At 38.1% G+C, this 121896-nt stretch overlaps 17 protein-coding genes and 1 pseudogene across 19 annotated transcripts; 6 read left to right on the top strand and 12 right to left on the bottom strand.

Moving 5' to 3' along the window:
* Positions 1-2937: 2937 nt before the first annotated feature.
* On the bottom strand, positions 2938-8356 carry LOC126798543 (FACT complex subunit SSRP1). The gene is made up of 16 exons (XM_050525547.1): positions 8220-8356; positions 7206-7391; positions 6822-6927; positions 6286-6422; positions 5993-6076; positions 5805-5899; positions 5542-5650; positions 5249-5335; positions 5049-5141; positions 4744-4941; positions 4496-4641; positions 4263-4410; positions 3773-3871; positions 3515-3697; positions 3288-3366; positions 2938-3210 (listed from the first exon to the last, which is right to left on the bottom strand). Exons 1-16 carry the CDS (start codon positions 8271-8273, stop codon positions 3074-3076), a joined length of 1941 nt encoding a protein of 646 aa, XP_050381504.1. The 5' UTR covers positions 8274-8356; the 3' UTR covers positions 2938-3073.
* Positions 8357-10690: 2334 nt separating this feature from the next.
* LOC126798554 (AP2-like ethylene-responsive transcription factor At1g16060) lies at positions 10691-12479 on the top strand. Its single transcript, XM_050525560.1, has 5 exons — positions 10691-11052; positions 11144-11232; positions 11346-11419; positions 11504-11631; positions 11745-12479. Exons 1-5 carry the CDS (start codon positions 10728-10730, stop codon positions 12383-12385), a joined length of 1257 nt encoding a protein of 418 aa, XP_050381517.1. The 5' UTR covers positions 10691-10727; the 3' UTR covers positions 12386-12479.
* A 1666-nt stretch (positions 12480-14145) lies between these two features.
* Positions 14146-16273, bottom strand: LOC126797409 (uncharacterized). Its single transcript, XM_050524043.1, has one exon. It carries the CDS (start codon positions 16271-16273, stop codon positions 14279-14281), a length of 1995 nt encoding a protein of 664 aa, XP_050380000.1. The 3' UTR covers positions 14146-14278.
* Positions 16274-18093: 1820 nt separating this feature from the next.
* LOC126798556 (uncharacterized) lies at positions 18094-20899 on the bottom strand. 2 transcript variants are annotated; one of them, XM_050525561.1, is made up of 5 exons: positions 20657-20899; positions 20512-20568; positions 20390-20431; positions 19624-20022; positions 18094-18869 (listed from the first exon to the last, which is right to left on the bottom strand). In XM_050525561.1, the coding sequence occupies exons 1-5, from the start codon at positions 20775-20777 to the stop codon at positions 18271-18273; spliced, it is 1218 nt and encodes a 405-aa protein (XP_050381518.1). In that variant the 5' UTR covers positions 20778-20899; the 3' UTR covers positions 18094-18270. The 2 variants fall into 2 exon arrangements, with proteins under 2 accessions (XP_050381518.1, XP_050381519.1); XM_050525562.1 differs by having other exon boundaries at positions 20533-20568.
* Positions 20900-28466: 7567 nt separating this feature from the next.
* On the top strand, positions 28467-29868 carry LOC126798569 (uncharacterized). The gene is made up of 4 exons (XM_050525578.1): positions 28467-28587; positions 28698-28790; positions 28879-28935; positions 29126-29868. Exons 1-4 carry the CDS (start codon positions 28479-28481, stop codon positions 29671-29673), a joined length of 807 nt encoding a protein of 268 aa, XP_050381535.1. The 5' UTR covers positions 28467-28478; the 3' UTR covers positions 29674-29868.
* A 4180-nt stretch (positions 29869-34048) lies between these two features.
* Positions 34049-37703, bottom strand: LOC126798563 (V-type proton ATPase subunit d2). The gene is made up of 10 exons (XM_050525571.1): positions 37313-37703; positions 36498-36618; positions 36140-36247; positions 35900-36002; positions 35494-35574; positions 35302-35387; positions 35143-35202; positions 35006-35054; positions 34595-34729; positions 34049-34476 (listed from the first exon to the last, which is right to left on the bottom strand). Exons 1-10 carry the CDS (start codon positions 37491-37493, stop codon positions 34345-34347), a joined length of 1056 nt encoding a protein of 351 aa, XP_050381528.1. The 5' UTR covers positions 37494-37703; the 3' UTR covers positions 34049-34344.
* A 4422-nt stretch (positions 37704-42125) lies between these two features.
* LOC126798567 (plant cysteine oxidase 2) lies at positions 42126-45145 on the top strand. Of its 2 annotated transcripts, XM_050525574.1 has the most exons (5): positions 42215-42652; positions 43305-43423; positions 43509-43695; positions 44365-44592; positions 44680-45145. In XM_050525574.1, exons 1-5 carry the CDS (start codon positions 42430-42432, stop codon positions 44802-44804), a joined length of 882 nt encoding a protein of 293 aa, XP_050381531.1. In that variant the 5' UTR covers positions 42215-42429; the 3' UTR covers positions 44805-45145. The 2 variants fall into 2 exon arrangements, with proteins under 2 accessions (XP_050381532.1, XP_050381531.1); XM_050525575.1 differs by lacking the exons at positions 44365-44592; positions 44680-45145 and adding an exon at positions 43782-44270 and having other exon boundaries at positions 42126-42652.
* A 13603-nt stretch (positions 45146-58748) lies between these two features.
* LOC126798547 (probable WRKY transcription factor 72) lies at positions 58749-61190 on the top strand. The gene is made up of 4 exons (XM_050525550.1): positions 58749-59119; positions 59354-59893; positions 59973-60086; positions 60182-61190. The coding sequence occupies exons 1-4, from the start codon at positions 59042-59044 to the stop codon at positions 60929-60931; spliced, it is 1482 nt and encodes a 493-aa protein (XP_050381507.1). The 5' UTR covers positions 58749-59041; the 3' UTR covers positions 60932-61190.
* Positions 61191-61340: 150 nt separating this feature from the next.
* Positions 61341-65913, bottom strand: LOC126798542 (translation factor GUF1 homolog, mitochondrial). Its single transcript, XM_050525546.1, has 12 exons — positions 65518-65913; positions 64394-65144; positions 64167-64323; positions 63995-64049; positions 63686-63753; positions 63506-63610; positions 63333-63404; positions 62773-62886; positions 62238-62378; positions 62088-62147; positions 61826-62001; positions 61341-61561 (listed from the first exon to the last, which is right to left on the bottom strand). Exons 1-11 carry the CDS (start codon positions 65839-65841, stop codon positions 61833-61835), a joined length of 2016 nt encoding a protein of 671 aa, XP_050381503.1. The 5' UTR covers positions 65842-65913; the 3' UTR covers positions 61341-61561; positions 61826-61832.
* Positions 65914-66874: 961 nt separating this feature from the next.
* On the bottom strand, positions 66875-69501 carry LOC126798544 (uncharacterized). Its single transcript, XM_050525548.1, has 4 exons — positions 69367-69501; positions 68785-69272; positions 67536-68136; positions 66875-67449 (listed from the first exon to the last, which is right to left on the bottom strand). Exons 1-4 carry the CDS (start codon positions 69454-69456, stop codon positions 66994-66996), a joined length of 1635 nt encoding a protein of 544 aa, XP_050381505.1. The 5' UTR covers positions 69457-69501; the 3' UTR covers positions 66875-66993.
* Positions 69502-69769: 268 nt separating this feature from the next.
* LOC126797407 (uncharacterized) lies at positions 69770-72740 on the bottom strand. The gene is given in 5 exon segments (XM_050524042.1): positions 69770-70207; positions 70317-70911; positions 71477-71558; positions 71561-71956; positions 72674-72740. Coding segments are annotated over 5 exon segments (1578 nt in total).
* A 106-nt stretch (positions 72741-72846) lies between these two features.
* LOC126797406 (uncharacterized) lies at positions 72847-77101 on the bottom strand. The gene is made up of 5 exons (XM_050524041.1): positions 77012-77101; positions 76917-76922; positions 76643-76878; positions 73593-73823; positions 72847-73459 (listed from the first exon to the last, which is right to left on the bottom strand). Exons 1-5 carry the CDS (start codon positions 77099-77101, stop codon positions 72847-72849), a joined length of 1176 nt encoding a protein of 391 aa, XP_050379998.1.
* Positions 77102-77953: 852 nt separating this feature from the next.
* LOC126797405 (uncharacterized) lies at positions 77954-79925 on the bottom strand. The gene is made up of 3 exons (XM_050524040.1): positions 79408-79925; positions 78654-79257; positions 77954-78412 (listed from the first exon to the last, which is right to left on the bottom strand). The coding sequence occupies exons 1-3, from the start codon at positions 79923-79925 to the stop codon at positions 77954-77956; spliced, it is 1581 nt and encodes a 526-aa protein (XP_050379997.1).
* A 1647-nt stretch (positions 79926-81572) lies between these two features.
* Positions 81573-85234, bottom strand: LOC126797404 (uncharacterized; annotated as a pseudogene).
* A 2990-nt stretch (positions 85235-88224) lies between these two features.
* LOC126798559 (uncharacterized) lies at positions 88225-90892 on the top strand. Its single transcript, XM_050525566.1, has 5 exons — positions 88225-88553; positions 88645-88694; positions 89713-89836; positions 89950-90057; positions 90137-90892. Exons 1-5 carry the CDS (start codon positions 88367-88369, stop codon positions 90763-90765), a joined length of 1098 nt encoding a protein of 365 aa, XP_050381523.1. The 5' UTR covers positions 88225-88366; the 3' UTR covers positions 90766-90892.
* Positions 90893-91194: 302 nt separating this feature from the next.
* LOC126798557 (uncharacterized) lies at positions 91195-94246 on the top strand. The gene is made up of 10 exons (XM_050525563.1): positions 91195-91319; positions 91423-91641; positions 91795-91961; positions 92079-92177; positions 92261-92329; positions 92408-92548; positions 92654-92743; positions 92871-93038; positions 93632-93710; positions 93822-94246. Exons 1-10 carry the CDS (start codon positions 91277-91279, stop codon positions 93947-93949), a joined length of 1203 nt encoding a protein of 400 aa, XP_050381520.1. The 5' UTR covers positions 91195-91276; the 3' UTR covers positions 93950-94246.
* A 191-nt stretch (positions 94247-94437) lies between these two features.
* Positions 94438-99417, bottom strand: LOC126798546 (serine/threonine-protein kinase PBL34-like). Its single transcript, XM_050525549.1, has 6 exons — positions 98537-99417; positions 96751-97088; positions 96503-96638; positions 95840-95976; positions 95642-95765; positions 94438-95266 (listed from the first exon to the last, which is right to left on the bottom strand). The coding sequence occupies exons 1-6, from the start codon at positions 98706-98708 to the stop codon at positions 94662-94664; spliced, it is 1512 nt and encodes a 503-aa protein (XP_050381506.1). The 5' UTR covers positions 98709-99417; the 3' UTR covers positions 94438-94661.
* Positions 99418-112267: 12850 nt separating this feature from the next.
* Positions 112268-114319, bottom strand: LOC126798565 (homeobox-leucine zipper protein ATHB-20-like). Its single transcript, XM_050525572.1, has 3 exons — positions 113942-114319; positions 113437-113861; positions 112268-112870 (listed from the first exon to the last, which is right to left on the bottom strand). The coding sequence occupies exons 1-3, from the start codon at positions 114060-114062 to the stop codon at positions 112451-112453; spliced, it is 966 nt and encodes a 321-aa protein (XP_050381529.1). The 5' UTR covers positions 114063-114319; the 3' UTR covers positions 112268-112450.
* Positions 114320-121896: the final 7577 nt, after the last annotated feature.

Below are 121896 nucleotides of genomic sequence, written 5' to 3'. Positions count from 1 at the left end.
GAGATAGAATTTTTGTGCCAAAGGTGGATCAGTGGAGACAAAAGATTATTTCTGAGTTTCATGAAGAGTTTAATGGTGGTCATGCTGGCAGACATCAGACCTACAGACAGTTGGCTCGTTGTTCCAGGTGGGTGGAAATGCACAATGATGTGAAAGTGTTTGTTTCTGAGTGCCATGTGTATCAACAGAACCATTATGAAGCTACTCTACCTCCAGGACTTCTACAGCCAAATACTATACATATGGAGGCTTGGAAACACATTTCCATGGATTTCATAGAGGGTTTACCAGTTTCTACATGAAAGAATGTGATCATGGTAGTTGTGGATAGATTTACTAAGTATGCGCATTTCCTCACTCTTGCACATCCTTACACAGCTTCACAAGTGGCTCAGCAGTTTGTCAATGGAGTGTTTAGATTGCATGGAATGCCAAAGGCAATCATTTCAGATCGTGATCCCATATTTCTAAGTGCCTTTTGGAATGCTTTCTTCAAATTACAAGGTACTGCATTGCATAAGAGCTCAGCTTACCATCCTCAGTTTGATGGCCAAACTGAAAATCTTAACAGAACTTTGGAGCATTATTTGAGGTGTGCAGTGGGAGAAAAACCAAGTTCTTGGAATGATGCTTTACCCTGGGCAGAGTATTGGTACAATACTTCTCATCATTCAGCAATTGGGATGACCCCATTTCAGGCTCTATATGGATATGAACCACCTACTATCAAAGCTTATGTACCTCGATCTATAAATGTGGAATTAGTGTCTGAGCAGTTAACTACTAGAGATGCATTATTGCAGTGCTAAAGAGAAATTTGGAAGTTGCTCAAGCTAGGATGAAACAGCAGTATGATAAGAAGCATGTGGAGCGTCATTTTCAAGTTAGTGATTGGGTTTATCTTAAGCTTCAGCCCTACAAACAGCACAGTGTAGTGAAGAGGAAAGTTCACAAGCTATCCTCAAGATTTTATGGTCCTTATCAGGTACTAGAGAAGATTGGCACTGTACATGTCTCCTTGTTGAAGAAGAAAGTGGGAGATGTTGTGGTTGTTGCGGCTCACTTACCTCCATATGTTGATCCACATAACCCAAGGTGGTATCCAGGCAAGGTCTTAGACAGAAAAATGTTTAAGTAAGGTAACAAGGCAGTGGTTAAGTGGCTCATCCAATGGCTAGGCTCGGCTGAAGAAGAAGCAACGTGGGAACCAGCTAATGAGATCGTTGAGCGCTTTCCAGATTTTAAAGCTTGAGGTCAAGCTTCATTGCAGAGGGCAGCATTGTTAGAGAAATCATGTTATTTCCTAACAATACTAAGAGTATTGTGATTAAGGACACACGTGACTTGCGCGTGGTCTTATTATACTCAAGTCTGTTTAATTAGTCGTTAATTATTATTAGGGTTTGTTTATGTTGTTGCTAGTGTCGTTGCAACACGTGTCTCAGGCCTGGCCATCTTTATGTATTCCCATCAGCTCGTATGAACCATTTATCGAAAATTATCAAGCATCTTTTACTTCCTTTTATCTTTCTCTTCTTTCTTTCTCTCAATTCTAGGGTTTTACTCTATTAACGAATTAAAATAAAGCTTACCAACAAGATATCAAAGAGTCCTTGAAGCTTGAGAAATAGTTGGAATTTATTCGAAGAAAACGATCTGCCTCTTCCTCAATTTGACTAGGATTCTCCTTACATTTGATATCAAAGAGCGGAAATCAACAGAGGAAGAGAGATTGGGCTTGGTCTGGTGGTCTCAATTCGACTGGGATTCTCCTTGCATTTAATATCAAAGAGGGGGAATCAACAGAGGAAAAGAGATTGGACTAGGTCTAGTGGTCTGGAATGGATGCGTCGCCGGGGTCTGGAGCGGTGGAAAAACCCCACCCGGCTTTTGGAAAACATGGGAGAGAACAAAGAAGTGAGTGTTTAATACATAGATAATAATGGTTTAGCTTTAAGGTAGATAATAATGATTATATATTATATTAGATTTAAAGTAGATTTAAATGTTAAAGATATTTCCTTCAAAAAAAATGTTAAACATAAATTTGGACCTTGATATATATATATATATATATAGGATTTTTCTCAGCTAAAGAGGTTTGCACCAATGGTTTTGGTAGATAATATTGTGTATATCATATTTGTAAAATTTCGGCCAATTTGGTAATCGTTAAGACTCTCAAAATCAAAAAACAAATGAACGAACTGAATTATGTCAAACATGAATCGTTCATATTTTTAAGAGAAAAATGCAATTTTGAGGGTTTTAACGATTACCAAATTAGCTGAAATTTTTCAGAGATGATATACACAATATTATCTAGATACTAGAGAGTGGAGATGAGAAAATTTGATCGAAAAATGGTGAAAAATAGAAATCTGCACCAAAACATTAGTGCAGACCTCCGCAGCAAGGAAGGGTTGTAACCTTTTTAGATAGCTTTTTGTATTTAATACAATTAATATTCATTATAATCATAATCTTAAGAACTTTTTTTATCATTTGTATAATTTTATCAACTCAAGAGCATTGTTTACTTACAATTTACCAAATACCAAAAATAATTTTTCACACTTCCGAAAACATTTTACCACACTTTAACCATTTTATCTCATAACAAATTCAAAAGTCATTTTACTCACATCACAACTGTCCGAGAGCCTTAGATTCAAGTTGTAATTTATTTCTCCTAGTTATAGGAAAAATAAGTAGGGCAACAAAAATTTAATAAAATTCAAGCCTCTACAGCTGTAAAGCAAGATGAGGATCCCAAATTACATGAAAAGAAACCTAATCTGCATTTTAAATTGATTGGCTGATTGCTGTCAGAGTGGATTTTTTTTCTTCTTATTACGTGTCTAGAAATTCCATTATAAAATTACAGGCATGAACCATTTGAGGCTTGTCGGAGAATTGAATAATGTCTTCAAGCAGTAAAACTAGAATGATAACTTTTATAGAAAACAGAAACTCAGTATGTTCACAATACAAAAGAGGCAAACAAAGGATCTACCAGACTCCAGCACCAGTTGAACAAAATATAACTGGATGATTTGATTCTACTTCAAATCTAATCGGTGTCAGATTCATTCCCTGAATCCACATTCATGGGTTGCGCGCTGCTGCCTTTGTTGTAGCCACTAATTTCATCCTTGTAGCGTAGTTTATCTTGTCGGGCCTTAGCTTCATATGGTTCTTTCTCCTCCGCTGCAAGATGGACAGTAACTGTTATAACCAGAACAACTTATCCACTTAAAACAACAACTCCTCGGAATTATATGTACCTGACATCTTCTTCCACTTCTCTCCGAGTACTCTTCCCACATCTGTAAAACCAATACCGGGGTTTGTCTTCTTCACATTCTGTGGTCAGCACAAGTGAATGTTAGCAAACTATCAATCCGCTTTCATGTTGGTTAAGGCGCATATAAGCTGGGGTGGCAGAAGGTGAAATCAAAGCAACAGAAAACCTGAACCATTTACAAAAGCATCTTTTCCAAACCAAACCCACCTCTCTCTCCATATTTGAGAAGAACATGAAACCAGACATCGCTCGTTTTGGTGCATTTGGATCCTTCTTCTTTTTCTGTTTTTTCTTCTTTGGGCCATCTTCATCAACCTCTTTGGATTTTTTCTTGGAAACTGATACCTTTGAAGTTGAAGGTTCTTTCCTGATCTCCTTTTTAGCAGGCTTCTGAAATTGGCAACTTAATGTGAGACTAGTTTGGACGATAACATTAAGCAAATTCACATGACAAAAATCACTTGCCTCTTTCTCGCTTCCACTTTCACTAGCATCAGAATCTTCTCCCCCAGAGTCATCAGTTGGAGAGCCTTCATCATCCTTCTCTATCTCAAAATCTTCGTCCTGCAAAGTTCACCATGTTTAACAAGCTTGGACTGAGTTATCACATAAGACTCAAAAATAGCATGGATGGAACACCAGTGATTTGTGCACAAAAGGGTGCAAACATGCACACACAAATTAATATTATTTTATATATATATAACAAGATTAACACTAGGACTAAACCCCCACTGTCAGATCACCAGGGCATACAAATTGTGTGCATAACATTCTCTAATAAAATATACAAATAGCTGGTTCTAGTGCATATTTAAGTGTGTACTACAGAATGGGCTTTTACAATTGCAAGTTATCAATTTAAGTGAAGTTGAACCCAAACAGTCAGCATCTAAAAAACCAATCCAAAGGTAACATTATAATAAACTAATCAAGATAAGAAAAAAGGCTTTACCTCTTCATCACTATCTTCGTCTCCAGCTTCCTTCTGTACACGAACAAGATGTGGGTCTACAACAGCATCATCATCTGCTACTTCAAGAAGAGGAACACCATCTGCTACTTGGGCATCTCCTAAGTTCATGATTTTGATACCCTTTCCACTGAAGGCGAGGCAAAATGGTTAAGGATTTGTATACCAACAACACAATGAGGTGCTAAGGAATATAATTCAATAGTTATACCAACCTGATGAAGTCAAAAAGAGCATGATATTCATTCCTCTGAATGTTTCTAAACAGATGTTCTTGCTCACTTTTAAGTCTGATAAGAAGATCAAAGTAATGCATACTTGAGCCTGCAGCACTATGCCTCTGAAACTCCACAAAGTCGATCTAGTAACAAATAATAGATAGAAAAAAAAAAAGGTGAGGTCTAAAATTTCAAATAATTTAACCACGGTTCTTGACTGACAAGCTATTGAATAGGGATTCTACCGCATCATGAGTAATAAGAGTAGGAGGTTTGGGTAGGAAAAAGAAGCTCTTTTCCAGAGGATATAGGACTCCGTCTTCAGCTTTCAGTGAAGACTTAACAGCATAACCATCTTGACAGCTGCGGAACTTTCCTGGTTTAGTAATTTTGGCAGAAGACAATCCATGCAGTATTTTGGTGAACACGTCATGAGTTAGTCCCTGTAATTGGAAGCAAAAACATTCAATGCATTAGCTCTCTCACTATTAAACAACTGAAACAACAGCCTGATGCATTGCAAACATTAGGGACAGGTATGGACTATTACCTTATAAGTTGGTTCTAACTTGTCCTTGTACTTGCCGTTTAAAAGATCGTCGTTTAATGCCAGTTCACTTTCAACTACAGATTCGGTTTCAAACTTCATAAAATATAGGTATACGTCAATAAAAATAAACAATCAATACTTTTGACAGAAGGAAAGCAACTATGGAAGTCATAACATCATGGAAACAGAACAAAAAATACCTGCAAAACAATGTGTGGATACTGTGTTTGTCCCTTACGGATAGGTGGATCAAGAGTAACGACAACAAAGGTAAATGGCTGATTAGACTGCAGAAACAAACAAGGAGTGTTAAAGAAATTTCATTAAAACCATATGTTTTAAGAACGAAATGATTTTCATGTTGACCGTCCTTTAAGCTACTAAAGAAAGAACTAACTGAGGTCCATGAAATACTGTTATTTGTACATAGACATGTCTGGAAGCAAAGAAACATGTGAAGAACTAAATATTAGTAGCCAAGATAAGAATAGACCTTCGGAAGGAGAAAGAGACGAACAACACTGCTATACTGAATTTTGAAATCATTAGCCTGTCCTTGTAACCGCAAGAATGAAAGATGAAGTTCCACATTGTAGCGACCCCTGCAGTAGGCGAGTAATTATTTTAGAGCAACGTCATATATAGAAAGAAATGAAAGCACCAGGACATAGAACTCTAATAGATCAAATGCAGATGACGCATGTCCCTGCAGTTGTGTGAAAGTGCAGTATCCCTGATATTCTCATTCACATCTACCTTGGTGTGAGGACTGCAATACTCTCAAATGTGACAACAGCATCTTCACCTCCGGGACCAACATCTGCCATTGACATGATTTTGTCACGAAATACCTAAAAAACATTGATTCAGAAGTTAATAGTAAATAAATCAATAGATCAATAACGATATGCAAGATTCTATCAAGTGACAAGAAAACTACTAACCTGAGCAGGAGGACGATCCTCATCACCCATAAATTGAGTGTTGGAATTGGGAATGTGAAAAGTTAATTCCATCAGCGAATCTTTCTGTGACCAAAGAATAGAAGTTAAAAGAAAATGGAAAGATATAAGCCAGTGGTGGGATTAACGTGCTAAGCTTGTATTTACTTCTCATTAACTGTAAACACATGAATATAAATGGGGATTGAGTTCAGATATCTATGGAGAGAGAGAGAGAGAGAGGGAGAGGGAGAGGGAGAGGGAGAGGGAGAGGGGGCGAGGGAGAGAGGGAGAACCTCATTTGCTCCAGTAGTATCATCAACATGGAACTCTAAGGTGACGTCATTTTTCCCCTGAAGCTGTGTTTGTGAGACATCAGCCAAAGAAACCTCAAATCCTTGCTTAGAGTCAACCATGAAAGACAGCATATTATCTGCAAATAGCCATAGAATATGGAAGTTACTCAAGATGACATGTTGGGAGTCTTACAGCCTTTTACAAACCAGTTATGAAATCAAGGGGAGTCATGTCACTGTACTTTGATACAAAACTTCCCAAAACCATTCAACAGAATACCAAATGAGTGCAAAGATAAAAAGTCGTAGAGAACATGTAGGATATCCAAGAAATAATTGAATAGAGAATTTAAAGGAACATTGCAGTGATGCTTCTAGAGAGCTGAAAAGAAATTCCCAACTTTAATACCATGACAAAAACTAAGGAAAGAAATTTACAAGAAACGAGTGTCCCAGAGCCAAGGAGTACAATAAAGATAAAATATGTGGGAAAATTAATTGCAAAAGATACTAGAATAGAACATAATATTACTAACCACTTAAATCAACTTCTCCCCAGTTATGCCCACTTACAGAAAGCTTCTTCTCCTCTGCTAATATTCCACAAGTAGCTTGGAAATAATTGGTCAAACTAGCGATATCCTACAGCAGAAACAAGAAAAACAGAGAACATTAGCAGGTTGTTCACATTCCTGCACAGGCCCATCAAAAGGGCCACTGACATGCATCAGATGCATGGTTAAAGACACTCGGTTTGGCAATCACTAAGTGAAGGACAATTTTTCCTATGATTAGTTTGACATCTAACCACTAAACAAAAACATAAAAAGAAACCAGAATAAGTGAGTAAGTTTCTGCGATTGTTCCATTTAGTTAAAACATAAAATGTGCAAGACAGAGAGGGTGGAGCAAACACTAACCTGGTCTCGGAATCCAATGAACTTGTAGTACAATCCATCTCTGATCCGAACACCAAGTTGATTTGTCTTTGGGACTTTCATCCACGATACCCCAACAATGTCTGCCTTATCAACATCAATTGCTTTCCCACTTCCTTGTTTAATCCATAAGATCCCCCGTGAATGTAGCTTTAGCTGGCCCGGATTCTGTTTCATATATCACCAATGAAGAATGTTAGAACAGTCAGACTTATAGACGTCCACTTATTCACCTACTATATGCCCCTACCTCAACAATTTGTTTTATCAATGAAATGAAAAGCTACCGACTCAGAGTAACTTGATTCCTTTTTATAACCATTTCTCAGAAACCAGGGCGTAGATTATAAATAAGAACTCAATCAAAACTTCTGATGCTCTACATAAAAACAACATGGGGTTTTCAATTCTAAACCACATGGGGTTTTCAATTCTACTCATCAAACTTGAATAACAAACAACATAAACAAGAGACTAAAATATGTACATAAAACAACACATTCTAAAACAGTTTCGATTTTATGATCAACAAAGGTAACAGCAGTTACAGCATGAGTCTTATCTTTCACATTCACAATTCCAAAAAAGCTTAAATCTTTACATGAAGTCAGTAATCTATCTACTCCAATAAAAATTAGGGTTTCACAACAAGCCAAGACTCCTATTCCAAACCCTAGGAGTCCACTCGGACCATACAAAATGTCAACCAAAACTTTCTCCGCCGTCAAACACACCAAGCCCAAAGATAAGCTTCAGAAATCAACAGATTAGGGTTTCGGCCAATCGTAATCAAATCGAGGACAATCAGATTCCCCAAATTCCTCGTATCCACACAAATTAAAGCAAAAATCGACCGGAACCGCCGACATTCCCAGCGGCGGAGGAGCTAGGGTTTCGAAGTCGCATCACAAAGTGTTTGGAGGACGAAACAACGCCGAAAAGGAACTAAAGTTCTTGGGAATCAAAATCGATTGAGAGAGAGAGAGAGAGACTCACGGTGCCGCCACGGCCGCCGAGGGAGATGTTATTGAAGAGATGGCCGTCCGTCATGGCTCACCGTTAATCGGAGCCTCCGAGCATAAAAAAGTAGAGAGAGAGAGAGAAACAGCGGAGGGAGAGTTTGTGTGTTTTTGAGAATGTGTTGGGAGAGTGAGAAGGGGGAGGGGGGGGGGTTTATATACGAGAAAATGCGGTGGTTGAAACGCACCGTTTTGCTCAGCGCGCCAATTATCTTTCTCATAATAATTTTTGCTTTAAAGACAAAATTAAAGTTTCTAAATCTCTATTAAGACATTAACATATCTTGGAACGTTATTGGTAAAAAAGATATATTTGCATGGTCATCAACAAATTAGGCTTGATGCTTCTATCGGATGCAACGTTGCACGCGATATGACACGAAATCATATGGTTGACAATTAATTTATTTCTAAAATTTCAAATATCACTCATTTAGCATGCAACGTTATACCATATAGTTTTTACAACAAATTTTGTATACAATCCTCATTGTGCATGCTCATCATTTCAACGTGAAATGGTAAGCCCCTAGCAAGTTAGTCTAATGATTATCATTTTCGTCTCTTATAATATGTTTTGGTTTAATTTTAAATAAGTAACGGCACACGAGTTTGAAGTCGAAGAGTGAATGAGTTAGTAAGGACGTTTTGTCTACCGCTGATATTTCTCATGTTATGTAATAGGGTCTTTTCCGACTTCATTCAATAAAAAATTTCATTCTGAAAAAAAAAAATTCACCCGGCCTCATCATTTTGTATAAGCAAGATAGCTGATAGGCTAAAAAGCCAGGTTAGAACTTTAAAGTCACACATTTAAGTCATCGTTCATACCATGCATTTAAGTTCTCAACTATGTTTGAAACTGGCTATTTTTCTCCATAATAATGGCATAGTGTGGAATAAGTGCGAGTCTGAATTCTCAATCTCAAGAGAAAAATAAAAACTAACTTTGAAAGTGATCGTGAATCCATGGATTCACACCAGATGAACAGATATAGCAGGGTGCGTAGTTCATATCTATAGACACAACAGCAACGTTATAATCCGAAAAACTAGCCATGAATTATTTGATGGCCTCCTTCATATCAAATCCTCAGGATCTCAAGCTCATCAAATTCTCACTGGTTTCTGGGAAGAGGGGACTCCCGCAGCACCACAAACTCAAAAAGAATGATCGACTTCCGAAGAGACGTACTTCAGCTTGTTTAAATAGTCCCAGTCTACTACTTGGATCTGTTATTGGTTGGATACTTGGTATTAAAATATTCAATAACTCAACAAGAAGAATATCATTGTACTTATGGCATCTGATTCCTATTTTCCTAGTGAACACCGTCGTTACAGAAGGGTATAGGGAATGGACTCCACACCAGCCTCAAAAAGCACCAGATGATCTGATTAGTTTATTACCAAACATATGCACAACAAACTCTGCGATGGAACCTATGGAATCAAGTCTCGAAATAACAACCGTTTATGCTAGAAAATCATTCCGTTTTCCGTTTCTTTATTCATGGAGAAACAAAGCTTCAAGGGCATTGTGGATTCTTCTTGTACCCGATAGACAATCAATGGGTTGTTTTATCCAGTCAGTATCAGAGACCAAGAGTCAGAACAATCACTGGTGATTTTATCTTCTTGTGTTTGTTGGATCTTGATCATCACCTTCAAGCCAGCTGCCTAGAAAGTTGTAGTTGCAACTGGAATTTGTTACCTATCTGGATTTGAGGGTAGTTTCTTGTATAAGTAGATTCTGTTTTCTGGTTTTTACTTAAAATCAGTCCATGAAATGTTGCATCTGGAACTTACATGATGCAGAGAACAATCGGCAGCAATACTTATTTAAAGTTAGGGGGCACGAATGGTGATCTCTATAAAACAGACCAAGTGTAGATCCTTAAATATATAGTTGTTGTTCTTCTGAAATTCTCTTAGGTCTATCACCAAATCAAGACATTACTACGTTATTTAGATGCATGAGGTTAGTTTACTTCTGTAAAGATACCCTATATTATTGGGAGTTAATGCAGTGATGCATCAATTCATTTTTGACTTCCAATTCAACCAGTAATATTTCTTATATGTTGTAAAGGTTGGTAAATAACCTGATGAGTTAATATTTGGATTATTTTGACAAAGCTCCTATTGGTCTAGACTCCAGAAAACCCTTCTAGGATTGAGATGGTAGAAAACTTACCGATGGTATACAGTGGTAGAACTTACCTGTGGTTTTGGATCTTGGAGGGCATAGAAAACATAGTGTGGACATTGAAATTCTTTGGTTTAATCGTCCTCTTTGTTTTCTGTTATAATACCAGTTGGAGCAACACAAAATAAAACAGCATGAAGGCAATACTAGCACACGAGTTATATATATGAAATCAAACATCCTTCCAGTTCAAGCAACCACAATATAGAAGAACAAGCATAGAGTTCTAAGAGAAAGAAGAGGAAGCTAGTTCAGAATATCCATCTGCTTAAAGAGATGGATCAGCAGCTGCTGATGGTGAAGAATGAGGAGAGACCAGCTGGAAGGCGCAGGTTGAGCACCGCTGATCAAGGAGCAAATCAGGCAGCGCGGTGTGTCAAAAGACGCCGAAGAGATTCAGCTGCTGTTGCTATTGACATTAGCAAGACAGAGCTGCCAGAAAAGCCCGCTGATCCAGCTTCGACAGCTACCACTATGAAGAGGAGCTCAAGGTTTCGCGGTGTCAGCAGACATAGGTGGACTGGCCGATTTGAAGCTCACTTGTGGGACAAGCTTTCTTGGAATGTAACACAGAAGAAGAAAGGGAAACAAGTCTACCTTGGTGAGTAACATATATTTTGCTACCTATTGCTAATTCAAACTCAATCATAGTCAAAAGAAATTTATTAATCAAGTTTTTCTCGACTGTTTAGGGGCTTATGATGAAGAAGAGTCTGCTGCTAGAGCATATGACTTAGCAGCACTCAAGTACTGGGGAACCTCAACTTTTACAAACTTTCCGGTATGAACATCAGCTATGTAGTACATAGCTTTATTCATCAAAATAAAGAAAATGTGGTTTTAAATGAACATAGAATACACATATCTGATCTAACACCTTGATCCTGTTCACAGATATCAGACTATGAGAAAGAAATTGAGATCATGCAATCTGTAACAAAAGAAGAGTATCTGGCCTCCCTGAGAAGGTAAGACTTCGTACATATTTCTTTTGTTGAAAAAGATTTTCCAATGGAATTTCCCTGATAATTTTTTTTGCTTCTTTGTTTCAGAAAGAGCAGTGGCTTTTCAAGAGGTGTGTCTAAGTACAGAGGAGTAGCAAGGCACCATCACAATGGCAGATGGGAAGCACGAATCGGAAGAGTTTTTGGAAACAAGTACCTCTATCTTGGCACTTACAGTAAGTTATCTTAACTCCGTATTTGATTATGACATTATGCAACAACCAAAACATTATTGATAAACACAAGGAACATTATACTCATTGAGCAATGCATCTTTATCTCGTTGCAGGCACCCAAGAGGAAGCGGCTCGCGCCTATGACATTGCGGCAATTGAATACAGAGGGATTAATGCTGTGACCAACTTCGATTTGAGCTCTTACATAAGATGGTTAAAGCCGAGGGTGGACAGCACAATAGCAGCTCAAGAACTAGAGATAGTTGCAGGGCCTGAAATGATACCACTCATTGCCAGCAACTACATCCCAGCAGAGGAATCCCCCTTGTCACAGACAAACCCTTTTGCCTCCGATTACTTGAACTCACCTCGAAAGCAAGAAGTCTGCCAGAGCAATGTCCCTCTCAACACAAGCAGTAAGTCATCCTCTCCAACCGCACTCGGCCTTCTCCTACAGTCTTCTATATTCAGAGAACTGGTCCAGAAGAACTCGAATTACTCGGAGGATGAAAGCACCGATGGAGAAGAACAAAAGAACCACGCACAAGGTGGGAGTGACGATGAATATGGTGGACTTTTTTCATATGACCGAATTGGTGCCGAGAGCTCGTTAGTTTCCTCGTCCAACATGGAAAGAATAGAAGTGCAAGAAAGAGAGCTCCTTCACTCACCATGGAACAGCTTCGCAAGCACGATGCTGCTTAATCAAACAACGAAAGCAGATGCCTCAGAGTCTCTATTCTTCTTTTCTTAAGAGGCATTCATTCAGAAGTTAGTTTCATATGGAATAGTTTTGTTTGAGCAAATAACAAAGTGGCCCATCGAAGGTACATATCATGAGATCGATGGTGCATACATTGGCATCATGTCAACCTTTTTGATCATGCCTTGCTTGCATGTAATGTTTTGCAAACTGAAATGAATACCAGTTCATGATCTGATGAAGTTCCTTACAGAAGTGCAAGCGTAGTATTGCATTCAAAAGATTCAAAACCTCATTCATATTGATGGATTTAGTAAATAACAATAGCAATACACTTATTTTTCTGCTATATATAGAGACAATTTATTCTAAGTAAACAAACAATCTGCCTCTCCAAACTACATACCATTAGTCCAAGTGCTAAAATCACATGCAGTTCACAAGTGCCAGATGTTATGAACTTAATAAATAGAACAATTCAGTTGGTATATTTACTGAAATGTTCTGGATCCTCATACAACGTACGAAGTTCTGGATCTTTGGTGAGCATTGATTTGAGAGTCCATTTTCCTTAAATCAGTTACGATTTCACCAGGGTGACCCGGAGGGAAAATATACATCTTAGCATAAGGATCGATCGCTGCTCGGCCTTCCCAGTCGTCACGATTGGGGTGCGCATTTTCCCTACCGCAACACTTGCAAACGATCTTGTGTTTTTAGGGTCAGGTATATCATCAAAGAATGGGCACTCATCTGTCCAGTGTTCCATATCCTTCAAACAAACCTTACAAACACCTGGCTCCTTTTCAACATCATCCACTTCTTCATCCTCAGAAACCAAATCATCATCCGAATATTCATCATCCATTAGATCTTCAGTTGGTTCATCTTCATCCATATCTGCCTTGGGTTCACTGACTTTACCTTCACTTCTAAATCCTCGGTAGCTCGATCGATTCCCTTGTGTGTTTTGTCCGCAGTTGCAGAGATGCCTGTTGGTGGTTCCATTATCGTTAGACAAATAAATCTGTGTCGGATGCCTACAATCTAGCGGGGCCGGGTGCCTTATATATAGGCTCTAATTAAGCCACCATGACCAAATCCTATTTGGTTTAGAACTAGGAAAATTAAGCTTACTGCAACTAGAAATCCTTGTTGAAATAGTCAACTATATCTAATGACGATAGGATACGCATAACTGCTCCTCAAATGCTTCCACAGGTCGTTCTGTATCAGTATATCCCCCACTCAAAGAACTTGTTCCCAAATTTAGATCAGCATAAGAAGCATGAAATTTTCATGGAAAGTCTTTGAAAGGACAACAAGAGAAGATAAGACAGCAAGAGGAGACTACGACTCTGCAATTGCAGTTCATCATCCGTATAGCTATATACTAGTGAAATAAACCTCTCTACATGACTACCTTAAAGAAGCTATTCAACTCTTTCAAAGAAAGCTGTTCAATTCAACAAAGATATTACTGTGATAGTTGTGTGCACAAATTAATCAAAAAGCTCAAGTCCTGGAACAAATTAATCAAACACATTCAAATCAACAAATGAAAAAACTCAAGATGATAACTTTTGATTTAATAAAATACAATCATTCCATTGCCAACAAAGAAAAACATGCACAATCATTTCTTGTGATAATATTCATGGTTCCCATAGAAGACAATCTACCATAGAAGTTTTCCAAACTACATACTATTAGAGTATTAGTGGTCATCTTTTTGCAAGTGTTGAAATCACAATTTGCAACAGGCAGATTTTATGAGCTTGAGAAATAAAGGGACCAAGAAAACTTCAAAATACAGTGAAATTACCGGCAACTGAATACTAGTTCATGATCTGATGAAGTTCCTTACAGAAGTACAAGTTCCTTACAGTGAAATTGCATTCAAAAGATACAAAACTTCTTTTCCTCTTTCTGTACTAAAGAGCTTCAAAATTGCTTACTCTTACTTCTGAATAGTTTGTGTTTTCTCGAGTTAATATAAAAGCCAAGAAGGACAAGCGCCACAACCAAAAACACAAAAGACCAGGGAAATGGTGGATCCTTAAAGCATACAAGGGAGGCCTCCAATTCCTGGGAGACATGATAGACAATAGAGTGGATGGCATATAGATCATGATCTGAGGACTTTATATAGTATAAAGCCATCTCAAAATCCAAATGTGACATTGCAGAAACAGCCTTGTCCAGCTTGTACTTGAAGAAATTCCACCTTTGTACAAACTCAACATGCTGATTATGTTTCAGGAGCTTTCTCTCCCCACCATGAGCAGCTATGGATTCAAGAACATCTACAGCACTCGATATGCTGTAATTTAGTGATGTCAAAAGAACATTTCTCCGAGCAGCATCCTTCTGTACGAATGATAGTGATGACATCTCAGAAAAAGGCCCAAATGGAGTCTGCCCGACACTCCATGTGTAATCCACCAAGGTAGTATTGTGCCTAGGGCTCCACAACATATGAGTGGGCGAGACTCCCCACATACTCTGCAAAATCGAACCAACAAGTGGTCTCTCAAGCTCCCTTGTCTGCGTAAACACATGGCGCCCATTGCAGCTATAATCACTCACAGTCTGCGTGTTCCTCGTCCTCACTGCAATCACCATGTCCTTAAACGCAACCGTCTGGTGATACCTATCGAGCAGCAACAGCACGTTGACATCCAAATCAAACACATACACAGGAAGCACCCTGCCGAAATCCTCCTCCTCAGGAAACCCCGCCACCCTCCTGAACTCCTCGGCAGACTCGGACAGTATCTGATGCAGCCTCTTAGAATCCAGATACTCACTCGCAATCAGCGTGTAGTTCTCAAACAAGAACCTCGACGTGTACGAGTTAATCGACCTGGCAATGGCAAATGAACATATCGAGCACTCGGAATAGCTCACCTTATAAGTCTTGAAACTCAAGGACTGATCCCCTAACAGCAATCCATTCTCCCTAGCCTCATTCATAAATGTCATCTCAATTGATTTCCAATCCAAACCTTTTGATACCTCACCGCCTCCGTAAACATGTATAAATTGAACAAGCAATGAATTCTCAAACTGAACAGGAATTCTCAGAGAAGGAACGAGTAGAACCTGGTAAGCACTCCACACCAGTGAAGCCAAGTCGGCCAGCAACGCCTTCTGAGCTTTCGGCGAGCCGTGAAGCGCCGCCAGAGGATGAAACTCGCCCTTGGGGAGGACGCCGTCGCCGGAGAGCGCAGGGCCGTAGTCGACCGGTCCGGCTCTCAAGTCGATCCAAATGTAGCGGTCTGACCCGGTCCAGAGGCTCCCCAAGCAGTTGGTGAAGCCGGGGGAGGAGTCGCCGGAGCCATAGCTGTAGGCGTAGGGCTTGGATTGGGGTCCCAGATCAAGGAAATAGAGGTAGACGCCGTGGACGGGCTTCTGCTTCTCGAAGTCGGCGGCGATGATCCGGTCGATGGAGGCGTGGGCGACGGAGACGAGCGGCGATCGGAGGCTGGAGGGGGAGGAGGCGATCTCGGAGGCTAGGGTTTTGGAGAGGTGAGAGGCGAGGGAGGGGGAGTGAGTGACGTCGAGGTGGAGGGAGTGCTTGACGGCGAGGCGGTGGGAGTCGGAGTCGGAGGGGGTGATGACGTGGAAGTGGTCGGAGGTGTGGGAGGCGGAGAGGAAGGAGGAGAGGAGGGTGGCGGAGGAGGGAGGGAAGGCGGGGCCGAGGAGGCGGACGTGGATAGAGAGAGGGAGGGTGAGGGTGGAGAGAGAAGCAGCGGAGGAGGAGAGAGAGAGGGAGCGGCGGAGAGTGGAGGAGAGAGAGAGGAATGAGTCGTTGGAGGCTTGACGGTCAAAGCGGGATTGGTGGGAGAGGAAGGTGTCGAGGCCGAGAATTGGAGATGAGGTGGCGGTGGCGATTAGGGTTAGGAAGAGGAGGAGGAGGAGGAGGGCGGAGGACATGGTGGTGGACATGGAGAGGTGTCACAGTGGACTCTCTCTCTGTTGGGACTGAAATGAGGAGAGAGAGGGAGCTTTGTTGGGGTCAATTGATCAGTTTTACTACTAACTACTGTAGTCTTCTAGAGTAAAAAAGTTGAAATTAATTTTCACCGTGGGTGGGGTTGCAAGTTGAAGATTACCTCATTCCAATGGCAAAGAATCCCTACCACTATATAAATAGGTTTCGTCTGTGGTACATCGTTGTATACTATGCAGCAGGAGATGAACAGTTGACAGGGGCTGTCAGAATTTACACGCAGTGGTGGTAGTGATGTCATGCGATCTGATGTGCTCTTGTATGTTATATAGTAGCGTAGGATAGATTTTTCCATATAAATACGTATATACGAAAAGAATCTCATATTCGAACATTCCATATAAATACGTATATACGAAAAGAATCTCATATTCGAACAAGCATTATATCCGTACCCTCTCAAATATAATGTGGTATAAGCAACAATATGAAAGCCAGGGTAAAAACGTAGAGACTAGTGGGCTCTAATTTGTATCAGTATCACACTCGAAGAAAAACAACTTTAATTTGGATGTGGTAGAAATCGATCATACTATTGTAAAACATTCATAATCCTTAGTTATGTTGCTCATAATCCCGAACTGAATATGCTGGTCTATAATCCTGTTCTTCTTTAAAGGATCTGTACTCGTTTCCTTCTTCTCATATTGATAAGTAATGGTTCAGAATGCACAAGGGCATGATATATAAATAAATAAATATATACATTAACACAAAACAATCCATGAATCTTGTTGATACAATGCTTTAGAATCTATTCAAACAAACCGATAACAATCCAGAGATTTTAAGAAGTCTGACAAATCTCGCACAGTTTGCAAGTGGCAGATGTTATTAACTTATGAAATAAAAGGGCAAACAACAATTCAATCTTTCACCATGTTGGACCTTCCATAAAATTTGCGAAGTTCTGGATTTTTGATGAGCAATGATTTGAGTGTATCAACTTTGCTAAAATCAGTTATCTGAGCATGAGGATCATTCGTATCATCGTCGCAGAAATATAACATAGCAATGATAGCATGAGGATCAGCCACTGCTTTCCCTTCCCATTCATCATCATCATCAGTGGTAATTCGGCTGATTGCAACACTTGCAGACGATCATATAATTAGATCCAACCTTTGCGTTTTGAGGGGATGGGATACAATCATAGAACGGGCATTGATACGTCCCGTGTTCATACTCCAGCAAACAAACTTCACAAACATCTCCATCGTCATATAAAGATTCATCAAATTCGGGTGCAATATTAAGCTTCATCCATTAGATCTGGATCCATTGGATCTTCATCTATATCTTCCTTGATTTCACTGACTTCAACCGCCTTAAGTGAATCTGATGCGTACGGTTGTCCAATCTTATCGAAGATTGACTTCTTTCTTGTAGGGAGGCCAGTCCAGGAGTCCACCTTGACGAAGATCTTTCCAACATTATTATTGTATCAACAAACAAGAAGGGAACACAAAATTCTTCATGTCGTTATCAGTATTCTACTTGCATTCTTCAAAAGTGTACAAACCATGGTTCAAGTAGCCGATGTGATTCAGCACACGGTGTAAGATGCCAAAACATATCATCATTACTTGATTAGTCTTCTTTTTACTCTCTTGTGAAAAAAAATACTTGGATTGTTATTTGTTAATCTTGCTTTGCAAGGGGTAGTTGCGTTTTCGAGGTGCTGTTCCTATCTTCATGCGACCTGGTGTGTATTACAATGTCAGTTCATTGTAAGATAGTAGCGCAATGCAACTGAAGTTCCCATTATAATGGCATATACTGCATGTTCACTAATTCTCATTTTCAAATACTCATATCAACAAGTGATCAAACACAAAGATTCAATCAGGAACCACAACCAATAGAAAAACCAAAATATCTTCAATATATCAAGGACATCATTCGTAACATAAAGCACAATTCAAACTGCCGCCTTGCTGGACCTAAAAAAATATCGGCGACCGAATTCTGGATCTTTGATCCGCCGTGATTTGAGAGTTTCAACTTTCGAAACATCAGTTATCTTAGTATCATCCCCATCCTTGCATAAAAATATAAAAGCATCCTGATCAAGCACTGCTTTCCCTTCCCAGTCGCCATCATCGGAGTGGTACTCAGGCTCATCGCAACACTTGCAGACAATCATATAAGTAAATCCAACCTTTGTGTTTCTAGGGTCTGGGATAGACTGAAGGAATGGGCATTTATGCGTCAGGTGTTCATTTTTCCTCTCACAAACATCACAAACATTTTCACCATCAAAGTCCAGTTCTTTTGCAATTGAAAGCAAATAAGAGTCGTCGTATACAACTTTATCCGTGTCTTCCTTGACTACATCCATGACTTCAGCAGCCTTAAGTGAATCTGACGGGATTGAATTTGAATTGTTTTTTGTGGGTAGGCCAGTCGAGGAGTCCGCCTGGTCGAGGAGATGTCGGGGTCGGATCTGCGCCGGCTCTTGGGGCGGCATGTCGTGCATCTGTAAGTCCGTCATGGAGTCAGGTAAGAGAGATTCGGAGTCTGTCATGGAGACGGGTAACGAGAGAGATTAGGGATGGCAGATTCTGGAGAACAGAACGCTGGTATTTATACTACACGGTTTTGAGGTTTGGGTACAAATCCGAATTGGATAGGGACATAGGGTCAACTACATACCTAATCAGTTTTTGACTAATTGGATAGGAACAACTATATTCCTACTTGGTTTTGGTCTAATTGGATAACCTAAACCTGTGAAACCAAGAACCTAACTAACTATTATTTGTGCCACGTCCCGTCCCAACATTATGAAACGGGACGAGAGAGATGTTTTTAGACCTCCATCCCGTCCCTATGAATTTCAGGACGGGATCGGGACGAAATTGAAATTTTCATTTTTTATGCCCACTCCTAATCTTATGATATGCTATTTCGTTTTAGTAGTTCTTAAGTTGGTATTGCTTTCAATAAGAAGTGGGTTATGTCCTGATTGTTGCACCATGTGTGCCATATTTTCTCTATTGAGATAACCAGTTCTTATTTTGTCAAATGGTCATAGTCTCTTAATATCAGGATGAAACTTAATGTTATTGGTATTTTCTAGTGGCACCGTAGTAGGAAAACTGACAGCCATATTAATTTATGGTTCTGCATGAGCACTGTCTTTCTGTTATGTATATTTAAGTAGTAAGGGGGCGTAGACCATAGAACGGACCATATTCTGGATGCTTGAGGAGGAATGATTTGACTGTTTCCACTTCTGAAAAATCAGTTATTTCAGTAATAGGCTCCTCACCTGCAGGCTGGATAGCCATCATAGCATAAGGGTCGTTCACTGCTACCGCTTCCCAGTCATCATCATCGTCGTCGTGGGCATCCCGCGTATAGTGACACTTGCAGACGATCATATAGTCAAATCCAACCTTTGTGTGTCTAGGGTCTGGGATAGAGTCTAAGAATGGGCAATCAGGTGTCCAGTGTTCATTCTCCTTCAAACAAATATGACAAACAGGTGGGCCTTCGTCGTCGTCGTCGTCATCATCGTCATACATTTCTTCCTCCTTAAAAAACAATTCACCGTCCGAGTTGACAGTTTGATCCATTAAATTTTCATCTGAATCTTCCTTTCTAGGAGACAGTTTGAGCTCAGTAAACTTTGAAACCACCGGGGGATCAATGGTCTCCAAGGTCTCATCTGTGTGTGTGTGGGAATCCATCGTAAACAAAACAATAAAAAATAATTAGAACAAGAACAGACGATGGCTAGGTTCCCATATTGGCAGAGAAAAAAAACCATTCAAAATAAGTTGAATATAAATTCTTAGTATCATTAACTAACAAGCTGAGCAACAGTAGTTGAAATAACGAAGTAGGAGACATGAAAAGATAAAAACAAGGAATTCTACACATTATAGCTTGGTAAGATCAAAACCAACAGGAAACATCACACCCTCACAAAATCAAATTCCTGTCATAAGAAGGGAACACCCTAGCTATGTTCAGATCTATGGTACTCCAATTCAAAATAAGAATGTAAAATTAAAAAGCATTTGAAGGATTACCTTGAATTATCTTTGCTGTGATTTGATCTGTTTTTGTTTTGCCTGCAGATTCATAGATGGAAGTTAGTGGTATCCAATAATTATTATGTTCAGATCTGTATTTCAATTCATAAAGAAATCACCTTCAATTATCTTTGTTGTACCTGGATCTGAAGAAGAGACTATAATTTTTGGGTTGTCTGCAATCCATGAAATATTAATCAAACGCAAACGGGGAACATAAATTAAATGAATTCGGGGATAATTAGAGAGATGAATTAGATATACCAGTCGAGGCGACAGCCTGGGCGATGAAATTCTCAAGTCCGATGGGCTTGTAAGTGCTACCTGTTTTCGGCGGTTGCGCCACGGCCTTTCCTAAGGACGCAGAGGGTCGTCGCAACGACATGGAGTCAGGTAAGGAGATTCGACTGGATTTTTGCCTTTTGTTTTTAGAAGAACTCGACGGGATGATGTCGAGGAGCCTCGAAACGGCGAATTTATCTAATGCTAGAGCGGTCGCAGAGAGGGTTCTAACTTGGGCCAGGCCTTGGTTTTATGTAGACCTTCACTTCATTATTGTGGGAACAAGTCTGTAGGAAGGATATTTTATTTTTGGGTGAATTCAATAAACAATGCTCTAGTTATTAATTATTATAATTTTTAGTACATAATACTCTAGGAATTTTTGGGTGAATTTTTTTATTTTCAATTTTATATTTTTGCATGTCATTTTGTTAATTACTTTTATAGCCTAAAAATTGTTTTAGACTACCATATGGTATAAGGTTATTTATGTAATTTTACACACATTTTAGTTGAAAAAGTGAGTTCTTGTTATAAGAGTATAAATTCGTAGATACTAAAAAATACATTTCACGCAGTTCATGTATCATTATGGATTTTTACTCTTGATAATAAGACTCAAGTCGGTTGACAAAGCTTCTAACTTATCTATTTGCAAAACCAGGAATGAAGAAGTAACCTATCTGTTGCTCATCTTGATGTCTAAGAAAGAGGTAATTCTGATCTCAATTCTCAAGTAATTCAAAGACTTCAAGATAACCAGATGCTTCTATATTTGCATATTCAAACCTTATATGGTAATTCATTCTCATCTCCTAAGTACTGTTTGTTTTGCAGGCACAGCCAATGTGACAATTCATGCAAGTTTGAAAGCTTATCACACCACACCAAGCCAAAACTAGAGCAGCTCATATAAAAGTCCAAGGTGAGCTTCTGCGCACAACTTTCCATCTTAACCATAATTAAACCAACTTAAACCAATTCAAAGTTTCAAACAAAAGAGAACTTTATTTCAAGTTGAGCATGCTCTTCAGATGGCTAAGCATATATATAGCCAAAGTCATTATTCCCTCTCTTTCACACATATTCTAATTCAATATGAATACATGTTCTAAATTTATGTTACAATTCTAGGATTGCTGACTTGCTGTAGTATTTCTATTCTAAGATTTACAGTATAACATTCTATGAGTACCTGAGGAAATCGAGGTCACTTATCTCGATCTTCTCCTTATTACACCTTGAGAATTCTCAATTTAGTAGATGTGACTTTTTCTGTGGAGAATAGGAATGTATAAGCAGGGACCAAAATCTATCTTTATAACCAGTTTCTTACAAGGCATGCAGTTACTTCCATCAAATAACTACTATGTCTTATAACTGATCTATAAAAACTCTCAGATTTATCTTTGTAACTGTATTTAGTTTTTCAAATAATGTTAAGAGGTTAATGAGGCGAACTTTTATGATTCTGTAAAGTTCACAAACTCAAATTGATATTTGAAATCAATACCAGTTATATATATATATATATATATATATATATATATATTATATAAGGCAATATCTTGTTCTTAGGATATCTAACACAACTAAAATATGAAGACCACGCTGTCATCATGAACCTTGGACTTCTGGTCCTGAACCGCACACTCTGATATCCGCATCAGATTTCTGATCTCCTGCTCCCTCAACCTCATGTACGTGAAGAAAACGCCATATATCAGAACTGCAGTCAGAGAGAAACTGAGTATATGTGAACAGTGTGTAGATAAAAGTAAAGTTTGCTAAACTTCGATGAGCGACTGAAAAGGATGTGACTGTAAGATGAGTGAAATACAAACTTGTTGCTCAAATGATAAACAAAGCCTTTTCACCTCCTCTTCATAAAATGCCTTGTCAAGCATCTGGTTCTCTCCAAAGGAAAGATGGAACCCTTATAAGCCATTGCCATTTCTTGCTTATTCAGACTTTTGATTTTGTAAGGGAATAGATATATGAAACAACAAACTTTCCTCGACCCTTAGCCCTCATATCCCTTAATTGATAAGTGATTACATATGTGAAATAATAGTTTGATAAGGAATTTGAGGAAAGCTGGGTACTGAATGTTTAGTATGCACTATATTTTAATATGTTTTGATTAACTAATCAATTAAATTTGTACTGAGTGTTTCTTTTATGCTTGTTGCATGCAGATATTGTGAGTTAAGGATCATATTGTTCGTTTGATATAGCTTAAAATCCAGGACTTTGAAGTGCAAGAGGTAATCCAAGCCTTTTGTGTTTGATTCTGCAGTTTAATTCCTTCTTCTTTTTTTTGAATAATTGTTTGATTCTTTTTACTGGTTTGGCCGTGTTGGTATTTTTTTTATTTAGATGGACTATGATAGGGCAGGTATCTTGCGAGGCTGATATGCCTGCAATAAGCTGGACCGCATGCAGGACTTGGTGAGGCTAATATGCCTGCAGGCTGGAGCGTGTGTTGCATATGTACAAGAACTTGTGAGGCTAATAATACTGTATTAAGCTGGAATAACTAATTAGTTAGCTTTGAGTAAATAGGAAATTGTTCCACATTCTCAACGCAGTAGATGCTCCATCACCAACAAGCCTAATGTAGGTAATGGAAGTCTGCTGCAATAATTTTATACAATTTCTCACCAAGTAATCCCTTCTTGAACCACTACTAGTATTTGTTAAGTTGTTCATATTCAATTAGATCAAAACCAATCTTGTTAACAGAAAAAATGTGGGTATATAGTTGTCCCTATCCAATTAGGAGTAGTACCTGTCCGAAAATCCAGGATAACCTAAACCAAGAAGGTTTTTAATTGTCCCTATCCAATTAGGAGTAGGTTTAAAGTACTATAAATACCCGAGTTCTATTGTCCAGAAATCCAGAATAACCCAACGAATCTCTCTCATAGTCTCGGTTTTCCGTCTCTCTTACCCTTTCCCATGGCAGACTCCGAATTTCTCTTACCTGACTCCACCTTGGCGGATTCACGTATGTACGACATGCCGCCGCCCGAACCCGTCCACATCCGACCCCGACATCTCCTCGACCACGCTGATGTCGGACCCGGAAATATCCTCGACAAGGGCGACTCCTCCACTGGCCTCCCTACAAAAAAGAAGTCTATATTCGATAGGATAGGGAGTTCCCACCAACCGTCAGGTTCACTACTTAAGGCAGTTGAAGTCAGTGAAGTCAAGGAAGATACAGATGAAGATCTAATGGATCCAAATCTAATGGATGAAGATTATTTGCGTTCGATTGCACCCGAAATTGATAAAAGTTTATATACTGATATAACATTTTGTCGGGTTTGTGAGTTGGAAAATGAACACCTGTCGCATCGATGCCCGTTCTTTGAGTGTATCCCAAACCCTCGAAACACGCATGTTGGATTTACATATACGATCGTCTGCAAGTGTTGCGATCGCCCTCGGCAGGATTACCACTCTGATGATGACAAATGGGAAGGGAAAGCAGTGAATGATCCTGCTGCTACAATATTTTTACGCGGCCACGATGAAGATCCTCATGCTCCGATAATGGATTGTACGAAAACCGAAACGCTCAAGTCATTCCTCATCAAAAATCCAGAATTTCGCAAATTATATCAAAGCCCCAACAACTTTACAGATGGAAGTATGTGGGTTTGCCGTTAAGTTAATTACATCTGTCAAGTGCAAACTGTGATTTCAATACTTGGAGAATGATCACGTGCTAATGGTATGTAGTTTGGATTCCTTCTATGGGATTTATAAATATTATCACTAGAAGTTATGTAAAATGTTTATGCGTCTTCTTTGATGTCTGGATTAATTTTAATTTATCAGTTTTGTCCCTTTTTCTTTTTTTTCTGATATTGTTTGAATCCCAACTCTGCACGATTTGTTGATTTTTTTTAAATTTTTTTACATCTTTTCTCATTACAACCGTTCACTTACTAACTCAGTGATCTATGATTTCTTGTTGCATTGTTTACTTGGTCTCAATAGTGATTTTGATTTATGAGTTTGAATTACTTATTATCATAGTTCAAAAAATCCCCGCCTAGACCTAATTAATCTCCACCTAGGCGTTAGGCATTATCTCACGTTTCCAATTATGGCTAGATTGAGGTAGATGACGTCAAGATTTATCTAATTAATTTTGTGTTGTTTTGGGAGAATTATTATTCTATCCTTGTATGTGTCTTAGCCTAATAGGTTTCCTGTTAGGAGATAGATTAACATCTCCGTAATAGATTAGGACTTCGAATCCTACGAGATTGTGGTTTTGTAATGCATATATATAGGCCCCCATATCATTCAATAATACACAATTTTTCATCCTGAAACACGTTATCACGCACTTTGCCCTAAAACCCTGAACTTTTAGAGCCCTATAATTTTTTTCCCTTCTCCACCGCTGGCCGTCGTCAACTCCGGCCTCCGACATCTTCTCGTCGGCGTTCCTCGTCAGCGCAGCCCCTGCACGCACGCTGCCCCTGCAACACCCCTGCACGCAGCCCCGCACGGGACCCCTGCAACCCCGCATTCTACCCCTGCATGTAGCCTTGCACGAGACCCCTGCAGCCCCCGCATCCTGCCCTGCAGCCCCAGCGACCCCCCTGCTGCCCCTGCACGCAGCTCCGCAAGGTCTCCTCCGCATTCGCTCCGCAAAAATATATTTTTGCCCCGTAAGACCCCGCATCAAAGGATCCAAAATTGCTCCTCCCGCATATTCACGCAAGAAACGTGAACTTCACAAGGAGTCTTCGCTCAAGAGAAGCTACTCCCGTCTTCTCTACTCTTTTGGGCATATGGCCTGCCAAGCCCAATAGCCCTTTGGGCTTCATATTATATTTTTTTTTCTTTTTCGGTTTTTCCTATTGACTTATTACATCGTTTGTTTGCACGTTTAGTTTCTAACTAATGATCACGTGCTCGTATAGGAAAAATGATCAATTGTCGTACCACTGTGATGACATCCATGCCTGAGACGGACGTTACTCATGCGCAATTTATGACATCAGTACGAAGATCGAAAATGAATTCTTCAAGCAACTTCTTGCATGACGATCGATTTGTAGAGTAATTTAATTATATGCGGTCTATTTGGCAGATCAACAGTATGTTTTTCTTAAAGTTGCTGCTTTTGAACATATATATATAAATTATCGGGCGCTATTAGCCTTTTTCATGTCTTCTTTTCCGGCATTTCTTATAACGCCGATGAGACCAAAGAGGTATATGATTCCCCTCTTGGTCGACGTTTTTCGTGTGACGGTCCTGGGGGAGTCACATTATTATTTAAAGGGAAGAAATCGATTTCGTGTGGTTGTCTGAATACACCGTTGTTTTGGGTGCAATCATGAGAATCGCCGATATGCATCGATTATTTTGTGACCATATACATCACAACCCTTCTAATTCCGGTTACATACTTGAATATTTCGATTATTCGAAACCTATACAACTCTCGCGACTGTTATTTAAATGTTTGAGTTTTCTTAAACTCATGTCTATAAACGATAATCCCAAGGTCTACGTACTCATTTATTTGAGTTGATTCATTTCTCTAAAGCAACACTATTTGCTGACAAAAGATCCCAAAAATAACGAATTATATGAGACACACTTCAAGTGATTTAATGAACGTCTATGACGCTGTATTATCATAGTTGACATTGATGCATACTCCACATCCAAGAAACGCATGCCATTTTTGACACATGTATCTATTTCTTGAGGGAATTTTTGAGATGGAAAAGTAACATTTTTCCATTCTCAAGTAAGCAAACATTCTCCATGAAAACTGATTTGTAGCATATGATAGTGGTAATAGAATATCTGTAAAGAGATCTTGACGCAGATATGAGAGTGCCCGAGGGACTTTAAATGCCTCCAGACCATGGAGAGCTTATGTAATCAGATTGTGACGTTCGAGAGAACGTAGTACAATCGGTTGCAAGAACTCATACCCATATGTGTTCATATGAAAGCTAATTCTTGATTCTCTATTCCGTCTAAGTATAGATGATGAAGAGATTCAATGAGCAATAGATTCATATATGTAAGTGTTGTTGAGACACTATTGCTTTTATTATGATGTGATTAACTATGCGCCTATGCATCGTCATTGGACTTGCATTGCTCCATTGACATGGGTTTAGTTCTACACTTGGTGAACCAACACAAATCCTATCCACACCAACGCCGCCAGCAGCTCCAGCAACATCAACGTACGCCTTGGTGTAGTAGTCGAAACTGGTAGCGTAGAGAATGCGTACGGTTCTGTCTCGGACCAAAATCAGTCATTCATTGGTCCATTCCCTCATTCTTTTTACAAAAGACACATTGAATGTGGCAAATCAGAATCTGTCCAGTTTCGTAGGTTAACTTCAACGAGACCTACAAGACAGCTCGCTCGATGAAATATGGTGAAATTGGTACCGTTGGAAAGGCCTATGTGTCTACTTTTCAGGAACACCAACCATTTGTTCATAGCTATCATATTGAGTGAGTTGTGGCCGTTTTAGCAAAGTAGGACAGTTCTGTCCGGAAATTTGCAAGTGAGTCAACTTCGACAGAGCATTTTGAACTGCTCCGATCGGATGAGGTTGTGAACCTTATGTCACTGGAAAGCCACGGGTGTCTATTTTTCATAACATTTTACGGTTCGCTGATACCTATTTTGACGAAGAAGTTATGGCTATTTAAGTGAGTGAAGGTCATTCTATCCGAGAATTTGATTTTCATTGCAAACTCTTGTTTTGAGTTGTTATGCAATCTTGTTTCCTAATATTTAAATTTGGCTAAGTATAGCATGTATGATCTAAGGATATGTGGCTAGATTAATGGTTAATCATTAGCCCAAGACTACGTTTGAGAAGCATGTAATGAACGTTGTACACGTTGTTCTTTGTACTCCATGACTATAGCACTAATCAGGGGGAGTTGTTTTGTAGACTTCAGGGGGAGTCTACCTCACAAGATGCTATCAAATGTAGATGGTGTGTTGTGCTTTTTTTCCCTTCGATCAAGCTTTTGTTTTTACCCAAGAGGTTTTTATTTTGCTTGACAAAGTTTTTACCGAGGCAACGATGTGTGTACCATGCAACCTAGACATGCGACACAAGGGGGAGTGTTCCGGGAGAATTATTATTTTACCCTTGTATGTGTCTTAACCTAATAGGTTCATGTTAGGAGATAGATTAACATCTCCGTAATAGATTAGGACTCCGAATCCTACGAGATTGTGGTTTTGTAATGCCTATATCATTCAATAATACACAATTTTTCATCCTGAAACATGTGTGTAATATTTGAATTTTGATTGGAAGGTGTTTGTTAAGTTGGTTTTGTGATATGGGCACCTTCCATTTATTAGTTATGAGGCACTGCTGTTCGTAACAATGGCTTGGGTTAATTCCTTCCACAAATCTTGTGGGTTTTGCTGGGTTCTGCGAGGCAAATCAAGACCAAGTTTGTTTATGAAACCCAGATTTTATTTTTTTATTTTTCTTTCTAGATGATGAAAAAACCCTGAAACTCATCTTCATCTTTGAAGATGAGATACTGATGATGGAGGCATGGAGGCCATGTTTTTTTTTTTTTTAAAGTGATGTGGGAGGCCGTCAAGGCCCATCCCAAATTAGCTAACTCGGAGCCATAGAGGCCCGGCAACGAAGGTGGATGCGGGGTGTGCAAGGCCCGGTTCAAGTTAAAACCCTAGGTCTCTAATTTCTTATATAAATTCGCTGTTATCGATCTGAGACCTCGATTCTCTCGCTTACCCGTCGGCTCCATGGCAGATCGCGATCGACTCGACCACCCGTGTATACAGCAACTCGGTCTCAGCCCAGCGCCACCGGTTGTTTCCGGATACAGGCGTCAGAAAACCATCATCCCAAGTGGTATGGTTTATATCTAATGTTGTCTTCATTCTTTATATCCTCCAATTCGATTCAATTCAATTCAATTCAATTCATGTGTTCGATAAATTATTCATGGATGCCTCTAACAGGCCGATCCGACATGCCGCCTTCCAAACCGGACCCGATCTCCCGCCCTGCAACGACGGAGATCCGATCCCTGAACCAGGCGGACTCCTCGACTGGTATCTGATATTCTAAATTTCCGTGATTCTTTTGAATGAGAATAAAAATCTGAGCATAGCTTCATTCTTGTTATCTCGTGATTGCCAGGCCGCCCTGTGTCAGTCTTCGATAGGATAAAACGTCTACCGTCAGATTCACTCTATGGTATGATTTTACGCTTTTTGTGTTTTATTCTGTAAAGAGACGTGTTTTTTTTATAGAATAAAGAGACATGTTGTGTAGACTAGAGCAGCTGGTATTTGATAAAAGAAAACCTCAACATGCATGGGTAGTGATTATTCTGATTATATCTATATATTGATTTATTTGTAAATGGATCTCGACAAACACGCAGAAGAGACCTTTTGGCCCTCTCATCCGAATGAAAAGTCAGTTTCAAAGGCAGTTGAAGTCGATGAAGTCAAGGAAGATCTAATGGATCCAGATGAAGTCAAGGAAGATCTAATGGATCCAGATCTAATGGATGAAGCTTATTTGCGTTCGATTGCACCCGAAATTGATAAAAGTTTATATACTGATATAACATTTTGTCGGGTTTGTGAGTTGGAAAATGAACACCTGTCGCGTCGATGCCCGTTCTTTGAGCGTATCCCAAACCCTCGAAACACGCATGTTGGATTTACATATACGATCGTCTGCAAGTGTTGCGATCGCCCTCGGCAGGATTACCACTCTGATGATGACAAATGGGAAGGGAAAGCAGTGAATGATCCTGCTGCTACAATATTTTTACGCGGCCACGATGAAGATCCTCATGCTCCGATAATGGATTGTACGAAAACCGAAACGCTCAAGTCATTCCTCATCAAAAATCCAGAATTTCGCAAATTATATCAAAGCCCCAACAACTTTACAGATGGAAGTATGTGGGTTTGCCGTTAAGTTAATTACATCTGTCAAGTGCAAACTGTGATTTCAATACTTGGAGAATGATCACGTGCTAATGGTATGTAGTTTGGATTCCTTCTATGGGATTTATAAATATTATCACTAGAAGTTATGTAAAATGTTTATGCGTCTTCTTTGATGTCTGGATTAATTTTAATTTATCAGTTTTGTCCCTTTTTCTTTTTTTTCTGATATTGTTTGAATCCCAACTCTGCACGATATGGAAGTCTGCTGCAATGAATTTATACAATTTGTCAACCAAGTAATTCCTTCTTGAACCATGCACTAATAGTATTTTGTTAAGTTGTTCATATTCAATTAGATAAAAACCAATCTTATCAACAGAAAAAATGTGGGTATATAGTTGTCCCTATCCAATTAGGAGTAGTACCTGTCCAGAAATCCAGAATAACCTAAACCAAGTAGGTTTATAGTTGTCCCTATCCAATTAGGAGTAGGTTTAAAGTACTATAAATACCCGAGTTCTACTGTCCAGAAATCCAGAATAACCCAACGAATCTCTCTCATAGTCTCGGTTTTCCGTCTCTCTTACCCTTTCCCATGGCGGACTTCTCTTACCTGACTCCACCATGGCGGATTCACGTATGCATGACATGCTGCCACCCGAACCCGTCCAGATCCCACCCCGACATCTCCTCGACGATGCTGAGTCGGACCCGGAAATATCCTCGACAAGGGGGACTCCTCGACTGGCCTCCCTACAATATTCGATATGATAAGGAGTTCCCATCATCCGTCAGTTTCAAAGGCTGTTGAAGTCAGTGAAGTCAAGGAAGATACAGATGAAGATATAATGGATCCAGCTTATTAGCTTTCGATTGCACCATAATTTGATAAAAGTTTATATAACGACAAGCTTATTAGTTGTCGACTATAAAAACTAACTGCTACTGTCGACTTAAAAGACACGTGCTACTATCTACTGATAAAGCGTTTTGTTAAAACGTCTATAATAAACCCTGTAAAACATCATCGTTAGTATAGAATAAGCATGGATCGTTCTTTTCCGGGAAATTGAAGGGAACTCTAAACTTTTAGTGTTAACAAATAATGGGGGGTTTGAGATTGATTATTAACTACTAAAATAAAACCTAAATTATTATTTACATGATCGATTTCTCTTTAACAAACTTAAACCAAATTTACCATTACACCACATAATTACAAGTTTGAACATATCATGCATTCTAATTCGACAAATTACATACTTTTTAGACACCAATACAATTAGAGCCTTAGGGGATCATCTAATCGTGCAAGATTTCAATTAACATTTAGATTGACTTAGGGCCTAATCTAAATTTGCATGCAATCCAATTCAGTAACACTTAGAGCAGAAATCAAACAAGCTTACATTTAAGCACCAAATCTTTATTGGAGACATGTTTCATGTATGGCGTCACCCACCATGATTTCACATGCAAATTTCCATAATTTTTACCACTTTAATCAACACAAATCGAACCTACTTAGGGCATGATTCGATTTGTGTCAATATGGTTGATGAATCTAGCACTCAGACACAATCTTAGGGAATGCATCCAAGCACTAAATTCATATGCACATATCTGAAAATTATCTAAAAGTATGAGAAAGATGATTAGAACACAACAATAGAAATACAAACTCATTAATTATAGAAAACCATCAATTCGGCAAAGATCCAAAAATCCAATAAAACAATCTGAAAATTTCGATTCTTAATACAAAATAATAATCCCACACAAACATCATACTACAATATTTATAGACAAAGTATTGTAAAAAAAATCAAAAACGAACAAACCCGTGGAGATGAGTTGCGAGAATCACACGTTGTAGGAACCTTGGAGGTGTGTCTTCAATGGTGATTTCGGTGGAGATGAAATTTTTATATAGGGGAGAATGGCTTGTTGTTTTGGTGAAGGATGTTTGAAGTAGTATTTTGGTAGAGTTTTGGCTCTTGAATGCAAAGGATAAGTGATGATATTTGAGAGGTGAAGCCATGTATATATAGAGCAAAGATGAAGGGTTTAAAATTGCTTCTTTCTTCTTATAATAATGTCATGTTTTAATCCCTTAAATCATGGAAAGTTTTATTCCCTAAGACATGCCATGATTTAATCCCTAAAACATGGAAAAGTTTTATTCCCTAAAATGATAATCTTCTATTTAATTGTTGCATGACTTGGCTCCATCTTTTTTTCTTTAATTATCTCTTCAATCCAATCTGAAAATAAGAAAATAAAATCATAAGTAAGAGATAATTAGTTTCAAAACCTAACAATGATTCCTAGTCAAACTAGGACTCTAAACCAATTATGCGTTTTAACTTATGTAAGCAGAAAAATGCATCCAATACCGCTCAAGACTCTTACTACGACTCAATGACTCAATAGTACAACAATAAGGGCTAAGCAAAGTACAAATTGAGGTAAAAACATGTTAAGAACGTCGCACAAAGTGCTCCTATCATCTACTTAGAAGGTACATGCTACTGTCGACTAGGAATCTAACTAATATTGTCGAATTGGAAGACACCTCTATTGTCGACTATAAATCTAGCTGCTACTATTGACTGAGAAACTGACTGCTGCTACTGTGATTTTTAGTGAGCAAAATTCAAAAATTCAAAATTTCTCAAAACATATGCAATATGGTATGAAAATGAAAGCCCATGACATAAGGAACAACTTTATATATTGACTCACTTCCAAATTGTCGGTAGTTTGGCCAGAAAACTTAAATTTGCCAGAAAAAAAAAACAAAAAAATGAGGAGAGAGAAATTTGTTAGATGTATGAGTCATATTTGGTAATTTTCACGAAAATATGGATTTTTTTGGAATGTTTTGAATTAATTAATTAATCAGTTTTGTTTTACTTATTCTTTAGGCTTGAGCTTATGTTCTAATTTGTATAAGAAATATGAAAAATGAGTTTTTAGTTAATTTAAATGTGATCTAGTACCACTAAGTAATTTTCTATTAATTTTAAGATAAAAAATTTATATATAGTACATGAAATTTGGGTGACTACTAACATATATTTGGGTACATCAAATAATAGACCCAACCTAAAATAAGTACAAGACGTTACTGTGACCCTTAAGCCGCATGCCATTATGAACTTAATGAAGGGCATCATAAGATTTTACAGATATACCTTACCCTTGGACTTAATTGGCACCTTGTAAACGATAGATATACATATACTACAGCCATATACTAGTGACTTTTTTCGATTGAGATATATAATAGGGACTTTTGGTCTGCATTTTTTTTTTTGGTTAAAGCATTTTCTTTCTTTCAGAACTTCTCTTTTCTCAACTAGTCTAGTTTTATGATTGACTTCTAATCTCGTCCTTCCATTTAAAATCCAACAGTCATTAGTCATCCAACACAGCACTTCAACCTCAATCAATTAGATATTCACTAACGACGGTTACCCTTTCTTCTTCTCCTCCCCGGTTCTCCCCCCTGTTCTTTTCTCTTCTCAAATGTCAACTCTCAACTCTCAACTCCTCGTCTTAAACTACAGTAAAGCTAGTAAATTTCGGATTCATGCACCTTGAAAACCCATCTCAGATTCATGATTGACCTTTGCCCTCATTTGTGCGAAACTCATGCATTGATTGGGTTTTTTCTTTAATCCCAGATCCAAATCCGCAAAGCTTCTGCAATTGAAGCCAATACATATGGAGTATTCAAGTAGCAGTTTCCCAACATATAAATCAAAAAACATAACCAACGAAGCAATCGATATTGGGTAACCATAGGGACAGATCTATAAGTTCAATAATTCTTGGACATGAGGATTTAAGTTTCAGAAAAATTCATACGGGTCATGAGAAAACACAAAGCCATAAGGAACTTCAACCATAACAAACCAGCAGCGCTTGAGAATCTGGAAAATCGACAAGGATCGCTGGCTTGAAACAAAGATGGTTGGAAAGTTAAATCCAGAAAAGATAAGGGAAAGTTGCAGAACACGAAAAACTGAGAAGAAGAGACGAAGGGAACCGAGGAAATAACGGCAGACAGAATAATATAGACGGTCGTCAGCCTCGAATGGACTTTTATTGGGTGATTAATAATTAAGTGACGACTACTGAGGTGTATGATTAATGACTGTTGGATTTTAATGGAAGGACGAGATTAAAAGTCAAGGATTTCTGATCTCAAGTCCATCTGAATTGTTCTTCTCTTCTAAAGAAGAAGAGATAACAAGTGAGAATAGAAATCTTTTTTACCTCTCCCAGTAATTTCAAGAAAGACTAGGAGTGTATGAAGGCCCCGTTCAAAAATCAGAATACTAAAAAGTCGATCGAATCCTCGTTTAGATGTGAAAATACAGTGAAAAAAGAGCGTGTATAACAATTTGTCCAAGGTTACGTAGATTTCAACATACAATACTGTATATATAACTTCAGTTCAACTCAAAGTATTCAATACCGGCAATGTTTCCACTAGAAAAATAATTGGAATACATTCAAAAGTGACTTATTTGGAAGAAGATATGCAAACAATGGAACTGCACCCATCTCTACAGTTCATTATGAGGATATGAGGGGGTGGGGGTAGATAGGGAAGAGATTTACAGAAGATTATGCTGAACGAAAAAATATTAATCACTAATGAACTGTTCTGGGTTAAGTTTAGGTGCGACTAAAATATGAAGACCACGCTGTCATGAACCCTGGACTTCTGGTTCTGAGCCACACACTCTGATATCCACATCAGATTTCTGATCTCCTGCTCCCTCAACCTCATGTACGCGAAGAAAACACCATAATGGAACTGCCGTCAGAGAGAAACTGGGTATAAGTGAAGAGTGTACAGATAAAAGTAGAGCTTGCTGAAATCTGATGAGCTACTGAAAAGTATATGTGGCTGTAAGATGAGTGGAAAAACAAACCTGTTGCTCAAATGATAAACAAAGCCTTTTCACCTCCTCTTCATAAAATGCCTTGTCAAGCATCTGGCTCTCTCCGTAGGATAGCTTTGAAAATATAGACTGATAAGGAGGATATTTTTCCAGGACACCACGAACCTACAAGTAAATCAGTTGATAGCTCAGACAAAAGCTTCCCTGTAACTTGAGATGCAAGGTATTCATTCGACACTAACAAGTAACAACTACATACAGACATCATCCAAGGAAGCTATGCAAAGCTGTAACATTTTAAATTTCATTATAATTTCCCTTCAAGTACATAAGAACAAAAGGTATAGCTGAAAATAGGACTTCCAGACAAAATGGACCAAGAGCTGCAGCACTTTTTATGCAAGTACTAAATTCTAAAACCAATTTAAGCTCACACCATACCTGATCAATGTCCTCACAGATAGCAAGTTCCTCATGGCCATAGGGATAGCTGAACAAAACCAGGACATAGAAGTCAGATAGCAATCCTGTATAGAAACATAGTACACAATCAACAACACATCAGAATGTGAACTTACAGTAAACCAAAGCTAGAATACAATTTCTTGCGATCATCTCGAGTAAGCTCTGTTCCAATGCTGCATAGAGTGAGCAATAATCAAATGAGAGCATGAAAAGAATCTTGCAACCAGAACAACGTATCAAGAAAATCAGTCATCAACTCAGCAAAACTATACCTGTTTATGGAAATATTGACAGCTCTTCTGTCAGCCTCAAAAGCAAGTAAGTCAGACATGATCTCTGCTGTGGCACCACCTAGTTTCTGTCCCACACATGAAAAGCAAACTAATGAGAAACACAAACTATATAAAATCAAAGACTTCAGACCAATGGTAAATAAAAATCTTGACTTTGCAGTGAACAATTACCTGACAGAACCTGTAAAAGTCTTCAAGGTAGGCCTTGTAAAGAGTATTCCTCATGATTTCAATATTCATGTCATCCAGATCCTGAATTGAAAATGACAATAGAACAAAACAAAAGGACAATCTAAATCAGAAACCTGCGTCCTGAGACCTTACAAAACTCTCAACTTTTTGTAATTGTAATTAAAGTGTTTGGAAAATAAATGGTACAACTAGCTGGACACTTAGCTTATGTCATGACATCAAATCCTTGATTCTTTTATACCTCTATACAACAGGCCAATGGACCCTAAAAATATCAACTCCTAATTCTACTATCTAGTAGTTTTTGGATCCAATAGAGAGGGGAAACGGAACAGAAAACGAAAAGGTAGGAATATATAGGTAAAACAAGCATCCTAATTTGTACCTCTGATGTAATGCACTCAGAAAAGTAAGGAGCAAGAGGTGTGTCAACAAGCACCAATCTGTAAAGCTCCCGCATATTCTGTGCAACTGCCAGGGTAGCAATGCTGAGGAGACAAAAACAGAAGTCAGATGAAGATTCCATAGAATGTAAAATTAAGTTACATGTACTTCTAGTGAGTGTAGAAGAGGGGCAGATACCCCTAAGGAAAAATGAATTTGTATAACAATGCAATGATGATACCTGTCAAACATGCCCAAAGGGTGGCATTTTTCCAAAAGTTCCTGAACATCTCTCTCATGCAAAGTTCCAGTAACGATCAGGACAACATTGTCTATCATATGACCATATCTGGACAAAAAAAAAAGTTAAAATCCACATTTACAAAACAAACTTTAGATAGTTATGATGATAGAGATCACAAAAGGTTGGCATTTCACAGTTCACAATGCTAGTCCCCCCACACATCATATTTATATGTTCAACATCATTGCTTATGTTCTAATAAAATGAAAAAAAAAAAATTCAAAACAGATTACAAACTCTTGCCAATTCTGATGGTATAAATAAGAACATTCCATGAAAAGACAAAGCTACATACGTGATATACTCCAAAAATGTGGATAAGGGCTCTGTGGCTTGGCATAGCATGTGCTTGTACTCATCAACCAACTTAAGTGTGCACTTTTCCACGATGGTAGTCGTATGCAATGGTGATGGTTCTGCAAGCAAGCACATTTAAGGACATCAAACAGTGAGAGGACAGATAGAGAACAAGCATATAAGAGATACAGTGTGCAGAGATTCTGGTTGACAAATAAGGCAAGACGGCTGACTCCATACATGATCAATCACATACAATACATGAAACATACTCTGGTTAACTCAGTTCACTCATCTTCTTTTTCTAACACTCAAAATCCCACAAGCTACCCTCTTTAAAATTGTTCAACAAGTTCCCTCAACTGCAACATTAAAATAAAATGCAACACTATAAATCTGATTCTATGCCTAAACCAGGAGTGGAGAACTATCTGCTTTCCAAATATCGAATTCACACTTCGAACCATACTAAGAATATCAAACTCTCTCCAGGTCTTTTAGCACAAATTGCATATAATAACTAACACTCCGCAGCGAAATCCAAATCCCTCATTCTACTATAGACATACAAATGCAATCTGTTAACATAATATCCGGCGCATTCATAGATTAATCACTACTTGATCAACTAAAAACATCATATATAATACTAACTCGGAAATCAACACCACCAGAACCGAAGCCAAATCATTACATTACTGAAACGAAAACTACAAATCAAATCGGCAGCATTTTTAGTACAAAATTACACCTAATCAAAACCTAATCTGCAATACAGTCTCCAATTCACCTACGAAACAAATCAAAACGCACCGTTTTGGAGGTAGGGCCCGTACTCGGTGGCGGAGAGGTGCATCTTAATGTCGTCGAGGGTCTCGCACTGGCAGAGGTTGTTGTAATCCGCGGCGGTGAGAAGACCGGCGCGGTGTCCCCGGACGATGGCCTCCAAGTAGCCGCCGTGGATGTTGAAGGTCATCGCTTCGAAGCCGTACATTTTCGCTTTCCCGATCGGAAAATTCCACCCGCCGATCTGAAATGGAATCGCCGAGGAAAGAGGGGACAATCAGAGTAGCCGGAAACCTTCCCCTTGAAGAAATCGATGAGAGAGAAAATTTGAAAACCCTAACGATCCAGACGGAGCTGAATTGCAGGTTTAAGAAGAGAGAGGAGAGAGAGAGAGAGGAGATCAAAAGCCTGGGTGGTGATGAGAGCTCGAAATATTGGTACCAAATCCTGAATCTGGTTTTAGACCCCTCCTAAATTACTTTTGTGCCCTTGGTTTTCTGACCCGAGAGATGGCTTTGTTGGATTGGCGGGTGGCCCGTGGCGGGTGATGTACTTGGGTTCCTCTATGGACCAAAGTCACCAAACTGTTGAGCCCAATTATTTAGAGTGAAAATAATACGGGTATACAAATTATTTATATATCGCACACGCAGTTTCACTAAATTTAATGGAGTTGATATAAGACCTAGTCTATGTTCTTCTTTTTACAAGATAATCGACGATTAAGAACCGAGTTTTCCAAGGAAACTACTATACTTTTCATTTGAGATTGAGTTATAAATTACTTTTTGAATTAATTTAATAGCTTAATACGTGATTATGTTATCTATTAGAAATTTAGCAAAGGAAAAGAATCAAGTACCCCAAAACCCATCTTTATCATCTCAAGATTCTGAAAACTCATAAGGCACATGTTGAGCATCATCTTTAATTTATTCCTCCATTTTCATAACGAAGTCAAATTGTGGATGGTCGACACAACTCTTGAGTTTATACTTTAGAAGAGGACTTCTTCCTATGCCATTCTTATTGCTTAAGATGGAATCAAAGCCATCAATTACCGATCTCCAACAATGATCTAATAGCATTATAATAACATGCAACCCATCGTGGTACTAATCGAATGGGATCGAATCCGTGGAAACAAATCACATACTTTATGTAACAAGCACAACTATCAAAAGGGATTCGACTATATAATCTCAACCAATTACGATGCATATAGCATATGACTAATATTTTGCTTAGTTATTTCCCGTAGTCTTTTGGCATGTGGTATTTGGCCACGTCAAAGTTACATAAATTCTTGGCCACGTGAGGTACGAGGTTTTCACGTGGACTTTGTGTGCCAGACCTCTTCCGCCATGTGCAGGCGATATGATAGCACCTCGGACGAAATTATTGAGAATTGAAAATATACATAACCGATCAGAGAATAATTATTTTGTGTACTCGTCACACAACGTGATACTGTCATTTGATGTATATAATTAATTATATTACGTTATGGTATATTAACATGCACGCGGTAAAAATGACAAAAAATTATTTACATATAAGAACTAATAAAAAATAATTACAGTAAAAAATACACTAATAATATTAATGGTGTACACTACGTGTCATATGTGGCTAGTATATATAAAAATTTCTCTCGATATAAATACTTTAACATATGATCATGAATATATGTCTAAGTATTGACTAACTCAATATAAGCCAGCTGCGTGAGTGGTATACAAATCATGAGTCTAACAAGAAAACATATCCCCGTGTGTCTATATATATATATATATATATATATATAACGACACAATAATCTTTATATTCGTTTTCTCTCATATTTTATTTTCTCTTGATACAAAAAAGATACTGTATATAGGTGTCGCCCTAGTTTATTTGAGGGGTGACAAATTGATTTTGAAGGGAATGAATACTCCGGAACGGTTTCGAAATAAGTCAAAAACTAAGTATGTGCATCGATATAATTCTTCAACCTATATGATAAGTCGAGGCAGTCACCATGGATTTTACGTAATCATTGTGTCACATTTGCTAGTTATCGTACATGCTAAACAATATTGGCTCATGAGTAATTATTTTGTGTACCCACCACACCACGTGACACTGTCATGTGGTGTACTCAGTTAATCATATTACGCTATAATATAATTAATATGCACACGGTGAAAATGACAAAAATTTATTTACATATAAAAACCAATCAGAAATAATTACAGTAAAAAATAGACCAATAAAATTAAGGGTGTACATCACGTGGGATATGTGGCGGATATATATAATAATGTCTATATAGTATAATTAACATGCACGCGGTAAAAATGACAAAAATTTATTTACATATAAGAACCAATCATAAATAATTACAATAAAAATGGACTAATAACATTAAGAGTGTACGCCACGTGGGATATGTGGCAGATATATATAATAATTTCTCTTGGCTCATCTAGTTCTAAAGAAATTATACTATATCGTAATATGATTGGTTGAGTACACTATATGACATGTGTCACGTGGTGTGACCGGTACACATGATAATTACTTTATACTATAGCATAATATGATTAGCTGAGTACACCACATGATAGTGTCACATGGTGTGGCTGGTACATATAATAATCACTTTTTATATTAAATGAAAAAGTTGATAGAACATATACATTTCTTTAGTCATCCCTCATCATTTTGTAAATGTGCCCAACCTTCTGCTACTAACTCTTGTCTATTTGCCCGTCGAGCTTCCGATATATAGCCTGCAATGGTCAATGTCTACTATTATCAGGTGGGGAGAAAAACGGTTGCATTTAGAATGTAAACGAGTAACTTCAAGATACCTTCAATTCTATGTCAAATTTAAGGAACAACCGAACAAATGGAGTTAATGGACTAGCTTGTTTTTCAAAACCAAAAAAAATGTGACAATAGTTGAATACCAGCAATCAAAACCCAAAACCACCAATTATATCCAAAGAAACAGTGTAGACGAAATCGTTTTTATGAATAAAGTCGATGGCTAATTCTACGAGGGAAATGTATATTTCTAACATGTAATTTATATATATATATATATATATGCTAATTAATGGTAATATAATTAAGCTAGTTCTATATATAACGATGAATCTCTTAATCAGTGTCCAGCTCACTTTATTAAGCGTTTTGTTAAGTGAAATGCATGATATGCATGCAGTATTGGAAGATAGCTTAAATCAGCAGGGGAGTTACAATTAAGAAAACACTAATAAAATGCCAAATCAGATGGTTAACTACACGAGGCTACTATCGCTAAAATCCGAAGAACCTCACGAGGTTGGTACTGCTTGTTACTAATTAGCTTCTGTTTTTGTTTGTTTTCTTTGTTTCTTCCTTTAATTATATCTTCAGATTGCTATAAGTATGAAACATTGAAACTCACTTTTGATTAGGACTAGAGCTAGTGTGATTTGTATTGAACACCCACATATGCATTTGGATTTTCTAGGCTTCTCTAGATAATGAACAACTTTATTTTTCTTTAGAAAACGCATGTTCTAATGGGTTTAACTTTTTTCTTTTTGAGATGGAGTTACATTTGTAAAATAGTTGGATGAAATTAAGTTGTTAATTAAGAAAATGAGTGTGCTTCACTCGTCAAATTACTACAATGACCTACTTGTTAATTAAGTTTGTTTGATATAGAATATAGGTGATTGATTTAATAACAAACGAAATGAGATTACAATTTTGTAAAATATTTCGCTTTGTGTCATTCAACTATAGGGTAATATGCTCGATCTTTCACTCACTTAGATTGCATTGGATATAACACGTGCGACTCATCAGAAATGTAATAGTAACATTGTAATTGGACTCTGATATTATATGAGAAGATCAAGAATATTACAGTAAGAAAAAACAATATGTGATTCATAATCACATGTAGTTGTAAGTGTTTTCCGCATACTGTTTTTTCCACTGAAAACTTACTGAGGTAATCTCAGATGACATGTACATGATTCCAATATAGTTAACATGAAGTATATGATTATTTGACTTTATTGGACACTGTAATAGTAACATTGTAATTGGACACGTTAAACACTGTTTTAAACTATTGATCATCATAAATGAAAAAACACGCTAGAATTTATTTGTCATAAAACGTAACGATTGTTAAGTGTTTCGACACACCGTTTTCTTAGAGAATCTATAATACTGATAATCTTAGATAACCGTTACTGATTGTAACACAGTTAATATATGATTACACGGTTTTATATTCATAAAATTTGTAGTTGCGCATATTACAACAGAAAAACTAAATTGAACGAATTTACTACGCATAGTTGACCTCTAAACACACGTTACACAATTATGATAAAGACAATTAAACGAATTGATGAAAAAACAAATAATCTTCTAAAACTCAGTGACCTAACGTAAATAACCAATGCACCGAATATGGTTTAGGTCTTCTTCACACTTCTTAAGCAGATAAATTATGCACTTCCATATCAAATTGTCTTCTCATTCTTCACATCAAATGGTAATTAGACCTAGCAAATTCCAAGTTGATTACTATGGTAGGAGCTAATTTTCTATTTTGGATTTTCAGAAAAAAAAAAACTAAGTGTGACATTTGTGAAAATAGCTGAAAGGAGGGGCAAACATAGAAGAGAGAGAGAGAGAGCAGGGGGGAGTGGATAACTGGATAGTTTTGGAACCAGCCCACTGGAAAGGCGAGCATGGCCCCTGGTTTTCACTCTCTCACGCCAAAACCAACTGTCTTTCTCTTTCAGCCAACCCTAGCTCCTCCATTTCCCTTGACCCTTTTTATACCCATCAAATCCTCCCCACCCCCCTCCATCAAACCACACCTGCCCAATTCTCTCTACATCCTTTTCACCTCTCTCAACCTGTACAAACTACCCTTCTCCCCCCAAAACCGTACCCTTCTCCCCTGTTCCACCTACTACTCCTCTCTTTCATTCCTCGTTTTCTGGCCCATTACCCGGATTGGAATTTCGCATTTTGCTGCGGTTTCTATAACACCCAGATCGCTCGTATGTTTTTTTTGATCGAGCTGTTTTGAAGGGCGGGTTGGAGCTTGGACTGAATTTTTTAGCGGTTTTGGAGTGTGAATGGGGGTTGAGAGGACGTTGCCTAATCGCAAAGAGAATAAGGCGCTTCATCCGTCGCCGGAGGAGACGAATTCGATCAGCAAGCCCAGGAAGTGCCGGCGACGTCATCGGAAGATGTCGCCGGTGCAGAAACTTTACGAGACGTGCAAGGTTGTGTTTTCCTTGTGCGGGGCCGGGGTTGTTCCCTCCTCCGAAGATATCCAAAAGTTATGCTCTGTTTTGGGTACGTATTCAAATATATCGCACCAATTCACTGATCTGAGAGACTTTTGTGTTGGAATATGGTAGTCAGAAATGAATTGAAGCCGTTTTCTGATCACAACTTACTTACTCCGTCAAAATGGGAATTATTCTTCGTTTTTGGACAATGCACTATGTTTAGATTATCTCAATACTCCGTCAGTCATTTAAATGTGGTTTGCTATCCTCGGTTTGAGATCTTTCGATTGCTTTTTATACAATTATTTGTATGAATTTGGCATTGCATTGTAGTTTTTTTAATTTTTGATCAGTTATTTGATTTTTTTTTTACAAAAAAAAGGTACCCCTGTCCTGGGATAATGATACATATCTTCTTGGAGTTGGGGCTAGCATTTCGGCATTAATAAGAATAAATAAAATGTGTGTGAGAGGACGTATGTATTGCATGGTTTCATTTCTATAGAGCTGGATTCTGGGCTGTAAAATGGTGGAATTTGAATTTGGTGTGATCAACTGTTGTTTGCTTTCAATCTAAGAAGACACTTGGCATTCATAGCACCATGAGATTGCTGGGCCATTGTATTATGTTTTCAATTTGTTGCCTAAATTGAAATGTGGCACACTCGTTATTATATGCGCAATGTCGTTAATAGTCATCGTTTGTTTCAATGCAGATGCTATGAGACCTGTCAATGTTGGTCTAACTCCTGAAATGCCATACTTTCGACTTACAACAGCTAGGCGGTCACCGCCAATAACATATTTGCATCTGTTTGAGTGTGATAAATTTTCAGTAAGTGAGACTGAGATTCTTCGTGGTAACGTGCAAATTTAATCAACCATCGCGTATGTTCTCATCTTAAACCAACTATATGCAGATGGGGATATTTTGTTTGCCGCCTTCGGGTGTAATTCCATTGCACAATCACCCAGGAATGACGGTTTTCAGTAAGCTTCTTTTCGGGACAATGCACATCAAGTCATATGACTGGGTGGATGCCCCTGAGAAAACATCAACAATTGAGAATCAGCAACCGGCAACTGAGAATCCGATTCCTTCTGAAGGTATGCTCTTCCTTCAGAAGCATTATGCTGAATTGCTCAGGTTGATTTAGTTTGTGTTGTTGATAATTATTTGCTGCACGAACCAGAATCAGGACAGCGTGCTATATATATGCAAGGAGTCTTGAGTATACTAGAAAATCTCAAAAACAACCACCTCAGTTTGGGCACGTCAGATGGTCAAATACCTGGCATGATGACCAACATACCATCTCCAAATAGGAAATCTGGAAAGCTATGGGAAGATAAAAAATTTAAAAGCTGCATTTTTTTTATTGAACCAAGACTTTATGGATGGAGTCATGCACAAGACATTTTCATGGTTTGAGAAATTAAGAAAATAGTGTTAAGTAATTGATTATACAAAAACCTGGCATTTCAGAAAACTATTTTGCTTCTGGTGAGCTTTTTGGCTTGATCAAGTGACTTCCTGTGACTTATTATGTGACTTATTATATATATGAATCCTTATAAAAAGCCCGCCTTAATTTTTTAAACCTTTATCTGTTGGGTAAAGACTAAAGAGTGCTTGCTTGTTGACTCTTGAGCGCTAAAATCTTTTTAATTGTACAGTCAAGTAATGAGGGCCGCTAAATTGTGCGGTTAACATCTTTATAGTTATAGAAGAAATCTAAAATGACCAACATTTGTTGTGTGGTTTCATTTTTGCAATTAATGCAGTTCTACCTCCTGCCACCCGCTTGGCAAAAGTGAAGGTTGATGCTGACTATACTGCTCCTTGCAACACTTCAATTCTCTATCCTACTGATGGAGGCAACCTGCATTGCTTCACTGCATTGACGGCATGTGCGGTGCTTGATGTGCTTGGCCCTCCATATTCTGATCCCGATGGTCGCCACTGCCAATACTACCTCGATTTCCCATTTTCTCAGTTCACAGGTACCAAATTTCATTGCAATGATCAATCTCCTCTTTGGCTCAAGTGAAAACCTTGGTAACATATGCTTGTGTTTTGTTAATTTTCAGTTGATGGCGTATCGATCCCTGAAGAGGAGAAGGAAGGTTACGCATGGCTTCAAGAGATTGAGAAACCAGACGAGCTAGCTGTAGTTGGGGAGCTGTACAGAGGACCAAAAATACAGGAGAAATGATGATATTTTCTCCTTCCATAGCTATCAACTTCATACCGTAAGAGTACACTAGTGTCTCACCATTCAATCTCCTGCTCGTATCCATCCATCTATATCACAGACATTCCAATTCCCCCTAAACCATGTTGCATAAATTCTGTGCATCAGCAGTAGCCACAGTCGTAGAATTTATGCTTGTTTTTTCTGTTTCTTTTCTGGTGTTGGTTGGACATGAAGCACACTCAAAAGTCTGCTTTTTAAATTCATGTACATACTCAGAAAGGGAAAAACAACTAAATGAAGGGAAGTACTGTGATTCCTAAGCAGGTCCCTGGAAATGAAAGTTGCACTTATTATCATTACCTGCCTCTTTCCCTTTATTTCTTTTTTGAACAAATAAGAAGGAAAAAAAAAACAGGGTAAATTTAACAAATAGTCCCTGGAAATGAAAGTTGCACTTATTATCATTACCTGCCTCTTTCCCTTTATATCTTTTTTGAACAAATAAGAAGGAAAAAAGAACAGGGTAAATTTAACAAATAGTAACTTAACTATAGGTTAACTTTTAGTACGATATCTCAAGTTTCTATTTCAGATTAATTTTAATTATTTCCGTCAATTAGCAGTGTTAATGGCTTTATTTGCTACTAATTTTTAAAGATATTTTCGTCATTTTATTTTCCACTGGTTTTACTTAGTTTATAGACAACATTTTATACTATTCAAATCAACCAATTATTATATAATCATTTTCTTTTGCTGTTGAAACATTTAAATGTCTATGATCAATGATCTAAATAGTGGTCAACGATATCGTATCCGTTTTGTAAAATAAAGATATAATGAGGATATATCGAGATATATCAGATTGTATCAGATTTATCATTTTTGTTATTTTTAATTAAATTTAATATATATTTTAACATATATTTCAAAATATACTAAATAAATTTGAGAAATTAAAACTTATAGATCAAAATGTACCCAATAAATTTCATAAAAGAAATATATTTGATTATTTTGATAATTAAATTACATAAATAATTTTAATTAATAAAAATAAGTGCCTAAATGATAAATTGAGGTGAACTCTCTCGTAATCGAATGTTATCGACGACTATGTTGGTTTTAAATTGAGTGATTGCCCTTCTCCGTCCCTTCTCCAATCAAAATATTTTATATCCAGATTTTTCTCCATATTTATAATATCATCGTGTACTCTATCATTATTGATAGAGCTATAGGTCACCATCGGTCAAACTTTTTTTTAATGTATTTTTTCAAAACGACATAGTTTTAAAAAAATTAAAAAAAACACCGATATATCGTTATTTGACTTGATTTATCGGGTTGACCGATATAATTGATTTATCGTATCGTTTTGTAAAAATCAAAGATATATCCCGATATCTAGAACATTTTTTGAGCATATTATTATAACAATATGGTTGTTGGTTGATGAACATATACAAAATGAAATATATACTGGTTTATTTTATAATTGTGAACTTTAGCTTGTTTGTAATAATTGTGGTAAATGAAGAATGCTTATTAATTTTATAATGAAATGATGTAAAATAATTAACTTAGTTTTTTTAAATAGAAGTTGAAATTGGAGAAAAATGAAAAATAAAATCGAAAAATAATGAAGTCACGATGCCCTTAAAAATTGGCGGGAACAAAATCACAAACGGTGTTAATTGATGGAATGAATTAAAATTATGCTAAAATAGAAATTTGAGGTATTAATGTGATAATTTTCAAATGTGAGATACTATAAGTTAGAATGACCAATAACTTGGTACAATTTGTTGAATTTTCCCAAAAAAAATATGGTGCGGGCTTGGAGAGGTGGGTTTGGTTTCTGGGTACAAAACGACGACGTGCCAGATCGTTTGTTTTCTCCTAGGTACGAGTGGTTGGATTGGTCAAGGAATAGACTAAAGGAAAGGAGAAATGTCCTTGTCTTTCTAGGTTGGTTGTGGGGTCGTCGCAGTCGTCATATTCAAAACAAGAATACGGCCGAGGAGGTAAGGGTGGTGGTGATCTGACGGGAATGGTTTGTCGTAATGGCCATAGGAGAAGATAAGAGATTTGAGTATCTAGGATGTCTATGTCTTCAGAGACGAGCCGGAGCCTGATGTGATGGCTGTGGCAGGTTCGTGGTTATTGTCACCCCACAGTCTATTTTACTCACTCACATTCTCTTTATACTCCAATATTATTATTTTTCTTTCAGATTTACTTTTTGTACCCCATTTCAATACTTAAATTACTTTTTTTTTCAATAAAACTTTGTTCACACTACATAATTTTTTTTTACTTTAAACTTATTTTGTTCACTCATTTGTCACTTTTTTTAATTCCATACTTATTTTAATAATCGCTACTAAGGGGGTGTATTATATATGGATTTAGTGAGAGATTTAAATAAATTTATGGAATTCAAAACTCTAAGTGTATTCAATACAAATTTTTAATTATCCATACAAGTCTAGGTGTATTCAATTAGAATTTTAAAAAGTCATTATAGAATCCATGAAAGTCTGAGAGTATTCAATCAGGACTTTTAAAATTAATAGAAGTCTTTGGGTATTCAAAATATCATTGATACTTATGGAATTATAATCTCATGGACTTTGTAGTGTTAATTATACACATCACAATCCAAAAATTGTCTAGCCTCTAGACCAAAGATTTTCATGGACTTTCTCATTGTATTTTTTTCTTCACCATTTTTCTTTATTTTCTTTTTGTCTTTTCTGTACTAATTCTTTTTCCTACAACCCAACATGTTTATTCAACCTATGATCTCATAATTGTTTAATTCTTCTTTATGTTATGTTCTTATCTTGTATCTTTATCCTTATTAAAATCGCATTTTCATATCTGGACACATACCCAATGCTAATAATAAAAACAATGACAATGAAAGAAATACATAAGAAAAAAGGAAAATAATAATCATATCAATGTTTCATGAACATATACTTTTTTAGCTTAAAACTTATCGAACAATTTATTTACTTCAATTTCTTTGGTACTTATTGGTCGATATATTAAATTTAAAGGGTTTATTTTATGTTCTTATAAATAATCGAGATTTTCTAATGTCTTTTAATAGATACAAGTTATACAACCAAAAATTTGCTTAGAACACAAAATTTTTCTTATCATGCATTAAATCCTCGTCCAATAACATCAACGAGGCATCAGAGAACCTATAAGGCCAACCTAGATGCTTAAGGCGCAGATGTGAGTGAAACAAATTATTACGGAACTATGAGCTTATAGTTGAGAGACATGATATTCACATACATTATGAATATTGAGAAATCTATAGAAGTCGATCAATATGAATTATGTGAATTTTATGAAACAATAGAAGTATGTAGAAATCAGTCAAAAGTCTGTGGTTGAAATTAGTGATTTTAACAATTCTATGAAAGTCGGTGTACTTTTTAAAGAGTCTTTGGATTTTCAAAAAGTCTGTCAATTAAAATAAGTAAACACAAATCTATATACAATACAACTCCTAAGAAAAAATCATGAGCTATTGACTTCAATCTTCGTGTTTTATACCAGACGAATGAATCTAACTAAATTGTGTTAAATTAAAGTACCCATTCATTGTCGGTTAATTATTCAATTAAACCATAGAACAACAAAATGATTTAAGGCTCCAAAACAGATCTCAAAACAAAAAAGAGACGTGTGATACATCACACATGTATAAGTTGAACCTAACGTTAGACATGCTAATTAGACGTATTAGTGATACTGGTAGAAGATTTATTATTATTATTATTATTATTATTATAAAGAATGAGAATGGTAGAAGATTAATGAATCGTGAATAGGGAAGTTATAACGGCTAAAAGGAAATCTAATATAATTTAATCTTTATGTTTAAGTGTATCTTATACAAAATAAAAGATAGTGTAAGGAAATTAATTGTAATTTTTAACAACTTATTGTCCTATAGGGTAATTTTACATCATGTTATTTTGATATTTTAATAATTCAATATTTTATGGGATAAACAAAGTAGAATGTGGAGTGACAATAACCGCACCCATTCTGGAAGACTTGGAGGGATGATTAGGGTAGTTCAATGCGGAGGGGCCAACCAGGTATAGCTTTACCCGAAAACGTATAGAAATAAACCCGGATTTTCTTCCCTCAACTTTTTTATTGTTAACCGATCGTGTACCACGTGCACTAACATAACCCTTTCACTACAAATTTCAACCAACTAACTGAACACCCAAAATGATTGCATGCCACCACCAAAATAGAGTCATCGATCTTCATTCATTCCATGAAGGTGGTCTCTCAAAAACATAGATACCGATGCGTCGGTATAGCCATAGCCATCTTCGGTCTTCTCCTCCTCCGTTCATTGATTGTCTCACCATGATAGTACGATTTTGGATTTTTGATAATTAGATTACAGGGTTTTAGGAGACCCATAAGAGAAAGAAGTATAATTGAATAGAACTGGATTTAGAATTTGTTCTTCTTTCTTTGATTCCGGTTCTAATTGTATTCAACTCTAGCTTTCTCTTTAACTCCGATCAAGGAATCCCCATCTACAGTATTCTCCTCTTTGTAATCAGAGAAAACAATTACCTATCCTCTCCTTCAATTCTCTCCTCTTTGTTCTTGGATAGAAAATCTCAGTTTTCTTTGTCTACAATCACTATTATGACGTCAACGGAGAAATGTTTGTGAAACTCAAATTGACTAATATATAGTAGTGGTTATGCCAGGTAGGTTCAGGTGAACCCTCCACGGGATAGACCTGTGTTTGCCAGATATGGAAACCTAGTATGACACCAAGGAAAGCTAGTAATAACTTGGCTAGCCAAATATGGAAACCTAGTTCGAAGCTACAGATTCACAGCAAAGTACGTAATGCAATGACTAGAAAGTATCCGGTATCCACCTTCAATTATATATATATATATATCTGCTGATTATATTTTGACAAGTAGAAAGAAATGAGCTAGCTAGGTTACCGAGCTAAGGTTTCCACTACGAGTAAGGAGATAAAGTAACAATGATGATGATGACCTCTAGCTTAAATAAATCGATTGCCAGGCTACCGGCTGAGTATAATAGCTTTTGCCTTGGCAATCTGGACCCAAGAAGGAAACATATCATGAAGATTCAAATCATTCAACATGTATATTAAGCTTTTGCTTAATCATGTTTAATTTATATATATATATATATATATATATATTCCTCTAGAGGGATCAAGAAATACACTCGATATATGTTTCTCTAAGTTGGATGGTCACTAATTTTCTCAGTTTGCAGTTTAACCTAGCAGTTTAGAGAGTTTTGTATTTTTGGGAGCGGAAACCAAACTAGATTTTGTGGCTGGGCGGCGGTGATCTTTGATCTCATTTTTCGACAAGGTGTTTCCGCACAGAAATGAGAAGGGGGTGGGATTTTGCTTCTCCCTCCTATGGTGGATTGGAGAAGACGAACTTGAAGCTTTTGTCAATGAGGTTTTGAGGTCGTCTTGCGACATTTGGTGGTGTGTCCTTCGTCAGATCTTTGGAATTCCACCGGCGGAAGAGAGTTATTTATGAGGATTTCTAGATCGGATCTAAAAGGTTGTGGTAGGCTTTGCTTACCTAGGGTTTGATCACCTTGTCAGATGATGGAGATGTTGTGGTGGGATCAAGTCCGGCCTTTGGAGATGGTGAAGATGTCCATGATTAGGATTCAGGTTTGGGCTTTTGGGCTTGGGCCTGAGTCTAGACTTGGGTTATGTTTGAGCTTGGGCTTTCAGGCTTGAGTAGTTTAGTCCAATTTTTCCTTTATAATAAATTGAGGTAGAGTTTTGATGTAGCTTTGGGGTCTACCTTGATAACGTTATTTGGTTCTCTTGGATTGTATTTTCCTAAGGTTGTATTACTTTAGGTGAAGTTAGGTTTTACTTCGATTTACCTTTCATGGCTCCTTATTGACGCAATCAGGATCTTCCGGTGGGTTATGTTGGTAGTGTAACATTCATTTCTTATATTAGTAAATGTGATGTCTCGATGATTAAACAAAAAAGTTGGATGGTCACTCTTTGGCCCCTTGATTCCCTTTATTAATTGAAGTTTCAAGAGAGATCTTGATTATGAGTTTGAGACTTGCAAATTGGAGGAGGGATGAAGGTGATAGACTGATAGAAGTCATAGAACAAGTACAAATTGCAGCAACATTTGAAACGATAATAAATGACTCGATCGGTTCTTTCCTTCTGCACTGTCGCGAAGTTTCAAGCACTACAGACTTTGAGCATATTATTCTTCGACCTCCAAATTGCACCTTAACTAAGCTCACCTCCACCAATCCAGGATAGTATTAGGGAGGTATAAAAACTCTTGGGCATCTATATCTGCCTAATTGGCTTATAAGTTTATAATAATGCATGATCAAATTGGGCCTTGACGTTAATTGCAATTAGTCCTAAGTTCCTAACTCCTAGCGCGCTAATCCTCAACCTTCGAGCCATGCTTATCAGGCTCAAAGAATAGTTTTCGAGTGGACTTGCATAACCCATGAGGCCATTTGCATCCGTTGAAATTTTGAATGAAAGAAGAAAAGTATTGTAAACCCTTTTCGGGTAATGTACGCTCATTTGCATTCTATGGTTTGCCACTCTCCAATTTATTAAGGCTATGTAGATAAAGATGTGTAAATCATGATGGGAATGAATAAACGACAATCAAATGCCCAAATTGTTTGCTACTCATTTGCTTTCTTTTGTCGTTCCAGTAGAAACGTTACAAAAAGATTAATAAAGAATAATGATCACGCACAAAGGTAGCAACACTTTTCTTCTACGAATGTTTATAGAGTTGCTTAGTATCCGTAGACTTGTTAGTACTGTCAACAATTCATCGTGATCATAGATCTCAGAATACACAACACAGAGATAGTACGCAAAGCCTGGACTAGCCTCCAGTCATAGATTATAGATGCCACACAATAATGATGAATTGAAAATCACATAAGACAAGTAAGGTCTCCAATTGCTGAGGTAATCGATGTTATCAAATTGAGATACTATTAAATCTGAAAATTTGCAGATTTGTTAATTCACTAAATGAAATTGAGAGCATTGACCTAGTTCAGTATAATACGCACCACATGGCTCTTAAGTCTCTTCCTATGATAGCAACTAATTAATATCTCCATCTTTAGAGTCGACTCTCCAGTCTTCGATCCCTACATAAATACAAACATGTAACCATCCCTTTGTTTATTATGAGAGTCAATTCAATTATGAAAACGCCAGTAAACTTCATGTTACCTACGCTCAAGACTAGGACTATATGTATGACCCCTATAAATAGAATTATCTAATTATATATCTATTACCTACTAATCAACATTTTTCATATACAGCCGACGATTAAAGGTTCTTTTTGGTAATGGAAGTATGGAACTAATATTTACTTTAATGACTCTAATCGCACGGTACAGTAAAATCTCTATAAATAAATAATGTCGGAACTAGAAAAATTTATTACATTAACGAGATTATTATATCATCGATAAATGAATAATTTATTTATTTATCAATAAATTAATAAATTATTATTTTAAAGAGAGTTTTGTTGTTATTTTATAGAGAGTTTAGTCTCACTACTATGTCTAACTTTAGCTAGGATTCTATATTTATTCACTTTGTAAATTTGATATAATTTAATTTCTTTTATATATTTGATCAATTATTAATTATTTTAAATAATTGTTAAAATTTTATTAAATTAATTATTACTTTATATATTCGATGAGAGATTTTAAAAAACTATTATTTTATGCATTTAGCGAGATTTCTAATAATATACACTGGTTCTGAATTGAGACCGGAGAAAATTATTACTTAAATAAAATTATTAATTTATCAGATATTCATTTATTGAGATTAGACTGTAAGTAAATTTCGCTAGCTGTTATATGTAGTCCCATTCAAGTAATTAACAATGTACATCACCTAATTAAACACCTTGAAGGAGCCACTTGAATTAGATTTCCAAGTCTAATTGATTGATTGATTGATTATAGGTGAGTTGTTTAATACTTTAATAGGATATGACACACATATATCACGCCAAAGATGTCATGGTGACTTCTAGTTCTTATATCAATAGCCATCTTACTACTTTTTTGTTGAACAAAACCATCTTACTACTCGGTAATAACACGATGGAAGATTGTTTCTTAGTCAAGTAATTGTCCATTGAAGAACACAAAGAGACATCCATATGATAAGAGGACGCCGTTGTAGTTCGATGTCTCTTCGCGAAACTTCTCCAACAAGAAAGTTGTTACAGATAACTAATTAACTTCAAAAAAGTTGACACTACGTCGTGCTAGTTCTAGGGTTTGCATCAATTACAATTATGATTAATTTCATGCTTAAACGTGCATAATTAAATAGTCAACTAGTTATATATATATATAGTCTCTATCTAGAGTAAAGTTTCACTCTGAAATTACATAATGAAGTTCTAATTTTGGCACACTTTTCGGTTAAATGTTTTCACCAAAAACGATTCAATATTTAAGTATGCTATTCAAAATCATCTCTACAAAATTTCATTCAATTCAGACATCGCTAAGGTATTGACATTAGATTAAATCAATGAATGAATTAAAACTGTTCAACGTGAACCGTTCGTGTAATTCTCAATTTTGAAAGCTCAAATCATTGTCAAATTGGATGAAATTTTGTAGAGATGATCTTGAATAGCATACCTAAATATTGAATTGCTTATGGTGAAAACATTTGACCGAAAAATGTGTCAAAACTGGAACTTCACTATGTAATTTCAGAGTGAAGCTTCACTCTGGATAATGACCGTATATATATATAAGCCGGTTATGAAGCAGACGGCTACAACTCTACAAAAGTGCGAACGTCGGCGATTCTGGTGATCGGCGATGTGCAACGACGACACAGAAGGTACCGGCCATGCTCCCCTCCTCCCGACGCTCATGTCTATGCCGATCTGAGCTCCATTGTGGGCCCAAGGCGGCTAAAATTACAAATTTCCAGAAATTTCAAGTTTATGGGAAATTTGCAGATTCCGGTCGTCATAGATCAATGATGGATCTTCGGCCGACACATACATGAGAGCTAGAAGGGGGGGGGGGGGGAGCACGGCCGACACCATCCACGATGTCATTGTGCGCACCGAAAGTGGCGACGTCTGCAGTGTACCAAAAGTGCAAATGCGCCGGTTTCCGGAAATGGCGATATTGGCACCTACGGACGTCTGTTCTCGATCCTCCACATATATATGCGGGTTAGAGAGTGGATGTCCACAGTGCACCAAATATGCGGACGTCGCCGCTTCCGGCAATTGGCGACACGCAATGATAGCGCAGAAAGTGTCGACTGTGCTCCCCCCACTCAACGCTATTTTCTATGCTGGCCGAAACTTCATCGCGGGCCTATAGCGGCTGTAATATGTAAATTTCCTATAAACTTGAAATTTCTGGAAATTTACATATTTGACCGTTGTGGGCCTAAGATGGAGCTCCGGCCGGTATAGACACAAGCTCCGGGAAGAGGGGGTCCGACCGACATAATTAGTCGCATGACCGCTTTGACAGGTTTCATTAAAGAGTTGAAGGGTTCGATCGATCAAGTAGGTACATCTTTTTTCAGTCTGCCAGATGTATGTTTCCATATGGACATGGTCTTCCTGATTGTTTACCCTAGATGACAATAAGAGGTCAGTGTATATTAGTCAAGATCGCAACACATATATATAACTATATCGACTTACTGTAATTGCATGCAGTAGTAGATATCAAAATTAAATCAATTACGTACTCAAAATAACATTAAGCGTTACTAGTTAAGAATCCAATCCAATTGCTTATATCACAGAGATATATAGTTATAATATTAATGATCAGAAGAACAACAGCAGTTGTATCTTTAATTATAATTTAAGTTGTTGTAACTTGCTTTCGTCCTCGCTCACCCAGTAGGGGCCAGCCCACCAATGTGGTTTAAGAGTTGTGATCAGTTAAGTTTTATAAAAAATTAAAACATTTAGATATGATCATGCTCTTTAAATCATTTAATGAGAAACATACTAAGTTTATTAATCACGGGAAAACAATGCAAAACATGCATGATGACCATCAATAATAGCAAGTCAGTGGTGACCGATCCTAACGACTAGGAGGCGAATGAGTCTTCTCTTAAATCAAGGTCGACTGCCTTTGTTGAAACAACAAAGGAGTAAGAGTGTCTATCTACTGGAATGCCCTCAATAATACTGTAAGATGTGGATCCTATAATAAACAGGGCATTGCCCATCCGGAGGTTCATGGTCATCGATACCATAGAATTACTTAGAATGCTAGGGTCTCGTTCACTCTCAGGTCTACACACTAATTTCACAATCCGCCTATCCTCGGGTTTTAGCCTTTCTAAACCTTATATGTAATTTTCAGTAAGAAAAATTCATCGAGGTATAGACAATGAATTTAATGGGCACGAAATATACAAAGGGGGTTAGCTCACCATACTTGGAAATAATGTGTAGCCAATGCTCAATCCACGATCCTACTTCCGCTAAGCGAAAGCCTTTGCCAAGCATCCAAGTCTCGAAATAATCGATCAATGAGCGACTGTAAATATAAAATAATTAAATGTTGCTACACGAACGAAATAAGAGGTTTGACTCCTTATTCCTGGTTTGACCAAAGTAATGGTCAAATATCGATTATAGCTAAGTATGCTACCCACTTATTGACATATTTCTTTGAGTACTGTCGAGTATTCGTATCTATTACCTTAGTCACACTCATACAAATACGTAACAAATTAATATGTCGACAATATAAGGTAGTGTAACTTACGACTTAGGTTTTTAAGTCGTATTAGCTATAAATCGATACTCTAAATTTTACTAAGGACACCCAATATAGATTTTCCAATTTAAAACTTGCCGAATACGCAAATGAAAATGAGCGGGAAATCTACCTCAATGAGTCTTAGCTAGAAAGACGTCTTCTTGTCGGGAGGTTGACATTGTTGTCGCAAATCTCCTATTTCCTTGTTTGCTCATAACCAAAAGTTGTAAAAATTCACGTACAAACTTCAAAGATACCAACTTGGATATTTGATTCATATCTTCAGTTCCAACTAGAAATCAAATGAGGTAAAGTCCCAAAGACTTGTGGAATTTACCTCTAGAATTTCTAGAAAATATAGTCGACGTTGTTAGCTTTACAATCCCCTCTATGCTTTAATCTCATTGCCCAATGATGCTCTGCTGCTCTCCTTCAGTTCTTTCCTAATCCGGAATCGATGCAATAGGTTAGAATTTGGATACAAATATGCAGAGAAAGGAGTAGAGGACCAAGAAGATCACTGAATTTGGCTCTTATACGAACTCAGGAACTGATTAGGACACCCATACTATGTAATCACTAATCACCAAATGACCAAATTCCAACTTCTTGTCTTCAATTCTGAGAATTCAGTGACATGGTGCTACCTCCTTAACTCTTAAATCAAGACGGAAATGATCAACACAAGGTCCTAACCCTAGAAATAATGAATTTCCAAAACAGTGGCAGTGAAGCTCACCTTTCGACTTCATGATTTGATAAAATCAAAATGGCTTCAGTCCTTCAATCGATTCCTCTTCAATTTCCCTTCTTCTCAATTAATCTTCGACTGGTTTCAGTAACTAAACAAGTGGATTTCGATGATGATTGCACCAATGAACACATGCAGAAGAATAACAAGTCTGGGTTGAGTTCTAAACTTCTAATCGATTGAATGGAAAGCTAGAGAATAAAAAGTAATCGAATATGAAAGGAAGTAAAGATTTCGATAAAAGGTAAGTGATTTCTTACCTAGAAACCGTAGAGAATCATAATCCAATCGAATTGGAAGATGATGAACAATGGATGTGGAGAACTCGGATTTCCAACTCTTTGGTCTCTACTCCAATCATCTGCATGTCGGTATAGGGAGGATGGCGTCGTCGAGATAGGCCGATATGGCGCTGCTGGCACTGTGCCGTAGTCGGAGTTGACCAGAAAATCCGGGTCGACCCGTTTCCTCCTTGGCGGGTTGTCAAGTCTGAAAGAGAGAGAATGCAGAGAGAAAGAGACGATGTCTGTTGGGTTTAGGTCTTTGACCAAGGTCTGACCTTCTCCTGCTTTTAAATAAGGAAATGGAGGGTGAAGAGTAGAAGGTGGAGAATTGATTCAATGGCTAGAATTAAAAGCCTCGGTCAGAATTTTAAATGAAAAGAAAAGTAATTATAATGGAGGGCTAGGATCACATTTGGGAAAAGGTGGAAGAGACAAATGGCCAAGATCTCTTCACCAATTTTCTGAATAAAAAGAAATGATTTTTCAAGATTGCAAAACTTTGAAAAATCATAAAAAGTAGCTCAAAGATAAAAAAAATAATCCGGAAGTACCGGTGAACTCGTAACGACTTAAACTTAATTGTCATAGGTTGAGATTGAAAAGTTAACGAATTTAAAAAATGGTCGTAAGAAGAAATGACGTGTTATTTTAGAATTTTACCAATGATTACTAATTTTGTCGTCATCTCCAAAATCAATACGGTAAAATTCTCGAAACTCACATATATTGTCTAGAACTCCAAAAGATAGCTATGAGAATTGGATCAAGAATTCCAGATTGTTTTTTTTTTTTGGAAAAGCTAGCGTTTGTCTTAATTGGTTAGATGGTCACTGTACAAATATAATATTTACAAACCCTAAAAGTCATATATCTCCAAGACAATTTGGTTTGGAACTTCAGATCAGTTTCTCAGATATGTTATAAAATTTGATTTATAAGAACCATATTAATATCATGATGATCAAACAATTTAATAACACAAACAGTCGATCACGTACATTTTGATATTCAATATATACATGGGTGTCGATCTCAAACAGTAATGGATGAGATTTGCATGAGCAGATCCAAACAAGTTATTACAAATCCTGCTATGCTCAGATCCCGAAATGATTAATTAAATCTAAAACATGAAGAGGTGCCCGGGTTTAAATCTAAATTCGGTCGTTAACTGATTTGACATATCAGAGCCTTTAAGAATAACCTTCAGAGTAGTTGTACTATATACGTAGTTACGTGCTATATACATGTTGTTCAATGCTTACATTTTTAAGAGAACATATTAAATAGGTAGATATATATTGTGGAGAAAGCTGACTAATTAATCAAGATTATAATGTTTGCATATGTATACAACAAGTTATAAATGCATTCACGATAATATGAAGTTTCTTTTGTCTTGAATTATTTTATTTAAATGGATAATATCATACACGCGGTTTTGTGTTACATCTAATTATAAGTTTGACTTATCAAAACACTCTCGCTTGTATTATAGTCTTTAATTACAGATATATATGCTTCTAACCTTCTATAGTTTCACATTTTATAAGTGTTATCTAACTCGATCCAGGGGTTACATATTAGTTTACATTACATTTTCTCCTTCATAACCTTCATTAGTTTGTGCTACCAGATATTGGACAATTATGAAACATAATAGGTGAGTTGTTGAAGTCTGGCCCGGTGTATGACAAGCGTATCGACTGCTGACAGTGATGAATACGTTAATATTCTTGGGCTGCTGCTGCCTTCTATCGATCACCAATATTATTGTAACTAATTCACACGATCCCAACTGGCTTGACTTAATTAGCCATGTGGATCCAAACTTGTACGAAGCTTCAAAGATGTAGTGCTATTGCTACAAGTCTTCTACTACATCATATGAAAATATATGTATATTATACATATTCTACATGAATAAATGAATACAATACAAGTCGGCTGTGCCCGCATCCTAAGCTCTCTGGAAGCTCATAAATATGTCCCTCAAATATGGAAATTGAAACGTAAAAATCCTTGTTAAATTTTAAGTCTTAGCTAATCTGGAGGAATTGGTAATATAAAAGAGACTGGCTCGCTGCAGAGAGTTGACATTATTTCTGCGCCTGCGTAATGAGCGATCAGATGATTACCTGGTTCGTCAACTTCGATAATTTATATTAGGAGCCTGAAAGTAATGGGTGGTTAACCCCATGTCCTCATCTCTACCTCCTATGGATATTTATAATCAAGTTATTTGTGTTGTAAGCGAGAATAAATTGTGTTAGAGCAAAAGTACAAATCTGCTGGCTGCTGTATATATAAGCAAGAGAGATATATCATCGAGAATGCCAAACTCTAATTCAACAGCTGCAGCTGTGGAAACTAAGGTCGAATCTTTTGGCTACCAAGGACACTGTAAGGAGGTATGTCTGTTCATGTCATAGTTACCTTCATCGATCTCCTCATTTACTATTTTACTTGATGTTTTGATCTCTTCCTATAGTCAGGATCGATTCGATCATCATCGATCATATATATAGTCAGATTGATTGAATTACACAGTGACATCATCTTGATTATAATTCATCAAGGAGATGCATGCAGACAGTTCTAATGTTAATTAATTTTGATTGCTTCATGTTAATTTTGATATATAGGAGAATCATGAACTTGTTAATGCCAAAGCTGAAATGAGTGAGGTCAGAGAAGAAAATGAGAGACTGAAAAAGACGTTAGAGCATACGATGAAGGATTACCAGTCTCTACAGTTGCGCCTTTTCGACATCCTCAAACAAGAACCTCATTCCAAGAAGGCTACTGTGAGTGCCACCACCTCTAGCTCCCATGTCGAAACTGAAGAACCTCATGATCAGCTTTTATCTCTTTGCCTTGGAAGAAGTCCAAGAGACCCTAAAGATGTAAGTGATGAGAGCAAACTTGTACAGGTTGATCATCACCAAGACCTGAAGGCCAACCTTACTCTTGGATTAGGGTCTAAATTGCAGTTGCCTACCGAGCTTGTTTTGAGCGGTCCAATTCCAGAGAATAGTTCCGAAGAGCCCAAGGAATCAGAAGCGTCCCCATCAAGTACTAAAATACCAAAAACAATAAGAAATGAAGATGATGAAGCTTCGCAGCAAGCCAATGCTGCCAAAAGAGCCAGGGTTTCTGTGAGAGCCAGATGTGACACCCCCACGGTACAACTACACCACATGAATTTGTTCTCTCACAAAAGAATTTCTGTTGTTACAATTCTTCTGCTCAATTTATCTACAGATGATTGATGGATGCCAATGGAGGAAATATGGACAGAAGATTGCGAAAGGAAATCCATGCCCGCGAGCATACTATCGATGCACGGTTGCACCAGGATGCCCTGTTAGAAAGCAGGTCAGATCCTTGTTACATGAGAGATATTCACTTTTCTATTACCACAATTTAAACAGTTTTTGAAGCTAATATGTGTGTTTGATATGAATTTTCAGGTGCAAAGATGTATTGACGACATGTCTATCTTAATCACAACCTACGAAGGAAATCACAACCACCCACTTCCAATGACCGCCACTTCCATGGCTTCCACCACCTCTGCTGCAGCTTCCATGTTATTATCCGGCTCTTCAACATCTCAGCTTCCAGGTCTTGGTTCCAGTAATGGCCTAGGTTTTGGTCTCTTTGATAATTCGAGACAACAACAGCACTACATGCCTAAACTTTCCTCATCCCCTTTGTTTCCCACAGTCACTCTAGATCTCACATCTTCTCCTTCCCCTTCAAACCAATACTGCACATTTCCTCCAAATCTAAGCTTTTATTCCTCAGAATCCAACATCAATTTACCAAGCAGTTGGCCCAATGGATACACTAGATTTGGGACACCATTTGACAGAAAGAACCAAGAGTATTTCCATTCCAATCACCAAACTTCTTCTCAGGTGTCCTTAACAGAGTCACTGACAAAGGCAATCACATCAGACCCTAATTTCAAGTCAGTAATTGCTGTAGCGCTCTCATCTATGGTTGGAGGTGGTGCTACAAGTTATGGAAGCCAAGGAATAGGGGAAAGATTAGGGCAGCACTTGACACAGAACGGGAAAGGCTGCGCATCAAGCATTTTCAACATGTCATCTTCTGATTCTCAGAAGGCAAACTTAACGCTTCTCCAGCCTCCACTGCCATTTCCCGAGTCCAAGAGCACCACATCGTCCCCTGCCATCAGGGATAAAAGTCTATAAATTATGTGATTGGAAGCTGAATTTCCACTAGGCGGACAATCTCAGATGTTATTTTGTCAGACTGTCAATATGGACTATCAAATGTGCAACTGTTACTCAAATGTGTGGTATAGATCAACAGTTTGACAAGATCACATGTCAGATATGTCGAATTTTTCAGCAGTTACTGTAATCAAGAGATATAGGCGTTTATTTACAAGCTCACCCTGTTCTGAAACTATGATTATCAAGTAATAATATTGCAGCACATTACCAACTGTTTAATTCTTTGATACAAAGTTTGGGTGCTCAGAAATCAGCTCTAATCGGCATTCTTCCGTGTGCATCAAAAGATATTAGAGAAAAAGACAGTTTACGCTACCAACTAACCAAAATTATTTGTTGACCAGGTCTATAGAAGCAATATACTAGAATCAAAGTGTGATCTGTAAGAAGAAAAAAAACTATCAGTTCGTTCAAAAATTGGTCTTTCTCCACTCCAAACCTTCGATAACTATAAGACAGCCTCTTTGAAGACAATGCCCTGCCATTACTTTTATTTTGATATTCCAACAGTTTCCTCTACCCCATTATGTTCCTCACTGTGAAAGCTAGCCAAAATAATCTTTACGTGAACACCAAGGATTGCTCCTACAACAAGCCAGAGAAACAATGGGCCTTCAAAATCGTCACATGGAAGTGGGAAAAACCAAAATTTGTTGTCACTAAGTTCACTAACCCAAGAAATGAGTAAATATATAAAAACTTCCTCTCCTACTACGACAAAACTCAGAGTGAAAAATGTAATTTGGTCATGAGACAAAACTTATTGTAATACTTATGGTGCAATAGATAAATCACAGCATACAAATGCAAAGGGAACATATATTTACTTAGTAAGAAATCCGGCCTTACCAGCAGGCTATTTAGAACTCTTTAGTAGTTCATGAAATGCCTCCTGAGGTATATCTACAGAACCAACACGCTTCATTCGCTTCTTCCCTTCCTTTTGCTTGTCTAATAGCTTCCTCTTTCGAGAAACATCACCACCATAACACTTGGCAAGAACATTTTTCCTCATAGCAGAAATCCTAAGATAAACATAGAGAAGCTTAGCTGCATAGTACATGTTCGAATAATCAGAGTATGAGAAGCAGAAACATTAGATAATACTTACGTCTCCCTTGCAACAACCTTTGTTCCAATTGCAGCTTGTATAGTTATCTCAAACATTTGCCTGCTCAAAATCAAAGATCTCGACATACTAAAATAACGGGGGAAAATGGAGTAAATTATAATTTAGTAAAGGCTGTAAAGCTAAGCATACCTGTCTAGATATCTCTTCAGCTTATCCACGAGTTCACGACCAATACGTTGCGCCTTCAAATTATGAACAATAGTTGCCATTGCATCGACTGGTTGTCCATTTAGAAGGATATCAAGTTTGACCATATCAGATTCCTGATATCTGTTGCATTGAAAAAAAGCAGAGGGAAAGAAAGGAATTCGCTGTTACCATACATAAGAAAATTACACCTGTACCTTGTCTATTATATTTAACGACTCATAAAACCATCAAAGGCAGTCAAGTATGAGCCATGAAATAAATTACTGTACTATAATGATGGAAATGCAATACGTTTCTAGCTCTTCCTTTGAGTTTAACGATCAACAACAAGAGGAATTCCTCTACCTAGGCATTAAATAGTAGTATGCTACTCATTCCGATTATGCTCACTAGAAAATTTACAGCACCAATTTACTAGAGATGCCCAATTGACACTAGCATATAATCCTTTTATATCCAGCTGGTGGATTTCTCTAGTACATCTATGTGTGTATGAATGAGAGTTGAAACTTACTCTGAATCCTCATAATCAAATGTTGCATATCCTGACGTGATACTCTTCAGTTCATTGTAAAAGTCAACGACAATTTCCCTCAAAGGAATGCGATACTTCATGAAAGCTCGTTGACTGCATAGATCAGATAAGATTGTCTCATTCTCAGACGAGCTTAATAAGCAAATACACTACATGCGTAAGTAAAAGCAACATCCCAGGGATTACTTACTTATCCATCATTTCTAGTAATGCACACAATTTAGATCTTATGAGCATGAAACCCATGCTCAAAATATTTTACACCAAAATGAAACAGCTGATAGCCAAATTCTGATTAAATTATATTCTTTTCATAATTAAATGTTACCAGCAATGGTTGGTGAGGCAGGAAATAATTAAGCAAGATGCTTGAAACAAAACCTTATAGTTTTTTTTTGTCAATAAAACCTTATAGTATTGTATATATGTTTAACTATAAGGTTTACTTTATGTATATTGCTATCAGGAAAAACATATCGGGCCTGCAACATATATTTTCATCTTTCCTATCAGTCTATGACATATCATCGAAGAATTACCTGTCCATGAATGTATACTCCAATTGCTGACCTCTCCGCTCAGAGCAAAGAGTGATTACGGCCCCCACATACCTTCAATTGGAAAACAAATTAACTTTGGTTCTGCAGTATGAAAATCTGCCTCCCAGTGCAAAGTGCACATAAGAACATGCTAAGGATGTGCGAGAGCTTACTCACTAGGAATAATGATGGTAGCTAGAACTGTAGGTTCCCAACAAGCCGTTATTTGTTTCTTGGAGTTTGCGACCAATGCAGCAGGATTCTGAACTTCTACTTTGCTAGAATAGAATGAACATTATGTTAGGTAACCCTTATGACATGAAAATTATACAAAGATAGCAATAAACACATACCTCCCATCAGAATACTCATAGATATAAGGAACAGTTGGAATGGTAGAAATTACATGAGCTCCATGTTCCTGTAATCCACATCTTCTATAAGTGAATGTAAATTTGCAATCAATAAATTACTAAATGAATTTTTTTCTTTAAAAAAAGAAAAAAACCACAACGTTTTTATTCTGGCGTTGAAGAAAAGGTCTAACTTTTATTTTTAACAGGAGGGAGAAACATGAGATCTCTTAATCAGTTAACTGTGTCTAACTTTTCATACAGAATGATACCTTCATTAAAAAAAATCCCTAGTCACTATTTGGTTACCTGTTCAAGCCGCTGGTGAAAAACATCCATGTGAAGTAACCCTAGGAAACCACACCTACAGTTCAACAAGATAGTCATAACATAAAAAATTATATCAAAATAATAGAAAATCATGGTAGAAGCAAACCCCTTGTTTGCCAATGCAAAATCGTTTTACTAATGATTTCTGTACCTAAAACCCAGACCTAGGGCTGTGCTACTCTCCCTGGTTACAGACACACTAGCATCATTGCAGGTCAGTCTCTCAATTGCATGGTTTAGTGCCTCAAAGTCAGATCCATCAGCAGGGTAAAGCCCAGAAAAAACCATGTGTTTTGCAGGCTTGAATCCTACAATAATGGTGTTCATTAGTGACAATAGGATACCTTAGATACAAGTAATGAATAGGTATATAAATACCTGACAGGGGCTGGACTATGGTTTTATTATGATGAAGTGTGTCCCCAATACGTGCCTCTTTGGTCGAACGCATGCCACTCACAACATACCCAACTTGTCCAGTATGAAGGACTCCTGTGGAAGTAAGCTCGGGATGCATGATCCCAACATCCAAAATGTCATAAGCTTGGCCAGTTGCAGCAGAAGCAATTTTGTCCCCCTTACGCAGCATCCCATCAACAACGGCAACATGGCATATAACTCCTTTATATTCATCATAGTATGAATCCAACAAAAGCATTCGCAAAGGCAAATTGCTCTTCCCAGGTGGAGGTGGTATGCGTTCTATAACTGCAGGAAGCACATGCTCAAGACCCTGTCCCGTTTTTGCAGATGTTAAAAGAGCATCACTTGCGTCAAGATCAAACATCGACTTAAGTTGAGCTTTGACACGTTCGGGATCAGCAGTCGGCTGGTCAATCTTGTTAATGACGGGTATCACTGCCAAGTTAGATTCAAACGCAAGATAAAAGTTTGCCACAGTTTGCGCTTGAACACCCTGAGCAGCATCAACAACCAAAAGGGCACCCTGGCAAGCAGCTAGTGATCTCGATACCTCATAGCTAAAGTCCACATGTCCGGGTGTGTCAATCAGATTCAGAAGAAAACTTGGTTCTTCACTGCCTCCATCTTTCCCCACACCATGAAAACTATGCCTGTGGAACATGGTAGCTGTCTGCGCTTTTACAGTAATTCCCCTTTCTCTCTCCACCTACCATAACCCAAATCAGAATGTCATCTCAAGCACTACATTTTTCTTTTTCCTACAAAGGTTCCTTCCTAAACTAAGCTAACAAAATCAAGAGCTTCAAATCCAACCAAAAGTAAAAAAGAAACTTGAACTGTATGCCTTACATCACAAGTAAACCACACTATCAAAATGGGCATAAGAACAGCATACACTTCTCCATTTTCTCAATATCAAAAAAGTCCTGAACTTTATGCATACAATATAAAAAACACAACACAATTCAGCTAAGAAAACCAAACCCACTAACCAAACAACTATAACAACCCCAAATCCAAAACAAAGCAACAACCTTTCCTCCTCAAAACTACAAAAACAATGAACAAAGATCACATACCTGCAATTTGTCAAGGTACTGAGGCTGACCATGGCCTCTCTTAATGGTCCCAGTGAGCTCCAGGAGCCTATCAGCCAGAGTAGACTTGCCATGATCGACATGGGCGATAATGGAGAAGTTCCTGATCCTCTCAGTTGGGTACTGGCTCAAATCCACGGCATTCTCTTTGCTGTTCTGCCGAGAATGGGAGCAAAAAGCTCGAACTGGGTAGTTGAGTCGGGAATGAGAAGAAGATAAAGGGTTTAAGGTGGAGTAGTGGGTTTGGAGTAAAGAAAGGTTCTTTGGTGGTTTCAGGGTTTTAGAGGCTCTGCTGAGAAAACCCATTTCGGGGTTTAACGAGAGCTTTTTGGGGAGCTGAGACGACTACGGCGGAGCTTATATTTCATTTCTGTTTTGGGATGAGTCATGGAGATCAGTACAACGTCGTCGTTTTAGTTTGGGCTGGACATGTTTGGTCCTTTTCTTCATGATGGGCCCCAGAAGCCGGTACCATATTGTGTTCTGAAAGCCAAGTGGTTTCAAACTTTCAATAAACAACAAAGATGGGTAAAGCTCTCTCCTTTCGTGAAGAATGAAGATAAAGGTCTTCCCTTTTGTTGTGTTGATCTTGATTTGTAGTGTGTTTATTGGATTGCCCGTCAAAACCGGTTCAGGTAAAGTTAAGCTGTGATGATAAACTAGTATATGATGTTGGATATATGTTTCCTGATTTGGCTGTTTGTTTATCTGTTGAAGAATCTGTTATGGTTACTTAGCTTTAATAATATGCATGGGTTTCCTTTTGGCAAGATTTGATTCAATATAGCACCTAAATTTTGGTTATTTTCTTATGGACTTTCTGCAGTAATGTTATGTATGCTCGCTGCCTCGCTTCGACTTAATGATCGCAATTCGCTAAAAGCATCAGAACCCCGAGGCTACTTGCACTCTAACACTTCTTGATGGGCATTATTAAGTCGATACTTGTATGCTATGCTGGTCTCAAATATAAGAATTGCTGGATCCTTTGTTTGTGCATAATATAGGGGATTGACCTGATTGTAACTTTTGTAAGTCACAGTCATTGCAACTTTGACTCATCTCAGCATTTCTCATTATGCTTTGTTTAGACATTCTCTGTTGGTGAACCTTTGGCTTGCTTGACTACCAGTGAGTTTGCTTTTATCAATCTGCGTGCTTAGTTCTTTTCATAGCATTACATTCTCCCCTGCATTTTGAATCCAGTAGCTTTTCCACCTTGGATTGTTCTAATCCTGTTTCATTTACCAGGATATCATTTCTATTGAAGCTTATAGAGATATCAAACCACTATAAATGATAGCTACATATAGAATGGATAATGCTCTTATTTCTGTAATATCAAACACTATGCACCTTGTGGTATTGAGATCTTTTGCAGATTCATTATTCTCATTATTAATAGATCATAACTTTAGAGAAAAGATACATTTTGCACCGAGGGGATATTTGTAGTTGTTAAACACAAAAGGCATAGAACGAGGTTCCTGCAGTGTAATTTGGGTTAACAAATCCATTAAAGACCTTGTAACCATTACCGACATAAATGCAGCCATTGCTCACTGAAATTCCCCCATACACAGTTGCTCCTGTATCATACGACCATAAAATTTTCCCTGTCTTGGCATTCATTGCAAATATTGGTCCTTGTCGGTGAGTGGATCCACCAAAAACAACACCATTAGCCACAGTAACTGCAGCTGGGGAGGTAGCATCATTAGTATTGGCCGTAGACCATAAGATTTTCCCACTGCGAGCCTCCATCGCTACCCATCCACCAGCTATTGTAGTATTCTGGGAGGGTTTTAGGGTGAAATTCTTATGTTGGCTGTTGGCAATGTTAGTATAGACCCTTTTTTCATCAGTGGCTGCACCCCACATGGCTCCTCCTCCTAGACCTCCTGGTCCAGCTTCCTGTATACAAGTATGTTTCTTAGTAACTAAATTGAAATAAGACCAATAACTTATAACAGTTAATCTAGTTCAACTAGGAAACTAACCGTAGACCAGAGTAAGCTGCCAGTGTCTCGATCCAGAGCCCATGCATACCCGCTTTTCTGAACAGCAACTACAATATCTCTCTTAGTTCCATTAATTTTTGTGGTAAGCATCATTGGTGCTTCCCCAAAATCTGCGTCTGGACTAGGACCGGGCGGGCACCTTGGATCCAAATGCCTATGGCATGCACCAAACCATAAATCATAGCCTCCTAGCTGCTTGTACCATTTGATTTTGCCAGTATCTAGATCAAGAGCTACAAAAGAATCAGAGTGGTTATCAGGCTCAATGCAGGCATCTGGTTGTGATGGTATGGTTTGATTGTTTTCCTTCTCCTGGCATTCAATTATACGCTGAGGAGCTGAGTACAGGTTCGAAGTGGCAATGTAGACAAGGTTACGCTTCACATCAATAGAAGGACTACTTCCCCAGATTGCTGCACCTGCATACTCTCCAAACTTGCCAAAGTTGTCTGGTAGCATGAAGGTCTGCCACAATATTGCTCCTGTTCTGACGTCTAATTTAAGGAAGCTCCCACGAAATGTACAGCACAGATCGATTGTGAGGCCTTCTTCTAGAGAGGATGTTCCAACATAGAATCCCCTTTCAAAAGGTACATACAGCAATCAATTGGATTATATAAATTGATTTGGTGCTTCTATGCAAGCTGTATCCTGATCCACTAGATATGCTAATCACATTTTTACTACCATTATAATGCAGCACTAGCATAAGATTGACATGTCCTATGCACAGTAACATTAATTTTAAGGTTAAGTTGATTAGAGACAAGTGACTTCTTCAGATTTCACACAAAACAGATAGGGTATCTTAAATATATAATGGATCTAAATATTGTCATAAAATTAAACAAGGACTTGTATATGTTAAGTTTCCCAAAAATCTAACACCTCTGCTGACATATACAGAAACTACAAATAAAATTAAACAAAGACGTGTTACAGGCTTACAGCAAGCTATTTGGCATATTAGTGATTACTTAATAGTCAATATATCAAGTTGGCATAAAAGATTCTCATGATTCTACAGAGGCAGGCACATATAGGCATGAACCACATGGTGTCCCTTATCTTGATCCTAACTTCAACTTGTTTTGAAGTAACACCATTGACTTACTGATTAGTTTACTAGGTAGCACTGTATAATTCAAAGTAAAAGACCATACTTTCAGAAAAGTTCTTATCCTAAAATTAAAACTGAGAATCAAAATATATGGAAAACTGGACTAACCCGTTGTAATAGGTTCCAGACATGGTGACAAAGGCTCTGGTGTGATTATCAACCCTGGTAGACCAGACGAGCTTCCCATTGGACCTTTTAACAGCAATAACGTAAGCAGGACCATAAATTCCAACAATAAGCAGGTCACCGGCGATTGTTGGGGTTGATCTTGTCACTGTGGAGTTGACATTGAGAATGAAGCCAGTGTTGTTGAAGCCTGTCAACTTTTGCACATTCTTCTTCCAGACTAGGGATCCATCAGATATTTTAACGGCGTAGAGATATCCATTCCAGCTTGGAAAGTAGAGAATGTCATCAGCAATGGCTGGTGTTACAGTTATGTCTCCTCCCACAGAGAATTTCCACTTCACTCTGAGATTGGCAACTGTTGCAGGGCTTATCTTCTTTTCCGTGTTAGCATATCTTCTGTTGTACAAGTCTCCTCCATGGTTTGGCCAATCTTGTGTATTAGGCTTGTATTTCTCTGCAGAAGGCCACTGGAAACAACTCATATATATATATGAACCAACAATCTGTGAACAACCATGCCAGCAGGTAATTAACAAATTAATGAGTGTGAGGGAGGCTTACAATATTGAAACCTGAGCTTGGGAACATAACTATACATAACGTACATAGAGAAAGGAGAAAAGGAGTATTGCAGTATCCTAGGGTCGCCATTCCAGTGAAAGCTTGAAGTGGTTACACTGGATGCTTGGACTTAGCCTGCGTTTATTTATACAAGTCTAATTTTGATTCATACACTCATGCATTACATTATTTTAATCACGAGATTATATTTTATTACTGCTCATACTTCTTATAGATATAAGATACGTCATACATGCATGTAGAGCTACATTACATCAATAAGTAGCCATTTGAGTCAACACACGCTGAAGTATTTTATACTCTATTTTACTTGTATAGTAATCAAAGTTTATTCATTTGGTTTTACATCTGCTTTTTTATCTGCAGATGCCGTATAGAGTTCTTATGCAACACAGAAGGCGAACAGCGAGGTTCCAGCAGTATATGGGAATCTATATCCATTGCCAATGTAAATGCAACCCTTGCTTATGGACATGCCACCGTACACGGTTGCTCCGGTGACATAAGACCACAAGATTTTTCCCGTTTTTGAGTCCATTGCATATATCGTCCCTTGCGGGTTTGTGGATCCTCCAAACAGAACATCATTAGCCACACTAACTGGTCCAGACGAAGTTGCATTGCTGGGATTAGCCGTCGACCATAGGATTTTGCCACTAGAAGTGTCCATTGCCACCCATCCACCGGAAGTTGTTATCTTGCTAGATGGTTTGAGAGTGAAATTATTGGCACCGGAATTAGCAATGTTAGTGTACACCCTTCCCTCATCAGTAGCTGCTCCCCATATTCCTCCTCCACCGGTGCCACCAGGCCCAGCTTCCTACATCAATCGTTCTACTGTTAATTCATAATTTGATTGCATAACATCACCAATCATGCACCGATAACTAATTTTGTTTTAATTAGCAATTCAGTGAATAGTTAAGTACCGTAGACCAAACAAGACGATTATTCCGATCTAGAGGCCATGCAAACCCACTTTTCTGAACTGCAACAACCATATCCGGCAAGCTCCCATTGACTTGAGCACTAAGCATCATAGGCGCTTCCCCAAAATCAGCATCCACATTAGGTCCAGGAGGGCAAGTCGAAGCATTAAACTGGCACTGCACGAACCATACATCGGAGCCACCCAATTGCCGGTACCATTTGATATTACCAGACTTCATATCAAGTGCCAGGATTGAATTGCCATGGTTTTGAGGCTCGACACAGGCATCCGGATGAGCAGGCACAGTTGCATTGTTCTGATTTTCTTGACATTCACTTACATTTTCTGGGACAGAATATGTATTTCCGGTAGCAATATACACATGTTTCCTGAGGACATCAATTGAGGGACTACTTCCCCATATTGCTGCCCCGGAATACTGCCCCAAGTTTCCATGATTGTCCGGCAACATGAAGGTTTGCCATTTTATGGCGCCAGTTTTAACGTCTAATCTGGCAAGGCTACCACGGAAGGTACAACATTTCTCAGCACTGACGGTTTCTTCTAGGGATGACGTTCCAATATAAATACTCCTGCGTAGCATAGATGACTATATATGTAAGTAAATGTAACAAATTAGTTCTCATGATTGTTCACATAAAAAGTCGCTTTCCAACAATGATTTTGTGATAGAATGGAATGATATATTTCGTAAAAAAATATAACCTATATGACATTCTATATCTTAGTCGTCAGCAACATTCCAATATATATAATATTTGAATTGGATTGAAATCAACTATCATCATTGATCCCTACCGAATTGTGTAAGAATTTTGACTTCGCAACGTCATGTCATGATCGTAATATTAAATCACTGTAGCAATTTTTGATAAAAGTCATTGAAATATAGCTCCGTGGTTGTAGTTCTGCTGCATCAAAGATATACATGATCTTGGTAATAGTTTGATTAGTGTTTCATGAAAAACCATGACCTATTTCCTTATATTAATTGGAAAAAAAAAACTGTAAGAGTCAATTTTTCTTATAATATGATCTCCAAAATGTGTGTTTGAAGATTAATTCAGCACATTAATTACAATGCAAACTTTGAACATGCAATTTGTTTTGACAAAGTAATCTGAATTTCGGACTAACCCTTTGTAGTAAGTTCCGGACATTGTTATAAGACTTGCGGGATGTCTATCAAGAAATGTTGACCAAACGAGCCTCCCAGTTGAACGGCAACAACGACCGCAGGTGCATAGAGTCCAAAGATTAGGAGGTCACCACGAACACCAGCAATCGTCGGAGTTGATCTTGATACTGTGGTGTTGACGGCGTAAACAAAACCAGTTGTGTTAAGGCCGGTCAACGTTAGCAAGTTCTTCTTCCAAATGAGAGACCCGTCGGAAGCTCTAACGACGTAGATGTAGCCATTCCAGCTCGGAAAGTAGAGGCTGTTGTCATAAATTGCAGGCGTTGCAGTTACATGATCCCCTGCATAAAACTTCCACTTTAGGCGGAGTTTTGAAACTGTTTGGGGGCTGATCTTGGTCTCCTTAGAAGCGTATCTTCTGTTGAGATAATCTCCACCGTGGTTTGCCCAGTCCTGTGAGTTGATATAACCATTTGTATCTGCGGCATGAGGATTAAATTAGATGAAATTTTGTAGAGATGATCTTAAATAACATACAGAAATATTGAATTGCTTATGGTGAAAAAATTTGAACGAAAAGTGTGTCAGAGTGAAGCTTCACTCTGGATAGAAACTGTATATATATATATATATATATATATATATATACACGAAACTTATTGTCTGCACGGGCCGTGTATATGTGAGGCTTATCTTGACCGTTCAATTTGATACGTGGAGAAAATTTTCAGGCGATTGAGATCAAACGCTAACTTTTGTATGCAGTCGCGTAAGTCTTCTAGGTTCCCTGGTTTGCCAGAGCTGCATCTGGGTTTGTTGCGTATGAGTTTGTTGAATCAAGGAGGTACAGTAAAAAGAGAAAGAAGTTTTGTACGTGGTCTTTGCTGTCGCCGAACTTCCAAACCGAATATGCCAATGATAGTTTACAAAGACCCAATCAAAATCAAATATGCCTAGCTCGAGCTCCATTACCCAGAAGTAAATAAATGCATAAGCAAATAAAAATGGGTCTCCATTTATACAGATGAAAACTCAGATGACTCCATCTTCGAATCAAAGTCGTGCACCATATTTTCCTCTACAAACCCAATCTCAATGAGACTTCGAGCTTATCTAGCGATCACGTAATTCTTATTGTAGCTCAAACGAGCTTCGAATTGTGATTGTTTCCGGAGGCCGGGCGTGGCAGGGATGACGGCGAGGGCGTGGGGGTGGGGGCATGATAGAGCCGAGGCCGTAGTCTATGCCAATTATGCCCGTCATGTTTGTAGCACCACTCTTACATACAGTGCGTGCAATTATATTTGACCCGTGTATATACACTGTCTGTGTACTGAATAAGCTCTCATATATATAAGAAAATTTTAATTTAACTTACGGTTGACCAAACAAGGCTGCCATTATTCCGATCAAGAGCCCAAGCAAACCCGCTTTTCTGAACAGAAACGACTACATCTCGGTTGGTTCCATTGATATATGGTCTAAGCATCATCGGTGCTTCCCCAAAATCAGCATCGACGTTCGGTCCAATAGGGCACACTGAAGTATTAAGCATACACGCTACAAACCAGACATCGTAACCACCCAGCTGACGGTACCATTGGATTTCGCCTGTGTCCATATCAAGAGCTAGGATTGAGTTGCCATGATTACCAGGCTCAATACACGCATCTGGATGAGTAGGTACAGTTGAATTATTATTCAACTGGTTCTCTTGGCATTGGCTTATATTTTCAGGAACCGAGTACGTGTTCCCGGTAGCGATGTATACATGCCTTCTATGGACGTGGATGGACGGACTACTTCCCCATATTGCTGCGCCGGAATACTCTCCCCTCTTTCCGTGATTATCCTGTAGCATGTAAGTTTTCCATAAAACGGCACCGGTTTTGACGTCTAATCTGGCAAAGCTTCCACGGAAAGTACAACATTCATCAGGGCTAAAGCCTTCTTCGGCTGACGTCGTTCCAATGTATATGCTCCTGTAAAGCAACACCGTTCACCATATTGCATGCTATTAAAAACAACATATATATTGATTAAAAGGGTTCAAGCATGCTAATTAACAATAATTAGGAAAGCTCAGCTATAATGTGTTATTGAGAGTCAACTTACCCTTCGTTATAAGTTGGGGACATGGTTATAGCACCTGCTACGTGGCTATCTAGCCGGACTGACCATACGAGCTTCCCCGTTGATCGTTCCAGGGCAATAAGAACGGCAGGGCCATAGATTCCAACAATCAAGAGCTCATCATTATCGCCGGAAATTGTTGGGGTTGATCGTGATAGTGTCCAATTAATCCCAATAAGCAATCCAGTTCCATTAAGCCCGGTTAATGTTCCTGTAATAACCCTATTTTTAAAACAATCTTTGGACTAATTTGAATACCATAAAGTTGTGAAATTCAATTAAATGAATTTGATAGCTAGCGAATTTACGAAACGGAAACGGAAACGTTCTCGGAACGTTTAATTTGAAAAAACGTAATGTTACCGCAACGTATAGATCGACTTTTATTTCGTTGCTCGGTTGCGAAAACTTCCTTCACGAAAGTTGTAGAGCTCGTCGGTACGAGTGCGTGGACATGTGACATGTTCGAATCGGACGTCGGAGGTGAAAGTTATTAACGACGGAAGTTAGTTTCCGATTTGGAAAATAGTATAAAAGGAAAAATTGAGGGATTATGGTTTCCATTTCTCTCTCTCTCTCTCTCTCTCTCTCTCTCTCTCTCTCTCTCTCTCTCTCTCTCTCTCTCTCTCTCCCCGAAACTTCTCCCTCTCCCTTCAGAAAACTTCTCCAATTCGATCCAGTGATCTCCGACCTCCGTGACTCTCACCGCCAGTCCAGGGAGTGTCGCGTGACCCTTTGCAGTCGACCCCGAGGTCGACGCACCTCCTCGCTTCGCCGTGCGCTCTCGCGCTCAAACCCGAGGCCCGCACTTCGTCGCCACAGTCGAGCTCCATCTCCAGCGACCTCCGTTGGTTCTCAAGCTTGTCGAGGTAAGGGTTTTTCATGGTTGATGGTTCTGTGTGATTATTTTGTGGATTGGTGAAGGGTTGATGTGGATCAGAGGGGGGGGGGGAGAAGTGGAGAGAGGGGGGGAAAGACTCTGTCACGTTGGTGGCGCGTGTGTTAGCCTAGGAGTGTTGTTAGACCGTAGGAAGGAGGAGGAAGAGGAGAGAAAGGTTTTGGGGGCGGCGGTGGCGTGATACGCGCCGTGGTTAGCGTCGGCGCGTGTGCCCCACGCGCGGTCTGCCGGCGGGTGGCGCGTGTACCCCACGCGCCGCCACGTGCGGCGGCGTGAACAGTGTTTCCGGAAGGGTAATTTAGTAATTTATTTACGTATGGTAAATGTAAATGTAAATTTTATTTACGTATCGTAAATATAAATTTTATTTACGTACGGTAATTATAAATATAAATTACTTTTAGTAAAGGTAAAAAGTAATTTTAGAAGGGTAATTCGGTAATTATTATTTACTGAGACAATACGTACATTTGAATAGTATTTTATATGTACAGAAATACGCAAACAGTATGTACTCGTACAGAGATACGTATTGATGTGTATTTGTACATTAATACATAAATAGTAAATACGTGAATAGTGACAGTGAATAGTAATAGTGAATAGTGATAGTGAACAGTAATTTCGTAAAACCGAAAATTGCTGAACAGTAACCGATTATTACTGTTTCGGCATTTAAAGGTTTACGAAACGTTTCTAAATTCTTTTCTTATATTTTCAAGGTGATCGATAAATCAAGGAAATGAATTATCTTCGGAAATTGTGGAAATCACGCTCGAGTCGATAAGGTGAGTAAAATCTCACATATTTACTAATCTACCCTTGCGGTGATTCCAAGATTTTTGCAAGAGTTTTAAATATTGAAATACGACATGTATACAATATAGTGGATTATATATATATATATTGTATAAATGGTAATAAGTACATATATATATGGTTTGCTATAATATATACTGTTATGAATTCATTTGAAATAGGTCATTTCAATGACGAGCATGTGATTTTAATATGGGGTTTGTTAAACGTTTTGTCTTCGGACGTGTTTATAAATTATGACATGTATATGATATAGTGGATTATATATATATGCATTGTATAAATGGTAAATAAATACATATATATATAGTTTGCTATATAATATACTGTTATGATTTATTTTGATGATGTCATTTTGATGACAAGATATATCGAGCATGTGATTTTGATTTGTACAATATGATGTGAGATTATTGTACGTGATTTTAACATTGAGATTGTTAAAATGTGATTTGTCTTCGGACCTGATTTTGGTACAATATAATGTGAGATTATTGTACGTGTTTGGCAAGTCGAAACCTAGCCTTTGGTCGGGCGAAAGTTACGATACAGTTAGAGCTCTAGTCTGTCTGCCGTAGTACTGCTTGTGAGGTAACAGGTGGTTATCTGCTCATGGGTACTCAGATTGTTTTGGATGTTGGGTAGCGGGTGGCTATCCAATATCGGAGGTGTATTACGAGAGGGGTAACAGATGTGTACCAGCGTTCTTGGTACCCGTAATATAAATGCATTTGGGTAACCAAAAGGATTACTAATTTCTCATGAGCGTTTTATTTCATATTTTTTTGGGACGACCAGATGGGCCGTCCATTGACTCATGAGTGCATTTATATTTGTTTGATTTCTGGATTTTCGTATACATTGATATGCGAGTTATATATTTTCATTTTACTCATACGAGCTGTAAAGCTTACCGGGTTTGTGTTTACAATCCCGGTGCACCAATTCAATGGTGTAGGGGATACTTCCGCAGGTGCAGATTAGTGGTGGTTGAGGGACGACTCCAGAGACCTCGAAGTCGTTCGTATCCTGCTTGTGGTGAGGTTTCTAGCGTGGTTTGTATGTGTGAGAATTTGAGTGGAGTTATTTGTGAGTTTTGTGAGAGTTTGTGAGGATTATTACCATTCCATCTTATGTAATGTTGAATTATAAATTTGGGTTGTAATAATTGGTTTTTTTCTGAGTTGTATTGAGAACTCAGTAATGATCCGCTGTGCATTTTAAATGATTTCGATTTCATTGAAATTGTTTAGTGTTTAACGACTTTAAAATTTTGAGTTTTTAGGCTCGAAATTTTAGGGTCGTTACAGTTCCCAGATTCTTTTCCCAAACTAGAGACCCATCCGAAGCTTTAACGGCGTAGAGATGTCCATTCCAGCTCGGGAAATAAAGAGTACCATTGTAAACCGATGGAGTTACAGTTATGTCTAGGCCTGCATTGAACTCCCACTTGAAGCGTAGTTTGGAAGCTGTTTCAGGGCTGATCTTAGTTTCGTATTTGGCGTACCTTCTGTTATGCAAATCCCCACCGTGGTTCAACCAGTTTTGTGTTACATTGTGAATTTGTGATTGTGCACCGTATCAATTCTGTGCCACTGAAACAGAATATAAAACACGTCAATCACCCCATACAAACCCTAATCAATTTATAATTAAGTAATATGAAAAGAAATGAGATACTTGCATCATGAACTGCATTGGCTATGGAAGCAAATAGACAAACGGCGAATAATTGAGAAAGGGCCAAGAGATTGTTGTAAACCCTAGCTGCCATTAACTAATTAAAAGGTATACACGCGGTATAAATGCATGCGCGCGCTACGCTCTCGTACTATTAGAAGAAGCAAATGAATTCGTACTCACTCATCTGAAATAGTCCGGAATATATAGAGGGATCAGGTTGAATGGGAACTCTAAGTTGAGTATTTTTGCTAATTTATTAACAGAATTGTTAACGTTGTTTATAGTGGATCATTGTAGATCAATAAATCCAATGGTTCTCTATGCTTGTCAACTCAAGAAAACTAATTAAGTGACATTGGCGTTCGAGTGTGATCCATTCGCTAGCCTAGGTGTTCTATAGACAGCAGGTTGAGACCGGCCACTGACCGGCTTTGGATGATGACAATGTAGAAGAATTAATCTATATATGATTATGTGCACGCATTTGTCGTCATGCATGATGGAAAAATTAAATTAGGTTTATTTAATTGATAAGTCTGCGCTAAAAAGCATGACCGGATGAACATCGATAAATCATTTTCAAGCTGAATATTATATATGGCTAATACAATAAACCAGCAAGAACTGAAGAGTTGATGACGGAACAAATTGAGTAACCTAGAAAACGAAAATAATTTTTTTTAAGTAACACGTGCTAATCAGAACCAGAAAATGGAAGACTAAATCAAATGTCAGGTCTAATTTAACAATGAATTGTCGTTATTAGGTTGAATTAGTCATGCACAATGATCCATCCTTTATTGGAAATATAGCGGACCCGAGTTACTTGCAGGTTTTATGCAGATACGGCATTTCCCTTATTAAGCAAACATGATTTATCATCCCAGTTACGGATCGAGATGGATTACAAATTAACTATGCGTCTGTCCAATGAACACCTTGATTAATATATAACACAGAAAGCCAACATCAATTTGCCTCCTGTAAATGGATTTACAGCTCCAACGTTAACCGCATATCCATTGCCAACGTAAATGCACCCATTGCTTATGGACATGCCACCGTACACGGTTGCTCCTGTATTGTAAGACCACAAAATTTCACCGGTTTTGGCGTTCATCGCATAGATTGGCCCTAGTGGATTTGTTGATCCGGCGAATAAGACATCATTAGCCACGCTAACTGGGCCGTTAGCTGTTGCATTGCCAGGATCCGCCGTTGACCAAAGGATCTTGCCATTTCGAGGATCCATCGCCACCCATCCACCAGAAGTTGTTATGTTGTTTGATGGCCTTAGGGTGAAGTTCTTCCTTTCAGAATTGGCAATGTTGGTGTACACTCTTTTCTTGTCAGTGGCTGCTCCCCAAGTTCCTCCTCCAGCAATTCCGCCAGGCCCTGCTTCCTACATTTCATATTTAGCTCAAAAATTCAAATAAAAATGACCGGCACAGTTATATTAGTTAATTAATAAATATAAGAATGTTAGGGTTAATCACTGGGTTTAATGAGTAGATAAATATGCAAATGTAATTGAAATCTACCAATTTTTTTTACTACTACGAATCTACGATTCATCTATGTCGACTTTAGCATGTATCACTAATATCATTGAAGTCGGTGTTTATTTATCAACACCAACTCACCGTAGACCAAACAAGGCTGCCGTTATTCCGATCCAGAGCCCAAGCAACGCCACTTTTCTGAACAGCAACAACTACATCTCGCTTGGTTCCGTTCACATATGGACTTAGCATCATTGGAGCTTCGCCAAAATCAGCATCCAAATTTGGTCCGGTGGGGCATGTTGAAGGATTATATAAACACTCCAGAAACCATACGTCGTATCCACCTAGGTGACGGTACCATTGGATTTTTCCGGTGTCCAAATCAAGGGCTAGCATCGAGTTTCCATGATTTTCCGGCTCGATACACGCATCTGGCTGAGAGGGAACTGTTGTGTTATTATTTTGATTTTCTTGACATTGGCTTACATTTTCCGGGACCGAGTATAAGTTCCCTGTACCAATATATACATGTTTGCGGTGGACGTCAATGGATGGACTACTACCCCAAACAGATGCTCCGGAATATTGTCCCAACTGCCCGTGATTATCCGGCAGCATGAACGTTTGCCATAAAACGGCGCCGGTTTCTGCATTTAGTTTGGCGAAGCTGCCGCGGAAGGTGCAACATTCTTCAGCCGGGCTCCTAGCATAATCTAGTGACGACGTTCCAATGTAAATATACCTTTTGCAAACACAACTTCACATAATTAATAAAACGAGCAACCACGAAATATTTGAAAGTAGTTAACTTAAAAAACGAAATATTTGAAAGTAATCAAGTACTGGTGTGTGAATATATGAATGTCCATGAATAATTGAATATCATACGTACCCTTTGTAGTAAGTTCCGGACATGGTTGTTAAACCTGCCCAATGCTGATCAAGTGAGGTTGACCATACTAGCTCTCCCGTTGATCGTTTCACGGCAATTACTAGTGCTGGACCGTATATTCCAATTATTAAGAGATCATCCCCAGCGATTGTTGGGGTTGATCTTGCGACTGTCCAGTTGATATTGTTAATCAAACCGGTTCCGTTAAGCCCAGTTAGGGTTCCCAAGTTTTGCATCCAAACTAGTGACCCATCAAATGCTTTAACGGCGTAGATGTTTCCATTCCAGCTTGGGAAATAAAGAGTATCATCATAGATAGCCGGTGTTGCAGTTATGTCTTTTCCTGCATAGAACTTCCACTTCAGACGGAGTTTGGAAGCTGTTTTAGGGCCTATCTTGGTCTCATTCTTTGCATATCTTCTGTTAAACAAATCTCCACCGTGATTTAACCAATTCTGTGTCGGGTTGTGCTTGTGCCTGCTGCCAAGCCACTGCAACAAATAATTCCTAATTCCCATGTTATACTAAGTACTAACTATCAGAGAGAGAGAGAGAGAGAGAGAGAGAGAGAGAGAGAGAGAGAGAGTTACAGCTACATAATTTATCTCTAGGGCTTACATGATTTGAAGATACAATACCTTCTGTGGTAGGAGGTACCAACAAGGTGAACACAAAAAGAGCTAAGCTTAAAACTTCCATGGATCTCTTACAGGATCAGGATGCATGCAAGGACTACAAGAGAGTTGTTAAGTCACACACGTACGTACGTTTATATAGAGGTCACAACAGGATGGCATGGCTCTATATATCGATCATGACATCCATTATATTAATTGATGCTTCAGTCTACGTGTTATAATATTAGCTAAGTACGTAACTGATGTTTTCAATTGTTGGTCACTGATGAGCTCATGCATTTCTGTGTCTATACGTATACGCAACGACATAATCTATTTTAGCCTTAATCCATTTTTTGTTGTTGGTAAAACTCATAATAGCTACCTGTATGACTCACCAGTCTCACCTATAATATGAGTGGTCCTTTTAACTTAACGAGACGAGTTTCACTGATTAAGCTAGTTAAACATAGATGAACTCACTTAGGTGATCATCCCATCCAGCTTAGTGCCGTATTCACATTCAACCATTCAAGGTCCATCTTTGTGAACAAAGAAGGATGAACGATTCATTGTTGGACTTGAACAAGGCCTACAAGGCCGAGTACTTTGTGAAAGCAAAGAAATAATTAGGGCGATGGGTTTAGGACTAATCACTCTTTAGTAAGGTCACATGGCCCAAAAACTCGAACGGGATCCAGAGGCAGGTTATTCAGCAAAAACATGGGTTTTTACTTATAATTTGATGCGGCTAGGATAACACTTTAATCAGTTTAAGGAGGACATGGAGGCTGGCTGAAAGTTCTTCCAAGATGCAGTGGATTTTTTTTAATTTTAAAAAAAATCAATATTCAATAGAATCAAGATTAGAGGTTGGAGTACAACGTACTAAATCATTTGAAAGTCTTGTCTTGAGCCTTTGTTTTTCTTTATTCCGGCTTATTTCATGTCTAATTGACGATGCATTGTGGTCATCAGGTTTTAGTTAGTCGAATTCGTGATGAGATTCCATTATGTTAACCAGAATTTTTTTTAGAAAAAAAAACGTTTTTTTTAATAAGACAAGCAACCGAACAAGAATGCTTAAAACATTGAGACAGGGATGGACCTAGGTGTATGGTAAGGTGGACTCAAGTCCACCCACATTTTGGAAAATAAAATAAAATCTTCTATTATATATTCTATATATAGAGCGTGTAATATGTTATAGTAGAAGATTGAAGATTTATCGAACTATAGAGTTAACTTTTGTCTTTTATTACATTTGAGGGATCAACTCTTGTATCCCACCATGATTAATAAAGTCCTGCAGCACCGCTGCAAATTTTTTCGTTACAAAGTTCAAGTCCACCCAATGTTGGATTTCTAGGAACGCCACTGCATTGAGAGGGATGTATTGGAAATATAGCGGGCCCGAGTTATTTTTAGGTTTTATATATGTACGTAGAGATGGCATTACCCTTATTTGCATACATGATTTGGCATCCTCCTTATAGATCGAGATGCATATTACTAACTTTATAAAATTATAAGTATATATGACGCATATTAATATGCAACACAGAAAGCATACATAAATTTACCGCCTGTAAACGGACTAATAACACCAGTGTTAACCGCATAACCATTGCCAACGTAAATGCACTCATTGCTTATGGACATGCCACCGTACACGGTTGCTCCTGTCTCGTATGACCACAAAATTAACCGGTTTTGGCATTCATCGCATAGATTGGTCCTCGTGGATTTGTCGATCAGGCGAATAAGACTACATTAGTCACGCTAACTGGGCCACTAGCAAATGCATTGCCAGGATCCGCCGTTGACCAAAGGATCTTGCCATTTCGAGGATCCATCGCCACCCATCCACCAGAAGTTGTTATGTTGTTTGATGGCCTTAGGGTGAAGTTCCTCCTTTCAAAATTGGCAATGTTGGTGTACACCTTTTTTCTCGTCAGTGGCTGCTCCCCAAATTCCTCCTCTCCCAATGCCGATGGCCCTGCTTCCTACACTTCATAGATCTAAGGCCCCGTTTGATTGGTAGGAAATCCTACTATGAAAAAAGAATGTATTTCAATTTTCATGCTTAAGTATTGTTTGGTTGTAATTGAATATTAGAATGGAAATAAAAAATGTGATTTGATTATAAATTAACTCTCTCTTAAAATCGGAAATGAATTACTTACCCAGGGGTAGTATTCTATTTCCATTCTCATCAGCAAAAACAAATTTTTTTTAAATTGTATTTTTTTCCTTATAAATGAGTTTTAATGAAAATTTTAATTAAATATTTCATTCTAATTAAGTACCAAAATAATTCTAATTTTAAATTATGATATCTACCAAACACTCATATGGAATTAACAAAATCTTTTCCATTTCCATATTAGCCTGGAAAGGAAATCAAATCATTTTCATTTTCTCACATTCCATTTAAACAAACGGGACCTAAGTATTCAGATACAAATAACCGGCAAACAATAAATGTAAGAATATTAGGGTTACTCGATCATTATGCTTAGTTGAGTACGTAGAAAGAAATACAAATCTAATTAGAATGTACTAAATTTCTTTACTAGCTATTACGGGTCTATTTTTCTTAATGCGACTGTACATGTGATACTTTTCATAATCAAGACTCATCCCTTTTTTTTACGTACTTGAGCATATATAGTTATATATTGTACTTGGTAGATAAAATTTGGTTAAATGATAGGCAAAATTGCTAAAATACACCCTAAATTTAGCTGAAATTATTAATTTACACTCTGAACTTACATTTGAGTCAATTTACCTCATAAACTTGGTAAAAATTGCCAATTTGCACTCTATCCGTTAAATTTAACTGTTTCTATCCAATTTTGTGTCACATGTCATGCACATGAGGGGTAATGTTGTCATTTTCTATTTTTTTTCTTAAAACAAATAAAAATATTCTTAAAAATGAGGATTATTTTTGTAATCAAATTATTTATTTATATCTTTTTTCTACATACTTAACTCTGCTTCGAATTATATATTCAACATACACTCATTCAAATATAGTGTGTTGTGTATATATATATTTTTATATATACACATTTATTTTTAAATTTCTATGTATTTATTTATAGTTTTCTAATATCTTTTAATATATCATATCACGTAAAATAATATATATATATATATATATCTATAATAACATGTTTTGAAAACAAATATAAAAAAATAGTAGCAAGTGGTCCTCTTAAGTCATTTTATTAATTTATTTCATTATTAAATATGAATACATATATAATGACACTACTGCCCCTCAAATGCATGATATGTGACTTAAAATTAGATGAAAAACATTAAATTTAACAGATGAGATGCAAATCGGTAATTTTTACCAAGTTTATAATATAAATTAACTTAAATGCAAGTTCGAAGTACAAACTGACAATTATGGCAAAATTTAGGGTGCAAATTGACATTTTTGCCTAAATGATAAGAGGGTACCCATAAGTCCATAACCAACTCACCGTAGACCAAACAAGGCTGTTGTTATTCCGATCTAGAGCCCAAGCAAAGCCACTTTTCTGAACAGCAACAACTACATCTCGCTTGGTTCCGTTCACATATGGACTCAGCATCATCGGAGCTTCCCCAAAATCAGCATCCAAATTTGGTCCAGTGGGGCATGTTGAAGGATTGAAAAAACACTCCAGAAACCAAACGTCGTAGCCACCTAGGTGACGGTACCTTTGGATTTTTCCGGTGTCCAAATCAAGGGCCAGCATCGAGTTTCCATGATTTTCTGGCTCGATACACGCATCCGGCTGAGTAGGAACTGTTGTGTTATTGTTTTAATTTTCTTGACACTGGCTTACATTTTCCGGGACCGAGTATAAGTTCCCTGTAGCTGTATATATATATATATATATACAGCTACATGGAACTTATATATATATATATATATATATACAGTCCCTATCCAGAGTGAAGCTTCACTCTGAAATTTCAGAGTGAAGTTCCAATTTTGGCACACTTTTCGGTCAATTTTTTTCAACATAAGCGATTTAATATTTAGATATGTTATTCAAGATCATCTTTATAAAGTTTCATCCAATTTGACAATGATTTGAGCTTTCAAAATTGAGATTTACACGAACGGTTCACGTTGAATAGTTTTAATTCATTCATTGATTTAATCTAATTTCAATACCTTAACGATGTCCGAATTAGATAAAATTTTGTAGAGATGATCTTGAATAGCATACCTAAATATTGAATCGCTTATGCTGGAAAAAATTGACCGAAAAGTGTGCCAAAATTGGAACTTCACTCTGAAATTTCAGAGTGAAGCTTCATTCTGGATAGGGACTATATATATATATATATATAACTGCCCATCATTATCCGGCAGCATGAACGTTTGCCATAAAATGGCCCCGGTTTCGGCATCTAGTTTGGCAAAGCTACCCCAGAAGATGCAACATTCGTCAGCGCTGACACCCTCTTCAAGTGATCGACGACGTTCCAATGTAAACATTCCTTTTGAAACACAATACTCACATTAGTAAAGTTAACGTGCAACTCATGAGATATTTGAAAGTGATGAAGCAATATTGTGTGAATATATGAATGCATGTCCAAAGATATATCATATTACCCTTTGTAGTAAGTTTCCTGACATGGTTATCAAGCGAGGTTGACCATACTAGCTTTCCCGTTGACCGTTTTACGGCGATAACAATAGCCGGGCCATACATCCCAACTATTAGGAGATCACCACCGGCGATTGTTGGGGTTGCTCTTGCGACTGCCCAGGTCACGTTGTTAACAAAACCTGTTCCGTTAAGCCCAGTTAGTATTCCCAAATTCTGCATCCAAACTAGTGACCCATCGCATGCTTTAACGGCATAGAGGTTGCCATTCCAGCTTGGGAAATAAAGGATACCATCATAAATAGCTGGTGTTGCAGTTATGTCTTTTCCTGCATAGAACTTCCACTTCAGACGTAGTCTAGAAACTGTTTTAGGGCTTATCTTGGTCTCATGATTCTTTGCATATCTCCTGTTAAGCAAATCTCCACCGTTTAATCCCATGTTACTCGCTATATGTGTGTGTGTGTGTGTGAGAGAGAGAGAGAGAGAGAGAGGGCTTACATGAACTGAAGCTATACTTGCTGTACTAGCAAGTACCAACGAGCTGAACACATATAGGGCTAAGCTTAAAACTCCATGCATGGATATCCAGCTAACAGGATGCAAGGACTCCTTGAGAGTTAGTACGTGGTAGCTAGTGTAGTAATAGTCTTGTTAAGTCACATACGTTTATATAGAGGTCACAGAGTTAGTACGTGGTAGCTAGTGTAGTAATAGACTCATTACAGTATTGATGCTTCACTTCGAAACTTTGAATGTTAGAATGTTAATTAGCCCTCTCGTAATCCATGAATGAGCTCACTCATTTATGTCTATATACGTTTACGCAAGGACATTATAAATTTTAGGCAAAATTACCAAAATATACCATAAATTTTACTGAAATTGTCAATTTGCAACTTGTATTTGAGTCAATTTACCTCCTAAACTTGGTAAAAATTGCCTATTTGCATCTCATCCGTTAAATTTAACTGTTTTTATCCAATTTTGCGTCACATGTCATGCACATGAGGGGTAATATTTTCATTTTCTCCTTATATTTTTCTTAAAAACAAATAAAAATATTCTTTAAAAGGAGGATTATTTTTTTAATCAAATTAGTTATTTACTGTTCCAGGAAGAATGACTATTTTACCCTTGTATGTGTCTTAGCCTAATAGGTTTCATGTTAGGAGATAGATTAAAATCTCTGTAATAAATTATGACTCCGAATCCTATGGGATTGTGGTTTTGTAATACCTATATATAGACCCCCATATCATTCAATAAATATACAGTTATTTCATCATGCATCATTTATATCTTTTTCTACATACTTAACCATACTTCGAATTATATATTCAACATACCTACCCACTCAAATATAGTGTGTTGTGTATATATATATATATATTTTTATATGTACACATTGTTTGAGGAGGAACGAAACGAGAATAATAACGACGTAATGGAACAGAACGTAACCGTTTATTGATTGATAATGTGGCATATATATATGCATTACATAACTACAATCTCGTAGGATTCGGAATCCTAATCTATTACAGAGATGTGAATCTAACTCTAACAGAAAACCTAATATGGCTAAGACACACACAATGATATAATAGTAATTCTCCCGAAACAAATATTTATTTTTAATTTTCAATGTATTTATTTATATTTTTCTAATATCTTTTAACATACTATATCACGTAAAATAATAAATATATAAATCAATAACATATTTGGAAAAACATATTGTAGCAAGTGTTCCACTTAAGTAATTTTATTAATCTATTTCATTATTAATATGAATAAATATATAATAACAATATTGTCCCTTAAATGCTTGACATGTGACTTAAAATTGGATGAAAAATATTAAATTTAACGGATAGGGTGCAAATCGGCATTTTTGCCTAAATTTTATCTTGTATCTCTTTTTGGTAATTCCAGCTACCTAATATGAGTGATCCCTTGATATATGATTCTTTTTAACTCAGAAAGAAGACAATCTATGAGGGAGCTAGTTAAAGTGTTAAACATATATGCTCTAACACATTTTAATTACTTATGGTGTTTAGCTCATCCTGCTTAGTGCACGTGTCCAAATTTAATACGATGGGCCGGGATGGAGTTATGATTTGGTACAATATTAAAGAGAATAATCCGAGCACTTTATTGGGAAGAACCTGTGGTTTATTTGGACTTGGTCACCTGGCCCAAAAGCCCAAAAATAATGTGGTGCACCATGTTAAGTCCTCCTATATATTCCAGTAATTCCACGCTCTTTCTCTTGTTTTCACTGTTCTAAAAAGCGGCCAACCTCGGCCGTGACTTTTGTTTTGCGGCTATTTTCAGTGTTTTACGAATTAGATAGCTGTTTATGCAGTCTTAGGTGGTAAAAAATCAGTTGACAAAAAAAAAACTAAAAGAAATTGAGATTTAGTATTATATTTGTTTTTATAATTTATCTTTTATTCTAATATTTTTATACGGCCTTTATATTTAATATATTATGAATTTAACCTATTTTTAAAATTAATATTGAACATCATTATATATTTTTAATTATAAAAATAAATAAATATTTAATAATTTGAAACCGGATAGGTGCCGCCTAGCCGTCTAGACGCTAAGAAATGGCTGTTCTCCTACACACCGCCTAATGCTTTTTCGAACTTTGCTTGTTTCCAATATATATTCTGAAGAGCTTCACATTGATGTAATGATGCATGTTCTGAACTTCTGATCACTTCTCCTCATCTTGCCAATCATACTCTGATCCGGGAAAACCCAGCACCAGTGCCCATCAAGCTAGCCAGCTAGGATCGTATGTTATCATAGAAACGAAAGACACTTCCAATTCTTTGAATCTTGAGTACCAATCAGAACACGTGAGGAAGATGGTCATCTAATGGATCTTTGGAAGAGAATGACAAACGAATTCGAAGTTGTTGTTCACAAGGTTGGAACTTTCTTTTCTTTTCTTTATGTGTAATATCAAACATTGCTGTTCGACTGGCATCTGCATATATTGCTCTTTCATTGATGTGTAATTATTGGTGTAACCCAGTGGGATGTTTCCTCCTCTATCAGATTGCAAAGTTTTACTTCTCTTGTTAATTCACGATATTGATGAGGCATGGGGAAACCTAGCCTAACATTGGGATACCTAGTCTAAGATCACAATTCAGCTTTGTCAATACGGCGTGCTAAATACTTTTCTCAGTTATACTAGTTGTGATTTCAATCTATAAACCTTGAAGAAGAATCATACATTTCGGTTTCATAGCTGACATAGTTCACACATTTAGTCGCAGTTTTATCTGTATGAGCTATAGCACACTGCACACGGGATTTATCAGCTGTTACCTCACTCATAAGATGCCAAATATTATGGAAAGATAGTCAAAAGACAATATTCATTATATTCAACCTTATATTTATATCATTGCTTGAAAAATGAGTTGTATTTGAAAAAAGAAAATAAAAAATGAGCCTTCTACTGTGAAAAATCATCTCTTTGTTTGGGCCACACCTTGAACTATGAAATAAGAAGAATCTTAGCCCATTGTATGCCTTTTACTAAGTCAAACACTACACAAGCGGCAAGCACCATCAGAGCTCAGCCACAATGAACAAACACAGTTTGTTCTGACTTGTCTTTTTCTTTGGAGCCCTCTGCCTCTCTCATTTATAAGTACCCCATTAGTCTCGTGTATTGAGAAAATGGCCAACATTTCTGTACTGCTTTGTTTGGTCATCACCATTTTCGTAGCTTCTGGGTTTGCTAATGGTTCTGGTCATGAACCAAAGGAGAAGGTTGGTGTTTATGAGCTCAAGAAGGGTGATTTTTCTGTCAAATTCACCAATTGGGGTGCAACTATCATCTCCCTAATCCTGCCTGACAAAAATGGTTTGTTCTTAGCTATTCATTTTAGATTTGTGGGTTTGGCTACCTATAAGTTTCTCTTGAACTAATTATGCATTCTATTTGGTAATTTCAGGAAAGCTGGCTGATGTTGTTCTTGGATATGATTCAGTGAATGAGTACAAGGTGAGTTTTTTTTTCTTTCTCTTGGTACTTTTCTCCGTTCTTCTGTTTCAGCATTTGTGTATTTCACAGCATATTCACACTGCGTTCAAAATCTTCAATAATAAAGCTTTATACTTTTAGTTTTGACGGATACATCCACAATTCCACATGCATTGGCCATTGTATTTGATTAAGCTATTTTGCTGAAGAAAGTTTGATTAATTAGTTGGGGTACTGGGAACTAGGCTCGCTTCTATAATCTCTAGTTACTTTTCTTTTCTTAACATGATTAAACTGTAGCAAAGTTCTGGATATTTGTGATGACAGAAATGTGAGTTCTTTCTCTTTCTCTTCCAACAGTTATCTTTTATGTTTGTTTCTGCATTTCCTGTTATTCATATACATATGGTCCAACGCCTCCAGCTTCTTCTTTTTTGGTTACAAAATTATGCAAAAAGCCATTAACTTTAATTTCTAACCAAAGAAAACGAAGAATAATGTTCAATTTAGTAATGAGCAATGTTATTCATCCACTTTTTTTCTCTGTCTTTGTTTAGTGTACAACTTCTAAATTGGGGTTGTAGCAAGAATGTGTAGTATACAGTTGGTTTTCTTCCACATGGCTTATATATTTCATTAATTAGTGGAGTCTGCGAGCTGTTTCTGTTTTCTTTGTATGATTAACTTTGCTAATCTGGAAGATGTGATTAACACTACTGAAATATAATATGTAATTATGTACTGTCAAGAATACAATAAACTAGTACTAGTAGGCAATTTGGAGAAAGTGTTGGGAAATATGCAGAACAAGTTGAGGGCCAGCATCAATGGAAATCTACCTCTCACTTGATCTAAAGTAAAAGACTTCTTAATATTTAATTCAAATTGCATGATTAAGATTTAAAAGCAACACGTGAACCAATTAATGGACTAAACATTGCACAAGTTGACTAAACAGAAGACTTTGTGTCTTACATATTCATTTCAAATACTATTAGTCTATAACAGATTACTTAACCTTGTAACGGCAATTCTGCAGAATGATACTTCATACATTGGTGCCATTGTTGGTCGCTTTGCTAACAGAATCGGTGGCGCTCAGTTTACTTTGAATGGAACACACTACAAGCTAGTTGCTAATGAAGGGAAAAACATACTCCATGGTATGCATTAGACTTGTCTTATAGGGAAACATGTCGTTGCAATCTTTAACCCCAAAAATTGAGAAGTATCAGACCTGCGGTTAAGTTGCTGAATTGGTTTACTGAAATTTCAGGTGGGCTTAGAGGATTTAGTGATTGTATTTGGAAAGTGAAGAAGCATAAAAATGGAGGTCCTACTCCTTCCATTGTCTTCACTTACCATAGTACTGATGGGGAACAAGGTAATTGCCCGCTTAATTTACATATAAAATTTATATATATGAACACAAGAAATCCAAATCTGTCACATGTTATTTACAGGGTTTCCTGGAGATGTTATTGTCACTGTCAGCTACACTCTCCTTGGAGACAAACAATTGAGCATCAAAATGAAAGCTAAGGCGCTAAACAAGCCAACTCCGGTGAATTTAGCTACGCATGTTTACTGGAACCTTGGCGGCCACAATAGTGGTGACATTCTCTCCCAAAAAGTTCAGATCTTTGGATCCAAAATCACTCTGGTAGACAGTGGCCTCATCCCCACCGGAAAATATGCATCGGTGAAAGGAACACCTTATGATTTCCTCAAGCCTCAGGCTGTTGGAAGCAGGATCGACAAGCTCAAGCTAACCAAAGGTTATGACATCAACTATGTACTTGATGGCCCAGCTGGCAACAAGTTGAAGCGCGCCGCTGTGGTGCATGACAGCAAGTCAGGAAGGATGTTGGAGCTCTCAACAAATGCTCCCGGTATGCAGTTCTACACAAGCAACTATCTCAAAGATGTGAAGGGGAAAGGCGGGTTTGTATACCAACCACGTGCGGCATTGTGCTTGGAAACTCAGGGATTTCCGGATGCTGTGAACCACCCAAATTTCCCTTCAACAATTGTGACTCCAACAAAGTCCTACAAGCATTATATGCTGTTCAAGTTTTCTACTACAGCTTAATCATATGACCAGGAGCGTGCATTAACTGTTTCATTTGTAGTGGATGCTTTAGATTTGCTATTTAGTGCTCCACTGCTTGTAAAACCAGCTCCGACAATTGAATAAAGGAATGCGAGGTTTTCAAAGTTGATACTTAATAGACTGAATCTGATCGAGTACTTTCCATTTTCAATCGGTACTCATGGAAACACAGGTGCCTTGATTTGAATATTTGGCATTACTGAGTGAGTTTATTACTAGTAGTCTAGTATCAAATCCAAATAACAGAAAACTTCAGAACTATGTGCATGAAGTAACAAACGAGCCAACTGGCTCAAATTCAACAGGACTCATGTTTTTCATAACTAAATCGAATAATCCAAATAAGGTCCTAGACCCAGTAGGAAGGGGTGTTTTAGTCTTGAACTCTAACCAACCCATAATGAACCGACACGTCGTTTGTTGTGGCTTCTTGTAAGAAACACAGCTGAGACACCACTGGATAATATCCCCATCGGAGTTGAACAGAGAGATGGTGTCTTTGGTCGGAATCTGCTGCTTCACTCCCCCTACAGGTTATTTACCGCGCCATCAATTTTCCCCTCCAAAACCAAAACGTAAATATATTGTTTTAACCTTTCCTCTTTGTAAATTTAAAAGACTAGTGTTTTTTGGCAGATAAATGGGGTAACTTTTGCAGATTGGTTGCTTCACAAAATAAACACTCAATGGCAACTAAGGTTTTATCAGTCGCTGCTTCTTCTACGACGTCGTTTGGGAGCTCGAAGAAGACTGTGTGGGTTTGGACGGAGAACAGGCAAGTTATGACGGCCGCCGTGGAAAGAGGCTGGAACACCTTCGTGTTTCAGAGTCAGAAACTCGCCGATGACTGGTCTTGTAAGTCAATTCAAACTTTATATTGATCTGGGTTTTGGCTTTTAAGTGTGATATTTTGATAAAGGTGGAAGCTTTATGTGGAATTGCATTTGGGTTTTTTGATGTGAATGGAATTTTGTTTCATTTGTGGATTTGCATGTTGGGTTTGAGCAGCTATTGCGTTGATAGATCCTCTTTTGATCAAGGAGGGAGGGATTTTCGATAGTGAGAACACAAGAGTTGCCACAGTTGTTGAAGTTACTAGTCCTAATGAGTTGGAACAGCTTCAACCCGAAATTGGGGCAGTTGAGAATGTTGTTGTTGATTTGCTTGATTGGCAGGTGAGGTTTTTCGATGAATGATTAGATAATGCTGCTAGTTTCTGGTGCATTAGGCTTGAGTTCTTTCTGTTTTCGGAGTGAAGTTTAAGTCTGTGACTTGTGAGGTGTTGTTGTTAGGTGATACCTGCGGAGAATATAGTTGCAGCATTTCAAGGGAGTCAGAAGACAGTGTTTGCTGTATCAAAAACCCCAGTGGAAGCACAAGTCTTCTTTGAGGTAGGAATGAGATGTGCTAAGATTGAACAAGTGGACAGGTGTTTGAGTGTTGAACTACTGAATTGAGATCAATGTGCTTGTAGGCGCTCGAGCATGGTCTTGGTGGAGTTGTTTTGAAAGTTGAGGATGTTCAAGCAGTTCTTGACTTAAAGGTGATTAGTTTTTGACTCGGGACTTCTTGGTTGGTATAAAGGGGTTATTGTTTCTCTTACATTGGTTAATATTATCAGGACTATTTTGACAGAAGAGATGAAGTGGGCAACATATTGAGTTTAACCAAAGCCATTGTAACTGGAGTCCAAGTAGCTGGAATGGGGGATCGGGTTTGTGTTGATCTCTGTAGTCTCATGAGACCTGGTGAAGGATTGCTTGTATGTATCTCTCTCTTTTCTGATATAACATTGCTGTTTTTATTGATATTGAGCAAGTAATTTAATTTGCATGCCACAATTCTTATAGCCTCACTATCTTGCAAGGTCGGATCATTTGCCAGAGGACTATTCCTGGTTCATTCAGAATGCTTGGAATCAAATTACATTGCCAGCAGACCTTTCAGAGTCAATGCGGTGAGTTTGGTCCAAGTGTTGCGTAGAATTGCTTAGAGGCAGTGAACAATATGCCTCTCTGTTGATATAATATTTCTCCAATGAGTGCTTATTTATTTATTTATTTATTTATTGGTAATATGAGCAGGGACCTGTACATGCCTATGTTGCTGTTCCAGGAGGGAAAACAAGCTACCTTTCAGAGTTGAAAGCAGGAAAAGAGGTGATTCTGGTTGATCAGAAAGGTCATCAACGAACAGCAATTGTCGGACGTGTAAAGATAGAGACGAGACCACTAATCATTGTTGAGGCAAAGGTAATCCTTGTTGTGGCAGAGGTTAAGACAATGATAGGATGCGATCAAAGATTATGTTATAATTGAGCTTTCAACGGTTTAAGCTTTCTATACAGTAGGAAGCAGTTGTGTGAATCTGTACCAAGTACCAACAGCATTAACAAGTTAGCTAGGTTGGGAAATCAAAATTTGTCTTAAATTGGAGGACTTTGATAACTTTGGTGATATAATGTGCTAGCTAGATGGTAGAAAATATCTGAACTTTCAGGAATCTCACATTATAAAGAAGATACATTGTCAGATACAGATTAATCCTTGTAAAGCTTATTCAATGTTCAGACTGATAAAGCCCAGCTATGCTATGAATTTTGCTAGTGTTTCATTTGAACTACAATGATGACTTCTAGGTAGTTGGTTGCTGAAATATTGGTTTGAGGGTTTTGCTGCTTAATTTGAAGTTGTGAACTAAAGTGAAGAATGGCTAACCTACAATTTCCTTATCTTCTTTTGTTCTTAGCTTGTTTTTTTAGAATGTGTCATATTTGTTAGAACTGCTTACTTTTGCCCTTTAATGAACTTTTTCTATTAATGTTGACATCTTTTTTGTGCTTCAGATAGGTTCGGATGATCAAACAATCTACAGTATACTTGTACAAAATGCAGAAACAGTTGCCTTAGTTTGTCCCCAGAAAGGTCTATTCTCGCCTCTGAAACTAATTTTCGATTTTTTTTAGTTACTTTTCATTTTTGCCCTCCCACTTTATCTTACAGTCATTAAGCTTCAACGATTTATATCTTCTGCAGAAAGTGGAGGGCAAAAAACTGCAATACCAGTGACTTCACTTAAAATTGGAGATGAAATTATGCTCAGATTACAGGGAGGAGCCCGACATACGGGAATTGAAATTCAAGAATTCATTGTGGAGAAATAAGAAAGGAAGACCGTACAATCGAGTGGAGAATTGGTAAGAGGTGACATGCAGATGTTTGTGGCCATATCAAACCATTAAACATCTTGAACTTGTAAAACTACTCCATTCCGAACCTTGTTGGCTGTCTCGTTTTTTGTTAGATAAATCTGTAAGAGGTAGCTCAAGAGGAAAGTGTATAATTTGTACCAAAAAATAAGAGGGAAGTGTATAAATTTCTCTCTCGATTGTCTGATGTATGAATCTTTGAGTAGGAACCTTATTATAACTATTTTGATCAATGAAAGACAGCAGCTACCCAAACTACTCACCCATAGCTAGTGTTTTACTCTTTATTACCCGATGATGCAGGGATGCAACTTACCACATGAAACAGTTAAGATTTTCTGAAAGGAATGTGAGTTTTCCCTCGGCATTCCGGAGATTTTGGTGACTATCTATAACGATAGGAGATAGCAAGAGAAAACATACAAAGAGCATCACCTTTACATTGCAACATGCAGCTACAAAGTTCTGTTCCATTTTGATTAAAAGGACAACGACCTAAAAAAGAAAGCTATAGATATTTCTTTGTTATATTCTATGCTATGCTGTGTATGGATTTCTAAAGTCCAGCTGTAACTGCACGGCAAAGGCGAAACCTAGCTTATATCATCATTCATCCGAAGAACACACATACTCCAACATCGCTTCTACATCCGGCTCAATCTTACAATCAAGCAGTAGCAGGTTTGGGTGATTTTGGTGTAGCTGACTTGGCTGTAGATGGTTTGGGTGATTGGTGAGGATGGCCTGGGTGATATGGTGAGACATTGGGACCATTTGATAGAGAGCGGTGGGGATGGTTATATGGTGAGACATTTGGACCATTTGGTAGAGACCGGCTTCTAGATGGTTGTCCATTCCTTCTTGAAAACCCACCCTGAACTCCAAGGCCATTTATAGAAATGGGATTGGAACCCTGACGTTCTGCATGCATGGCTTGGGGGTGAGATGAGGAACAGGCTTGATCCTTGAGGTTCAGCAGAGGCTTCATTACTTCAACAACTTCACTCATTAGAGGTCTAGCCTTTGGGTCGCGAGTAAGACAGTGGGCAGCCAACTGAAATGCCTTTTCAGCACCTTTAATTGAGAAGCGACCTTCAAGTCGAGGATCTACTAGTCGGTAGTATCTTCGCCTATCTCCAAAATGTGGGCGTGCCCACTCCACCAAGTTCTGCTCCCCTTGGGGTCGGTTTTTGTCCATAGATCTTCGTCCACTCAGCAATTCAAGCAGAACCACTCCAAAACTATATACATCACTTTTTGAAGTAAGGTGACCTATAGAAGATGAAGACATAAAATTTGGATCAATTCGAAATTACCCTTGAACCCTAAATTAGTTCATGCTTAACATTTGCAAGTATATGGATATACTGTCATCCATATGGAGTTGAGAACTATGCATATCTTGGTGTTGAGTAGTGTTTCTTTATGCAACAATGGGGGATAAAAGATCAAGTTATCTGTCAGAGTCACTTTTTGAAGGAGCAAATGCAATTTGCTATCTATGTGGTATATACCTAAGGGTGTCACTCTCAGGTTAATTTGATTTCAGGTGCAAGAAGCAAAAAGAATACAAAAGCAATCACATAATCCAACAAAATGCAACCAATTGCTCAGACCAAGACGATACATGCAGTTTATAATACTAACCTGTCATAACATACTCGGGGGCTGCATAACCGTAAGTGCCCATCACTCGGGTGGAGACATGAGTTTTATCTCCCTCTGGACCATCTTTAGCGAGTCCGAAATCAGAAAGCTTAACATTGTAGTCCTGGAATAGTAATAACCATAAGAAACAGGTTGTGGACAAAGCAAAGCATTTGAAAGCTCAGCTTAGTTACGTACCACATCCAGTAAAATATTAGATGTTTTAAAATCTCGAAAAATAACTGGTCTTTCAGATTCCTCATGAAGATATGCAAGACCTTTTGCAGCACCAAGAGCTATTTTCATTCTGATGTTCCAAGGAAGAGTCATGGACCCTGCAATGGATAACAACATTATTACTAAGCGTATTAAAGCAACTACTAGAAACTGTCAGGTAATCATCATCTCACCCATAACTTATCACCCTAACAATATTAATTAACAGTATGAGACAAACTGTAGGCTGAAACTATCATGTACCTATTTTGATCATTAATTTAAAAAGTAACTATAGTTGACATATAATATGGGCCAAAATTGTCCAAACAACAGCAAATCTAAAGGAAAACCTAGTTCTTCAAGAACAAGAAAATATTAGGCTTATTGAATAGGTGGAACAAACATAATGTTCAAAGTATACTGCAGCGACACATTAGCAAAGTAACAATATAAAACAGGAATCAAATATCTCAGATGAATGAAGTGATAAAAGGACCTCTTTTGTACATTCTACTATCACAGAGTAAATTCAGATTTCATGGTACCTCCCATATTCCCAAATAAACTACTAAAAGAAACTGCCACAGGGAAGAGTATATTACAGATAAACAATTTATAGGAGATACAGTTTCGGTTTCATACTTCTAAAGAGGTGATTCTCCAAGCTCCCTCGAGGCATAAACTCATACACGAGTAATCTTTGATCATCCTCAATGCCGTAACCAACTAATTTGACTAGATTAGGATGAAGTAGTTCACCAAGGTAAATAACTTCAGCCTGAAATGTGGACAAGACAAAAAATAATTCTTCAATCATGGAGTAAATTCAAACTACTTTCATTTCCTGATGAACAGTAATGTAGATAAAGTAACAAAATGAAGCATCATACCATCCATTCTTTGTGGCCCTGAAGTCCATCATGGTTCAGAGTCTTTACAGCAACTGGAAGCCCAATACCAGGTTTTGCTGGAGTGCTTCCAGTCTCACCAATCCAACCTTTGTATACACAGCCAAACCCACCTTCCCCCAAAATATTCTCAGGTCTAAAGTTCTTTGTTGCTGACTTAAGCTCGTTGAAGGTGAATTTTCGAAGCTGAGAAGCAACTTTCAATTCCTCAGGTGCTTTGGGAGTGGACAAAGCACTTTCTGTGTTACTAGTGGTTGAAGACAAAGCAATTGGAGCCACTGCTTGGTCGTGTATTGTGTCATTTGTAGACTTGCTATCTTCTGGTTCAAAAATATATATACATTATATCATCCAATGAATTTTGAGAAAACCAGCTAAACAAAAACATTTTAGAGTATCTCATCAAAGAAGACAGGAATCACCATCCCGGTCCTCTTTTGAACCTTTCAATGTTTGCATTTCAATGCTCGAGGTCAAGGGTGCAAATTATGCAGGTAGTGATAATGAAACTAACGATGATCCACAAATTTCATGAGATATAAGGAGCAGTTACATATCCTAAGTATGACATGCCTATATATGCATAAGGTATTGATAAGGTAAGTAATACACTACAATTTGCAATAGGAGAATGTTTCCTAGTTTTGTATCTGCTCATATTTTTCTTTTTCAAATACAATTTCTTTCAACCACAGGATAATTTGTGTCTATCAGATCAAGTTTTAGAGTTTATGGAGATATGGACTACAGGTATAAGTAGGCGACCTACAAGCATTTCAAACACTTTACAGGGAATATAGAGACCGTTACTTTTAAGGAAACATTTTGCTGTTTCCATTGCCACACTCGCAGGTGGGCGGTTAACACTAGTCTTTTTACATACAACACGTGCATAACGTTAGCAAATTTCCCCCACGAGTCTCGACATATGTATATATAGAATGAAATGATTGTCAAGACAACTATTAATCAATGCTCTGTACAACTTGGAGTCAAAATTATTTCATAGCACATAGCCAAACGTATATGCGAGTAACGCTAGATTTGCCTTCACACATGCACAGAGTGCATCACACGTATATGCGAGTAACGCTAGATTTGTCTTTACACGTGCACAGAATACATCTCATTGCAGAAGATCCATTAATGCCAACACAACGCTCAATCAATTTTCCCCAAGAAATGGGAATCAGACTTATTTCATGCAGTAAACACTTGAACAAAGAGATGCATGGCATTTATTTAAAATAATCAAAGAACGAACTGGCTCTGCATCCATACTTCATGGAGCGTCCAGCAAACACAGATCTAAGTTGAAGCTAAATAACAGAACACTGTTTAGAACCAACAAAACATGCTGGAGATTTATATATAACTAAGGAAACACGAATCAGTAAGTTCCTGATTGAAAAATATATGACAACACTTTTGGTTAAATTCTGATAATTCCTCACCTTGCTTGATTAGGAAATACCACGAGCTATCAATTATTCAATTGAAATCGATTCCAAGCAACTGGTTGTGACCACATATGACCATACAACCACATACACAGCTAAATAGTTAAACAAAGTGATGATTTTTAAGCTACACATGAACACAGATATCTGTAGGGGGCAACAGACATGCTGTAGAACACAGTGACACCTTGACATTGTAAAGAATTAATATTGAACACCTCATTCCAAATACAACCATAAAAACAAGCAGAGGCATTTATAAACATTGTAAAACAATACGAAAATTTAAGGAAAAGATTGAATTTTACCACATTGTGTGCTAGTTCCACTGGTAGAATTATCCACTTTGGTTTTTGGAGACATGCATCTCCCCATGAACCTAAACTTCATCCAACAACCTTTGAATTCATCACCATCCTCAATTTTTTGCTTCTCCTTAGATTTTCCCTTGACCTGCAAATCCTCTAGCTCAAGTCCCATGTTCTCAAAACCCTAAAATCAAACCCCCCACAACTCTAAAACACCCTCATTCACCAAAAGAACCAATCTTGAAAGGGAAACACAAACTCACCAATTCAAACAAAACCAAAATGCATAAAAATCTCCTAAACCAGGAAACCCACTCAGAACATCAAAATTCAAAAACAACACATTAGACCCTTTTCAGAAACAATCTAACCCAAAACCAACACAGCCCATTTGAGCAAATTAGACCATGATTCTCAACGAAACAAGACCCTTAAGATGGAACCAAAGACATGCAAAGGCAAAAAAGAACCAGACACCAACCCAGAAACAGAATCCGAACCAGTGATCATATGACATGATAAGCTCATATACAGCTTATAAACACAAACTGACTCACATTTCACTCGCGGAGAGAGATAGAAAGAGACAAAACAACATTAAAGAAAGGGCGCCGAGTCCATGCTAGACCAGAAAACCAAGAAGCACAACCAATGCGGTTTGGTTCTTTTTTGAGGAAGAAGGGCACCACAAACGTGCGTTAGACATGAAAAGGAGCGAGGATGAGGAACAACAACAAGGGTGTTTGCAGTGATGCTGATGATGCAATGCCTCTTTCCATATTTGCTTCCTCCCACTTGGCACTCCACTACGTTACAGCTTCTTCTTCTGGCATATCTAAACCTCCTCACTCTCTTCTGCAAAATTGGCATTTCAAACTCTTTATTTTATGGCTGCCCAAAAATGTGTGTATGGAAACTTAGAATTGGTAAAACTTGTATTGAAAGGTGGTTTTTTCTTTTTCTGGGTTTAATTATTATGTTTGAGAGGACCTTTTGTGTTTTCATGTCGGGTGATTTGCTTGGAACTTGTCAAAGGAGTAGTGTTCTTCTTCTCGGCTTTGCCGATTTCAATTTGGGCTAATCTCCAAAAAGGTCCAAGACCAGATCTTTTCTTGGATAAATGGAACTATAGCCCAGATGGTAAGCGGTGCCTTTTGATTCCTTAGATGGAGTGGGTTGGGAACATCCATTGGATTCACAATCCCATGAGGATGAGCCCATCAATTTTATAATTCCATCTTCTTTTCTTTAATTCAATCTATTCTTTCGTTCAAGCAAAACAGGTTTGTTAGTCGATCCCAAGGTAGCCCGAATTACTATGTCTTGGTCTGGAGAAGCGAAGTTATTAGTCACTTTGTCGTTGTTTGGTGTTTGTTTTTGTGTTCTTTACTACATTATTATTTGTTTGCGTATGTTTATTATCTGAAAGCAAATTTGCCGACCACGCAACATTTTCTCATTTTGTGCCCATATATGTCATGTGTCTTTTCTCAACTCATATTTAGATAATAATTGAGCAATTGAACACATGACATGAGTTTACAAGGGTGGGCAAATGAAAAGTAGTCGGCAAATTTATTTCATTTGCTATCCATGTTTATTTGCGTATGTGTTTAAATATGTTATTCTTTCCCTTCCACATATGAGTTCCTCATTTGGAATCTTATTTGATCTGTTCCGAACAAAAACTCATGTATACTGTTATGTATCATGTCCAGTGAAATGTTTGTTTGATCAAAAACAAAATTATTCTTTTAAATGAGTTACCTAATAAACTGCCCTACAACAAATTAATGCTCACAAAACATGTGACATTTCATCTTTCTGCTTCTCATATTCAATCTCTCGTCTAATTTTGATTTTCACATCAAGGTATATAGGATCCCATACGTATATTGGTTTCCTTTGGTCTTGGCTGATGATTATAGCGGGAATATATAGTTTAAGCAATTTCAACAAATTGTTTTTTTTAAGACAGAACGGAATGACCTAAATTGAATCATGGGGATTGAGTAGGTTTTTGAGGGTATGCACCGTATGATTGTATGACTTCGGTGCACTTGATGTTTAGTAGCCAATCATTGATGATTACCTTTACAATCTAAGGCAGCAAGAACAAATTTTCAATCCTAGCTCCTCCTTATCGGTGCAACTCGACAACTCGACATCATTATTAAGTCCAAGCTAGGAAAATCAAGTCCTTCATGCAAAAGATATATAAGCCTTGGCCAGCCTCGCCAAAATGTGATCAATCAATAATGCGATCAAAATAGTAACCCTACGTACTCTCGACCGCTTGTTCTGTAGAGATGATGAAAAGCTTAAAAACTTGCTGGTTTTGGAGAGAGAGTGTAACGACCCTAAAATTTCGAGCTTCAAAACTTAAAATCTTAAAATCGTTAAACACAAAAATAATCTCAATGAAATCGAAATCATTTTAATGTCGCAGCGGATCACATCTGAGTTTAAAATATAACTCAGTCAAGCCGATTATTACAAACCCAAATGATAATTCAACATATAACAAATGGAATTGTATAATCCTCACAATAACCTCACAAATAAAATCACACCAAATCTCACACAAAATCCACGCTGGAACCTCACCACGACTGGATGCGATCGACTTCGAGTCTTCGGAGTCGTCACTCAATCACTACTACTCAGCACCTGCGGAAGTATCCCCTACACCATTGAATTGGTGCACCGGGATTGTAGACACAAACCCGGTAAGCTTTACAGCTCGTATGAGTAAAATATTAAAATAACTCTCGTCTCATAAAAGACACAACTCCACATCAACACAGTATAATGAAAATCATGAGAAAACGAGCAACCCATCTGGTTACTCAAATACTTTCACAAAATGGTAACTAATGAGCGCTGGTACACATCCGTTACCCCTCACTTAGTATACCGCTGATGTTGGGTAACCACCCGCCACCCAACATCCAAAACAAGCTGAGTACCCATGATCAGATAACCACCCGTTACCTCATGCAGTACTATGGCAGACAGACTAGAGCTCTAACTGTATCGTAACTTTCGCCCGGCCAAAGGCTAGGTTCCGACTTGCCTCACATGTACAATAATCTCACATCATATTGTACCACACATCACGTCCGAAGACAAATCACAATATTTCACATTTTCCGAGATAAAATCATGTACAATAATCACTCATCATATTGTACGTTTTAAAACTTTCACAATATATCATAATAAAAATCATAACAGTATATTATATAGCAAACTATATATATTTGTATTTATTTACCATTTATACAATATATACATAGTCCACTATATCATATACATGTCATATTTCATAAACACCTGAAAAATTACGTACGATAATCTCACATCATATCGTACCATTAAAATCACACATGCACAATTTTTCTGTCACCGAAATGACTATTTTTAATGAATTAATAACAGTATGTAATTTTAATGAACTATATATATATATATATGTATTTATTACCATTATACTATATATATACGTAGTCCACTAAGTTATATACATGTTGTAATTCATTAAATAAACACACTTGCAAAAATGTTGAATCACCGCGAGGGTAGATTCGTAATTCAGTGAGATTTTACTCACCTTATTGACTTGAGCGTAAATCCTCAATTTCCGATGATACTCCCTTTCCTCGATTTAGCGATCACCTTAAAAAGATAAAAACCAGCATTTAGAATCGTTTCGTAAACCTTTAAATGCCGAAACAGTAATAATCGGTTACTGTTCAGCAATTTTGGTTTATACGAAGTTACTGTTCACTGTTCACTATTCACGGTTACTGTACAATACTCAATTAATACGTATTTCTGTCCGTATAAATATTAAATACGTATTTCTGTACGTATAAATATTAAATATGTATTTCTGTACGTATAAATATTAATACGTATTTCTGTACGTATAAATATTAATACGTATTTCTGTACGTATAAATATTAATACGTATTTCTGTACGTATAAATATTAAATACGTATTACTGTACGTATAAATATTAAATACGTATTTCTGTACGTATAAATATTAATACGTATTTCTGTACGTATAAATATTAATACGTATTTCTGTACGTATAAATATTAAATACGTATTTCTGTACGTATAAATATTAAATACGTATTTCTGTACGTATACGTACGATTTAATGTAAATACAAATTCAGTAAATAAAAATTTACTAAATTACCCTTTTTACAATTTACTTTTTACATTTACTGAAAGTAAATTATAATTACATTTACCGTAGGTAAAACTTAATTACATTTACCATACGTAAATAAAATTTACATTTACATTTACCGTTACACAGTAAATTACCAAAATACCCTTTCAGTCGAAACCATTTACACCGCCTCACACGGCGGCGCGTGTGGCACACGCGCCACCTCCGGCCGGCCGCGCGTGGGGCCCACGCGCCGAGGCTAACCACGGAGCGTGTGACGCCACCGCCGCCTCCAAATTCTCCCCCTCCTTCCCCTCTTCCTTCCTACGGCCGCAGACCCTCTCCTACACCCTCTACGCTCCCCCACGCGCCACCACTAGGCGGCGGTATCCCTCCCCCTCTATCTCCATCCGATCTCACTCCAATACATCAAAATTTCATTACAACAATCACACAATCGTCCATAGCATGTATCTCACCTTGATTTGATGGTGGAAAGCTCGCCTTGAGCTCGGTGGTGTCGAAGGAGATCGGTGCCGATCTTGCAGGAGGTGCGGGAGCTCGGCGTGGCTTCTTGGCGACGGTGGAGGTCGCGTCCGGGCCAGGAGGGAGGGAAGTCGAGCTTGCGGTGGCCTAGGGTGTGGCTGTGTGAGCCACGGCGGGCTGAGGTCGGAGGGCAGGGGAGAGAGAGAGAGTCGTGAGGAGAGAGAGAGAGAAGTCGAGAGAGTGAGAGAGAAGGGAGAGCGGCGGGTTGAGAGAGAGAGAAGGGTTTCTGATTATGGAAACCCTAATTCCATAATCATCTATTTATACTAGTTTCCAAATCGGAAACTAACTTCCGACGTTAATAACTTTTACCTCCGACGTCCGATTCGAACGCGTCACATATCCACGAACTCGTATCGACGAGCTCTACAACTTCCGTGAAGAAAGTTTTCACAACCGAGCGACGAAATAAAAGTCGATAAATTCGTTCGGAAACGTAACGTTTTCTTATTAAACGTTCTCGGAACGCTTCCGTTTCCGTTTCGTAACGATTGCAAACAACTCAAATTCGATTTAAAACAAAATTCACAACTCAATAGAATTTAATTAAATTCAAATATTGTTTGAAAACGAGGGTTATTACAATCTACCCCCCTTAAAGGAATTTCGTCCCGAAATTCAAACTCACTCATCAAACAACTGTGGATATCTGGTCATCATGTCTGACTCTAGCTCCCAAGATGCATCACCCTCATCATGGTGACTCCACAACACCTTGACTAGCCCAACTTCTCTCCTCCGTAGCTTCTTAGTGGATCTATCCAGGATACGAACCGGCTCGACAACAAAAGTGGCATTTTCCTTCACTTCAATGGTGCTATGATCGATCACATGTGACTCATCTGGTATATACTTCCTCAGCATGGAAATGTGGAAGACATTGTGAACACACGACATACTAGTAGGCAAGGCTAGTCGATAAGCTAGTTCGCCCACCTTCTCAAGTATCTCAAAGGGCCCAACGTACCTCGGTGCCAACTTTCCTTTCTTGCCGAATCTCACTACACCTCTCATAGGTGAAACTTTCAAGAACACATGATCACCGACCTCAAATTCCACATGTCTCCTTTTCAAGTCTGCATAGCTCTTCTGTCTACTCTGAGCGGTCCGGATTCTATCTCGAATGATCGAGATCTTCTCCGTGGTTTCCTGAACCACCTCTGGACCCATCAGTGCCTCATCACCAACTTCGGCCCAACAGATCGGAGATCGACATGGTCTACCATAAAGTGCCTCATAAGGTGCCATGCCGATGCTAGAATGGTAGCTGTTGTTGTAGGCAAACTCAATCAATCTCAAATGATCTTCCCAGCTACCCTTGAAATCCAACACACATGCTCTCAACATGTCCTCCATCACCTGATTCACCCTCTCCGTCTGTCCATCCGTCTGAGGGTGAAAAGCTGTACTCATATCCAAGGTAGTGCCCATCGCCTTCTGCAAACCACCCCAGAACTTCGAAGTGAAACGTGCATCTCTATCGGAAACAATAGAAACTGGAGCACCATGAAGTCTCACTACCTCATCCACATATAGCTTCCCAAGCACGTCTATTGAGTACTTCATCGACACTGGGAGAAAATGAGCCGACTTCGTCAATCGATCGACAATCACCCATATGGCATCGTGACCCTTCTTCGATCTAGGCAACCCGGTCACAAAATCCATAGATATCTGCTCCCACTTCCAAAGAGGAATAGTCAGTGGTTTCAACATGCCAGCTGGTCGTTGATGCTCTGCTTTCACTTGCTGACATGTAAGGCACTTCGATACAAACTCTGCTACATCTTTCTTCATACCGTTCCACCAGAATTGTCTGCATAGGTCCTTGTACATCTTGGTGTTCCCTGGATGGACGGTATAGCGTGAACGATGTGCCGTACGAAGAACCTCCTCCCGAAGATCATCACAATCTAGAACACACAATCTTGCCCCAAACCTCAACCCTCCATCGGGTCCAACTCTCCACTCAGAAGGACACCCATCAAGCGTATCAACTACAAGATCCGCCAACTTAGCTCGCAAGAGTCTATCCTGCGCCTGACCCTGTATGATCCTCGTGATCAATGTGGGTTGCACTGTGACACTACCAAGAAAGACCCTTGGTTCTCCTCCCGATGGTACCAAATCAAACTCTGATGCAGCTTCTAGCATGAACCATTCCTGGACCATAAGTGAAGCTACTACTCCTCTCGGTTTTCTGCTCAAGGCATCAGCCACCACATTTGCCTTCCCCGGGTGGTACTCTAATGTGAAGTCATAGTCCTTGAGGAGTTCCATCCACCTCCTCTGCCTCATATTCAGCTCCTTCTGTGAGAACAAGTACTTCAAACTCTTATGATCTGAAAAGAGTTGAAATTTCTCACCATACAAGTAATGTCTCCAAATCTTCAGGGCAAATACAACTGCCGCAAGCTCTAGGTCGTGTGTCGGATAATTCTTCTCATGAATCTTCAACTGTCTCGAGCCATATGCAACGACTCCTCCATGCTGCATCAACACACAACCCAAACCCTGGAGTGAAGCATCACTGTAAATGACATAGCCACCACCACTAGAGGGAATTGTCAACACTGGAGCTGTGGTCAGTCTAGTCTTTAGTTTGTTGAATGCTTCCTCACATGCATCCGTCCACACAAACGGAGTATCTTTCTTGGTCAACTTGGTCAATGAAGATGCTATACTAGAAAACCCCTCGATAAACCTCCTGTAGTAACCTGCCAACCCGAGGAAACTACGTATCTCTGTAGGGTTCTTTGGACGACTCCAATTCTTCACTGCCTCTACCTTTGCTGGGTCCACTAGTACTCCATCTTTTGAGACAACATGACCAAGGAATTTGACCTCTTCTTTCCAGAACTCACACTTCTCTAGCTTGGCATACAGTCTCGCCTCTTTCAAGGTCTGCAACACTGTTCTCAGATGCACCACATGTTCTTCTTGTGTCTTGGAGTATATCAGAATGTCATCCACAAACACCACAACAAACTCATCCAAGTACGGGCTAAATACTTGGTTCATCAAACTCATGAAGACAGCTGGTGCATTCGTTAGACCAAATGGCATGACGACAAACTCATAATGTCCATACCGGGTCCTGAAGGCTGTCTTCGATATATCTTCTTCCTTCACTCTGAGTTGATGATAACCGGATCTCAAATCAATCTTAGAGAACACTGTGGCACCCTTGAGCTGATCGAACAAGTCATCAATCCTAGGTAAGGGATACCTATTCTTGATGGTCACCTTGTTCAGTTCTCTGTAGTCCACACATAACCGCAGAGAACCATCTTTCTTCTTCACGAACAAAACAGGTGCTCCCCAAGGTGAAACACTAGGTCTAATGAACCCTTGGTCTAATAACTCATCGATCTGCACCTTCAGCTCCTTAAGTTCATTCTGCCCCATTCTATATGGCGCCTTTGACACAGGTGCTGTACCGGGTACTACATCAATGCAGAAATCTACCACTCTTCGAGGAGGTAGCCCCGGTATCTCTTGGAACACTTCACCAAACTCCGATACTACCACAATGTCTGTGATAGTCACTTCCTGATCCACTGACTCCACATGTGCCAAAACTCCTGATCTCATGGCGTTGTCGGACTTGAGGCAACGATAACGAAACACTGGCTCTCCAGGTCTATGAAAGGACACTACCATGTCGAAACAATCAATCACAGCATGCTGTGGTCTCAACCAATCAATCCCCAAGATCACATCATAAGTGTGGTCCGGAATCACAATCAACGAAGCAGAGAACTCTCTACTCCCAATCAATATAGGACAAGCTTTGCAGATTGTCTCTAACTCAAGTGACACTCCAAGGGGTGAAGTGACACATAAGGCGTCCCCGAGAGGTGTAGGAATCAATCCTAGCATCTCCACTACCGAACTAGCAATGAATGAATGCGATGCTCCCGTATCAAACAACACTCTAGCAAGGTAGTCAAAAAGTGATAATGTACCTTCCACTCCTGTGTCTCGCTGACCCACTGCGAACACTCTAGCTTGGCCTGCTGGTAGCTGTCTCTGTGGCCGTTCCTGTCTACCCGGAAGTGGTCGGGTACAATCTCGAGCTATGTGCCCCAGCTGCCCGCACCGGTGGCACCCTCCTCTCTTCGGTTTCGGACATGCTGAGGCGTAATGTCCCATCTCATTGCAGCCATAACACCTCACTGCTGCTAATGGTCTGACTGGTGCTGCCCTGATAGCTAAGGGTGGTGCCCTTGTCGGGGCCTGATAGTGGGGTCTTGGCCTCTTCCATGACCTATCCTTCGGTCCTGAGTGCTCGCTGCCTGTATAGACTGCCTTGCCTTTCCCCTTCGCATCTCTATTCCCCACATCACCTGCTCGAGTCTTCTCTGCTTGCTCCAAACTCATAGCACTCTCAAATATCTGCTCCCGTGAAGTCAGGCAAAGGACTGATATCATGGTCTTGTACTCCTGTTTCAGCCCACGTAGATACTTCTGAGCTAAAGCAGTCGCACCCATAGGCCTGACATACCGATACAGTTGCGAGAATCGAGCATCATACTCTCTAATGGTCATGTCTCCCTGCACCAATGCCAGAAACTCCAACTCTAAGTCCTCCTGTACTGAGGCTGGGAAATACTTCTCTTGGAATATGGTGGTGAAATCTCCCCATGTGAATGTAGACACATCCACAGTCTGTCTCATGCTCTTCCACCAATCTAGAGCATCACCCTTGAGAAAGAATGTAGCTATCTTTCTCTTCTCAATCTCTGTGCACTCCATCAACTCAAAATAAGCCTCCATACCCTCGATCCAATGGTCAGCTACCATGTGGTCTAGTCCCCCATGAAATGTCGGAGCTGACAGTGCACTAATATCCTTGATCAGCTTCAACACTCGACCGTCATCTCTAACCGCAGGAGCTGGCTCATCCTGCTCCTCCTGCGGAGCAGCCTCCTCATAGAGGTTCTCCACGTTGCGGACTCGACCTGTGGCCCTACCTCGACCTCGGCCTACCTGCTCTACCTGTGGAGCAGCCTCCTCATAAAGGTTCTCCACGTTGCGGACTCGGCCTGTGGTCCTACCTCGACCTCGGCCTCTCGCCCGTCCTCGGCCCTGTCCTCGGCCCTTGTCACCGTTCATCACCTTCAAAAACAATATACTTAGTCAATACTTGTGAAATCTCGAATTCAACTAAACAGATTCAATAGGTATCAACATGACATTCCAAAATCTGATAAATCATCGAAGTATCATCACGATACTCCTTAGAGGACCAAACCGTGAGGTATGGCTCCTAAAACACTCTCGCGTACCCGACGACATATCAATACCGAGGAGCATGTGATGGGAGCCCGCCTGCAGTCGGATCATCGCTCCTGGATGGTATTGATAATCGCCAAATACGCACTTAGGCTCTGATACCAACTGTAACGACCCTAAAATTTCGAGCTTCAAAACTTAAAATCTTAAAATCGTTAAACACAAAAATAATCTCAATGAAATCGAAATCATTTTAATGTCGCAGCGGATCACATCTGAGTTTAAAATATAACTCAGTCAAGCCGATTATTACAAACCCAAATGATAATTCAACATATAACAAATGGAATTGTATAATCCTCACAATAACCTCACAAATAAAATCACACCAAATCTCACACAAAATCCACGCTGGAACCTCACCACGACTGGATGCGATCGACTTCGAGTCTTCGGAGTCGTCACTCAATCACTACTACTCAGCACCTGCGGAAGTATCCCCTACACCATTGAATTGGTGCACCGGGATTGTAGACACAAACCCGGTAAGCTTTACAGCTCGTATGAGTAAAATATTAAAATAACTCTCGTCTCATAAAAGACACAACTCCACATCAACACAGTATAATGAAAATCATGAGAAAACGAGCAACCCATCTGGTTACTCAAATACTTTCACAAAATGGTAACTAATGAGCGCTGGTACACATCCGTTACCCCTCACTTAGTATACCGCTGATGTTGGGTAACCACCCGCCACCCAACATCCAAAACAAGCTGAGTACCCATGATCAGATAACCACCCGTTACCTCATGCAGTACTATGGCAGACAGACTAGAGCTCTAACTGTATCGTAACTTTCGCCCGGCCAAAGGCTAGGTTCCGACTTGCCTCACATGTACAATAATCTCACATCATATTGTACCACACATCACGTCCGAAGACAAATCACAATATTTCACATTTTCCGAGATAAAATCATGTACAATAATCACTCATCATATTGTACGTTTTAAAACTTTCACAATATATCATAATAAAAATCATAACAGTATATTATATAGCAAACTATATATATTTGTATTTATTTACCATTTATACAATATATACATAGTCCACTATATCATATACATGTCATATTTCATAAACACCTGAAAAATTACGTACGATAATCTCACATCATATCGTACCATTAAAATCACACATGCACAATTTTTCTGTCACCGAAATGACTATTTTTAATGAATTAATAACAGTATGTAATTTTAATGAACTATATATATATATATATGTATTTATTACCATTATACTATATATATACGTAGTCCACTAAGTTATATACATGTTGTAATTCATTAAATAAACACACTTGCAAAAATGTTGAATCACCGCGAGGGTAGATTCGTAATTCAGTGAGATTTTACTCACCTTATTGACTTGAGCGTAAATCCTCAATTTCCGATGATACTCCCTTTCCTCGATTTAGCGATCACCTTAAAAAGATAAAAACCAGCATTTAGAATCGTTTCGTAAACCTTTAAATGCCGAAACAGTAATAATCGGTTACTGTTCAGCAATTTTGGTTTATACGAAGTTACTGTTCACTGTTCACTATTCACGGTTACTGTACAATACTCAATTAATACGTATTTCTGTCCGTATAAATATTAAATACGTATTTCTGTACGTATAAATATTAAATATGTATTTCTGTACGTATAAATATTAATACGTATTTCTGTACGTATAAATATTAATACGTATTTCTGTACGTATAAATATTAATACGTATTTCTGTACGTATAAATATTAAATACGTATTACTGTACGTATAAATATTAAATACGTATTTCTGTACGTATAAATATTAATACGTATTTCTGTACGTATAAATATTAATACGTATTTCTGTACGTATAAATATTAAATACGTATTTCTGTACGTATAAATATTAAATACGTATTTCTGTACGTATACGTACGATTTAATGTAAATACAAATTCAGTAAATAAAAATTTACTAAATTACCCTTTTTACAATTTACTTTTTACATTTACTGAAAGTAAATTATAATTACATTTACCGTAGGTAAAACTTAATTACATTTACCATACGTAAATAAAATTTACATTTACATTTACCGTTACACAGTAAATTACCAAAATACCCTTTCAGTCGAAACCATTTACACCGCCTCACACGGCGGCGCGTGTGGCACACGCGCCACCTCCGGCCGGCCGCGCGTGGGGCCCACGCGCCGAGGCTAACCACGGAGCGTGTGACGCCACCGCCGCCTCCAAATTCTCCCCCTCCTTCCCCTCTTCCTTCCTACGGCCGCAGACCCTCTCCTACACCCTCTACGCTCCCCCACGCGCCACCACTAGGCGGCGGTATCCCTCCCCCTCTATCTCCATCCGATCTCACTCCAATACATCAAAATTTCATTACAACAATCACACAATCGTCCATAGCATGTATCTCACCTTGATTTGATGGTGGAAAGCTCGCCTTGAGCTCGGTGGTGTCGAAGGAGATCGGTGCCGATCTTGCAGGAGGTGCGGGAGCTCGGCGTGGCTTCTTGGCGACGGTGGAGGTCGCGTCCGGGCCAGGAGGGAGGGAAGTCGAGCTTGCGGTGGCCTAGGGTGTGGCTGTGTGAGCCACGGCGGGCTGAGGTCGGAGGGCAGGGGAGAGAGAGAGAGTCGTGAGGAGAGAGAGAGAGAAGTCGAGAGAGTGAGAGAGAAGGGAGAGCGGCGGGTTGAGAGAGAGAGAAGGGTTTCTGATTATGGAAACCCTAATTCCATAATCATCTATTTATACTAGTTTCCAAATCGGAAACTAACTTCCGACGTTAATAACTTTTACCTCCGACGTCCGATTCGAACGCGTCACATATCCACGAACTCGTATCGACGAGCTCTACAACTTCCGTGAAGAAAGTTTTCACAACCGAGCGACGAAATAAAAGTCGATAAATTCGTTCGGAAACGTAACGTTTTCTTATTAAACGTTCTCGGAACGCTTCCGTTTCCGTTTCGTAACGATTGCAAACAACTCAAATTCGATTTAAAACAAAATTCACAACTCAATAGAATTTAATTAAATTCAAATATTGTTTGAAAACGAGGGTTATTAGAGAGAGAGAGAGTTGGTGTTGGGTGGGGTAGTGTTGAATGATAGGAAAAGGACATGATGGCAGAAAGCTCACATGGTTATATATGCCACAGAGGGAGTACGCAGTTAGATACTTTCAGTTGTCAGATGTAAATTTACGAACGTCACCTTCAACCTTCAAGACTTCAAGAACCTCAAAACGAAAACAGTGACCATTTCCTAACCTTCCGCTTCTATTTGGCTTCTTCTTGCTTGGCCTGTGTGCTCCAGAATCTCACCGCCTCTTTTAATTTCCCCTTCCTAATTACAATGGTCCTTTGCTCATATTAGCTACCTCTTCCACTGAGATTTTCTACACAGTTTTCCTCACTTAATTTTCATCATCAATACTTCTGAGATCTAATGCATGAAGTCAGCTTTTTTTCCTCTTCGATCTGTAATGTCACAATTACTTCAGCCAAATTACGAGTTTTGATTCCCTAATATATACAAATCCAAAGCACCAACTATGACAGAGCTGGAAATCCACTCACTGGCACATGTGTGTATCTTTCTCCATTATATTAATCCCTAATATGATCTAATAGCAAAGCAAGCAAATATAGCATAATATATATGCAGAAAACTGAGAAAAGAACGTGAAATGGTAATATGAAGTGTATTATTAGGAGGCAATCAATTCCCCATTACTGATGATATTAGCAAAAATATTTAACTCTGTACACCATTGTTCTACAGCCAAAAACTTGAATTGATAATTGAAAACTCATAGGAATTTGAATCCTAAATGAGCCATATGTGGCCGGGAACTACGTGATGGGGTTTGATCAATGAAATTGGTGCGGCTGCTCAGCAGGCCATGTCCAGTAGTTACCTTGGTGGTCTTGGTCAATGGAGCCATTGTTGAATATGGTGCAGAAGGTTTGGTCATCTTGAATCATCTGGTCGACTTTGAGGCTGTGGAGGTCTGACCTTGATGAGCCTTGCAGGAGTTGGGTTATGCTAGCGTGCGGTGGCCTGCAGAGGGATGACGGGAACAGGTTTTTTGACCCATTTGTGATCTGGGAATTCGATTGAGGGCTGTTTGCTGCTGGTGTGGTACTTCTAGACATGTCTAAGTTGATATGATCCGAACTGTTGTCATCAGTACTGCCATTACTCCATGAACCCTGATCAGTCTCTTTCTTCATATTATTGTTAAGCACCCCATCAAAGTTTGAATCTTTACTGCCTTTTATAGCCAGCAACTGCATCATGAAGCATTTGAACTGAAGTAATCAAGACGATCGGTGTACGAGAGAATGTATATAACCAGCACGTACGTACACCACTGGATTCACTTGATAAGATATAATGATAATTGTATAGAACGTATATAGGGAAAAGATTGTCATTAACATAACATTAGATTTAAACAGTTAGATATGTATTACAAGTTTACAACAATTGAAAGAAACCGAGATTAAATTACTGTTGTTGATCATCAGATGCACATCTGACAGACAGACTGATCAGACTGATTAATTATAAGAGAAATTAGGGAATATTAGTATGACTTTTGGATGTTAGTATATTTTTTAGTACATTGGATCAAGAGCTCCAACAACTAGCAGAATTAAGATGTCCTAGTAATCATAATGCACCATAATCAATACTGATCTTCATCTAATATATATAGGATAAACTAAAAGATTCAAACCAACTCCATGAAAGAAAGAAAAAAAAATCTTCATTCAGATTTTATCCAAAACTGATCTGGTTAAGCATGAACATAGATAGACCCAGTTGTAGTAATAGTGGTAGTGTTAATTACCTCAGCCAGAAGTTTCTTGTTGTGAGATTGAAGGGCATCGTTGTCAGCCTTGAGAGAATCAAACTTCTTCTTGAGGACATCGTAGTCTTTCTCCAACTGCTTTGTCTTCCACCTAGCCCTCCTGTTCTGAAACCATATGGCAACTTGTCTTGGCTGCAGACCAAGAGCCTTGGAAAGCTGTAATTTCCTCTCAGGCTCCAGTTTGTTCCCCATCTCAAAGCTCTTCTCAAGGGTCTTAACCTGCTCAAGGTTCAGCCTTTTCTTCTTTTCTCCAATCAGCTGTGACCCATCATCAGACAAGTCATCTTGATCTCCACCTCCATGCAGATCTTGATGGTCATAGTGGTGGTGATTGCACTTATCATTAACCCCGGAGAAGGATAGCGATCTTTTCATCATGAAAGACACTCCTCCACCACCGCCACCTACAATTATACACAAAAATAAGCCCTATAACAATAATGATAACTACATATATAGAAATGAATGAGAGAAAAAAGAAGACCATTAAAGTGTTGTGGTGGACAAGAGGGAAGATTGTTGAGGGAGGAAGAAGCTGCAGATATGTGGAGGTCTGGATCTTCATGGGTTTGGAACATGAAACTATGACAAGGTGGGAAGGCCATGATTCATGTCAAAAATGCAGCATGTTATTGCTAAAAGGCTAGGTACGAGTACTGTTCATGCAGCTAAGGATATATAGGATTTGTGTCCTTGGTTTGGGTGTTTTTGTTGCTTATTTGAAGCAAATTTAAGAGGCTTTGGGATTATGGTCTGGCTCTCACTCTCATGGTGACAGAGCTTTCAGAAAGAGAGAAGAGGGTGATGGTGCTGCAGAGACTGAAAGACAGCGATTTTTGGGTGGAGAGAGAGAGAGAGAGAGAGAGAGAGAGAGAGAGGAAATTAAGATTAAAAGAAAAGAGGGAGAGATCCATATCCTAGGATGGGTCCAAGAAACCTCTCCAAGCTCTACTATATATTATACACAACTATACCTCCTCTCTATCTTGCATACGAATTAATTATACTAACAAATCAGCTGGGAGTGCTTAAATAAAACAAAACAAAATCTCAGCACAGAAAATCATGTAAATCTAAAATCACAGAGATGAAAGAAAGAATTAGCTCCCATATTACCGTCCATGAGCCCCCAGTTAAGTACAGAGCTGTTAATCGTGTTAACGTAAATCTATTACGGATCAAGTAATTAGCTAGAACAACGGAAAGGTGATAACTGATAAGTGAAACCCTAAAATCAAGTTGGCATCACATATTTGATTCCACATGTGTGACGAGGAAACTTGGCAACATGAAAACCCAGAATCCAAGGAGAAGAAAATAATAGACAATATGTAGATATCGAAGCTAATGTGTGTTTTAGCAGCCATATTATAGTTCATGCCATGATGAACTAATTTAACATTCATCTTGGTGGATCTTGCATTAACGATTAATTAATTAGTAAACCGAGTCTGTCATTTGCTGGAGAATTTTGGTTATTCTGTGTCAAAGATGTGGATATTTTATTGTAACCAAAAAAAAAAATGTGGATATTTTATACTCAGCTGTGTCTCCTTGGGATTTGAACCATGGTTGCTATACATTTTAATTCAGGTGAATAAATCTATGGCCATGAAGTTAATAATTTGAACTACTACCTCAGTTCATTTACATACATGGTGAATGTTCCTCCATCATCAGATCTCCTCCTTGATCAAGGCATGCCATTAGCCAGGGGTTGAGGAAGAAACTAAATCACATTTGTGATACGTACTATAATCCGTGAACTCTTACATAATCGATCAACATTTTTCTTAACGGTGATATTATTGTTTTACATGTAATTACTTATTAATTGAGAGAGAGCCATGAAACCGAACGTCATTGTCATCTTCTTCAGAATTCTATTGAACCATAAAATTGTTAAGTATCTTAGCTTTGATACGTATGTTATTCGTTAATGGGGAATATTGGATGTGAATCATGTGATTGATGGTGAGAAAAGCAAATTGGCACGTAAAATTTCTTATGGCTCATTGTTATGCATGTACGTGAAATGTTTGAAACTGAGACATGATATGAGCTAAAACTAGGGTTTCTAATATTCGTGTTAACGGACGTGAGGCTAACCTAATTAGCCTACAAGAAACACTAGCTAACCATGAATCCATGATTATCTTAAGGAATCACCAACTGCTACCCCGACACATATTGTCCAGAGGACATGATTAAGATGGAATGGCAGAACACATGAGATTCCGTATTGGTTGAAGATGGGTCATCTCTTCCCACTCCGATCCTTCATCCTTGGCCTCCATCTTCTGCTTTGAAAGAGAAGCAGATATGCCTTCAAAAGGAAAACTGATGGGACTCTCTGTGTCATTTTTCCATGGAAGGAGAAATCAATGGTTGCTTTCACTTTCCTAGTGACAATACCTAGAACTAGCCTAACTGTGTGAATATCCTCCAAATTTTCTCAGGTATAGATTAGCTATTTCTCACAAAAATTTTCATGCGCTTACTGTGTTAGCATCCGTAACTTACAAGGACATTACACGAGAGTTTTGTTTCTTCGCCAAGCACTTTTTTCCCAGAAAATTCGTTTATCTTGGATGCATCATTAAGGATATTCAACATCTCTCCAAACTATAATTTGTCCGTTAGTTTCATAATTCGATTTTGCTATCATTACTGTGGGTCTTCGCCTATATCAATCATTTCCATATTAGATTAATCCTAATTGACGTTAGTAAATTAAGAAAATATTGTATTAGCGGCATATTCAACGCAAATAAATTTTAAATAAAGTAGTAAAATGAGATAAATATTGATCGAATACAAAGATAGATCGAATATAGTACTTTTTTTATGGAATCCACTAGGATTTTATATAAAATAAATGTATAAATAGTCATTACATACTCATCTGCTATTGTTGAAACTCGTGCAGTAGATCAAATGTCTTAAGTTGAAACTCAAACTTAGTACATATCATATGTCTTCTTTAAGAACTATTTCTGAATTGAAATATATAAAAAAAACATATTCTACTACTTATATAAGCATAACAATAGGCTAGGGGAAAAAAATCTTAACTATCCTAGGCCCTAGGGCAAGCAATCCAAATATTAGGGCCACAACAAGGGCAAGAAACCAAACCAGCCAGACTTTGGACCTAGACCCAGGTCCAAAGACCTGAGCCCACACTCAAACCCTAGCAGATTCATGCCTCATCCTCCTCCCTGCCGTCAGCCGGAGAAAAGCTGCAATCCGGCCACCCTCATAGATAAGAGGCCGCCCTTTCTTCTAGCCTCCCAAGCCTGCATCCAAGAGAAGCCAATCCGAACCCGCTACGGTTAAAGAGAACTTTTGCAACTGCGATCGGCTTCTAGGAGGCATCGATCTTACCTTTGTCGAGAATGCCAAGATCATCATCGAGTCGGAAAGCACCTATGTAGTCTTCCCCAAACGATCATCACCGAGATGCCTCTGCAACGTCACCATACCGACGTGATCGTCCTCCATCAAAAAGCAACACCGCCATGGACTCTAGGCTTGAAGCCCATCATCACTACTAGCCATAGAAAAACCAGCATCAAGAAAGTTCGATCACTTTGACTGCTAGGGAAAAACCCTAGCAAAGCAAAGGCTGACATAGTTTTTTTTTGTTCCGGCAGTTTTTATCGAATATGGTACTTAATTACCTCAGTTATGAGATAAATTAATTATATACGGAAAGAGAGTACGTGTTGGTAATATACTAACGGTTGGTTACTTAAGTCATTAATTGTTAGGATATAACGATTTAAATTGATATGAACGTGACTGACTATCAAAACTGCATGAACGTAAGAATATTATAGGGTAGATTATAAGATTATGATAGCATTAGACATGGGGTTAGGTTCTTTTGGGGCAGGTTAATGGGAACCCACGCAAGGGGTGTAGTACTGCTGAATTAGCCTGGCCTACAACAAAGCTCCTCTTACAATCACATGCCCTTGTTGCTAAGCTTGCTCAGCTCATCACCACCTCTCAAAAAATTTCAATTAAAGAAAGTGGCTCTCTTTCTGAATCTTCCCCACATGGCCTTCTGTTTCCATGTGCCCTGCCCTTCGACTCCTCCCTCCTCCCTCCTCCCCTTCTTGATGGGGATTCATCAACCACATGAGTTATTTAAATTTTTAGTTTATTTCAGTATCTCTGCTTTATTCTTCTTCTATTCGATCTCCAACCATCCCAATATATAGTTTAAGGCGCTTCCTTTAGTTCATTATGTTCTTGTGGTTATACTTCTGAGTTCTCTGATACTCAACATTTATCATATCGATCATTTAATCTGATGGGGACAACCTCTCCTTGCAGAGTCACCCTTGTATGATCAGTTGGTATCAGAATCAATTAAATTGAGTTTCAGTTGCCTTAAGCAGATGGGAGTATTCTGGATTAGGAAATAAATAGTCATGTGTGGAAAGATCATGGTGTTTCTGTATCTGCTAATTAAAACAAGACATGATGATGGGTGAGGGGATGCTAAGACTTTTATATATGGTTGTTTGTTTCTACTAATTAAGCAGGCCCCAGATACAACAATACATCTTAGCAAGTAGCAGGATAAATTATGAGATTTCTATTTTCACAAACAATAAATTTAGAGTAGTTAATGCATGTAACTATAATTGGATCGAATCTTATACAAATATTTTTTTTTTCAACAGAGAAACTTCATCTTTTCTAAAAGATTTGAAACCCAAACAAACTAGCTAGCTACGAGGCTCATTGTTGTGCTAGACTTACTGTGTTTTAATGAAAATGATGCATAGAGAGGGACGTCAAGCCTTGATCTCTATCAAACATTCACAGAGAGCATCCCGAATAATAACTAGAGCCTCATCTAATTTTTATATATCATTTAGCAAATCAAAACTAGCTCTGTGTGTTAGTTTATGAGCAAGCTTCACAAAAGTGTATATATTAGTTGAGTGAAAGAACGTCAAACATGACTTCGGAAAAATACTGAATTCCAATTGTAGCCCATTTGATAATGATGAGGCCTGTCAATATAGTTACTCAAAAAGGGCCTGGAAAAGCCCAAACTTAAGGAACCTAATCTTAGATAATATAATTATCTCAAGAGGCTGTTAAGCTTGTTTTAGAGAGAAGCCCAAAACCAAACACGTCATCAATAACAATATAGTCTTTTTTTTTATCGAAGATGAAGCTTTTTATCACATACCCCAAATATAAGCCTCAATGCCTCATATTGGAGACGAGCTCTGAGAAAAAGGCTCTTTTGGGGGCGAGGGGTTAAGTTCCGACTCTAGGTCGGAGAGAAAACCTATCTAAGTTGAAATGATCATTCAATGTTGGGTTGTTGTTAAATCCACACACACCAATAACTACAAAATGAAATTACATCCTAGCCTCGCATCAACTTCGCCATCATCTGAATCGACAATAAGCTTTATTGGTGAAAATCGCGTGAATTTATATTTCTATAAATTCAAAAATTAACATTGACATGGCTTAAAATTAACAATGAAAAGGAATATAAAAATAAAATAATGGAGGTACATGAATCAATACTTGATCGATCGAACCTAATCCCAGAAACACTATTAGTGTTCATTAAGTCACCAAATAGATGCATCATGTTGATGAAGAGATTCAAGGGAGATAGGGAGAGATTAATAAGATAGGATAGTCAAATATGAACACTTAATCTAACCAGACATGCAACATTCTATGAATAAACATATAGTAATGCAATTTGGTTTGTCAAACCATCTCCTTTCAATGACCATCTCAAAAGATTAGACATCCACTAGGGAGCCTCCACCGTCGGATGAGACCTCTGAATTGTCTAAAATAGTTATTAAGGAATGGCCTAATTACTTAATGGGTTAGTGGAAACCATGAAGAATGCCCCAAACTAAGGAGAAGCACAACGGAGACAGACATTCCATCCAAGAAGGCCACCCATTTCTGAAACCCACAGAACGTGGTCAGCTCAACTTAGTTAAATCGTTTCTGCAGCCATTAGGGTTTTGATTTCTTTGATTTAAGAGAGAGAGAGAGAGAGAGAGAGAGAGAGAGAGAGGGAGTGGCATGCATGATGCATGTAATGATGTAAATTGAATATGGTAGTTCGTAAGCATCAGTATTAGGTATATATTCATCCCATATTGTTTCTTCTGTAAGCTGTATCAGCCTGTATGTACCTAAAACCTTTCATTGGGTTTAAAATTCGAAGCATAATCGATTAGCAGTAGAAACAAAGTGTACGTGATATTGCTTTCATGGTGTTTCATGGAATTGGGTGAAGAAGAGTCCACGTGCCGTCACGTGGATGCGGCTAAATCATCACTAGCTCTCATCGGTGATCATTCGAAACCAATCCCAATAAATTGTCCTGGCTGTAAAACTCAAGTCTTTCCGATAATTTAATAATTAAGCTAAAGTGCTTCTCAATGGCACAATGCCGACAAAGAAGTAGTAGGTAGTATATGTTTTAGCTTCTAGCCATACCCTTTCCTTGTTCGAGTTAATTACTTTCAACTGTATTGAAAATTCTAGAATAGATGTGAATTCTTCATGTCATATAGGATATTGGTTAACATGTCAATATTTAGATTAATATTGGCTTTGTTTGAAACAGTTAAGGAATTAAAATTAACAAGCAAATAGTTAACACTTAACAACATCGGGAGGTAACCATAGTGGAACAATATCAATGCCAATCTCAACTTTATTATTTTCATTCAGTTACTTATTTCTTATTAAGTAATAGTGTATTATATTTCACATCGAAGATAAAAAAATGACGTATCTAATTTGTATTTCTTTCTCAAAAATGAATAATAGAATATCAAGAATCAATTATTGAATCAAATAAAACTACCGAACAATACTATTAAGAGGAGAGAATTCGAGTCACAGAGAATTCGAGTCACTGAGATAAAGAGAAATCTAGTCATATACTCATATGTATCAGTTACGTATGTACCGATTGTAACCTACATTTCAGAAAAGAAAAACATTTGGGATGGGATATATGTAGTTCGCAAATGAAAAGGATGTGATTAGAATCTCCCCTGTAAAGGACAAGATATAACTTAATGTTTCAGGATGAAATAATTGTGCATTATTGAATGATATGGGGGCCTATATATAGGCATTACAAAACCACAATCCCGTAGGATTCGGAGTCCTAATCTATTACGGAGATGCTAATCTATCTCCTAACAGGAAACCTATTAGGCTAAGACACACATAAGGGTAGAATAGTAATTCTCCCGGAACACTCCTCCTTGTGTCGCATGCCTAGGTTGCATGGTGCACACATCGTTGCCTCGGTAAAAACCTTGTCAAGCAAAATAAAAACCTCTTGGGTAAAAACAAAAGCTTGATCGAAGGGAAAAAGAGCACAACGCACCGTCTACATTTGATAGCATCATGTGAGCTAGACTCCCCCTGAAGTCTACGAAACAACTCCCCCTGATTAGTGCCATAATCATGGAGTACAAAGAACAACGTATACAACGTTCATTACATGCTTCTCAAACGTAGTCTTGGGCTAATGATTAATCATTAATCTAGCCACACATCCTTAGATCATCCATGCTATACTTAGCCAAACTTAGATCTTAGGAAACAAGATTGCATAACAACTCAAAACAAGAGTTTGCAATGAAAATCAGATTCTCGGGTAGAATGACCTTCACTCACTTAAATGGTCATAACTTCTTCGTCAAAATAGGTATCAGCGAACCGTAAAATGTTCTGAAAAGTAGACACCCGTGTCTTTCCAGTGACATAAGGTTCACAACCTCATCCGATCGGAGCAGTTCACAATGCTCTGTCGAAGTTGACTGACTTGCAAATTTCTGGACAGGACTGTCCTACTTTGCTAAAACGGCCATAACTCACTCAATATGATAGCTATGAACGAATGGTTGATGTCCATGGAAAGTAGACACATAGGTCTTTCCAACGGTACCAATTTCACCATATTTCATCGAGCGAGCTGTCTTGTAGGTCTCGTTGAAGTTGACCTACGAAACTGGACAGATTCTGATTTGTCACATTTAATGTGTCTTTCGCGAATAGAATGGGGGAATGGACCAATGAAGGACTGATTTTGGTCCAAGACGGAACCGTACGCATCCTCTACGCTACCAGTGTCGACTGCTACACCAAGGCGTACGTTGATGTTGCTGGAGCTGCTGGCGGCGTTGGTGTGGATAGGATTTGTGTTGGTTCACTAAGTGTAGAACTAAACCCATGTCAAAGAAGCAATGCAAGTCCAATGACAATGCATTGGCGCATAGTTAATCACGTCATAATGAAAGCAATAGTGTCCCAACAACACTAGCATGTATGAATGTATAGCTCATTGAATCTCTTCATCGTCTATACTTAGACGGAATAGAGAATCAAGAATTAGCTTCATATGAACAC

This window comes from Argentina anserina, chromosome 6 (assembly GCF_933775445.1).
Source record: "Argentina anserina chromosome 6, drPotAnse1.1, whole genome shotgun sequence".
Taxonomy (NCBI): domain Eukaryota; kingdom Viridiplantae; phylum Streptophyta; class Magnoliopsida; order Rosales; family Rosaceae; genus Argentina; species Argentina anserina.
Note: the sequence above shows the minus strand (reverse complement) of the source record. Positions and strands in the feature narration are given on the sequence as shown.

Excerpts from the sequence above, each read along its gene's own strand:
- LOC126798546 (XM_050525549.1), bottom strand. The coding sequence starts at position 98,708 with ATGGGACTTGAGCTAGAGGATTTGCAGGTCAAGGGAAAATCTAAGGAG. Across the intron at positions 96,639-96,750 it reads AGGGCCACAAAGAATGGATG|GCTGAAGTTATTTACCTTGG; the intron begins GTATGATGCTTC and ends TCCACATTTCAG. Across the intron at positions 95,977-96,502 it reads GGAGAATCACCTCTTTAGAA|GGTCCATGACTCTTCCTTGG; the intron begins GTATGAAACCGA and ends TATCCATTGCAG.
- LOC126798556 (XM_050525561.1), bottom strand. The coding sequence starts at position 20,777 with ATGTCGTTGCGACGACCCTCTGCGTCCTTAGGAAAGGCCGTGGCGCAA. Across the intron at positions 20,432-20,511 it reads TACAACAAAGATAATTGAAG|GCAAAACAAAAACAGATCAA; the intron begins GTGATTTCTTTA and ends ATGAATCTGCAG. Across the intron at positions 18,870-19,623 it reads GATGGCTATCCAGCCTGCAG|ACTCCGAATCTCTCTTACCT; the intron begins GTGAGGAGCCTA and ends TCTCCATGACAG.
- LOC126797405 (XM_050524040.1), bottom strand. The coding sequence starts at position 79,925 with ATGGGAATTAGGAATTATTTGTTGCAGTGGCTTGGCAGCAGGCACAAG. Across the intron at positions 79,258-79,407 it reads TCCGGAACTTACTACAAAGG|GTATATTTACATTGGAACGT; the intron begins GTACGTATGATA and ends TGTTTGCAAAAG. Across the intron at positions 78,413-78,653 it reads GCAGCCTTGTTTGGTCTACG|GAAGCAGGGCCTGGCGGAAT; the intron begins GTGAGTTGGTGT and ends TATGAAATGTAG.
- LOC126798547 (XM_050525550.1), top strand. The coding sequence starts at position 59,042 with ATGCCAAACTCTAATTCAACAGCTGCAGCTGTGGAAACTAAGGTCGAA. Across the intron at positions 59,120-59,353 it reads ACCAAGGACACTGTAAGGAG|GAGAATCATGAACTTGTTAA; the intron begins GTATGTCTGTTC and ends TTTGATATATAG. Across the intron at positions 60,087-60,181 it reads GATGCCCTGTTAGAAAGCAG|GTGCAAAGATGTATTGACGA; the intron begins GTCAGATCCTTG and ends ATGAATTTTCAG.
- LOC126798542 (XM_050525546.1), bottom strand. The coding sequence starts at position 65,841 with ATGGGTTTTCTCAGCAGAGCCTCTAAAACCCTGAAACCACCAAAGAAC. Across the intron at positions 65,145-65,517 it reads AGTACCTTGACAAATTGCAG|GTGGAGAGAGAAAGGGGAAT; the intron begins GTATGTGATCTT and ends GGGTTATGGTAG. Across the intron at positions 62,887-63,332 it reads GAGTATACATTCATGGACAG|TCAACGAGCTTTCATGAAGT; the intron begins GTAATTCTTCGA and ends TGATCTATGCAG.
- LOC126798554 (XM_050525560.1), top strand. The coding sequence starts at position 10,728 with ATGGATCAGCAGCTGCTGATGGTGAAGAATGAGGAGAGACCAGCTGGA. Across the intron at positions 11,053-11,143 it reads AGGGAAACAAGTCTACCTTG|GGGCTTATGATGAAGAAGAG; the intron begins GTGAGTAACATA and ends TCGACTGTTTAG. Across the intron at positions 11,632-11,744 it reads CCTCTATCTTGGCACTTACA|GCACCCAAGAGGAAGCGGCT; the intron begins GTAAGTTATCTT and ends ATCTCGTTGCAG.
- LOC126798559 (XM_050525566.1), top strand. The coding sequence starts at position 88,367 with ATGGCCAACATTTCTGTACTGCTTTGTTTGGTCATCACCATTTTCGTA. Across the intron at positions 89,837-89,949 it reads AGGGAAAAACATACTCCATG|GTGGGCTTAGAGGATTTAGT; the intron begins GTATGCATTAGA and ends CTGAAATTTCAG. Across the intron at positions 90,058-90,136 it reads TAGTACTGATGGGGAACAAG|GGTTTCCTGGAGATGTTATT; the intron begins GTAATTGCCCGC and ends TGTTATTTACAG.
- LOC126797406 (XM_050524041.1), bottom strand. The coding sequence starts at position 77,101 with ATGGCAGCTAGGGTTTACAACAATCTCTTGGCCCTTTCTCAATTATTC. Across the intron at positions 73,824-76,642 it reads CTAGTTTGGGAAAAGAATCT|AGGAACATTAACCGGGCTTA; the intron begins GGGAACTGTAAC and ends TAGGGTTATTAC. Across the intron at positions 73,460-73,592 it reads TCCCCAACTTATAACGAAGG|GAGCATATACATTGGAACGA; the intron begins GTAAGTTGACTC and ends GTTGCTTTACAG.
- LOC126798569 (XM_050525578.1), top strand. The coding sequence starts at position 28,479 with ATGGCAGATCGCGATCGACTCGACCACCCGTGTATACAGCAACTCGGT. Across the intron at positions 28,791-28,878 it reads CCAGGCGGACTCCTCGACTG|GCCGCCCTGTGTCAGTCTTC; the intron begins GTATCTGATATT and ends CGTGATTGCCAG. Across the intron at positions 28,936-29,125 it reads ACCGTCAGATTCACTCTATG|AAGAGACCTTTTGGCCCTCT; the intron begins GTATGATTTTAC and ends ACAAACACGCAG.
- LOC126798563 (XM_050525571.1), bottom strand. The coding sequence starts at position 37,493 with ATGTACGGCTTCGAAGCGATGACCTTCAACATCCACGGCGGCTACTTG. Across the intron at positions 36,003-36,139 it reads CCTTTGGGCATGTTTGACAG|CATTGCTACCCTGGCAGTTG; the intron begins GTATCATCATTG and ends TTGTCTCCTCAG. Across the intron at positions 35,203-35,301 it reads GTCAATATTTCCATAAACAG|CATTGGAACAGAGCTTACTC; the intron begins GTATAGTTTTGC and ends CACTCTATGCAG.
- LOC126798565 (XM_050525572.1), bottom strand. The coding sequence starts at position 114,062 with ATGGCCTTCCCACCTTGTCATAGTTTCATGTTCCAAACCCATGAAGAT. Across the intron at positions 113,862-113,941 it reads TCCACCACAACACTTTAATG|GTGGCGGTGGTGGAGGAGTG; the intron begins GTCTTCTTTTTT and ends GTATAATTGTAG. Across the intron at positions 112,871-113,436 it reads ACAAGAAACTTCTGGCTGAG|TTGCTGGCTATAAAAGGCAG; the intron begins GTAATTAACACT and ends TTCATGATGCAG.
- LOC126798544 (XM_050525548.1), bottom strand. The coding sequence starts at position 69,456 with ATGGCGACCCTAGGATACTGCAATACTCCTTTTCTCCTTTCTCTATGT. Across the intron at positions 68,137-68,784 it reads TCTGGAACCTATTACAACGG|GGGATTCTATGTTGGAACAT; the intron begins GTTAGTCCAGTT and ends ACCTTTTGAAAG. Across the intron at positions 67,450-67,535 it reads GCAGCTTACTCTGGTCTACG|GAAGCTGGACCAGGAGGTCT; the intron begins GTTAGTTTCCTA and ends ACTTGTATACAG.
- LOC126798557 (XM_050525563.1), top strand. The coding sequence starts at position 91,277 with ATGGTGTCTTTGGTCGGAATCTGCTGCTTCACTCCCCCTACAG. Across the intron at positions 92,178-92,260 it reads AAGCACAAGTCTTCTTTGAG|GCGCTCGAGCATGGTCTTGG; the intron begins GTAGGAATGAGA and ends ATGTGCTTGTAG. Across the intron at positions 93,711-93,821 it reads CTTAGTTTGTCCCCAGAAAG|AAAGTGGAGGGCAAAAAACT; the intron begins GTCTATTCTCGC and ends TATCTTCTGCAG.
- LOC126798567 (XM_050525574.1), top strand. The coding sequence starts at position 42,430 with ATGGGGGTTGAGAGGACGTTGCCTAATCGCAAAGAGAATAAGGCGCTT. Across the intron at positions 42,653-43,304 it reads AAAGTTATGCTCTGTTTTGG|ATGCTATGAGACCTGTCAAT; the intron begins GTACGTATTCAA and ends GTTTCAATGCAG. Across the intron at positions 43,696-44,364 it reads GAATCCGATTCCTTCTGAAG|TTAATGCAGTTCTACCTCCT; the intron begins GTATGCTCTTCC and ends TCATTTTTGCAA.
- LOC126797409 (XM_050524043.1), bottom strand. The coding sequence starts at position 16,273 with ATGTCCTCCGCCCTCCTCCTCCTCCTCCTCTTCCTAACCCTAATCGCC.
- LOC126798543 (XM_050525547.1), bottom strand. The coding sequence starts at position 8,273 with ATGACGGACGGCCATCTCTTCAATAACATCTCCCTCGGCGGCCGTGGC. Across the intron at positions 6,928-7,205 it reads TCATTGGATTCCGAGACCAG|GATATCGCTAGTTTGACCAA; the intron begins GTTAGTGTTTGC and ends TTTCTGCTGTAG. Across the intron at positions 6,423-6,821 it reads GGGAGAAGTTGATTTAAGTG|ATAATATGCTGTCTTTCATG; the intron begins GTTAGTAATATT and ends GGCTATTTGCAG.